The 121,896-nt window shown below is 33.9% G+C and overlaps 1 protein-coding gene across 1 annotated transcript; it reads right to left on the reverse strand.

Annotated features, from left to right (window-relative positions):
• Positions 1-25,575: 25,575 nt before the first annotated feature.
• Positions 25,576-114,908, reverse strand: LOC129224053 (sialin-like). The gene is made up of 11 exons (XM_054858453.1): positions 114,765-114,908; positions 89,586-89,699; positions 80,562-80,758; positions 74,557-74,802; positions 64,868-65,051; positions 43,361-43,491; positions 35,490-35,639; positions 32,901-33,033; positions 31,060-31,215; positions 30,838-30,923; positions 25,576-25,801 (listed from the first exon to the last, which is right to left on the reverse strand). The coding sequence occupies exons 2-11, from the start codon at positions 89,674-89,676 to the stop codon at positions 25,631-25,633; spliced, it is 1,545 nt and encodes a 514-aa protein (XP_054714428.1). The 5' UTR covers positions 89,677-89,699; positions 114,765-114,908; the 3' UTR covers positions 25,576-25,630.
• Between the last annotated feature and the right edge of the window lie 6,988 nt (positions 114,909-121,896).

Genomic DNA, 121,896 nt, shown 5'->3' on the forward strand with positions numbered 1-121,896 from the left:
ATATATGGAATTCCGTTATTTACACAGGAAAAGATACGGCATTTAATTCCGACTTTGATGATTTTGGACTGTCCACCAAAAGTGTTCTTTCTTTGTTTAGTTATCTTACTGGGAAGGGTTACTGCTTAACAACGGACAATTTCTATACATCTCCGGAGCTAGCGGAAATCCTCATACAGGAAAAAACTGATATTTGTGGAACCATGAAATCGAACAGAAAAGGACTGCCTCCTTTGCTGAAGACCACAGAACTAAGAAAAGTTGAAATCACAGCCTTTCAAAAAGGAAAAATTTGCGTGATGAAATGGAAGGACAAAAAGCCGGTAATCATGCTTAGTACACTCCATAACAATGAAATGGTTCAAGTACAGCCCAAACATACAAAATCTAATGCCATATTTAAATCAAAGGCATTAGTTTTTTTATAACAATACAATGTTAAGAGTTGACCGATCCGATCAGTGTATTTCATATTACCCTGTGGCTAGGAATCGGCAACGTAAGTATTACAAGAAAATTTTTCGCTATTTGTTGAGCCAAATTGAGTGGAACGCATTCGTTTTATACAAAAAAAAAAAAAAAACAAGGGACTTTAACTCATATAGAGTTTTGTTTGAAACTTGTGGAAAGACTTATAGAGGAAAGCATCAGTGTAAATTCTTCTAAAACGAATGCTACAGTCAAAACTACTGATAATGTAGCGCGATTGTTAGGGAGGCATTTACCTTCATATGTAAAAGAACCTGCAAGAAAAAAAAATCCATCCAGAAAGTGTGCGGTGTGTTGCTGCAAGACCAATGATAATGGCAAGCGCATGAGACGGGAAACACGATTCGAATGTGAAGAATGTGATGTCGGACTTTGTGCTGATCCATGCTTCAAAATTTATCATACAGCATTAATAATTTAATTTTAATTTATGTCACTTTTATCCCAAATTATTTGTATAATACTATATTGAAAATTCTGAAAATAGCGATTATTTTAATTTTAAATTTGGTTTTCTCTTTCAGAACGTTTGTGTAATTGCCTTTTCAAAAAATATAGAAGTTTCATTCAGTATCTTGTTGAAAATACAGGAATGATAAGGATTAGTTTTAAATTTTATTAGTTCTAGTTTTCTTAAGCATAATAGTGTCACGTCACAAAAATAATTGGCTGCATTCATTACTTAAGTTTAAATAATTACATATGGCTAAAAATATTTTTCATATTGTTCAATTTCATTTTTGATGCATTTTAAATGATATTTTCAATTGTTTTGCATTTTAGATGACTCTTTGCTTTATATATCTCAACATTGTGTTTCTTATGTAGCTTGCTTCGTTTTGTTATTTCATTACAATACTAATTCTCTTATTATTCAAGCAAGATTTCCTCTTTTATCAGTATTTAAAAAGAGCATCCGGCTTGCTTTATATTTAGGTACATGGCTGTTTTCAATTTGTTTCATATTGTAACATACATATTTTAAGTTTTTATGATTTAAGCATTAAATAATTGAAGTTGCTGAATTTTCCTTACATTGCCAAAGTATCATTTAGTCCAACCAGTCACCATGAAGGTACTTTTGTAATTCTTCTATTACTAAAAAATTGTATTTGTGTTTTCTTCTCATAATATCACTTTATTACCTGAAACCTTTAAGATTTATTTAAATTATTAAAAATTCTTATTACTTTAATTATATAGTGTATTGGATTTGTAAGATTTCTTTTTGATATTACTATTCGATTTTTACATTGATATGTATTCAATAAAAATGCATCTTTTTTCTGAATATGAAAAGTATTTTTTCTCTTTCTTGTGCGCGCGTCACAGATCAAAAATGTATGTTCAATAAATTTTTAAATCCATATTTTTAAAAGGATATTAGAAAATTAATTTTTCACAACAGGAAAAATTAGTTCTTCCTTGTGTATTACGTTTGATTGCCAGAAATTAATTTAGCATGAGTAATTAAAATATATCTAATGGATGTTTTGGTACCAATTGGAAATTCAGTAATTTTCCTCGAGTTGAACCGAACCATTGCTTCGGTCACTCGTCTGGTCTCGCTAATTCTACATTAGCTACCAGTTTGTTTGGCACTCCTGGCTTCCTTAAGAGGTTTTCCACCTCCAGCTCAGTCACTTTCCTATGCCGGGCTGATGAGTGCTAATAAGCACGAAACTGCAGTCCTCGGCAGGAAATGACTGAGTTGGTTGTGTATTTCATGTATTTCTGCTTTAGCCCTGGCTATTGAGTGGTAATTTATTGAATATACCATGCCTCGCCTTCAATCCTCGAGTTGAACCGAACCATTGCTTCGGTCACTCGTCTGGTCTCGCTAATTCTACATTAGCTACCAGTTTGTTTGGCACTCTTGGCTTCCTTAAATTATTTTTTACTATGATAACAAATTCATTACGAAATTAAATCTACTGAAAGATTTCCCACAAAAAGCCAGAAACTTATACCCTTTTTGGAATCTAAAAACTTAAAAAAAAAAAAATCTCATTTTATCAATCCATATGTTGGGTGGTAATTTTGTGTAATTTTCACAGCATTTTATTTCCAGTCTTATCGTGAAAACTACTTCAAAAATCGAAAGAAAATGGAGGAACTATTACTGTAGTCGGGTGGGGGTGGGGGGATTAAATTGGCCATGGAAATAGGAATTTAAATTTTTATTTTGAAAACAAGTATAGGTGTGCTTAAAGACATTAAAATATCTAAGATTATACGATGGCGATAAGATAGACGTAACAAATAAAAAACACAACGGAGTAAAATTAAGCTAATGACTTAAAAAAGTATAATTGATATTTCTGTAGAGCCAGAAGGACGTAAGTCCGAAAATTACGATTTTCTGTTTATTAGTGCATTGTAGTGCCTTTCTTCTATACTCATACGATATTCATATACAGTAAGAAGAAACTAACATATATCTAAGCAAACAACTGAATTAGAATAAACCAGGGCTGCGGAGTCGGAAGAAAAATAGCCAACTCCGACTCCTGGATTTTGAAACATACGACTCCAACTCCGATTCCTACTCCGGCTTTTTTATTTATTTATTTTTTCAAATCCCCTCCCCCCTTATGAGAAGAGGGGAAAACCTTTAAACACTGATTCAAATATTGATTCCTTTTTATGAAATTTTTGCGTTGTATTTTATTGTAAACCTAAGATGTAAGACAACGTAAGAAGTTCAATTTGAAAACCAAATTACCCAATAGTTACGATTTCTAAAGTGAGATAACTGAAAAATCAGTGTTTTAAAAATTGAAAAGAATTAATTTACTCCCCTTCAATGTTTAACAAATAGATATAGATTTAATCCTGTGCTTTCAGTTTCTGAAAGCGGTAACTTGAGAGAAAGAAAACTTTTTTGCTTCATCAAAAAAAAAACTTTTCTTCAGAGGAGGCGGTCCCCCCTCCTGGGTGACACCCATCTGGTGGGCGATATCTCAACTTAATTTCAGAGTTTATAAAAATTGAAATACTTTAATTCTGAAAAATGTTTCCAATAATAAATATTAAATTTCATCTTAAAAATTTCAACCAAAATATTGCACGTATATGGCGGGGAGAGATGGGGTACATGTACGTCTGGAGCAAATTTTACACAAATTGCGGCGGTATACAGTTTTTTGCGAATTGTTTTTACTATACCTACATTTCTTGGCTCAATTTTAATTTAAAATTTTTTGGCAGCTTTAGAATGAACTTAATATGATGATTTTAAAATTAACAACGATTATTGAGAGTTGTAACCAATAAATCATGTACAAATTTTATTTTGTACTTTTTAGTGATAACCAAGCTTTCTTAGATAAAGTCTTATTAGTCAGATTTAAAAAAAAAAAAACATTTATATTTTATCGGATCTTTTGGATTTGCGCTTTCGTACCAACACTTATTTGAATTTACCAAGCACCCTCTCAGAAGTTTCCCGACTTGCTCAAGCGACACATACATTCATTTTACTATTTTATAACTGAGATCGAGGTAAAAAAAAATTATTATTTTTATATGAAAGTGATTACTTTGAAAATGTTAGGCACAAAACTGTTTGCTTACAGTTGCTATCAGTTAAATAAAGTTAAAAGCAAACTAGGAGATTACGGCTTAGGTAGCTGTTAAAGAAACCTCGATAAACAATCAAGTCAGCTGACTGCCACAATGACAGTTCCTTTCTTATTAGTAGGCCTTTATACGTGCAATCAAATTAATTGGTAGTCAGTTTTTTAAAAATTGCTAGGAGAGTCAGTGAAAATTAAAGAAAAAAAAAGAAACCAGGAGTCGGAGTCGGCATGTTTCGAACGACTCCACTCCTTTACCACAAAATCAGTCCGACTCCGACTCCACAGCCCTGGATTGAACAACCTTAGCATAGTACTGAACAAAAATAATTTTTGCTTGTTTCTATATATAAGCTTGGGTTTTTGGAAAAATTTTACTCTAATTTCTGAAGAAAAGATTGAAGGCTTTATTTTAAATTATATTTCTGAACTGCGAAGATAAATTGAGTTTACTGCTTCAAAATTACAGCAGGCAGCTCGTAAATAAGATGAACTGAGAACGATGACTGTTTAGCAAAACTACAAGGAAACGAAGCTTCAATGGGGAAAATCCAGATGACGTGAATTTGAATAGATGAAAAGGTCTATTCTAAGACCCAAGGAGGTGAATGAGCTGTCAATTTGGGTTCCACCTTGATGAGAAATAAGGGGGGGGGGGTTGACAACAGAGTAGCTGGCATTTTCAGAGCATGTGCGTGCCGATGCGCTGGTTCCAAATAGAGGAATTTTTTCACAATGGGTGAGATATTTTTTGCACGTTTAGGGGTAGAGGAACGATCCACTTTATGGGTTAAAATGAGATTTGATATAGCAATATAGTTTCCACAGAACTTGAGTTATAACATTTTAAAGCACTGCTGGCAAGCTTTTTTTTTTCAAAGGCAGCTTACAAACGAAATTAAAACATTAATTAATGAATGAAAAATTATTTTTTGAAAAATTATATCAAAATTAAAGACAGGAAAAAGGAATATTTCTGAAAGTATCATGAAAATCTGAGATTGGCAGGATGAGTTCCTTGTTGATTTTACATGAGTTACCCGCAGACGTATTGGAAGCAAGAAAGAGGGCGTTGTCCGAAGCTTCCTCAAATCCTTCTGGTCCACCCTCCCCGCCGCGTAATTCTTGAAATCAACTTTTGGTCAGAATCCTTCTCTTTCCCCAATCGTACTGCTGTTTCTGAAGATAATACAATGGTTCACCTAACAAAACGGGATCGTGATGGTCAGCCGCCTCCCTTTATCAGCAGTTTCTTTATTAATCCCATTTTAATGTAGGTGCTCATGTCACTCAGCCTGGAGGATTATTTCCAACGAATTCAAGGGGTCAGCAATGCATACGACAAGATGATTTTCGTCTCTCCTGCTCTAACATATTTCTCTATCTGTAAAAGAAAATACGTGAATTGTTGGGATTTGGCTTGATTCAGAGGGCATGTTTAAAAACCCTCTTACCCCTGGGATTCCCAACAATTTCAGGACAGGGCACTGCCTATCCCCTGCTACTTCTTTTGATCGAACGTTATCAGCCTTTCCACTTCACAGTGAGCTCTTTAAATTGACCCCTAATTCCACAAAAGTATGAAATGTTTTTCAGGTTTACTGCATAGATTGCAGTTCGGGAAACTGGCTATAAAACTTAATCATGGAGACAATTTAATCTTTTTGTTTGTCTAAGATCACCATACGTCCCGTTTTGTATGTTAGAGTCCCGCTTTCAGGTATCCAGCCCCGATGTCACCGCACTTACTGAAGTGTCCCGTTTTCTGAAGAGACAGAACGGAACTCCGAGTTTTTTAACCAAAAATCCCTGTGTGGAGCTATTTAAGCAATTTAATACCAAAACATTAAATCATGCATCTTTTTTCAATGTTTCAATGTATATTTTATGTTTGCCTGAACCTAATGCATAGAAAATATTTTTGCTTATGACCCATTTGTGGGCTAGCAATGAAACACTGTTGCAGATCGCAGTTCTTAAAGCAATATTGATTTCAAAAGCAAAAAGAATAAAAACTTAATAAGGATTTTTAAAAAATGCATTTATACATTTATTATGCCATGCCAAATGTAAAGTAATACTTTTTTAAAAAATACAAATTAATACTTTAAATGTATTTATTTGTACATATTTTATTCAAAAATATTGCTTTACATTTGGCATCGCAGAAAAAGAAAAAAGTTAATTTCTCAGAAAAAGGATTTTCTTTTCTTTTCTTTTTAAATAGATGAACAAAACTGACATGTTTTCCTCACATATAATTTGTTGCAATTGATTTGTTGCAATTTTCTGAAGAGACAGAACGGAACACCGAAATCTTTAACCAAAAATCCATGTGTGGAGCTATTTAAGCATTTTAGAACCAAAAAATTAAATCATGCACGTTTTTTTTTTTTGAATATTTCAATGTATATTTTATGTTTGCATGAGCCTAATGCATAGAAAAGATATTTTTGCTTATGACCCATTTGTGAGCTATCAATAAAACCGTGTTGCAGATCGCAGTTCTTTAAGCAATGCTGATTTCAAAAACAAATTGAATAAAAACTTAATAAGAATTTTAAAAAAATGTATTTATGCATTTAATATGCAATGCCAAATGTAAAGTAACACCTTTTTTAAAATAGTACAAATAAATACTTTAAATGTATTTATTTGTATATATTTTTTTCAAAAAAATATTGCTTTACATTTGGCATCGCAGAAAAAAAGGTTTAATTTCTCAGAAAAAGGATTTCCTTTTCTTTTCTTCTTAAATAGATGAATAAAACTGAGATGTTTTCCTCATATATAATTTGTTGCATTTGACGGTGCGATTTTCGGTTCGTATCGTATTATACTATAAAACAAAACTATTATTTTTAATTATTATAATTTCTTATCGTAAAAGATAAATTGGTAGAATCATTTCTTTTGGTTTTATTACGAAAACCCTCAAAATATGCAAATAAATAAATCTGTTTGTAGTTGCAAGATCTCAATTGGTTCGTTTAATTGAATCGTTATTTTTTATGACCTCGTTTATAATCACGTTTTCGGATATTGCGCTTTTTGTTACCTTCCGACAAGTACGGCATAACGAGTGTTTACTGATGCGATGGGGAGGTGGGGGGGGGACTAAATTATGGAGCCGAAACCAAGGTCTTAATGGTTAGAGTTGCCAAGGATTATTATGGCATTAGATGAGCAGTATGTACAGAAAGTTAGAAAAAATAGATTCCAAAGATTCCTTCAACACTTCAATACAGAATGCAGTAGTTTGTTTCAATCTGAAATATTAACTAATAAATCTTAGAAATGCATTTCCGATAAGCAATAATTAAAGCAACGAAAAGCTCTTTTTAGTCTACTTTTCCAGTAAAAGTCAGAGAAAGAAGGAAAAATATATGAAAAAAGGCTTAACGCATCTTTAAAATATGCTGGAAAAAAAATTGAATAAAAATTGAAAATTTAATAAGTGGAAAGTACGGTATTCAGATTCCTCTGTCCCCCCCCCCCCCCCAATAACTTTTGAGTTTGTAGTCCGATTCGAACAAATTTCACTTTTGTTCGGAAGACCTCGGCAAGGACAAATCATTGCTATACTTCATTTTTTGATTCGAACAATTTTTGATTCAATTTTAAACAGCTCAAAAAAAAAAAAATAATAATAATAATAATAATAATAATAAAATAAAAAAAAATAAAAAAAAATATAGTCCCTACGAGGAAATTTAACGCAATCTCGAACTTAGGGGCGAATTTACTTCACATAAATTTTGCAGGAAAAAACTTTTGAGGAAAAACATGTATGGAAAATAAATTTTTTGATTTGAAGAAATTTCCGTTCAATTTTGAACAGTTCAAATCCTTTAAACATTAGCGCCTGCAGGGAAATTGAAATTCAATATAGATTCCGAACTTGAAGGCGGATTAACTTCAAGCAAATTTTGTTGGAAATAGCTCTTGACTACCAACTCCCCACTCCAAAAATTTTAGGGGCACCTGACCCCGACACCGACTCATTTGCCCGAAAATTGGCTCTCCGACTCTCCGATTTCTACTCAGACTTCGTAGTTTTGGTAAAAAATTGTACATGGAGGGAAAATGACCGACTCCGAATCTTGGAAATCCGACTCCGACTCTTTAATCTGAAACAAAGTTCCACTCCGACTCCGCAAACATTGGGAGAGTTGCAAACGTTAAGGAAAAATGATCGGTTCCAACTCCGAGTCTTTGAATACTTAATTTTTTGATTTGAACATTTTTTCGTTCAATTTCGAACAGTTCAAAAAAACTTAAGCATTAGCTCCTACGGGGAAATTTTTCGACAATGTTTCACATGCAGCGAAATGCTTTATTTTGACAAGGCTGAACTGGATCCGGTCACTTAACTGTTTTATCTGTAAGACTGTCATTTATGGTGAATGAAAAAGGAACGCTGACTGTTGGAATTTATAGTTAACACACTGGAGTTACTGTTCAAATTTCAAATATCGAACTATCACCAAACAGTTAGTTGCTTCGTTCAAATGTAGAAGCATTTCCCCCCCGTCATATCTTGACGGGCGATTTTGTGGTAAGATGATTAAAGCCCATTTATTTGAAATTTTTACGGTCGTGAAATAAATCAATCGACCCTATTAAAAATAATTTTCAATTCATCATTAATTTTTGGTTCTGAAAAGTGAAAGGACAAGATCCCGTTACTTATGAAAGTAAGGGGGCTGTTGCCTCCTTGCCCCCCCCCCTCTGCCCGTACGAGCCACCTAAGGTACGTTTTTAAATTTTCCTCCCCTTCCTGCCTTGCACACTAAACCTTTTCTCCTATCACTACCAAAGTTTGAATAAAACTCCTAACCTCACCAAAGCCATTTTCCTTTCAAAGCAATAATTTGCTTATCAAAAACTTTTATTTACAAAAAAATATTTTGAATTTTCAAAGGTTCTCCCTCCTTCTTTTTTCCTGTTAAAATACTTGATATAAAAATAAGAGAAAGATTGGTAATGCTGGCAGTTTCAATTTTTAGCGGTTTTAATCTTGCTACTGAACTTGACGCGTACATATTTTCTTTTCTAATTTTAGCGATATTTTTTAGGCTGGGGATTTGACAGATTAGTCACTTCAAAGTTTTCTGGGGGTGAGAGGGCTGGGACGAAATATAATCACGGCATGTTATAGGAAGAAAATAACAAAATAAATAAATGTACATTAAAATTGTGAGATCCGGAGAGAGAGTAGCCACCCCCCTTCCCTGATTCTCCAAACGCCCGGCCCGGGCATAGCCCTCCCTTCCCGTCCCCAGAAAAAATCCTCCTATGGTTCCACGTGTGAGGCACACTCTCGAATACCTTGAGTCGAACCGTTAAGGGGAGGGAAAGAAAAAAGGATTAAATGCTTCCGCGCCCTGTCAATCAAAACATTATCAGATCCTGCTTTTTAAGGAAACCTGTTCACTCAGAAGCCCCCTACTTGTTGATAGTCGTTTAAACCCGTTACATACAGTTGGAATTGCGAATTCAGTCTGGCTCACTTGCAGAGTCTATTTGGTTGCAGTGAGAGCAAGTGTACGTTAATTTTACAGCTGTTCGGAGAGCAGCGAGTGCTATTTCTAGTTGTGTAGTAATCGCTAGTGTTGACTGCTGTTTCTACGGCCACTTAGCATAAAAAAAGCCAAGCTTAAAAAATTTCAACGGTGCTTCATCTGTTGTTTGAAAAATGGCATTTTCTTCTAATATATTTCAAGCAAGCGACGCAATGAAGGAAAACGACAGCTTGTGTGGAATTTGTTTGGAAAACGTCCCAGAGAAAGAGCGTGAGTCGGACAGAAAGTATGGGATAATGCAGAATTGTGACCACACATTCTGCTTCGGCTGTATCAAAGCGTGGAGAAACGTGAACCAAGACCTGCCTCCCGAGCTTCGTCGACCCAAGAAGAGCTGCCCGACGTGCCGAAGGGATTCTGATGTCGTCGCTCCGTGCCTTAAAAAAATCACCGATCCGATGGAGAAGGAGAAATTAATTCAGGAATACAGAATCGTGATGAAATGCGTCAACTGCGAAGTGTACAAGCAACACGGTGTCTGTCCCGAAGGTGTGAACTGTCTCTATCGCCATGACGAAACAGATGTTCAACCATCTCGTGCAAGATTTTCATCTAGTGAAAGAATTAATCGCAGAAACTCCAATAACTCATTCGGACTCACCAACGTCATTTGGTTGGTAAACTACGATGAGTTCGGGAACCCCCGCGCTGTTATACGGTTAGACGGTGTTTTAGACAGTCTGCAGTCTCAAATTTGAACTTAGACTTTCTGTTTCGATTGGATTTTACGAAATATGGACATTTTTACGCAGTGAGTGAGCTTACTTTTTGTTATTTTTTTCGAACTCTAATTTTTTTTACTTGTTATTTAACATTTCTTGTGGTTTAAGCAAACTAATTTGTTTTTATGGAAATATTTTAATGAAAAAGTATGTCTGTATACATTTCGCTGCTTCATTATTTACAAAATTGAAAGGTTAGCTTTGTGCTCTGTAATTTTGACGAATTAATTTTAGTAGTTGCTTGTTATTCTCTTTATATTGACATATGTAGTGCATTTCATTAAATTGTGATTATTTACACACATTAATACAGAATTTTTCGGTGAAATATTTAGCGAACAGCGAATGGTGTACTTTTCTACCGCTATTCGATTAGAGTATTTTGTGCAATACCATGAAACAAATTAAAAATCTGCATGTTAGTTTACTATCATTACAATGTTTTCTCGCACGGAAAAATTATACTGTTTATCGATTGATGTGAAATTATTTTGTCTATTTTTAGATATATTATGACGAAAATAGTATTATATTGAATACTAAATAAATATATTTTTTTATTCTAAATGTGTACCATGTTTTTTTTTACAAGACATAACAGAATTTCAAAATTCATTTTAGCAGGAAAAATTACATTTCCTTTTAATCTCATTTTTTTACAGCAAGAAAGTTTTTCATGAATCCTGTTTTATTACAGCGGGAAAAATTATATTTTTGTATGAATATCAGTTTTTGCAGAAGGAAAAGTTATATTTTTGCATGAATTTCAGTTTTTTTTTCAGCAGGAAAAAATTATACTTTGTTTTAATCTCAGTTTTTGGCAGCAGGAAAAATTATATTTTTAAATCAGTTTCAGCTTCATTCAGCAGAAAAAATTGTACTTTTACGTGAATTTCAAGGTGTTTTTTTTTTTTGCTACAGGGAGAATTATATTTTTTGAAATAACTTTAGGTTTTTGTACAAATGCAAAATGACTGTTTTTGATTACTTAATAATTTGGTGCAAAAAGGGAATAGAAATAAATGATTTTTTTTCTTCAAAAAAACATTAAAAAAAAAAACCAACTACGACATTACATTAAGAATGAGAACATATATTTACACCAGATGATCTTACAATAAAAAAAAAGATAAATATTCAGTTAAAAAAAAAGAAATTATGAAAAGGTTTATAAAAGTTATTTTATTTCATTAAAGTTCTTGGGAATTTAGAAAATATTTGTTATTAAATGTAAAAAAATGGTCGGAGTGAAAATTTTTTGCATATTTTCCAAGATTTTCAATTTATATTTTACACATTAATTTTGCTTGCTAATTTTGAACGAGATATTTTCAGAAAGGTAAATAAAATTTCTTGTACTTAAAAACACTTAAAAGAAAAAAAACTCTAATGGAAAAATTTTATTGATTCATTCTTGTGTTTCAAAATTATAAGACTTAAGCTCAAAAATAAATGAGTTTTTGTTGAAAGGACGAAAGTCAGCTTATTAGGAACAGTGTTGACTTAAGCTATTTTAACAAAAAACGATTTAAATAACATCGCAGATATAATCTACGTCAATGTCATCGATGTGCTCAAACGTTATAACTATTCCCCCCCCCCCAAAAAAAAAAAAAAATTTTACATTAAAATTCAATGTAGAAATATTTTAGTAAGGGATTTAATTCAAAAATCCACAAATGAAGAACATTGAAAGAAAATATTTAAATATGTCTCGTCGGCGTTCAAGCAAACGCTACTGATTTCAAAGCTATTAGTTTGGGAAAAAATCAAATTAAAAAACTAAAAGTTGTTCACAGCCGTTTATTTGTTACGGAAGATTTGTTAATGTCAAAATGAATGGTTTATGCAACGAAATAATAGAACCGAAGTTCTGGTCAGCCGTAGTTATCTCCTCAAAAAATTTACTCGTGAACTTAAAATGTTTGTTTTCCAGGAACAATTTTGAGCCAGTAAGATTATTTAATTGAAATTTGTGTTCACTTTCATATTTTTTTTTTCTTTTCACAAAATTCAACTTGACCATTCATAATATGAAGACAAAAAAAAAAAAAAAAAAAAAACATAAACCATAACGTAGAAAAATAATTAATTACCTTTGTTCTAAAAGTAACAGATAATAAAACAATGTTACAATAAGTTCGTAAGAAACTGTAGACACGAGTTTCGGGGGTTACAAGGATTCCTTTTTAAACATAAAAGAAGTGAACTTAAAGTTGTTTAAAAAATAATAACAGTAAATCCAGCAAAAGCGGAAATAAAGCGATGTCCGCTTCTGGAGGATTTCTTTTCATCCATAGGGTAACTTTAACGCAGTTTTATTTGTTTTACGTAACTGACAATGAAAAAAATAATAATAAATAACACAGTTATTTGTGGGACATCCTCGCTTTTGTCTAATAAAAATTAGCTTCATTAGATTCTAAGCATTTTATGATTCTGCCGTGATATTAGTGGGTCTTTGTATTCACATACACTCATTCGCGGTTACTTTGAATCGTATGGGTCAACTTTGCATTGTTCCATATTTTTATGAATTTATTGCTACCTGGTTCGATCGTCAATTATCTGGCGTTCAGAAGAAGTTAGACTGTCAGAGATACACACAAACATACACGCAGTTTTTAGCCTACTTTCCCAGTAAAAGTCAGGAAAAGAAGAAAAAAGCATGAAAGAAGGCTTAATGCATCTTAAAAATATCGCGAAAAAAAAAAATCAAAAAATCAAAAAATAGTAAAATAATTAAATAAATATTGAAAAATTAAAAATTGGAAAGTAGGGTGTTGAGATGGGGAAAAATGTCTGTCGGTCTGTCTGTCTATCCCCCCCCTAATAACTTTTGAATGAATAGTCCGATTCGAACAAACTTTCTTTTGTTCGAAAGATCTCGGCGAGTACACCTCATTCCCATATTTTACTTTTTGATTTGAACTATTTTTTTTTTCAATTTTGAACAGTTCAAAAAAACTTAACATTAGCGCCTACGGGGAAATTCAAGGCAATTCCGAACTGTGAGATTAATTTGCTTCAAACAAACTTCGTAGAAAAGAACTTTTGAAGAGAAACTTGTATATAAAATATTTTTTTGATTTGAACCATTTTGCGTTCAATTTTGAACAGTTCAAATCCCTTAACATTAGCGCCTACGGGGAAACTGAAAGTCAATGTAGATTCCGTACTTGAAGGCGGATTTACTTCAAACAAATTTTGTTGGAAACAGCTCTTGACGCCAAACTCCAGACTCCGACTCCGAGAATTTAGGGGCTCCTGACTCCGACTCGAGTCCTGTGCCCGATAATTAATCGGACTCCTACTCCCCGACTTCGACTCTGACTTCGTACTTTGGCAAAAATTTATACACGGAGGACTGATGACCGACTCCGATTTTTTGGATATTCGACTTCGACTTCTTTATCCCAAAATGAGATTGACTCCGACTCTGACTCCGCAGCTATGGTTTATTTGTGAAATAATTATTCTTGATATGACTTGTTTTTATTTGCACGCTAAAATTTAATTTAGGCATTCAGTTTTCGGCGAATTAACTCGAAGTTAGTTATGTTTCTACATAAAGATATGCGCAGACGATTTTTTTTTAGAATGAAAATTATTTCTTTAAGTTGACATTTTATTGTTTTTATTTATTTTGGTAATTGCAATAATTTATTTAAAAAATTATTTTTGGCAACAAGGGATAAAGAAACGATTTTTTTTTTGATATGATGCATTTAATTTAATGAGCTCATTAATTTTAATTATTATTTTTTCGTTTTTAAAGCTGTTAAAGAATTTTTTTAACGGAAAAAACTGTATTAGCTGCTTTGTGTAATAGGTGCTGCTTTATTTTTATTTATTTATTTTTTAAAGATGAGTGAGGAATATTTTACACGTAGAAATCAGCTTAAAATATTTAAAAAATATTTTTGAAACAATTTGTGATTTTAGCTATTTTTGAGAATATTGATCAAGTACTAGAAAGCAGTAGGGGTATATGGGAAAGTAGGCTCGTTTAGTTCTAGACAGAACTTCTTGTTAATATGTAAGATTATCTTTCCGCATATCCTTGAAGAAAAGAAAGTATTGAATTTAAATCCGCATTGCTAGTACAGCGAAACGAAAAAAAATAATCAATTAAAATACGCACAATCTATTTTATCTAAAATAAATAGAGTAAAACGTCCGTAAAATAGTTCTGAAAAAAAGAAAGAATTAAAATACAATAAAATACCGTAACAAAAATGGCAATCCTTCCTAAAAATATCTATTTCATTCTTTGGTTTTAGCAATTTTTAAAATCATTTAATGGTGTATTAATAAAGATTCTGCGTTCTGGGACGAATTATTGCTGAGAGAAAAGCCGGATGACTTTTCATCCAGAAGCTCACACTTCTTAGCATTGAAAAAGGTGTTCCTTGTAACACCGAAACACGTGTCTGCAATAATTTTGCAATTTTTGTGCTTCACAACTTTGGATTACTAACTGTTCTGACTTCGAGTTTATTCGCCGAAAACTGAATACCTAAATTAAAACTTTAGCATGAAAATAAAAACAAGTCATATCAATAATAATTATTTCACAGTTAAAACCATAGCTGCGGGGTCGGAGTCAATCTCATTTTGGAATAAAGGAGTCGGAGACGAATATCCAAGAATCGGAGTCAGTCATTTGTACTCCGCGTATAAATTTTTGCCAAAGCTACGAAGTCAGTGTCGAAGTCGGGGACTCGGAGTCCGATTAATTGTCGGGCACAGGAGTCGGACTCGGAGTCAGGTGCCCCTAAATTCTCGGAGTCGGAGTCTGGAGTTTGACTTCAGGAGCTATTTCCAACAAAATTTGTTTCAAATAAATCCGCCTTCAAGTACGGAATCTACATTGACTTTCAGTTTCCCCGTAGGTGCAAATGTTAAGTTTTTTTGAACTGTTCAAAATGGAACAAAAAATAGTTCAAATCAAAAAGTGAAATATGGGAATGAGGTGTCCTCGCCGAGATCTTTCGAACAAAAAAACGTTTGTTCGAATCGGACTATTCATTCAAAAGTTATTAGGGGGGGGGGACAGACAGGCAGACCGACAGACATTTTTCCCCATCTCAATACTCTACTTTCCAATTTTTAATTTTTCGATATTTATTTAATTATTTTATTTATTTTTGATTTTTTTTTCGTTTTTCGCGATATTTTTAAGATGCATTAAGCCTTCTTTCATGCTTTTTTCTTCTTTTTTTTCTGACTTTTACTGGGAAAGTAGGCTAACAAGAAGTTCCGTCTAGAACTATACGAGCCTACTTTCCCGTATACCCGTACTACTTTTTAGTACTTTATCAATTTTCTCAAAAATAGCTAAAATCGCAAATTGTTTCAAACATATTTTTTAAATATTTTAAGCTAATTTCTAGGAATAAAATATTCCTCACACATCTCAAAAAATTAGATTCGTAAAAAAAAAAAAAAGCAACACCTTTTAAACAAAGCAGCTAATACACTTTTTTCCATTAAAAAAAATCTTTAACAGCTTTCAGAACGAAAAAATAATAATTAAAATGAATAAGCTCATTAAAATAAATACATCATATCAAAAAAAAAAAAAAAAAAATCGTTTCTTTTTCCCCTGTTGACGAAAATAATTTTTTAGATTAATACCAAATTAATTTACCGAAATAAATAAAAACAATAAAATGTCAACTTAAAAGAATACTTTTCATCGTCAAAAAAAAAAAAAAAAAAAAAATTGTCTGCACATATCTTTATGTAGAAACATAACTAACTTCGAGTTTATTCGCCGAAAACTGAATACCTAAATTAAAACTTTAGCATGAAAATAAAAGCAAGTCATATCAAACAATAATTATTTCACAGTTAAAACCATAGCTGCGGGGTCGGAGTCAATCTCATTTTGGGATAAAGGAGTCGGAGACGAATATCCAAGAATCGGAGTCAGTCATTTGTACTCCGCGTATAAATTTTTGCCAAAGCTACGAAGTCAGTGTCGAAGTCGGGGAGTCGGAGTCCGATTAATTGTCGGGCACAGGAGTCGGACTCGGAGTCAGGTGACCCTAAATTCTCGGAGTCGGAGTCTGGAGTTTGACTTCAGGAGCTATTTCCAACAAAATTTGTTTCAAATAAATCCGCCTTCAAGTACGGAATCTACATTGACTTTCAGTTTCCCCGTAGGTGCAAATGTTAAGTTTTTTTGAACTGTTCAAAATGGAACAAAAAATAGTTCAAATCAAAAAGTGAAATATGGGAATGAGGTGTCCTCGCCGAGATCTTTCGAACAAAAAAACGTTTGTTCGAATCGGACTATTCATTCAAAAGTTATTAGGGGGGGGGGGACAGACAGGCAGACCGACAGACATTTTTCCCCATCTCAATACTCTACTTTCCAATTTTTAATTTTTCGATATTTATTTAATTATTTTATTTATTTTTGATTTTTTTTTTCGTTTTTCGCGATATTTTTAAGATGCATTAAGCCTTCTTTCATGCTTTTTTCTTCTTTTTTTTCTGACTTTTACTGGGAAAGTAGGCTAACAAGAAGTTCCGTCTAGAACTATACGAGCCTACTTTCCCGTATACCCATACTACTTTTTAGTACTTGATCAACATTCTCAAAAATAGCTAAAATCGCAAATTGTTTCAAACATATTTTTTAAATATTTTAAGCTAATTTCTAGGAATAAAATATTCCTCACACATCTCAAAAAATTAGATTCGTAAAAAAAAAAAAAAGCAACACCTTTTAAACAAAGCAGCTAATACACTTTTTTCCGTTAAAAAAAATCTTTAACAGCTTTCAGAACGAAAAAATAATAATTAAAATGAATAAGCTCATTAAAATAAATACATCATATCAAAAAAAAAAAAAAAAATCGTTTCTTTTTCCCCTGTTGACGAAAATAATTTTTTAGATTAATACCAAATTAATTTACCGAAATAAATAAAAACAATAAAATGTCAACTTAAAAGAATACTTTTCATCGTCAAAAAAAAAAAAAAAATTGTCTGCACATATCTTTATGTAGAAACATAACTAACTTCGAGTTTATTCGCCGAAAACTGAATACCTAAATTAAAACTTTAGCATGAAAATAAAAGCAAGTCATATCAAACAATAATTATTTCACAGTTAAAACCATAGCTGCGGGGTCGGAGTCAATCTCATTTTGGGATAAAGGAGTCGGAGACGAATATTCAAGAATCGGAGTCAGTCATTTGTACTCCGCGTATAAATTTTTGCCAAAGCTACGAAGTCGGGGAGTAGGAGTCCGATTAATTATCGGGCACAGGAGTCGGATTCGGAGTCAGGTGCCCCTAAATTCTCGGAGTCGTAGTCTGGAGTTTGGCTTCAGGAGCTATTTCCAACAAAATTTGATTTTAGGGGCTTTTTGGAGTCAAAAAACTAAGTTTGAATGGGGGGCATGGTGCAAGCATCAGGTATCGAATGGAAGATAATTTTTTGGGTATTGCTAAAAATGGAAATAAAGTATCGAACAAGAGTAGTAATTTTAACAATTGTGACTTAGGAAATGTCAGGGCGTTAAATAAAAGCAATTTCCGCATGCTTAAAGTTTACTATACCAATGCTCGCAATATTAGGAACAAGATGGAAGAATTGAAAAGCGTAATTATAGATGAGAAGTTGGATGTTATTGGAATTACAGAGACATGGGCTACCGAATTTGATGTAGTTTTATTACATATAGCTGGTTAAAATTTGTTTAGACAAGATAGAGTAGGCAAAAGAGGTGGTGGGGTTTTATTTTATGTTATGAGACAATTTCATTTGCAATGAATTGGTCATAAATGATAAACCTACTGATATTGATATATGGTTTGGCTGGAGTTGATGAGCAATAAAAAGAAAAAATTGCGCTTTGCAAACATTAAAAGGCCACCTAATTCAAGCCAGGGACAAGATGAACAGATGTATCGTATTATTAGTGACATGTCCAGTAAGGAATCCGTCATCATAATAGGGGATTTTAATTTTCCGGGTATTGATTGGAATAATTTTTATCCTAGTAATGGGAGAGAAGAGGAATTTTTAAAAGTAATTGGTGAATGTTTCTTAGATCAAGTTGTAACTCAGGGGACTCGAGAGGAGGCGATTTTGGATTTAATTTGACATGGGAAGTTCTGTTCAGGGGTTGTGTGTAGGGGATCATATTGGAGATAGTGATCATAACAGCATTAGGTTCTGGATTGAATTTGAAGTGTACAAAAATGAAAATTTTATGTTTGTGCCCAATTTCAGAAACACTGATTTTGTTGCACTTAGGCGGAGCTTGAATGAGGTTTTTTCATCAGGATTGGAAAAAGCAACGTAGATCAAAAGTGGACTGAATTTAAGGAAAACTAGCAAAAACAGTTGGGAATTATGTTCTATTTAGGAGAAAAGGTGTTGGCCCTTGTGGTTCTCCAGGGAGATTAAAGACGCTCTGAATTATAAGCAAGCCGCTTTTCATCAGTTTAAGGAAACTGGTCAGAGTGAAGATAGGCTCCAGTATTGTAAGGCAAGACAAAATTTTAAGTATTTGGTACGGATTTCAGAAAAGGAAATTGGAGCAAAGGCTAACAGATAACATTGATGGGAATCCTAAAAGGTTTTTTGCTTACGCTAATTCTGGGAAAGCTCGAAATATTCAAATTGGGCCATTGAATGATGAGCATGGAAATTTAATCAAAAATGATAGAGATATTGCAAATGTTCTTAATAACTTTTTTCCCAGTGTGTTTAACGATAACTGTATCTCAACAGCTGACACTAGCAAGATACAAGCTATTATGCAGCTTGAGGCTTTTGTGTTTTCCAGGGAGGAGGTTCTATTTCATTTGAAAAAAAATTAAGCAACTAAAGCTCCGGGACCAGATAATATTTATCCAAAAATTTTACTTGAATGTGCAGAGGAATTAGTGGATGTCATTTTAAATATTTTCAATGCTTCTTATAACTCAGGGACAGTGCCATAGGACTGAAAACTGGCTAATAATGCTGCTCTTCAAGAATGGATCTAAAGATAGTGTTGGGAATTATAGACCTGTAAGTTTGACTTTAGTGGTTTGTAAGATTTTCGAAACTTTAATCAAAATTAAGATTATGAATTTTTTAGAGACTAATATTCTGTTGACTAGTTTGCAGTATGGGTTCAGGAAAGGTAAATCGTATGCTACTAATTTATTGCATTCCTACGACAAGGTTACCTTGACTTTAGATAACAAAAAGTGTGTGGATGTTGTTTATATTGATTTTCAAAAAGCTTTTGATAAGGTACCGCATGTTGCTCTTCTCAGCAAACTATCTGATATAGGATTAGGAGAAAAAACTTTACTTTTGGTTAGAAATTTTGCTGACTGGAAGGAAACAAAGACTAGTTGTGAGGGGGAATCATTCTGTATGGAGCGATGTTTTAAGCGGGACTCCTTGGGGTTCAGTTTTAGGGCCTCTCTTGTTTATTATTTTTATGAATAACATCAATGAAAATATTTCTGGAAGCATGAATTGTTTTGCTGATGATGTAAAAGTTATGGGGATTGTAGAAAATGAAGAACAAATAAAACAGCTTCAAGAGGATTTAGATCAAGTGTTACACTTAGGTCATGGAAATAAGCGTACGAGTTATCGTTTACAGGGTTCAATCATTAGTCAGGCAGAAAATGTTATTGATTTGGGTATCTTAATAAATCAGAACTTCATTTTAGTCAACAGTGCAGCATTGCAAGTAACAAAGCCAACAGAATGTTTGGGTTTATCAATAGATCTATTTCAAAAAAAGTCTAAAAGGTTCTTCTGCCTTTATATAGGAGTTAAGTAAGACCCTATTTGGAGTATGCTGTGCAGCTTTGGTCGCCTTATCTGAGGAAAGATATTTGTGTATTGGAAAGGGTTCAAAGAAGGGTAACTAGACTAGTAAGGGGATTTTCAGATTTAGATTATGATACTAGACTAAATAGGCTTAATATGTATAGCCTGGAGCAAAGGAGATTCAGAGAAAACATGATTCAGTTTAATTTTATCAAAATGAATGAAATTTTTGCACAGAAAGCAGGACAAGGGGTTATTGTTTTAAGCTATTAAAATCTCAGACTAACCGGGAAATTAGGAAAAACTACTACTTTAGTAGGGTTGTGGGCACTTGGAACAGCTTGCCAGAAGAGGTGGTAATGAGCAAAGGGGTGGATAGCATTAAGAGGGCTATTGATCTTCATCGGGGACTACTAAATTAACTAGGACCAGCCTAGCTGGGCTAAGAGCCTGTTGCTGGTCGTCACATTTGTATTTGCATCCTTGTACGTGTGGAGGGGGGGGGGGGTATGCAAAGGGTTTATGCTCAAAACATATAGGAAAAAAAATACGAAGTAGGTACTGATATCCAGTGGATTCGCCCGAATGACGGGCCTGCAAAAGAGATCCCGAGTATAAAAGCGACATAATAAGCATCAAAAGTGAGAAATATGCGATTCGCTAATTAGACCGGGATCTGAAGGGGGTTGAGCATGCATGAAAAGGCTGACGCAATATTATTTCTGATTATTGTTACAGGCACGATGGTGATTATGAAACCACATGTCGTCGCCCCCCTGGGTGGTCGACAACCCCGGGGGAGGGGGAAAGCAGTGGGGGGAGCCGTTTGCTAAAACATTCATAACTCGTGAACTATTTGAGATAAAACACTGAAAAAAGTGGCAATCGACGCAACAAAAGAAGGGCTTCATAAAAGCTAAATATGATTATGGACCTATCTTTGTTGGTTTCTGAGTAAAATTCCATTTTTCGCAAACAAGAAAAATTTTTGAATAAAATGCGCAAAACTAACTTTTTTTGACCAAAATAAATTTTAAATAAAAATCGTTTGATTTTTTTTTCAAATAAAGTCCTAAATATCATTATTCAGTTTGTTAAATCTATTTAAGTAATGTTAACATGCTGAAAAACAAAATGACAGTAGCAAGCTCGAACACTATTCATAGGAGATCAGGATCTAAAGGGGGGTTTGAGCATGCATGGAAAACCTGAAAAAAATAATTTCTGATTAATGTCACAGGCACTATAGTGATTATGAAACCACATGTCGTCGCCCGCCTGGGTGGTCGACAACCCCGGGGGAGGGGGAAATCAGTGGGGGGAGCCGTTTGCTAAAACACTCATAATTCGTGAAGTATTTGAAATAAAACACTATAAAAAGTGGCAATCGACGCAACAAAACAAGGGCTTCATAAAAGCTATATATATGACTATCATCATATCTTTGTTAGTTTCTGAGTAAAATTGTATTTTTCACAAAAAAGCAAAAATTTTGAATAAAATACGCTTTTTTTTTTCAAATTATCGAAATTATTTAATTGTTTAGGGAACCAATAAAATCTGAAATATCACTATCCAGTTTGTTTAAAATTACTTAATTATTATCAAAGCGTTGAAAAGTGAAATAAAAGCAAGCTCAAAAAACATTAGAGGTAATTCACAAAAAAAAAAAAAAAGTTTGCGGAATGTACCTTAAGGCTCGACATAAACCAAAGTAAATTTTGTGTCTCTCCTGTTTTGGCGGTTTTATTTCTTAATATTATCAAAACAATGTCCCAGTTAAGAAATTACGTCATTATTTAACCTTTAACGCATTATAGCTGCTTAGTATGTGTCACAATGACTTTTTAAAAAATTAAAACATGCAAGTTTGCAAGTACGAAGTAATTACGGAAAGAATGAACTATCAGGATAACCTTTTTGCAGATTTTACACCTGAGTTATGAAACATAGTGAGAGAGGCTAGTGCCACATAAGCAGCATCAAAATTTCAGTGGAACGTTAAAGAAAATGTGAATAGTCTCTTATCCAGAGAAGTCCTGCAATGGCAATGTCTTCAATAGCGACTGCAAAACAGAAAAAGAAAACCAAAAAAAACATTGTTAGTATATCTAAAAATCATTCCCATACAATAAGCCCAATGCTAGGTTAGGTTCATCAGAATGGTTCACTGAAGCAAAGCGAGAGGTCCGATTTTGTTAATGTAATTGAAAATGATACTTCTTGCAGCAAAATTCTGGAAGAAGCACCCTATTTTAAGAACAAAGTTCAAGTTATCGATGGAATGACTCTGGTCCATAATGTCCCAAACACTACTTTCAAATGCAGCAAAGATTTGTAGGTCTTCAAATAAAAAATAATAAAACTTTCTCTCCAATACTCAAACTATACGAGTGGACCTTAAACACGATCGGTATATCTCACTGTCGTTTTCATAACTTGAAAACCAGAAGTTCAGGAAAGTCTCCTTCGCTTATAAAAAAAATCACTAGGTACCAAACCAGTGGTTTCGTGTCATAGCCATTCCTGGAAATAAAAAGAACTTTTAAAAGTACATTTCAGAGTAAAAATCACTAGGTACCAAACCAGTGGTTTCGTGTCATAGCCATTCCTGGAAATAAAAAGAACTTTTAAAAGTACATTTCAGAGTATGTAATATGTAACATATCCGTTCCTGCATCCAATCAGCTTCTGGTGTCTGGTAACTCTGAAAACGAAAATGAATATTATTTAAAATCTGAGAGTCAAGTAATAAATTTCTCCGAAATGCCCGAGTTCAACCAGGACGAAGCACGCAACAGAATCTTCCTGCATATGATTCAGTGCAAAATAGTGGAAAAGTAACTAATAGTTTATAGATCAGAAACTAATGAATTCTTATTGGCAATCTTTGTTAATGGACAGAGGTTGCCATTTCATGTGCTGGTGTTGTGGAAAGGAAAAGAGCTTTAGGATGGCATCTATCTTCAGGAGCACTTACGGAAAAAACATCTAAAATTTTACAAGCTTTTGATGCATTTTCCGACTGCGATTCAACAAGTAAAATAGGAACAAAAAAGTATGCTTTCTCTTTACCAAAAAAGTCGGAAACTGTTTTTTGTACACTAGAGTTATCAATAAAACAATATCTGAGTGCTTCAGAATTTCAACTGTTAGAAGCTGTATTATACAAAAAATGTCAAGAAAATAGGTATTTCTTGCGAATGCAACCATTACACAATAATTTCTTGTCACTTCCATCAGAAATAAATATAATATCAGCTCTCTACCATGCTCCTGAAATTCTTTCCAACATGTACTAAGAAGTATTGCTCAACAGTACTATTGAATCAATTCCCCTGTACCTTAGTAGTGCCTTTAAATGCAACCAAGTTTGGGTTTTACTTGAATGAAAATAAAACAATAAAGCCACACCTTATGATGCAGCCAGTGTTACCAGAGAGTTTAATTTCACTCTGCGCAGGCAAAAACTGTAAATAATCTTGTAAATGTTTTATTAATAATTCATCTTGCTGTAAATACTGTGCTATTAAGGCTAAAGCAAAAAACCATAAACTACAAAATACTCGGAAGAGAACGATTCAACTGAACAGTTACAAGTCAACAAAAAAGAGTACGATCCAGCTTTCAGAATTTCTGGTATATTAATGCTTTATGTATGCATATTGATATTCTGCAATTATTTTTTAATACGCATTATTTTACTAATTTTATTTAATTAGTTTTTTTAGAACTCTAGTGTATAATTTTATATTTATATTCGTTTTCATAAAAGCTCAAAGATGCTTCTCATTTTTTATATTTATTTAGAACATATTATTTCTTGTATCATTGTTCTTTGTTGGGTAAATTATAAAAAACAATATCCGCAAAACAATACCCGCAATATTCTTTTGTGCAAATTGAAAATATAAATTAATAGAAATAAATAAAAATTATATTTGAATTGAAACTACTGTGGGCCTGGTTCCCTAGTTCCTCTCAAATTTAAAGCAGTGTATAACAAAATTGAAGCCATAATTTAATACTTTGCAATTAGAATAAGTTTGTAAACTGAAGAATGAATAGTTCGTCAGAAGGATAATAAGGCTATTTTTTTCTCCTTTTAGCATACTGCCGTTTTATTCAATGCGCTAACTTAGGCAGTGCTTGCATTTTCTGTTTCGCTTTTTAACGCTCTCGTTTTAAACAAACTGAATGATGAAGTTTCAGATTTAATTGATTCCCTAAACGGTTAAATAACTTTAAAAAAGAACTTATCTTTGGAAAAAAAGCTTTTCGTATTATTTTATTCAAAATTTTTGCATGGTTGCTAAAAAAGGAATTCTACTTATAAACCAACAAAGATAGAACAATAAACATATTTAGGTGTTTCAAGCCCTTGTTCTGTTGCATCTTTTGCCACATTTTTAGTGTTTTACCTCCTACGGTTCGCGAGTTATGAGTGTTTTAGTAAACGGCGTCCCCCTACTGCTTTCCCCCATCACCCGGGGATGTCGACCGCCAAGGGGGGGGGGGGACATGTGTTTTCACAATCACTATAGTGCCTGTAACAATAATCAAAAATAATTTTGCGTCAGGTCTTCCATGCATGCTCAAACCCCCTTCAGATCCTGAACTATACTACGAATAGTGTTCCAGCTTGCTACTGTCATTTTGTTTTTCAACGCGTTAACAGTACTTAAATAGTTTTAACAAACTGAATAATGATATTTAGGACTTTATTTGAAAAAAAATCAAACAATTTTGATTTGGAATTTATTTTGGTCAAAAAAAGTTTGTTTTGCACATTTTATTCAAAAAATTTTCTTGTTTGCGAAAAATTGAATTTTACTCAGAAACCAACAAAGATAGGTCCATAATCATATTTAACTTTTATGAAGCCCTTGTTTTGTTGCATCGATTGCCACTTTCTTCAGTGTTTTATCTCAAATAGTTCGCGAGTTATGAGTGTTTTAACAAACGGCTCCCCCCACTACTTTCCCCCCTCCCCCGGGGTTGTCGACCACCCTGGGGGCGACGACATGTGGTTTCATAATCACCATCGTGCCTGTAACAATAATCAGAAATAATATTGCGTCAGCCTTTCCATGTATGCTCAACCCCCTTCAGATCCTGGACTAAATGTCTAATCGGATGCAAAGAGATCGTATTCTTCAAAATGGAATCATCTAAAGTATAAAAAGGGCAACTAAAAGAATTTATCAGAGAAAATAATTTTAGTTCGAGATATTTTAATTTGAATATGATGCTAATTATCGACATAATCAACAAAATTTTGTAGCACATGAAAAACAGTGTCGGAGGTAAATGACAAAGGTATAGCAAAACATACCGGATTTCCGAATAAACACAAGATAAAACACTGGAATAAATGCAAATCTTTTTTTTTTTTTAGTTTTAAAATATTTAATACAAAAATAAAATTAACAATTTCTAAATACAAGAGAATAATCATGTATTGTCTTTTCTGTGGTCAACATTTTTCTCCGTTAATTCTTCATTTGTATTATTTGTCCCCCAAATCTGAGGCTTTGAGGTTCCAAGCAAAAGGTAAATTACTGTTGTGATGGTAATGACAGCGATGGTGGAATAATACACAAATCTCCATTGTGCCATGGAACGCTGAAAAATAGTAATTATAATTATTTCAAGAAATGGATAAAACTTGAAATTATAATTCACAAATACATTCCTTACCCAAATTTATGAAAGTCACTGGTTTTTTAGGTCCTTGGTGGATGAATTGTTGTACAGTTGATACATGTTATACAACAGGGTTGAGAAGTTACATAAACATGGTGTCTAAGTTTAAAGCTGTTCAAAACGGGGAGTGCATTTTTTCACAAGCCCAGAGCTTAAAAAAAATTTAGAAGACATTTGTCAAAATGTGGAGTGGGCCCTAAAAAAGTTTTCGCGGTGAGCCTTAGATTTTCCGTTTGCTGCCATTTTTGAGTATAGTCAAGTGAAATGACTATATTTATTTTTTGTTCTTCCCGATGAAATTAACTGAAGTGCCACCTCAAAAACTATAAGTTACAGAAAATGTCCTTCTTTTCCATGCAAATCGATGTCCTTATTTCAATGCAAACAGCTTTGATGCTGTTATGCTCGGAACATAATGTGATAAGTGCTGGTTGGTTTAAATGATTTAATCTTTGTTACTCAAGCATAAAATTTCAATTTTTAAAAAACTGTCCTATAATAACTTTTTTTTCCAGAAAGACAATTTTCCTTTCGTACTGGTTTGTTAACTTCTCGGTAAAAATATAACAAATAGTTTTTAGTAGAGCCGGCTTTAGGAGCTCCCAGATGTCATTAACAAGCACCCCAATTTACGAGTTAACGACACTTAGGCAATCTGAATGATTTTTTAAACAAATTTTGTATAAAGGAAAATAATCCTTCACCATATGAGGCCGAAAAAGAGACAACATTGTAGCAAACAATTCGAATTTTAACGGCTGCAACATTTATTTTATTAGATTAGCCGCCTACAGGCACTTCAGCCTCGCCGCATACTGCTGAAAATTGGTATACACCGCAATCGGCAGTGTACTTTAGAGACTTCATCCCATCTTGCCAAATGCGGCGGTACATTAATTAGTCAGCAGTACATTAATAATTTGCTGCCCCTCTAGAACTTATCCATTCCCTATTCGCCACGCTTCTCCACTTTACTATAAACTAGAATCAGTCAATACCACACTAGAAACTAGAAACAGTTTTCTAGTGTGGTTTTGAAACATTCAATTACTTGCGCATTAAACAAAGAGAGAACATATAAGCAGTACAAAAAGAGGCCCTTGTTTTGCAGACGCGAGAGAAAAACATAACCTTCAAAAAAGAAGTACCGATGGTAGAATGTGGCAAAGAGCAATACTGCTTTCCTTCTGGCGGTAGAAACGTGCTTTAGAATTTACGTTTCAATTAATGTCTCTGCTAATTATAGTTGTAGAAAACCGAGAACTGCCTAAACATGATGTCTGAAAAATTACGAATCTATCGATACTCGGTTCGATGCTCAGTTTTCTGTCGTTCACCAAGAGAAACGACGACCTAGAACGATACATACATAGTCACAACTTTGAAAAAAAAAAAAAAAGATTTATTTCAATTGAGATTGCAGTAAATATCTTGAGTGAATACAATTAATTCTTAAATTTATCGCTTGCATATTTGATGTTAATTTTTAGAAGAAAAAAAATGACGTACGTAGTTTTCATGTTTAATAAATAAGATTTTTAAAATCTTATTTATTAAAAATCAAATGAAATCGTTGAATTGAAAAAAAAAACTGCTGGTATATTTCCATAATGTGTTTATTTAGACTGAATTGAGTTAAAAGTAAAAATGACAAGCTTTGTATTAGTCCGGAGGCATAACGAAAAGATAGTGCATTTTGAGGTAAAAGCAATTTCTTGTTTTAATTATGTTTTAGGGTCATTAAGGATCATTTTCAGCCACGGAGGCATTCGCTAAGTCATTTCGATTGTTTTTTTTTATAGCGTACCAAAGTTAACTTACCAGCGGTAAGGACTTACGTAATTTGTTACAAAGAGATGTATTTCGGACAATAGTGTGTGTAATTCCACCTTTCCATGTATCCTTATAATAAATTTTGGTAAAAGCAGCGAGTACTAAGCATGCTTGGGAACTAAACCCTGGGAGTTTTGCGTACGGCTGACCACCTAATCAGAACATCTGCCTAGCACCACAGAGCCCTTGGTCAGGAAGACTGAGTTGAGCAAAGTAGGCCTTTGCACCCATGGACTGTCATACCACTGGGTTTGGTTAAAAGCAGCGATAGAAAGTCATTAAAAAATTTGGTTCCTGAAAATGTGTCTCAAAATGTATCACTAATGATCTTCTACTAAACTTTTTCAAAAATAACCGAATTTTAGTAAACATTTTAAATTGTGATCAATTAGGTGTTTTTATTACAAAAGCAGAGTTTAAACATTACTGGGACATATCTCAGCGGGTCTCATCATTTTCACAAGAACATTTGCACGAAGTGCAAGGGAGATCAGCTTTTCCACATCGGCATCGAGAGTTACGACACTTAGCGACCCCTTGGCGGAATGGGACTATTCGGCGCGGCTGTTTTTGCGCCGCTGTTTTGGCGCGGTCGTTTCGGCGCGACCCATTTCAAAACGACCTGTTCAAAAACCGACATTGTCTGCACACAACTATGCCAAATATTGCTTCAAAATTCAAGCTATCTTTTGTTTTTTAAGTTTTGTAAAAAGTTTTATGAAGTAATAGTTTTAAAGATATATTTTGTTTTTTTTTATTATTAGTTGATAAAATATAAGTTTAAAAAACATCTTCATAATTTTTAGAAGTAGATAAATTAGGAGACAGCATTGAGACTTTTCTATGAAATTTAAATATAAAACTCATTAAATTTAAATTGATTTTTTTTTTCGTTGCTGATCATTAATTTGTGCATTTACCTAAATATCTTTTCTTTATATAAAAATTAAAAACTGTCAACTACTAATAAGATGAATTTTTTATATTTGTCATTGGCAAAAGTTAACGTGTTGAGAAAATCACCCGTAACCCTGCTCTCTATACAGTTTTAAGTTGTGTAGCGTGCTTTAAACGCAGGATAGACAAGAAAAATCTTATATGACTACAAGATACAAATAATACTTATTATGTAAAGATTATTATATATTGCTTTTAAGTTTCATAAAAACTAATATAATGAATAAAAAATATTTTAAACTTATTTTTTCTAATTAAAATAAAATATTTTGCGTCTTTTTATTTCCTGTAACTGTTCTATAACACTAAATTGTCGACTAACTATTTGGCAACAAAAAAAAGCAATAATAAATAATAATGATAATAATAATAAAACTTCTTTGAAAAAAAGTAATTTGTAATGAATTTATAAATCGATTACAGAAAAAATAATAGTGATTAGAACTAACTTTCAAAAATAAATGATTTTTCAGTCAATAAAAAAATCAAACATTGCCCTAAATTTACTATGATGTCCATAAATGGGTTCGCAATAGTTAAGTCAAGCTTTTTGGTTATTTTGAAAAGTGTTTTCACGTGAAGAAGACTGATGAAATTACTTTCTAGCTGCTACAACAAAGAAGTAATCACCACAGAAACACAAAACGGATCAGTATTGATAAAAAAATTTGACAAAGAGGTAGGACTGGTACTGGCATCATTTACTAACTTTTCCAAGATATTTTCCTTCATGTTATTGCAGAAAAACATACGTGGATCACATATGCCCCCCTCTTTCCCCCCAGTGTTATTTTTAAAATAAATTTTAACTAGCTTCTAGAGCGCCAAATTCGCGTAATTCTTCCAGAAATCTTTTTTTTTCCTTTGAACTAAAATGTCTGAAATTCACATAGTTCGGAATGCAAAAATCTGGAGCCGAAACGCAGGGCCGGATTACTAAATAGGCAATGTAGGCAGTTGCCTAAAGGCCCCGAGGTTCTGAGGGGCCCCGGAGAAATCTTAAAGTTGAAAATATGTAAGAAAAAAGTTCATTTCGACAAACAAAAAAACAAAAAAAAGGAAAGAAAGGAAAAAGTAAAAAAATGGAGCCCCCTTTTAGTTACTGTATTAATTGTTTATAAACATTATTGGTAATATCTAAAATTGTAATCGGAACCTAAAACTATAAGTTTTAAAATGAGGGGTAAGCTATATGAAGTTTGATGAAGATTTGCGTGGTGACAAAAATACAGGCTAGAGAAATAATATATGAGATTATGTATAAAATACACGTGTGAGGGGGCCCCAACACTTATAATGCCTATGGGTCCCGAAATCCTTAATCCGGTCCTGCCGAAACGGTCAGCGCCGAAACGGTCGCGCCGAATCGTAACAAACCCATCGGGATCAATGGAGAAGAACATCCACTTGAAATTCAAAAGAGCTTGTCCGTAGGGTTTGAAATCTCTAGCAAGTAATGCCCGTGTGAAAGTCAGGGCGTGAAGTTCAGTCTCCAGGATGAACTGACAAGAACAGAACTGTGAACTTTTTTCTTCTTTGAGTAGATATCAGTCGTTTTCATCTGTAGCTTTCGAAATGTCCTCTCATTGATTTTTATACTCTCTTCAAAGGCTTTTTTGCGCGATGCAAACAACGCAAATGCCGGTATTTGATGAGCCCGGCAACTTTTTTTTTTTTTTGACTTGAAAAGCGACTAAGAATGACTCAGCTATACCACTGGATGATATACTTTGGGACCTATGAAAAACAATCCAAATGACGTAGCAAATGCCATCATGGCTAAACACGCTCCTTGATGACCCTAAAACATAATTAAAAAAAGAAAGCGTATCTGCCCTTCATAAAAATTGCCGCATCTGAAATAAGGCGTGGTCAAGGGCCAACTCCTGACAGCCAGATTTCAGTTTAATGAGACTGTTTGGGGGAAGGCGGTTACAAGTTTCTCGTCTCTGAAAATTCTGCCTCTGGATTTGTTGTACCTATAATTTTGCATTCTTTTTTTTTTTATAAAATCATTTTTAAGAAATGAGGGATCGAGGGATAGGGTTTCACAGAAGGAGGACTATGAAATTTCTGCGCCCCTTTGTCGATATACCTTGCAATTTACAATAAACTAATGGATGTAAAACAGATTGGCAAAAGGGCATTTGAAACAAAAATATTACCTCATGCTTCGTTGACCATCCCACAAGAGCTGGAATGACGAAAAATGGAATGACTCCGATGAAACTTAAAATACCAGAAATAGTGCCTGGAAAACATTCAGAATTTCAGAAAGCATAAGATACCGAATTGATCTGTTGTCAGTACATACAGGTATTGAGCAAATTTGTATATTTGCAAAAATGAAAATTAAAGAACTTATCAAAGTATACTTTGACCATTACCTGAGAGGTTTGGAGCTATATCTACTCCTGCCATGCAAACTCCAAACGTGATAAAGTCTCCCAACAGTCCACCCACCGTGAAAAAAATTGTGTTTAGGAGAGGATCGCACCCAGCTAGCAAGATAGCTATAAAACCCGTGCAAGAGAATATGGAATCTGCGAAAAGAAAAAAAAAAAAAACAGAACTGTATAGCAGGTCACTTTTGAATTTCATGGAACATATGCTCGGTAATTGGACAAATATGCTTCAATGTAAGACTCTTCAATCTTCAAAAATATCCTGCTATAATGTCGTCAACTGCCCGTTAATAGTCTTTCTTTCAAAGTAAAAAACATCTATTATGAGTACTCTTTAAAATCATTCAAACCCACCGTAGCTAAGCGTTTAAAATTAAATAGTAATCGCGCATTATTCTCGCCTTCCCATGATCCCTAGAGGTTTCTCTTTCCGATTTAAGTGATTACAATTTCCAATGTAAATTTCTTTTGCCATCACCATCAACAAGTCTGAAGGTTAAACGTACAACTTTATGCAGTACAACGTAACATGCGAGATCATTGCCTTACTTATGGGCAATTGCTTTTACTTGTACATGTTGCTCTCTCTTGACCAGGAAATGAGGTGAATCAATTTGTTTTAAGAATTCATAAAAACGAAACAAAAAAAAATGTTGCGTACCACGATGTTTTGAAAGAAACTACCTGCATTATATTTATTTCAAGACAGATAATTTTTCAATCTGAAAGAGGTCGAGACGGATCTCTAGTACTAGATAGAGAGCTTAATGTCAAAATGTACTCATCAACCCTCAAAACCCGCAAATCCGTGGGGAATTCGAAAATTTTCACGAATCCAATACTTATCCTCATATATATGATGGCGAATTCACTGATCGAGAAACGTTGACGTTACTGCCAATGAAATTCGCACCACAGCACGATAATTCGAAAATATTCGACAATATTTTTTACTAATGTTTTTGACATGCAGGAAATGCTTTATTTTGACGAGGATAAACTGAATCAGGTAACTTAACTGTTAACTAGTAAGACTAGTTTTAGGAGAGTGAAGAAATAAAAAAGTGGTCAACAATGAACGCTATCTACTGGAGTTTAGGGTGAATCCACCAGAGTTAGGGTTAAAATTTCAACTATCAAAATATCACCCAACAGGCAACTGCTTCGTTCAAATGTAGAAGTAATTTTCACCCGTCATACCTTGACGGGCAATTTTCTACTATTAGACATAGAAGAAAGTAATTACAATGGTGAAATAAAGCTCAAATAACATAAATAATTTTGTCTATATTTTTGTCTTATGTCAATGATATGTTTTGTGATTTTTATTTTTAGTTATTTATTTTTATTTACTTATTTTGAGATAATTAGTATAATGCCAATTCATCGGTAACTTTGGCACTTTTTACATAGGCAAGTTAGTTATATATCATTTTTGATTTTGCTGAAAATTTTACCCCTTTTAATGATTTTAAAAAACACGCTTTTTCTTGTCCAAATTAAACACTGTCAGATCCGATTTTCTTTTTGAAACTTACAAGGAATTTTTTGATGAACTAACACACATCCTGTTGTTTTCAATCCAAATGTTTTATTTAAACTCATACGATTTTTTTTCTTACTGAGGCGTACTTTTGTACTTAAAATACCGCGATAAATATACTCTACATTTGAAAAAAATATCTCCCAAAATAATACTTAACTGAAAAATTTATTTGCTTTCCATTTAGATTCTATTTCTAATATGTCGATTAAAACTACGATTTTAATTAGAGTAAGTAATACGATTCTTAATTAAAATTCAAGGACTGCCGACTACTTACTGATGAGAGTGGCTCCTTTCCTGATGAAATTCACTGAAATGTAACCTCGCTTGAGGGCCCAGTCAGCAGGATACCCACAAATGCAAGCAAAGATTCCTCTAGTTAAAGGTGGCAAACAGGATAGCTCACCATTCTATGAAAGATCAAGAAATGAAGTTTCAGTTTCCAAGCCACAACAACAGCTCTCTGCCGTAGAATAAAAAACAAGTGATTCTGATTAAATGAGCACCCCCTCTCTCTCTTTGGAGTGACCATCGAGTGAAAGTACCAAGTTATCCCCTCCCCCTCCATCTTATATGGAAATGAGTAATTATAAAACAAATAGAGGAGAAGCAACAATTTAGCTCAACGTAGTGGTGTGGGGGGTCAAAGGGTGTATATTTAATGCAAATTTTATCGGAAAATAGCATAACTCACACCCACTTAAAAAAAAAAAAAAACACTAATTTGACCAAGTCTAAACAGTCCGCAGTGCCCTTACATTCCGCAATCAGAAACCATACTGCCACGCGTTCTTCCGATCTGGACGCATCCGTGTATAGCATGACTTTATTTTCAACCAATTTCCTCCATAGCGAATAGGTTTCACTATGGATGCTGCATTTGTATAGTTGGCTCTTTTAAGTTGAATCAACAGACGAATTAAACTATTCTATTTGTTAAAGTATAGCTACAAAAATCTAGTTTGTTTGCCAATAATGTTCTGCAATAGTTATCTGCATAGATGTAGTATTAACTAGATATACAAGATAAAAAATGCGCTCAAAAAACTTTTGCCGAGGATGCAAACAGCGTTGCATCTACTGGAGATCAGTGACTGCAAGTTGCATCCTGGGTAGGCTACGATTTTGCCCATTTGATTCAAGATTCACGTGTTCAATTGCGGCCAGTGGTTACTGCATGTTGCCGCTAGTCTGTCGTGCCTTTCACTACTGGCTAGTGGCCACATTAAGTGCCTTAAGTCAGGGATGCCCCCTAAGAACAAGGGCGCACCCCTCCCCCTTATAATATAGACCCCTCCAAATCGGAAGCCCCAAAAAAAAGAGGAAAATATGCCTTAAAACAACCCCCCTCCCTAAAAATTTCAATGGCGCAGTCTGCGCCATGCCCCCCCCCCCTGGAAGGGCACTCCTGCTTAAGTTTTCTAAGGGCACCAAGACCTTCGCTAGTTGTCCCAAATGCCATAAACATCAAACCTCTCCAGAGCACATCCTAGACTGAGTCCGACTGTGCCAGCAGGGAACATATCTACACTGCCATGGGCATATAAACGGCAGTATCTGCAGAAATGAGTTTTTAAAATATTTGAAGAAATGTGTGTCGCATTCCATACTAACAATAGGGAAATGCTGGAATCAGACCTTTTTTTCAGCTGAAAATAAAAAAGCAAGCTAGTACAATAAAGCTAACGTACAGCAGATGGCAAAAAATGAAAAATTTGCAGTTTCTGTTCTTTACCTGCTCACGGCAGTACACCTCGCCACTTGAGGTTTTTAACTTTTTAAATGTTTATGGTTTTTTAGGCCTGATGTGACTTCATCCTACCAGGTGGGAGGTAAGAACAAGGTAGTTGCTACGGAACTATATTACACGTATGGTATAACTTCCTATCATTTTTCTATAAATGTTCGTAAGCACTGCTATAACTATCTGATGCAATCGCACCTGTCATCTTTTCATTTGGGAAGTAATTATCTTTCTGTATGCTCTGATTGGACATGATTCATGATTGGTTAAAACTTTTTTAAAGTAGGTACAAAACACGAAACTTTTCTGATGAGAGATGAACCGGTCTGCAACAGTCCGATCCCTCCTAGGAGCTTTTAATACAGTAGAATCTGCCGGTGAACCGAAAAGTGGGCGAATTAGTGAAAATGGCGAATTATCGGGAATGCTCACAACCATGCCCAACAGGTGCGCTTGGTTTTTTCCTCAGACCAGAATGTGGCCGAGTTTTCTTGATTTGCCAGGGCGATAGAGTACAGAGTTCTCGGGACTCGATAACTCGCTGTTTAAAGTAGAATAGGAGGGGTTTAATAGTTAAAAAAAATCAAATCTATAATGGATGATGTCGTCCGTAGAAAGTTTTAAACTGTTCTAATAAAATTAGCCCATAAATAAACAAGAAGAAAAAGAACTCAATCAAACAGCGCTATTTATCTCTCTATATACATGATCCTAATTTGCAAGCAAAAGACATTGTCAACTGATATTCAAATTTTAAAGATCCCAAAGAGTTTTAGAGAGATTAGCTGAGAATCACTTTTAAAATAATATTTAAAAAACATTCAGATCGCTTCTAATTTTTATTTAAAAAAAATGAAAAAAAAAAAAATCTTGTGTTTTTGTATATAGAACTTAAATTGTGTTACTAGAGTTTAAATAAGGCAAAAATTTCTGTGACCCTGGACGCACAAATATTACAGAAGATAATACTTTCGGTTGAAAAAAATATACTACTTTGAACCTGCTCTGGAGATTTGAACTTTGCACACGATATTATTCAACAAAGTAAATTTATGTATTTTTTAGTTGAGAAAAAATGTATATGAAACACATTTTCAAAGATGGATGAAAAAACATACGAACCGTTATGCTATCTAAGTTTAAGATAGTCCCCATGTAGAGGGCTTGAGTAGTTGAATAGAAGCCTAATATCCAGAATTGCCCAAAATAACCAATTGCCAGTGACCAAAATGGTACAGAAGTAGCAATAGATCTCCAAGGAATAGATGTTATCTGGAAAAGAAGGAAGAAAACGACGTTAACTTATTATCCTTAACCAGGAGCCGGCAACCAAATGTGGCCATCGAAGCCGACCCATGGAACTCGTCGCTATGTTCAATGTAAAGAATCTCAAAATATATTCGTGAAGCTTCCAAACAATCGATAGTCTTTATTAGCTATTATGAGTTATTGTTGCAAATTTGAAGCCAAATACAGTCAATTCGCGATAACTCGAATCTAAAGGGACCTACGAAGAACTTCGACTTATCGAAAGTTTGACTTACCACTAGTATCGGTTTTGACATTTTAGTATTAAAAACCATCGAATGTTTTAATTAATATGTACAAATAACAGACAAAATTACAGAACTTAAAAGTGTTTAAGCACAATAATACGCACAGTTTAGTTAAAAATATTGAGAGAAAAAAAAATCAAAAGCATAATTTTGATTTCGATTCTGCTGAAACCACACTTAAATAGAGCCGGTTCTACTTCAGGAAAGGTGCACATCTTCATTCGTTTCAAATTCATTGATTCTACCGCTTTAGAAGTTTCTCTTTTTCTTTTGATATCAATGACAGAGTACTTGCTTTTTTAGACATCTTTAATATTAAAGAAAACTCACTCTGTCTCTCAGGAACTTATCAGCAAATGATCGAACTAAAGAATGAAGAGGAAAGCATATTAACTTAGGTCAGTTGACTTCGCAACTTGACAGTTTAAAAGCAAATTTGTAGTCCAGCAACATGTCAAAGTAAAACAGTCAAGACTAGTAAACAGTACAGTACAACAAAAGAAAACAAGATAACTCATTTCCACAAGTGTAGCTACTTGATCGCATATTGGCTGAACAGGTGCTCTTTTTGCTTTAGAGGTGAATTAATTTTTCTCTAATAGTTTACTTGTTTCTTGCTTTCTTTTCTTTTCTTTTCTTTTTTTTTTCATTCTTTCGAAATAAATTTCGAGTTATCTTTAAAAAAACTTCGAGTTCAAGGAAGTTAACTTCGAAACATTGAGAATAATTAGCATGGAATTAAAGATAAAGGGATCAAGATTTAATAAAACTTCGTGTTATAGTAATATTTGAGTTATCGGACTTCGAGTTATCGCCAATTGACTGTAGTTGGAAATTAGGTTCCTAAACACAGATCGAAATTTCATATCCATAAAAATAAGCATTTAGTAATGATAAAAAGTTTTTAGTTTTCAATTTTCTTTTCTGTTCTACGTTTTTCCATATGTTATCTATAGAAAATACGAGGGCAAATCAGAAAGTCTTTGCGCCTATTTTGTAATCGCCAAAAACAGGTACATACAGGTATTTACAAATATACGTAGTGTACTACATATCTTAGATTATTTCTCCACATGGTCACCACACTGGTTCAGACATTTTCCCCATCGCAGCACTAAATTAGAGATCCCCTGTGGTAAACTCTTCCGGGTGCCTGTGGAACCACCGTCAGACCGCGTTCTTGGCTTCTTCGTCTCATGCTAATCTCTGTCCTGCAAGAAGCTTCTCCAGTGGAGCGAAAACGTGAAAAGCACTACGGCAAGGTGCCCCTGTGAATTGCTATGGACTTTTATCCGTTGCTCCATACAAAACGAATGACACTTTGCTGCTCACAAGTTGTGGACGCCTGGAGAACAACCGTCATCTTAAATGACTGATAGCTGCTCCGCTCTTCCGAGCAAAAAGCAGATACGGCTGGTACGGTTCAAAAAACTGTCACTGCGGATCGGAACAGTGGCGTAGCCAGGGGGTGGGCTGATAGGGCTACAGCCCCCCCCCCCCCCGAAATTTTCAAAATTAATTATAAAAATTATAATAAAGAACAAGTTTTTTTTTATGATGTATTTTTGAAATCTTACATTCGTATTGATATCAGAAAAGCGATACATGAACTTTTCTTAGCTACAGTTCATAAGTATCCCCCCCCCCAGCTCAAAGACTTTCGAGCTCAGCCCCCCCCCCCCCGAACTGATTTGTCTGCGTACGCCGCTGGATCGGAATGTATATGTTTGCTTTGTATTCACAGCAATATTTTGGTTAAAAAAGAATAGGCACAAAGACTTTGATTTGCCTTCGTATTTAAATATATTTTTAATTTATATTCGCTCTGGCTCGCGAGATTCATCTCAGAACGAGGTGCAGCCCTCGGGTAAAAAAAAATGTGCACCAGTAATGGTATTGACAGACGAATTTTAATTATTTTACGCACGTATCAAATTGCGCAGCAGATTGCATAAGCATGTACACGGACTGTCTAACCGAGAAATTGGGACTCACAGACACTCATTTGTGTAGAAAAAGATGACATCGTCTTTGTATTTGCCACAGTTTACCGATTTGACAATGTTTAAAACAAACTGAGAAGTACGGTTAGGTACGAAAGCTCTGAAAACTAAAATGAAGTTAAAAACTTCTGAACGTTCAACAAACCTGGGACAACTTTGCTCCTCTACTCAGTCCGAAAAAAACTCAACGATTACCTACTTCCGTTTCTATAATTTTTCACATTAATTGATATTTTTAGTGAAGCTATATAACTCCAGGGCCCACGTGAGGTCATGTCAGCATAGTAGGAAACTAGGGGCTTGGTTCAGAATCGGGGTAGAATAAGTTTCATGGAGGGTGGGGTGGGGGGAGGCGACGAAGCTGAAAAAGGGGATTTTCATTGCATTTCAGCGGTTGCTCTGAAATGAACAGCAAATTAGCTTTTAAATTTCTTCTAAGACATAAAAATTAAAATTCGCGGCAAAGAATTTCAAATGCTTTTGACATAATTTTTGTGCTGATTCTTACGTAAATAACCTCCTAAATCTAAATATGACCCACCCCCCTCCTCTTTTTAAAAATGGAGCCCAACATTTTCCCCTGCTGTTTTTGACAATATCCCAGCCAGAATTTTTATTTGGAAAAGACGAGGGTGGAGGGGGGCATTATATTAACCATTCATATTCTTCTGAGGCACCAGAGAGTCATAAGTTCAAAAGCGTGAACATTTGTAGCAAGTTGGGAGACTCATGGGTGTATAACCCTAAAGTATTTTTTAAATACTCAAAAACGATCTTTTCTTTCTAGGGGTTTGTTCACCGATACCCGGTCTGTGTGCAACCTTGTAGTTACGGTCCTGGAGTTTGCGTTAAATCTAAAATTAAAATGCAAATTCAGCCCTGGAAACTTATGGCAATCGAATATCTACGCAACATAACGGACATGTGTGTATCAGATTTTTAATTACAAAATATAATAGCATAATCTTAACATTTTTACTGGAGAAGATCTACCCATTTTTACTACCCACAAAGGACAAATATGTGTAAAATTTACAGTACCTATTATTGTGCATAACCCACATGGCCATCTATGACCTCTTGACATCTTTCTGGTAGGAGATAAATCCCGCGGCTATAAAATTTTCAAGTATAAAACGTCTTTGATGCAGTTTTCACAGCATTAAGATCATCAAAGATTTTCCGACTAAAGGAGCTGTTCAACGCACGAAATAGGTGATAGTTGATGCCAAGTCAGGAGGTAGGGGTAATAAACCTCCCAAACTCCAGCCCAGTAACTTTTGGCAAATGATGAGCAGCATACATGTGGCTCAAGTCAGTGTAAATTATTCCCTACACATCCCACAAAACACTCAATAACACCTTCTTGGGATAAAGTTCAGCTTTCGAAGTCGATGCAAGCCATCAGAAGGACGACACTCGACACAGTCTCCTGCCACATTACGTTTCATAATCGAATTCTTATGTCCTGTCCCAATTCGTGTCAAGTGCTCGTGTCGATTCGTGTGTTTTTTTTTTTTTTTTAACCAGGGCAAAAAGAAACAAAGGTGGCAATTTATCCATTCCGTTGATTAGCTGTCACGTTATTTGAAACCCAACGATCTAACTTTCTTGTACACTGGTGAAAGAAATTAAGAGAATTTTCACATTTGGTCAATTATCTCCAAAACTACTGGACCAATTTTAATGAAATTCGGTATGTGGTACATTGAAACAGTACAAAACAAATAACCGTCCAAATTTTAAAATACACACACATGATCATAACAACACTCGTTAAGAGTCGGAGGGTATGAAACAGCGGTTGCAAAATTAAACAAAAAAAAATGGGTTAGTAGGGGGGTATGGTCCCCTCTAACAGACATATAGGCCTCGCAGTGTGACTCCATACTTGAAATGAAGTAGTTTATATTATACTGGGGCAATTGTTTCCACTCGTTCAACAACGCTGTTCTCAGGCTATGGATGAACCCCGGATGGGAATTGCGAATTGCTATTGCCCTCCCGAGAGCGTCCCAGACATGCTCTATCGGATTGAATCCAGAAATCTGCTAGGCCAATCCATACAGTGAATATCCTCCCTTTCCAGAAATTCGTCGACCAGAAGAGCGCTATGTGGCCTTGTGTTAACTTCCATTAAAATTAACTCAGGGATAACAGCGCCCCTCAAGAGGTGAGCATAGGGCTCCAAGAAACACATCCCTATACCTCGCAACTGTCCGAGATCCTCTCTCAAAACATGGAGGGGTGTGCATCAGTCATCCAACATGATGCCTGCCCAGACCGTCAAACCTCCTCCTCCATAATGGTCGATTTCACGGATATTGGAGGGTAGGTAGCGGGTCCCGGTTCAGCTTAACAGACTATTCTTTTCCTACGTTCATGTGGATAGAAGCAGGAACTTGCTACCTACCCTCCAGTATCCGCGAAATCGACCATTATGAAGGATGAGGTTTGACGGTCTTATAGGCATCATGTTGGATGGCTGCACACCCCTCTGTGTCTTTGAGAGACGCTCTGTGAACGTTGCGAGGTATAGAGATGTGGTCCTGGAGTCCTATGCTCACCTCTTCAGGAGCGCTGTTAGCTCTGAGTTAATTTTAATGGATGTTAACGCAAGGCCACAGAGTTCTTCCTGCCGACGAATTTCCTGAAGGGGAGGATGTTCACTTGATGGATTGGCCAAGCAGATCTCTAGACTCCAATCCTATAGAGCATGTCTGGGACTCTCTTGGGAGTACAACGTTGAAGAAACTCGTAACACTCCTTCAGGGACCCTCCATAGCCTGAGTACAACGTTGTTGAACGAGTCGAAACAATTGCCCCAGGATACCATAAATCTGCTTCTTTTCAAGTATGGAGTCACACGTCGAGGGCTATATGTCTGTTAAAGGGAACTTTACTTCACTCTCCGGGGGCCCACTCTACCTATCACTAAGTGATTTAACCAGTTTAGGACCCCCGGAGCTTTATTTTAAACAGTCAACATATACATTTCAAAATACAACATATAACAATGCACACACATACAAACAAATAAGATCACAGACAGTTACAGTACATATTGACAAACAGACATAGAAGCACAAAACAATTCGAAAAAAACATGCTATAAAACATGATGCTGAGAAGATAGTAGAGTAGTCGATGGGTACATAACTGGCGAGTTCGCCGTTACAAAAGTACATTTGATTATTACGTCGTGAGTATAGTGTTGTATAGTAATACATAATGCACTAAAACTGTGAATGCGTAAGTATATACAAGTTATAAAGTAATACAGTATAAGACCAATAAATGCCACCGCCATCCACCACCAAGCAGCATTCAAATGTGATAAGGAGTGATTTCGGATGTGGAATGCTGGTGAAGTTGTCATTTCAGCGCCGTGGCAATCGTGTGTAAAAAGTAAAATACCCGGAACTGGGCGATCGTGACAGATAATGATATAAATAGTTGGAATTGTACCGAGCTAGCGAAATCGCCGTTACAAGCGTACATTTGTTTATGTTGTGGTGGTTAGTGAGAAGAGAAAGGAATATGTATAAGAATTGGAAGGCATACACAGTGGATGTATCACACAGGTGGGTTAGCTAAGGAACCTTTCACACTGCACTGCAACTGGAACATAGTTTGGGGAATTGTTAGGTACAGAGCTGACGACGTCGTCGTTACATACATACTTCAGTTTATATTACGATGATGAATAGGGAGTGGAATTTTAAAAATGAACAGCTTACAAAGTAGTTTAGTAGCAGTAGACACAGACACTATGAATATCGAAGCATAATAAAAGTTACAGATGGTATAATGTGAAACGACTGTACGTACGAGTATAATAAAGTTACAAGCGATACTTAATAATGCTGCATGATGCAGAACAATAAACAATATGCAATTATACAATAATAATAATAAAGCTATAAAACTATCAGTGAGAAAAGTCCAACAATACCGAGAAAACATTAAAAGGACTGAAAGACACGGTTACTACAGGGGAAATGTGATGGGCAGTTGATGGTTGGGAAGGTACGGCAGGAGAGCGATTGACACCAGCACTAAAATCAAGTGAAAAGCGAAGATTAAGATAAATCTATGAGATGAGTCTATTCAGCGCTTTGATAGAGGTAGCCCTCTGAAGAGAGGGTTTGGAATATGCTGTTAAGGAGCCCTGTAAGACGTGGGATTGATAATGATTGTAGAAGACGTTGATTTTTAGAGATTGAGGGCGCTCTGCGTATGTGAAAACTACTTGTTAAGGGGCAGTCAAAAACATAGTGCTGAGCTGTGCCCTCCTCCCCGCATGCACAATTAGGGGAATCTATAATGTTGAACCGGTGCAAATATGATGGGAACCCCATATTAACCCATTTTTTTGTTTAATTTTGCCACCGCTGTTTCATACCCACCGACTCTGAAGAGTTATTTATGATCATGCGTATGTATTTTAAATTTTGGATGTTTATTTGTTTTGTATTGTTTCAATGTATGTACATACCAAATTTCATTAAAACCAGTTCGGTAATTTTGGTGATAGTTGACCAAATCTGAAAATTCTCTTAATTTCTTGCACCAGTTATAAAACCCCACTAAAGTAGCCGTCTTTCGACCGGTGTACGTTGAAGTAAAGCCCTAGAGTGCAGCTGAAGTAGAGACATGTCTGCCATCTTGGTCTAAATGCCGCTTTCTTCCTATGTCTGCTATAATGAAGTAGCGTCTTTTGCTTCTTCATTGTGGATTGACATAGAATTAATAAGAAACGGTAATCAAGAAGCAAAACACGCTGCTTCACCATAGCAGACATACTTTGAATGTTTAGCTTTACGTTGTAGGTCTCGGCGAATTCTTACACGTTTGAGTTCGGGTTGTTCCTCAAGGATACATCAATATCTTCTCCAAAGTGTGACGGTCGTCCACTCCAAGCCTGAAATTGGCATCTTCTATCTCCTTCCCAAAATTTACGAAACCACGGACGACGTGTGCTTATGTCTATTGCAATCTTCCCATAAACTTGATAGACATTTGCGCGCTCTTTTTATCAAACTCGCATAACAGACAATGTCTAAAATTTGCTCCTTCTCGCTTTCCATGTTACACTTCTTGAGATTTTTTTTTTTTTTTTTTTTGAGATAATTAACTTTGTGAGACATAATGCATTGACATGTGAGGCATTGACACGTGTGATTGGCCAACGATTTGCGTCATTACAATGTCACGTGAGGCGTCAATTCCATTTCAAACTTTCATATCCAAAAACGGGTGGAACATTCGCACTCACAAAATTTCAGAAAAATCTAGAAGCTATACTATAAACTGCAGTAAACAGAAATATATCGCTTTAATAATTGCTGAAAAGCAGTTTTTCCATATCATTCTTGGAATGTACCCGAACTAAAGAGTTAAAAAAAAGACAGTGAAAAAAGAGAAATCGTACTTGCTTTTGTTCAGCAGGTCCCAAGTTACTAGAAATATGCTGCAATTCCTTTGAAGTGATGGTTGGATGATCTTTCGGAGTTTCATAAATCAAACTGTAGCATAGTAGACACCATAAAAAGCCAGACAAACCTTTAAGGGGGAAAAAACTTACATTAAAAGATCATTTCACATAAAATTACGTAAAACACGTTTTTGATATAGCTTGAAAACTCTTTTTCGTGGAGCTTGAGGCAAATTATTGCACAAAGTTGATCATCCATAGTACTGGGGCTATTTTGCTTAGATACGAACGGTCTCAAAATAAAAACTACAATGGAAATTCAATGGCGCTATGCGCAGATGTGTTGTGCAGTGTCTCACCAGTCTATCACATCAAGCTGCAGTTGTCAGTTCCGCGCGTGTAGTGAGCACGCAAACCATCCTCGAACTACAGAGAATTTCCTGCCGAACGCTGTCATTCAATTTCTACATAAAATCGTGCAATTCAACAGTAATTCATTAGCAAATGATTCATATGTAAGGAAAAACTTTCATAGAAAACTGACAACAACTTGTGGCAATAGCGTTGAAACTTTGAAGACAGAAGTACAGATGTTCACAGTGCAGGCTGCCTGACCATGACAGTCCGAATTTGGCTCATTCTGATTTTCATCTTTTTTCTAATATGAAAAGCTGGCTCGGAAGACAAAGTTTTGGCCCATATCAGTATAAAAAATTAGCTGTAAGACCAGGTGGCTGCCTTCCTTGATGAAGGATGGGAAAGTTGGGGCCATGCTACGATAAGTGTCTTAATTATAGCGGTGACCAGGGGCGGACTGGACAGGTCGGCTAGTCGAAGATCCCCGACTGGGCCAACGGCCGAGTGGGCCACTTAAAGCAATTTTTTATTGAACTTAATACATTTAATTCACATCTAACATTTTTTAAAGCGTAATAATAGAAGAAAAAATGAAATTTGTTCACTCTATGGGAAAAAAGTGTTTGGAAGCATATTAAATTTTCTCCCATCCTTAGCCCCCAGGGGCCAAAGTAAATAGCCGAAGTCCACAGGTGCGAATGCTTTCCTCTCTTTGTCAACTTTCTCTCTAATTTTTAGAGCTCTGGGGTCCATGGCTCCCACATTGAAGAAACGGGAGGGGGCCAGAGAAATTAGGGTCCGACGTGGCCTGAAAGAGGGCCCGAGATGAAAAAAGAGCTTTCAAAATCTTATATTAGTACGTCTATTAATAACAATTGGCCTGCACCACTAGACAAAGCGACCCCTGCTATAAATGTGTGGGCCATGCTTTGGGGTGTTGATACATGAGCAGCGGCATGCACAAGGTTGGGGGGGGGGAGAGAAGAAACATCTGTTGGTCCGGTTCCGAGCCTGAAGGGGGCCGGAGATTTTTTAAATGAGAGGTGAAATATGCAGTATGGACGCAGGGCCGCGCCGTTCCAATGTGCAAGGTCGTGCGGCGCACGACGGCGCCAGAGTCAAGAAGGCGCCGAGCTCTACCGATCAAAAATGTTCCAAATAGGGGAACAAATCTCCAACCGAAAAAATAAAATTGAACTTTTCATTATATAAACGGTGGTTGAAATTATACTGCTCATTGAACCAAGCAATCTGTCTTGCTGCCTATTACCTTAAAGGAAAACTTATTGCCTTGTTGTGTCAAAACATGCTAGACCAAAGCGCAAGCTTTTACACTGAAAACACTTGACGCTAACTAATGAGTAAATTAGCATTTTTCTTCCTAAGGTGCAGCCGTGAATGCTTTTCCGCTCTGGGTGAGCATACGAGGCGGCGCGACGCGACGCAACAAATTTGCTGTTCCTCATTTTGATTACAGAACTCGAAATAACTTTGAGATATGAAATAAAAATGTACACTGTATTCCAAAGTTTAGTATTTTTGCCATTCTCCGATTTTTGGACATACGGAAAACCAGAAGTAAATTTTTCATTCGTTTACTATGTCTTAAATCTTGTCTTCAAATTAGATTAATTTTTTTAAATAAAAAATGTAGAGAGTAACATCACCATCTTGAGCTACATTTGGTATGTACTAATAGTTCATATTTTTTATTTTAACAGTTTAAGATGCATTATAAATCCGCAGTGTCAATAAAGGGTATGGATGCGCCTCGCACAGATACCGAAGGGGATACTCGAAAATGATTTCAATGCAAATTAAAAAATTTTTAGAGAGTAGTATTAGTCAATTAATGAAGATTTTAACTTCTTGTATTTTCCACATGAAATTTTTTATGATATTCTTAGTCACTTAAATAGTAAAATGTAGAAACATTTCATTTTTAGTGCTAAGATCTTCATACTTCAGCTTATAAAATGTCGGGGAGAAATTTTAGATCTTTTAAAAATATTTTTTTAATTAAAAATTTCCATGATGCTGATTATTTGTCAATTAATTACTCTCCAACCACATTTCTCTTTCTTTTATTACCCTTTTTATTTTTCTCTCTTTTTATTCCGTATCGAGATGAAAATATTTTCAAAATGCCAAGACAACCCCTACCCCAAAGAAAATCATTGCAGATCATCCTCAATTTGAAGAGATCCACCCAACACGCCGTGCTCTAACAACATTGAAGATAGTTTCAGATTGTGTTTTTGGAGCTTCTATTTCTGACGAGACCTTCTTAAGGTTACTAGAAAATGGTCAACAACTGCGTTTTTAAGTCTTTAATTCCAAAAAAATTTTCGTGGAGAGGTGTCCCAAACCCTGGTATATCACTAAAGAACGACGAAAATTGAGCTTTTAAAATTACAATTTCGAAAAATTAAGAAGGAGAACCTCTGATAATTTCTTCTTAATACCATTATGAACGTCTACAATCTTCGTTTTGAGGACTTGAAATTTCGAAGCATTGAGGGGACACTAAATGTAACAGAAACTTCTTAAGTCTTTCCCTTCGGTATCAAGAATAGTCTATAATCGCGTTTTTAAAACATTAATTTTGAAAAATATTGAAGAAATTTCCGTAACTTTTTTTCCCCTTTACATCTCCTAAGATCGTATAAAATTGCGTGTTTCGGCTGATGAAGAATTGAAGCTAAGTTCACATGGAAAAAAAAAGAAGTGTCGTCCCCCTCGCCTTAAACTAATTTCCGGCTGCGTCACTGCTTCGTAACCTCATTTGTTCGCCCATGTTCCACGTTATGATAATTTTCTCGTCCACGTTGTGGTAATTTGCTTGTCCACGTTATGATAATTTGCTCGGTAAAATATTCTTAAAATTAGAATAGAAAAAGAACAAAATCGAATTTTCGAAAAATCCCTTCGATTTGCTCACCCCTGCTACAAACTAATTCTGTGAAAAGTTTCATGAAAATCGGCGAACGGTCTAGGCGCTATGCGCGTTACAGACATCCAGACTTTTAGCTTTATTATTAGTAAAGATATCTTCAGCATGTAATATACATATGTATAAATTTGCTTCGATAAATGTATTTAAGTGTACATTTTAACAAAGCACAAAATATTTACATTGTTTTTTAAAAATTAATTAAATGCCTAAGTGTTTCTTTCCCACATTGTATTTATCTACGAAACCTCACTCAATGTGTTAATAATAATGGTGTGTCCGAACAACCATTGAATGAAGGCGCTCAAAAAACATTTGCACGACGGCGCCGATCAGGCTTGGTGCGGCCCTGTATGGACGTAGTGGTAAACAAAATGGAGGGGGCACGTAAAAGTCATTTGTGACGGGCCTCAGAAATTTCTGTACAAGCCCCTGGCCTGATCTTCACTGGTTGCAGCAGATTCAACTAAATGTTGTCAGTTGGCCATCGATTTCATTAGTCTAATGTAATTTATCGCTATACGAGTATTTTCATCTCAGAATCACATCGGGAAAGCAAGTCTGGACTACGATAAACTGAATCTGAAACAAGACAAAATTTCAACTTAGAAGGGCGAGTTCCTGAACATAGGCGGATTTAGGCCTGAGTTCCAAGGGAGGCAAGGAGGGAGGGGGCAAGATTTTTTCTCTCTTTCTTTCTTCCTTTCTTTTTTTTTTTTTTTTTTGAGCAACATTAGTTGTAATCAGGGCCAGACTTAGACTTAACGGGGGTCCCAGGGTTGCCAACCTTTGAGAAACAATTTGAGGAGTATCTGTGCTGATTTTGAGGAGCAATTTAAAATTTTGCGGAGCAGTTCGGAATTTTGTATAAAAATCAATAAAATTAGCTAAAACCACTTATCTGATTTTTTTTTTTTTTTTTAGAGTTTCAATAATTATTTTAAGCACTAGTATGAAAATAATAATTTCGAAATTAATGAAACAGCTTTCTACACAATTTCAATCTTTGAGTATAAGCATCTTTAATTTCCCATATTTACATGTTTGTTATGATCAAATAGCAAAATTTAAGCTGGCAAACTTCGGCAGGGAAATGCGAAGCAAAAGAACTTCTATGCGGAACCGCGGAGTTTCGCCATTTTTGCGCAGCAACTCCGCATCCGCAAAATGCAGAGCAGTTGGTAACCCTGGGTCCCTATGGTATTTCAGGTATGAGGTCCCTTTGTAGTCCTAAAGTCTCGATAGTTTTAAGTCTACAATTGAGGACTTTGATGCCCAAACTTTTCCTTTTTTAAAAACTCATTTTTGCGTGCGGAGAATTGGCTGTCCCGATTGGTGCAACAACGGGTCACAAATGTAAAATTAGACCTCTGATTTGTAGTAAATAATGTGGGAAAGATATAAGCCTTTCGATCATACACTAATGTTATTTATTGGTCTTACCAAAAATGAGTGAGTCTGGACTTACCTGGTTCTTGGTTTTTGCATCAAGGCCCAAGAAGGAAATTGTGTATTACAGATTTAAAATGGTCCGGGACACATTTTGAAAAAAAAATGGCATTAAAGAATTTAGAGTTTTGAAATTTTTTGCATTGATTCACCATCAGTTTGATTCGCAAAATCACAACATAAATATTTAAAAAAATATTTAAATTTAGTTATTGTCTTCTAAAAAAATGTGGTTGCTTTAAATTGCTAAAACTCAAACTTCTTGGTCAATTTTTATTTTTTTTTTTCAAAAAACTAAGCACAGATATCTAAGTTTTAATTTTTATTCGACGATTTAAGAAATATTAATTCAATAAAAATAGAAAATATTTGAAGAAAAATTTCGAAAAATTCAACGATACTTTTTAAAAGAAATCATACTTTTTGAAGTAATGGTTTTTTTCAAATACACTGTACACTGTTAAAAAAACCCTGAAAATTCAGGTAGTTTTCTGACTGATTTTAACAGAATATTTCCGTAATGCTTCAAAATGTATTTTTTCCTTACAAAAACGTAAACATCCCGACGAAAACGGAATTTTTCCATTTCTAGGGTTGCCGCTGTGCTGTACTTTGCTCCGATTAGTCTTCAAGTCATGATAAACATCACTTATTGATAGTGCTTATTAATCGCACTGTTACATTCTGCTAATTAAAAGCATATTTAGAATAACAACTCAGATGCTGTAGACAAAATAGATAGCTTGCTATTTCATGTCTGGAGAGTAATATACTCGTATGTCGAAATTGTTTATAAGCATTTGAACTTTGCAGGTTTGGAAAAATGTTCGCGCCATTTTTAGACTGGCAGATGTGTTTTGATCGCCCTGGTGATTTGATGTGGGTTTTACCGAGTCAGTATTAGAATATTTTTGTGGTTTTAATATTTTGCTCAATACTTTGAACAATTCTATTCGTTAGTCATATTGTGTGCTCTAGCAGTGAGAATAGTTTAAGGATCTCGTGTTATCAATTTAAAATAAAGCCTATTGGATTAGCTGTATCGAGATGCATTTAGCACCGCTGGTCATATGTAAGTGTTGTTGAATATCTTTGTACATGTTTATACAAATGTATTTTCCTTGTTAATATGCATTTGATAGAATTCCGATGATAGTTTATTTAGAATTTATACAACTATTATAGAGTTATTTTTTATTGCTCTTACGCATTCTTGAAAGTTAATACACTAAATGCCATTTCGTATCTATACCGGAGATTATCGTGGTGTGCGAGCAAGATAGGAAAAATCACTCTTTTTTTGGGGGGGGGGGATTCGCTTCACAGTTTGGAATACTGAAAGTAACTATTTTAAATCTCTAGGTAAAGGTGTATTGTTGATCTTTAATATATACAATGAAAGTTTTGGCTACAATAAGTACTTAATTTAATTTATTAAGATTTTATCCAACAACTTATTTGAGATTATTGCAAGTTTCTTGGAAAAACAGTTCGGGTAAAACGAACTGATTGATATATGCTTAAGTAATAATGATTATGTACTAAAAATCTACGTTGCGATTCCAATGAGTGAAAAATTTGGATATCATTGAGGGGGGGGGGATGTAGCATCTGAACCAAAAATTCTTCACGTGCATGTCAATGATTCTGTTTTTAAACACAATAGATATGCGGTACTCTCTATCAGGTATATTATTATATGATAACGTCAACCTGCTTTTAATAGCATTTTATTTGACATATTCTGCAAATAAAAATATCATATTTTTCATGTATGTTTTTCCATGCCACCCCAGACAATGTACGACGAAGGGAATATCGAACAGTATCAGCAGGGATAATTGGTGTCCTATTCAAATCCATCAATTTTTCTGCTAGTACTATTTGATTAATTTGACTCATCTGAAGTTCATATAAAAAGTTTTGGTCAGCAAATGGATGCTTGGTATGTTAGGTAAGTTCTCTCTCCAGATGTTAATTTAAAAAATCTTTGAGTAACAAATGCAAATAAAAAAAAGTAATATTTTTAGAACAGTTAACTATATCTGTATTATATATCATTTTAAAGAACTAAATTTTTAATGAAACGAAAAGTCAATACTTGACCTATCTTTTTAAATATTTTTTTTAAATAAAATCTTTTTACATAAATACGGGAAAGTGAGAAATGGAAAAAATATCGCAATGAAAAAATAAGGAACGTAAATTCTGTTAAAACACAGAAAAATCGTAAATGAACGGAAAAAGAAGAAATGGAATTTTCGTTCAGTCACGAGAAATTTATAAACGGAAAACTACAACTACGGAGAAATAAGAAATGGAACTTCTGTTAAATCACGGAAAGTCATTGAACGGAAACGTAATATTTACGGCAACTTTGCTGCCGGTACTTTCTCCGTTATTTTCAGGAAATTTTTTTAACAGTGCACTGTTAAAAAATTTTCCTGAAAATAGATTTCCTGAAAGAGTGATTTTTCCTATCTTGCTCGCACACCACGATAATCTCCGGTATAGATACGAAATGGCATTTAGTGTATTAACTTTCAAGAATGCGTAAGAGCAATAAAAAATAACTCTATAATAGTTGTATAAATTCTAAATAAACTATCATCGGAATTCTATCAAATGCATATTAACAAGGAAAATACATTTGTATAAACATGTACAAAGATATTCAACAACACTTACATATGACCAGCGGTGCTAAATGCATCTCGATACAGCTAATCCAATAGGCTTTATTTTAAATTGATAACACGAGATCCTTAAACTATTCTCACTGCTAGAGCACACAATATGACTAACGAATAGAATTGTTCAAAGTATTGAGCAAAATATTAAAACCACAAAAATATTCTAATACTGACTCGGTAAAACCCACATCAAATCACCAGGGCGATCAAAACACATCTGCCAGTCTAAAAATGTCGCGAACATTTTTCCAAACCTACAAAGTTCAAATGCTTATAAACAATTTCGACATACGAGTATATTACTCTCCAGACATGAAATAGCAAGCTATCTATTTTGTCTACAGCATCTGAGTTGTTATTCTAAATATGCTTTTAATTAGCAGAATGTAACAGTGCGATTAATAAGCACTATCAATAAGTGATGTTTATCATGACTTGAAGACTAATCGGAGCAAAGTACAGCACAGCGGCAACCCTAGAAATGGAAAAATTCCGTTTTCGTCGGGATGTTTACGTTTTTGTAAGGAAAAAATACATTTTGAAGCATTACGGAAATATTCTGTTAAAATCAGTCAGAAAACTACCTGAATTTTCAGGTTTTTTTAAACAGTGTGTATAAAAATCAAAGTAAACTGTTTGAAAAAGAAATGCTTCCAATTTCATTACTTTATCTTTATCAGTTCTTGACTTATAAGAGTTTGAATGCGAAAAATCGGGAAAAATTGCGTCATGGAGAGAAAGGCGTTTGAAGTTTTAAAGTTAAATATAATAATAGTTAAAAGAATGCAACAAAAATAATTATCTTTCGTTCCAATTAAGATAGAAACAAGATTCAAACGCCCTTTTAAGCAGAAAAAGACGGATAAGTTTTTAATGATTAAAAAAAATGCAAAGTTTGACACATTTTGTTTTCCGGACACCCTTAAATATCGAAAAATTGCTAGACAAAGTCTTTGAACCTTATGCATTTCCTTAAGTTATTAAAGATAGCTTAGAATTTCACTTATAGAAATTTTCATGGGAGAGCTTCGTAACCCTTTCATTTGCACTATAGCTAAAAATTACTTCAGTTTCAGAAAAAAAATACCCAGAGGGAACTATTGTTTCCTCCAAACCCAAAAAAGGAGCAGTGCGCTTTCAGATAAAAGGGATAAAAGGGTAAGGAAGTTTTGTTGAATAAAAAACGTGTTTCTTTTACTTTTTGGTATACTAGGTACATACAAAGTTCAAGTGTTTTCGATAGTAATTATTTTTAAAATATTAAGAAGATTTTGATGTTTAGTTTTAAAGGTAATGCAAAAAACATTCAGATATATTCTAATCATATTCTTGTGGATAAGTGATTGAAACGAAATAATGACGTTTCAAGGACAGGGGTCGAATGTTAGTTTAAAAGCGGAAGGGCACGGTGAACTTCTAAAAAATCTTGGGGGAAACCTTTCTCATTGCCTTTCAATGTTTCCAAACATATAAGATTATAAATTTAAAATTTCAATGTCGGAAAATTTCGAAGGACAGTCGCCAGATTCCCTATAGTAACGAAATGTAGTTTAAAATTGGGTCAAGTATACTTCAGTTTTTAAATACTTCTAAATGAGATCACTGACCCTCCTATTCTCTAAAACGTGACCAAAATTAGTTTTGTGCTTTTTAATAGTTCAAACTCTAAACGTTTTTGTAGAGTTCTCCCTATGATGTTCCATTAATTTTACTAAGGGTAGTCTAAAATTGCATTTCTAAAACTTCCCATTTCGGAGAATTTCTGGGAAGAGCCCCCGACACTCTATTGTAAATAAAGATAGACTAAAATAGATTTCAATTTTGAAAAAAAAAAAAAAAGTTAAGAAAACAAAATTGTGGGGGAACCCCTTGTTTTTCCTCTCCTTTAACGCTTCCGAAAATTGTGAAATTGCCTTTTTTGACATCAACTTTGAAAATATCGCTTGGAATGGAACTAGAACCCCGTGTCCCGATTATTTTCTTAGGACTATATAGATCAAACCAATTTCAAAAAATTTCCGGGGAATTTACCAGGTTCCTCATTTTTTTCCCTCTTGTCCTTCCTATGTTGTCCGTATAGAAGCCTAAAGATGTGCCTTTTCAAGCTTATAACCATAAGTATCCTTTCAAGGCACATAAAAAATGTGTCAGTGTTAGCTATATTTTATGTTTCGCAATTTTCTATTTTAGAACTTTAAATCTTGATTTAGGAACTTAAAGAAAAATAGGAACTAGTAGTAGTTTAATGTCTTTGCTCGACAGAGTGTGCCAAAATATTCTTTTACAGAAGTGGGCCAAAATATTCTTTTGCCGACTGGGCCAAAGTCAGCCAGTCCGCCCCTGGCGGTGACTATGTAGAAAAGGAATTGGATGGTGTATCTAAATATTGCTAATAAATTAGCTTTCATTTTCACTGCGGTTTTTAATTCGTGAACGATTGGACATTGGGGAAGAAAAAAACAGCCCTCGTACCTTTTCCAGCTGTAGTCAGAAGAGCAGTATACATCTAAAAATGTACTGTAAATGATCAAGATTATCATCCATAACATATTTATTTTTATATAAATTTGAGAGAGCTAAATTAATTAATAGAAAAGCTGTTCTTTTGTACGTTTTACTCTAGCACATAATTTCTACATACATCGAGTCCAACCTGATCTGGCAGCAGTTCCGTTCAACCAGATTCCAATAAGTCCTCTGACATTACAATATTATTGTATTGTATTTTCGGCAAACTTTGAAAAATCAATGATATTTGCTCAGGAGCAGCTCTGCAGTCGCTGGCTTCAGAAAATTAAATGCAAATTAGTATTTTGTTTTAGAAATTAATTAGTTGAATTTTACATTGGATTTCTTTTAGATTAATGCATCGTTTTTTGAATGCTTGAAATTCTTTATCAAAAAAAAAGAGAGAGAGAGAGAACTTTACTGCCCCTCCCCCTTTTCCTCCCAAAATGTCATACAAATGTTGGCCATGAGTGCGGTTAACATGATCCGTACAGAAATTCCAATTTGGAGCATTTCGAGTGGTATTTCTCCTATGACTCGAGTCATTTTGGCCTCCAATATCTCAACTGAAGGCGACTTTTCCTTGCATACTTTTCTTTTTGGGTAGCCCAAAAAGAGAAAGTAGTTTGTTATACAGCCCGTGAATCCATAGCTTTATTGTTAGACCTATAGGTGTGCGCACGGGGGTCACCAGGGGTACCGCGATACCCCCATTAGCTCAAAGGAAGAACGAAAGAAAAGGGAAAAAATAAATAAAAATGATGAAAAAGCAAAAACCAAAGAAAACAATAATTTAAGATGCAGTAGCATCATTGCGGGAGGGGGAGGAATTGAGTGGTAACTGCCCTCCCCCTGACTCCCTTAAATTACGGGCCTGGATGCAGTGGTCAAGACCAACAGTTGTACCCCAATTACTGAAGCTCTGCACACGCCTCTGGTTACACCAATTCGGTAAGCAGCTCACATCACTCTTCGGACTATTGAATTGGCCGTCTAGATTCTGTGACAGGACACCTATAGACTTCCCCTTTTGGGTTACCTAAAATTATAAGTCCACAATGATAAGCCGGCTACAATTGCGACGTTGGATGCAAACATCCAACACTATTCGAATCATTAACCAAATACCACTCGAAAAAGCTCCAACGCGTCATCAAAAATTGTAATTTCAGAATGGATCATCTTTTTTTCGCAGTTGTAGATAACATTAGAAAAATTATATTCAAAAAATGAACGTCAAAAATGGTTCTTTTGCCCTCCTGTTAAGATTATTTAGCTTTTTTTTTTTTTTTTTTTTGTAATTGATTTTTACTTTTGAAAAAAGTACTTCTCAATGACTCACTCCTACATTCTATCGGGTTTATACAATTTGTTTCTCTTAGTTGGTTTGCACTGCTATAAAACTCTCCCCCTCCTCCTCCCGTAACATACTAAACTCACAATTTATAACTTTTAAAACAATAATAAAAAAAATAATAATAATAGTAATTAAATAAAAATTTAAAGCTTTTACTAGAGCTTTGAAAATTGTGCAATTCTGCACACGTCTGTACAGTTCGTGCTGACCTTAAGTTGTTAGCAACTTAGAACTCTTCAAGGTTTATGCCCTTTACATTGATTTTAAAGGTAAATACGATTAGAGAAAATAATGTTGGCAAAGCGCCATTTTATAATTGATCATAATTTTTTGAAGTTGGGCGATGTCAGTAGTGGCCTTCATTTTTACCCTCTTTATCCAGATTGATAAAATACTTTCATCGCTTCGACTATCGATCGAGTAAATCTGGGTTATAACTCGTATCAGATGTAACTTTGTGCATCTGATGGAGTTGAAATATCAGTATAATCATATCAGAAGCATAACGTTGGTCATCTATTAATATCCTTTCTTGATGCTTGTACTTTTTTTTTTTAATCCTTCGATAAATTTGCAAATAAACTCACGTGCTTAAGATAATCTAGTTAAACGCCCTAAAGATATCAATGATTTTTTTTTTATTTACAGAAAACTTTACATAATTTGAACTGGATTAACTTTGGAACATTGCTCTTCCTCCAGTTGAGTCTAAACAGGCACTTTGTTCAAATCTAATCAAACCTCTTGAGTGCAAAAACATCAAGTTTGAAACATTGGTTATCAATAGGATTTAACTCTAAACTATTTCATTTTTTTAATGGATAAAACAATTACTTGAAATCAACATGCATCGCTTGTACACAAAAAAGAAAGTAAAACTTATGGCAAAATTGATGTCAAATTCATTCAATCAAATTTAGAGAGGTTCAATGTTTTACTTTCCTGCAGTTCCATATTTGGAACAGGTTTCTTAGAAGCAATTTTATGTCCATTTTATGCTGAAAAATTTAAATACAGGACTAATTCCAGTCTAATCATAAATTCAAGTGCCAGATTTTTTTCATGCAGGACTGCATCTGATAGGAGGAAATCGGAGGAGAGTTACTTTTGCAATACTTTTCGCAATAAATTATTGCAATTCCCGTAAACTGGTATACCGAATACCGGCATTCCGAGCAATTTTGCAATTTCGTAATACCCATATTTGCTGAGTTAAAATACCGGTATTTTCGGTATTAGCTGAAAATAATAAATAGCTCTAATTGAAGGATGTAACTTATTAAATATCTACTTACTTTCTAGATATTTAATAAGTTACATCCTCTAGCTTTTCAAAGTGAAGTGGTTGCTTTTTGAGCAAAAAGCTTCCCGCCAAACAAGATAAACAATTTAAAAGATCTATCCATATTTCTGAGGAGTTGAAGGTGGAAGGTGGTTCTAATGGAAGTAGCTGTGATGAAAGAGGAGAAGAGGGAGGATGATAGTTTGGCAGATACTTGCCGGGCAAACTAGATATAATAACTTTTTAAGGCTGAGGGTTTTTGGGTTTAGGATGCAGGTTTTCTTTTTTGTGAGGAAAAGTTAAAGGTTTTCTTGGCGGGGAAATTTTTACAACAGGGTTGTTTTTGATGAGATATGGAATACTCTTTCGCCGGCAGATATTCAAACTTTGTTTCACTCCATGCCGAGTCGTGTAGCAGCTCTTATTGCGGCGCGTGGTGGCCACACAAAATAATAATTTCTATCTCTTTTTATTGTTTGGCTTGAAAATGTAATCATTTATTTGTACCATTACCACTCAACTGTATATTAAATTTCATTCAACTATGATGCTTCCTTCATGGTGTTGCAATTTTCACAAACAGGAGTGTACATGAATAAATGAATAAAAATTATTTTTAAAAAATAAATAAAAAAAGGAGATTACGAATGAAAAATAAAAAAGGGCAAAAGCGTTGAGATTTTTTTTTGGGGGGGGGGGGGTGGGGGGTTTGGGGGGATTTGCGTCGGGGGGGGGGGGGGCAGCCCTGCTGCTACCAAAATAAAACTACAAGAAAGCATTATTAGACATGAATTTAGTCGGGAGGACAGTCAGAAGTAATATAGGTAATATGGTTCCAGTTATTTGAAATTTACATTGAGTACAGAATTTGTATTTATTGCTTTATTCCACGTTCTCCTAAATATTGCATTTTTCACCTTTTTCATATTTCGAAGTAATTAAGGATAAAAAATTTATTAATCCTAACCAATGTGATTGAGATTAATCCTGCAACTGTATTTTATAGGAACGAAACCCTAATTGCAGAAAACATACGCGTCAAAAACATTATTTGCACTCTTTTCCACTTTTTTGAAAGTGCATCGAAATTAATGTTAACGGTAGTGTAAACTGCGCATTTATATTTTGCATACCGCTTTAAAGTAAAAATATTCTTGAATTTGAATTGAATGAAAATTTTTTAATTAGCTTTGCGACGATTTTTTTGCGAATAAAATATCAATTAATTCATTTAAATGATTTTGTTATATGGTTTAGAGAACGTATCCCCCACATTTAAAAATAGATTTTATTCATAGCAAAGGTATTTTTGCGCATTATTAGGAAAAGTAAGGTAAACACATCAGTAGTGGCCAGTGCTTCAGTAGTGACCAATTCAAGGTTTATATTAAAAAAAAATACTTTCAAATAAAAAAAAAAAAAACGCCTTCAAAAAAATACCCTGGAACTAAAAAGCAAAAAATAACTGATTACACTTACATTCTATTTCCTACCCAAACATAGAAATGAAATTTATTTTACAATTCCATTACAAAAATCAACTAAAGTAAACACCGAATTATAAAATAAACTCTGATTTAAATTACTATACGATGAATTATTTTAAATACCTAACTAATTATATACGATCTCTTAATTTTTAATAACCTTTTGAAGTTTGGGCCTCCTATAAACAACTACATAAACGTAACCGATAACCCACTGAATCCTGAATTTCAACACTAATTTAACTATACGCGAAATTAGTCTTTAAAACTAAACCTACTCAGTTACGTTAGGTAGTAGTTTATAGGAGGCCCCGACTTCAAAAGAATATTAAAAATTAAGAGATCGTATATAATTAGTTAGGCATTTAAAATACATAATTCATCGTATAGTAATTCAAATCAGTGTTTATTTTATAATTCGATGTTTAATTTAGTTGATTTTTGTACTGGAATTGTAAAATAAATTTCATTTCTATGTTTGGGTAGGAAATAGAATGTAAGTGTAATCAGTTATTTTTTGCTTTTTAGTTCCTGAGTATTTTTTGAAAGCGGTTTTTTTTTATTTAAAAGTAATTTATTTTTTGCTTTTTAGTGGTGTAAATAACACGGCGAGCGTCTCTGAAACTTCCGACGACTGTGAAGAAAGGCTTTTTCAAATGCGTAACTATGTACAAAAAAAATTGCCTTCATCATTTGTTCAACTTTATCAAAGTTTGTTTTCCGAAAGCAAATGCACGAATAACTAAATAAAAAAAAAAAAAAAAAAAAAAAAAACGAAATCGCTTTAAGTTTAAATTTGTAAAATTGTAAATTTTAGAATTGTAATATTGTAAATTGTAATTTATGTTTCGCAATTAGTGTCATGTAACTCGTGATAAAAGTCGCATGTTTCTTCACATGGCCCCACTATAGATGAAGATTAAAAATTCCACTAGAATGAATTTTATGTTTGCTTCAGAGAATTCTTAATTTAAAATTTTCATTATCATTTCTCTTAATAATATATACTTTTAGTACTTTCTTTAACTATAGGTAAAGAAAGTATAAACCTTTGTTTTATGGCCTTTGTTTATCAATGGGTTTTATATTTAATCGTTTGTGAGGGAAATTGCATGAAATTTATTGTTTTACCCTTAACTTTTCCCTAAATAACAAATAGGTTAAATCAAAGATTTGGAACCTAAGTTGGACGACGCCTAAACAAAACCACCACTAAACAGAAAAAAAAAAGCATAAAAACCAGTTCACTAAGTGAGACGATATACAAAGTGAATAAAGTACAAATCGATTTAAATGTGAGTATGATATTTGAAGAGTTCCTTCAATTTCATCAAACCAGAACTTAATTAACATTAGACCGCCGAGGAACTATGCTGTTTCAAACAAAAAAAGACTTTTCCTTATCGGTACAGGCAGGGGCGTGCACAGAAATTTTGGAGCCCATCACAAATGACTTTTCCGGGCCCCTCTCCATATTGTTTACCTCTAAATTTCACCGTTAGTTACCAAAACATTGGGCCCCCTCCAGACTCAGGCCAACAGGAGTCTCTCTCCCCTCCCTGTGCACAGTGGCGGATACACCCGGCGGGCAACCGGGCATTTGCCCGGTGGGCCGGTCATGTTTCGGGCCGATCAGTTGCCCTGTCTACAAATAGTAAAATGTAAATACCGCTACGTAAATTCTCTATGAGCCCACGGATGAAGGGTGCAAGGCCATTGCTAAGGGGGCCGTGGGGGTGCTACACCAACCTAGTTTTTCAGAAATGGGGCCGGCAATTCCATTTTAGTAATGCAATAAAAAACAGAAAAACAAGGGCAGTATTTAAAAGTTAAAATACTTTTGTCCATTTTTTAATTTCATCTATGAATTGCAATTCACATTTACCTTACTTATGAATGGCAATTCACAATTGTTATGAATTGTAGTTCATAACAATTGCGATAAAAGTGACAAAAAGTATTTTTTCAATAAGGCTTTAACAGAAAATGCAATCTTAAAACACAATTTGGAGCATCCAAAATTCTGTATTTATAAAGATTATTTAAGTAAAGACCTCCAAAATGTGCGTTTCTAACATTTTTTTTTTTTTTTTTTTTTGCGAAAAATAAAATAATCAGTTTTTCTCACTCGATGTCCCTCGAAGAGTTCAAACCCACGGTTGAAGACCCTTCAATTTAAAAATGATTACATAAAAAAAGATTGATTCTCAGGGGCCGCCGACACACCGACCTTTTCTACTATTTACCTTTCCTATTTTTTTTAAATGAAAAATGTCATCCTGAAAATCAGAGTTATGTATATAGAAAAGTACACAGACCCCAGAAATATGGTTTAACTAGGAGAAAAATTAAAGCATAGTGAGAGAGATTGAAATTAATAGTCACACCGCAGTAGCTCTAAGTGTTTGAATGTAAAAATCATTTTTGAATCGAAAATTGATACAAAACTTTATCAAGAGGTGAAGAAGGAATGATATTTAAAATAAAATAGAGTGAAAAAAAGACCAAAGATCATTAAAGTTATTTAAGGTCACCAAAGCACCAGATCAGATCAAGAAAAGTTTTTTTACTTGGGGCCGCAGATAGCTTGCATTTCAAGCAAATAAAAATACTAGGCTGTAAATTGAAAATTTTATTATGGAAAATCTAAATGTAAATGGTTTTGAAGGAGAACACTGTTGGAGGGGGTTTCATATTTTTTATCTATAAAATAAATAAAGGAAGATTGGGACGTAGCCAAAAGGGGGGAAGAGAGGGATCCAAAAGAGCTTTATATCTTCCTTTTTAGTCACCAAAGCTTGCCTAAAGTGAGTTTTTAAAACTTGGCTTTTTAAAGAATTCCTGGGAAAAACTCCCGAACCCCATTCCTTAGTTTAACGACATTAAAGATGGCATACAACAGCGTATTTGGGATTTCAGCTTCGAAAAACTTCGAAGAGAGTATTTCCGCCACAATTGACCTAGAATCGTTCCCACCCTATTATTAAAGAGCGTCAGAAATCAGTGTCGAAAAAATTTCGGAGGCCCCTTAAGCATCTCCTTCCCATAATATCATCGAAGATCGTTTAAAATTACCTTTTTTTGGGCTTCAATCTCAAAAAAAAAGGGGCAGGAAAACCCCAAATCCCCACTTTTTCCATAACATCATGACAGAAGATTTTTTTGACCTGTTCCCAAAAATAAAATTAAAACCTCAAATTTAAATCTAAACATCACACACCAAGCAATTTTTTTAACTGGCCATAGTCCTTTCCCTATCGATCTACTTCGTTTCTCACTTTCAGATTCTGTATCATGTAAATATCCATGTCATGGCGTCATGGACTCACAGGTACACCAGACCTTTATCCACTGTCCAATAACCTCATCTTTTCGTATTAAATATTACCCCTCTAATTTTTCTTTCCGAAGTTTCGATTGTTTACCGGGTGAAAACCCTCAATCCTCTCTTCTTAGTAACACTATGAAAGATCGTTTATAACTCCGTTTTCGAATATACAGCATCGAAAAGTTTCAAAGAAAGTCCCCCTCCTCCCTCCCCCTTCGTCATCATCAGTAAAGCACGTCAGTAATCTCGTTTTTAATGCTTCAATTTCGAAAAGATTCAAAGTAGAGCCTCGCCATAACTCCTCCTCCTAAAATCATCGAAGGTCGGTAAAAGTTTCGTTTTTGGAACTTAACTTTTGAATAACTGTCGATGTCCTATTTTTATCAAAAAAAAAAAAAAAATAGCCTACAATTATCTTTTTAAGATTTCAATTTCAAAAAAAAATTTGGTGGACATTGCTCGAATCTCTCCATTCCCTAGCATCACTCAAAATCTTTTAAAACTGCGTTTTCAGAGCTAATATTTTCAACATTTCCCGAACCTCATCTTCCTAACAAAATTGAAGATAATATATAAATGCAAGTTCGGAGTTTCACTTCCAAAAAATTGCCGGAAGAGGACCCTCGAACCCCAACTCTCCCTAACATCACCAGAGATCATCTAAAATTGCGTTTTAAGGACTACAATTTGAAAATTTTTCTGGGGGAGAGACCCCAGGACCCCATGTTTCTGACTCAAAGTTAAACTTAAAATTAGGTTTCTAATGCTAGTATTTAATAACTCCCATATACAAGAAAATCAATCTACTCCCTATCTCTCTCTGTATTGATACATGTGTTTGAAAAAATTAAGTGGTCGCACACACCCCTAGTCTCTCGAATAACCTCCCTATTCTAATGAAATAATGTTAGATGATATCATTACGGAAATAATCAATACAGCACCAGGCACTTAAAAATACTTAAATATATTATTACAATCATTTTTTTTTTTTTTTTTTTTTTTTTACAAACAAAGGTTTAGCTTATCTTGTATCACATTAAAACACAGCAAAGAATCCCATCTGTTAAATTTTGTTTAAAAGAAAGTATTTAATTTTTTCGAATAATTTCCTCATATTTAGTGATATTGTTTCAAAATCATTTTTGTAAAAATTAGTATCTATAAAAGCCATGGGGCCGCGACATCTCTTTATGCCAGGGCCGATTTCTTTAACCAATCCGCCACTGCCTGTGCACGCCCCTGGGTACAGGTGTCTTCGAGTATTTATGGAACATTGTACAAAGGAAAAACAAATCCGACGAGTTCAGAACCTCCTCCTTTTTTTAAAGCCTGCTAATTAATGTAACCCTAATTTCAAATTGAACTGGCGGCATCGTGAAATAGTAAATCTAGAATATTGATCAAACTTCAGAAATCATACACAGTTATAATGTATATTATTAAAGAATATAAATTAAATCGTGGGGGAGGGGTGTTCTGTATTCTATTGCCCCTCAATTGAACACTAAATATATTTAAAAATTGGAATATTAAATAAAGAACTTTATATTTTAGTGCCTAAATAAAGTTCTTTATTAGTAAATAAAATATTAAGGTAATTAATTCAACTATTAAAGTAGCAAAATATATTTAATTTACTTCTTTGCTACGCAGTTAGTAACACCTATAATAAAAAATTACCATGCGGCGCAGCGTTGAGAAAATTAATCATCCATATGCCGCGAGAATTAAATATCGTTCAAGAGAAAGCCAAAACCTTAGGTGTGAAAATACACCGATCACAGCAACACCACGTGACCATGACGTTTGAAATTTAAAGTTTCTTGGATTTCTCCGGAACCCCTTATCAGATCCAGACCGAATTACAATGGGGCCATCTGGAAAGCATACCCTTCCAAAAAAAAAAAAATCAAATCGGTCCAGTACTGTTGGAATAATTCGAAAGCACACATAAAAAGCCGCAATACGAAATCATAACCTCCTTTTTTGAAGTCGGTTAAAAATAGGATTCCAGGTCTCCCAGTACATTCAGATCGTTGATATTACCTCCTGTACGATTCAATCCATTGGGAAACCTGGAATCCTTTTTTTTTCTTTCAAATACAAACCTTGAAGTGGCCACTACTAGTGTATTTACCTTACACACTTAACAAAATTTAATGAGCATTTTTAGAACAAGTTCTGCTAATTTATTTCCCCTTTGTGACAAGAGATTTGGTTTCTTTTCGCTGAACTGCCTTTTTGGATAAATAAAAGAATCCTATATATTTTTTTTTATCTTCTTCAGCATTCGACTCCTCTTCTCAACCTCCATTTTGACATTCTCCTCCTCCGTGAACAATTTGCCATTTTTGACCGTTGCGGCGATTCACGAGAGAAAAACATTAACATAGCAGAACTTATATCATTCACACATAAACTACTTCGACAAAATTTCCTAACAAAAGCCAGAAATTCACTTGCCTTGATTTTGGTGTACCTCAATATTATTCCACAAAACGCAATAAAATTTTAAAGCTATAAGATGAGAATAATTACTATTACTGTCTGACCACGGGTTGTATGGAAAGACAAACATCCGTTTTACAGCCAGAAATGGACGAATCTATTATTTTTAGTGATGTTAGCTTTTGCAGAAGTAGAGTCTCATTCAGATGAGGGGAATACGCGCACCAATATTTTACTTTTCTATCTCATTCAGGTAGATTCGTCTTAACTGGACGTTTGAAAATTCCATACAATCCGTGGTTGGCAGTACCGATCATTTTATGAAAATAAATAAATTATCTGCATCATCTCCACAGAAAATGGTTTCTCTGTGGAGGTTTTCTGAAAACCTGTGGAACATCTTCAAAGGTTTTCAAGCAGTGTTGCCAGATGGTCAAATCCAGATTTCCCCAATTCCCTTTCAACTTTTCCCTAAAAAACGATGTTTTCTATCAAAATTCCATGAATTCAAAAAAAAATTTTTTTCCACTAATATTTTCATAAAATGAATCGACTCCCTCTAATATTTTTGTCTCTTGAAAAAAAAAAAATTCCCCAAAAAGCCAAATTTTCTTATAAAATTCCCCAACTTTTTTTCCCCCCCATTTTCCTTTTTTTTTTCTTTTTTGTCTTCTTTATCCTTACTTAAAAAAAAAAAAACTGAAAGTCTCTCTGTCTGGATATCGTCAGTATTTCTGTGACGCGCATAGCGCCTATTTGGCAAAGAGTTAGTTAGTAGCATGGGGGTGTGCACCTTTAAGCAATTTTTTGAAAATTCGATTTTGTTCTTTTTCTACTCCAATTTTAAGAACATTTTCCCGAGCAAAATTATCATAAGATGGACGAGTAAATTACCAAGTTATCATAACATGGAACCGTAACGTGGGCAAACCAATTGGCAAGAAATTCATCATGCATCATTTGTAAATATACAGGGGAACCAATAGACCTTTTAATTTTCTACTACGTACAAAGCCGTGTGAGTGCCACAAGTCATAAATACAGGCGCCTGACCGAAAGATAAGAAATAATCAACTATTTCTTTTCTACTCGCATTTACTACTGCTTCTGTATGTACATTTAAAATATTATTTTTGTATATATTTATCCAAGAACATTCTTCATCACACTTATATTTACCTTTTTCACCTATCAACTAGTTACTCACGCAGAACAATAATGCGAATTCCGTAGCATAATATTCCACATAATGCGAATTCCATAAAGTTGAGAAAAGCTAAACCAACGCTGTTTGATACAAACAATGTAACTACTACTACGCGAATGTAAATACGAAAAAAAAATCTTTTCCCGAGGTTTTTTTTCCCCCAGGATTTTTCCAAGAAAATTTTTTTTTCCCCATAGAATTCCCCTCAAAACCCATTTCCCCAAAATTTCCCCAGAGAGCACCAGATTTCCCCAAAATGGGAAAATTTCCCCCAATCTGGCAACACTGTTTTCAAGGACTCATTCGGAAATCAAGTGCATAACTAAAATTCAAGAAATTTGTATGGACTATGGGAGTCGTACGGAGAAAGTTTGTCCATAAAGTGTTTGCCTATGATATACACTTTAAATGAATAACTTTTTGGATACTTACCGCCAATGTAAAATACTGATGGCCATCCTCCAAGAAAACTCGATGCACAGAGTACTCCCGCTGTCAGGAAGGATAGGAAAGCGCCAACCCCGTATCCAGCTAGAATGAACGAAGCATTGAAGCTTCGTTCTGATTCTGGAATCCATCGACTTATCATGTAGAACAGAACTGGAATAACTGGTGCCTACAAAAAATATATTGTTAACGGTTCCGGTGCGACTTCAACTTTCTTTAAATGAAGACACAGTTCTTGAGAACACACCGGAGATTTATTTACGCTATGTACAGGAAAGATCGTTAACAACTGCTAAATTAATCATCAGCAATTAAGCAAATATCAATCAACACCGTAAACTCAACGGTTACACACGTATTTACATCGAAATACGAAAAACAACACAGCGAAATGTTTCGCAATAAACAGAGCTAATACACTCTCAGTACAAATTCTCAATCGAAACTGACTTTTTATCATGCGTAACGGCTTTTTATACACACTGAAAGAGACCTCTCAACTATTCCAGAAAATGCTACACCGTTCTACACTTTCTTATTTCTTTCCATTCACAAATTTTGTCATTCAGAAATGAGGGGACCGTATACTTCAGCCGAATCCACGGGGACTGTATATTCATTACAAAAAACTATTTACAGGTTACATTGCTACAATAATTTTAGATGAAAGATAATTTAGTAAACGCCTAATTTAGCTAGATTACGACAAATTAACCACAAAAATAGTTACTATTTACAGAATTTGTAACAATATTTGAAAAACATAAATTATAATTTTTGAAATCTAGAATTTAAATTGTGTTTTTTGTAATCAAGAGTGCGTATGCGTGTGTGTTTGTATGTAGGCGTGTGTGTGTGTGTGTAGGCGCGTGTGTGTGTGTGTAGGCGCGTGTGTGTATGTAGGCGCGAGTGTGTATATAGACGTGGTGTGCGTAAGGCATAGACGCCACCGGCCAAGAGTACTCCCGCTCAGGCCGTAATTTTACACTTTCCCTCCCTTATTAAAAGAAAAATCTGATTAAGCTAAACCTTGAAATTTGGGCAAACGATTTGCAACCCATGGTGACGAAAATTTGTTCTCAAACAATGAGCTACACTTATTCTTTTTGTCATGATAATAAAATTAGAGCCACATCAATCGGTCAAGTGAGCTTAATAAGTAATTCGTGATTGCTCAATAAATATAAAAGAAAAAGAGAGGCAGACTCACATAAAGAATGTACCAAAAACATAGCGAGAGACTCGTTCGCTAGGTGAACAACCGCATGCGTCCACATAGCAAATTAGCTGGTGTACGTTTAAGCCCTAGATCGTAGCTAAGTAGCGACATTCCGCCATCTTAGGGCCAAACGATGCTTTCCTCTACGTCTACTACGGTAAAGTAGCGTGTTTTGCTTCTTGAATGTGGTGTTTCTTGATTGCGAATTAACATGGAGTTAATAAGAAAACCACAATCTAGAAGCAAAACACCCTACTTCACCATAGCAGACATAGCAGAAAGCATCGTTTGACCCCAAGATGGCGGACGTGTCGCTACTTAATCTACGATTCTGGGCTTTAGTGTACGTAAGTCTCATTTCCACATTGGTAGGGCCATGGCTCTGCTCCGTCTTAAGATGACTTCTTCGAACTTAAAGCACGGTTTTAAGTTCGAAGAAGAGCAAGACAATAGCAAGAAACTTCCGATTTTGTTTTGCAGGAGCGTCTGGTTTTCACTGAAGAAGCCTGAACTTTGACGCAAATACATTTATTTGTAACATGAAGATTATTTACATCATATTTTACAGATTATATAAAAATTCCTATGACACTATAATTATGATTTCTCTATTATCTCATGCTCTTCTAATTTTGCTCACTGTTTTTTCTTGTTCCGAATCTAGGCTCGTGCCCCAGGCAGCAACGTCTGAGGGTGACACATAAACATGACAATAATAACATAATAACATAGAAAGGCTGGCATGTATAACAAAGCTAAAACTACTATAGATGACAAAAAGACAAAATAATGAAAACTGAAAAATTTGCAGATACTGCGCTTTATCTCTCTACGGCTGTATGCATGGTCTTTCATTCATACGACCAGAGCTCGTTCCACAGAATGGGAAGAGCCTACTTCTTCTCTTTCGCTATATGGCAATCCTAAAGCTTTACGCTAAAAGGTAGGGAGCTGTCGGATATAATCATTACCGATTCTCCTGCGCTGCATGGCAACGTATAGTAATCAAAAGGCTTCTGGTAGAGAATCACTGGAGAAAGTGCATAGGAGTACCGCAGTTTTCTTTAATGGGAAAAATGTTCCAACTTTGAGATTTCCCGTTGGATATTTCTATCTCGAGTTTGTAGGGAATTAGGCATAGATGTCTAATTTCTTTCCTTAAGTTTCTCGATCACAGATTATAGTAGAACTTTGTTTTTCTCGATCCAATTTGTAGCTTTTCAAAAAAAAAATTCATATACTGTTTGACCACAGATTGTATGGAATTGGCAAACATCCAATTAAGGCGACTCCTTCTGAATGAGGGGAAAAATAAAAATTTGATGCGCGTGTTCCTCTCATTTGAATGAGACTGTGTAATTTAGAGGCTAACATACATCTGCAAAATCTGACATCCCTGAAAACTAATAGATGCTTCCATTTCCGCGTGTAAACCGGATGTTTGCCTTTCCATACAATCCGTGGTTAGACAGTTCATAGATAATTTTAAATTATGAAAGCAAGATTTTAACTATAAATTTCGCCAAAAATTCGCTTTTTGATTTCGGTCAAATGTTCAGCTCTGCATGGATTGTACGGTAAATTATGGTATTCTAACAAACACCACTGCAGCTGAACAATAAAAATAAAATGTTAGAGCTTATTGGGCTTGCCTTAATCTAACGACAATCGTGCTTCAACCAGACGGCAATGGACCAATTCTTTGTTAAGAAATTACGTTTTTTTTCCCTTAATATTTCTTACTGTCTTTTGAAAATTGTATTTAATTTTACCGCAAAATATGTTTTTGTCGTAAAAAACTGCAAGTGTGCTTTTTTAAGGATTTGCTTTTGCTTAGGAGAAGGTGGCCGTCAATGAACCGGTTCCATGACTAGACCGCGAAGATATTTCCTGTACTAGACTTTGTGCAGACACGTAATCAGTTTTAATACCTTCCTTTTTTTGAAAACATTCTAATGCAGAGTCGTCAAGTAGCTAAAATTACTCCAACATAATGTTAATCTGTCAGAAAAGATTTCTACAATTATCTTACTAATTATTGAGATTTTCATTTAGTTATAACATGCTTTGAATATCACTGATTTATAAAATGTAAACATTGACATAAAAGAGTGCCTTTTCAAGTACAATTCCCCATACTTCATGCTTCGTTATGATTCGTCACAGTAGTAATATAAGAATATTCAAAATGACGCAGTTGCTATCATTGGACCGTTAGGTGTTTTCACGAATGGACCACCTGACAAAGTCGTTCATTCATGGAAAATCTCAAAACATTTTTGTAACTTCAGCTCAATTACCTTTGAAAATTGCTCAATTGATTTAAAATAAACATGATAATGATAAAAAGTTTCTCAGTAATTCCTGGAAACTCTTTTACTTCATTATAATTTCAACTCAATATTTTACAAAATTGATTAAAAATTCAAAACATAATAATACAATTTCAAATACTCCTGCTGTTCCAGAAAAATGTAAAAATTAGTAAAATATGGCCAGTGGACAAATTAGAGCATGTAACGTGCTACAGTAGCGTACATAAATGGTGGCTTGGAGTCCTGAAAGCAACATTAAACAATCGCAGGGAAGATAAAAACCGGTTTTTTGTTACCTTAGCCACTTATTAGAAATTTAGGAGATAAGTTTTCCAAAATAGGGATATGATTAGTGACTCCTATTTTGAAACTGGAGAAGACGTTTTTGGAATTACTTCCGAAAATTTAGGGGAATCGGCTTTTTAAGAGGCTGAGTAAAACGGCATGTCCCACAGATTTAATTAAGACAAAAAGTCTGTTAGTACTATGTTCCCTGGTAGTTTGAGATTTAAGCTTCTGGTTTCAGTAATAAAATTGTCAATAAGGTCTCTGACATTTTAGAGACAATCTTGAGTGGGACGAAAATGTTCAAAATCGATTTATCGAATTCTCAATAGTTCAAAAGAGGATGAAAAGATATTAGCTAAGAACAGTGCTGCTCTGGTTGGAAAAATATCGGTATGGTGAGCGAGGTGTGATGACAACAGCTGTGTTCTGTGAGTGCTGGGAATTTTTTATGTTCCTCTTTTAGAAAATAAAATATTTTATAAAATAAGTCTATTTTTCTATAACTTATTTGTTATTTGTAGTGTTTATTGATCACCTATTATAAATATTTGCAAGTTACGCTTTGATTTTTTTAATTGGAGAATGTGGTCCATCGATGGAAACTTGATGGTCCATCCATAGCGCCCGGTAGCCATGAATAGACCACATGCTAAAATATTTATTTAATTTTCATTCTTTATTGTGTATATTTATCATGAAAGTGAACATTATTATTAAAAGAGAAATATACTGAGAAATTGTTTCTATAATTAACGTGAAATTTGAGTTGGATTTCCTTTCTAAAAAAATCAAAAACTGTTATATGGTTCATTGACGGCAACCTTCCCCTATTACCCTCTCTATTTTAAGGATCCGGTAGCAAACCCTTACTAAAAAGTGGAGCGGCGCAAGAAATTTTAAGTTTGTAAGGCATGTCCCATATTTATCAGATAGTCTCCTCTGTCAGATTACCTGACAGAGCGCAGCTTTTGAAAAAATCAGCAAAGTTATACAAATAATCATATTTCATGTAAAAGTGCCCGCAGAGCGCCCGCACTGTATTTGCGGGTCGTGTGTTACCCCTGGCATTTTTTCAGCCTTCGCTGTACTTCTTCTTCTCCGCATACGGGAAGACACGCAATTAACGCCCGCTAGTGTGTTACTGCCCTAATAATCAATCGTTTATTAATAACTTGTTTCAAGGAAGACATCCGATCGTGTTTATTCGAGATAAGGATTTTTTATATTCTTGGATGTCTTTTCATCCAGATGCTTGTTATCCTTTGCTTCGAACCCCCCTTCTCCCCCTGTAACCCAAAAAACAAGTACATGCAAAATTTTCATCGTTGATTGGAATTTCTGGGATTTCCTTTTTATTTCCAGAAAGAAGAATTTAAAATTTGAATATGCAGCATTTTCTCAGCTGCAGCGAAATTTTAAATCCGTCCCTTCAAGTTCACTACAATGCTCAAGTTATTCGACGCTATCTACTGTCGCATGCGAAACGCGGATTTACAACAATTGTTTTTTTTTTTTGAATAATATGTCTGTGGCATGATTTGCGTGTTTACAGATGTCTAATTTGTTTACAGATGTCGAGTTACGTATTCATTTTTTTTTAATACCACCAAGAGAAAATTTGCTGATTATCTAAACATACCAAAAGTGCTTTTAAGTGTTTTTTTTTTAAGTCACAAAAATGCAGACTCAATCTTTATCAAATAAATCTGAATACGCAAATCAACGAGCATATCATTCAGTATTCGTGATTCAACCTTGAAATCTATTAATAACAGATGTTGGAACTAGTGAACACGTTTATCGAACGTAAATCTTTCACTAGTTGGATTTGGTGATGTAGGGTCAGACGGGGCATTTTTATGGGTCAATATACTATAACATCTCAATATTTTCTTAAGTGTAAAAGATAAAATGTTTTTATCTGGCATGGAATAGGCTAACACAATATAGAAATTATTCAAATAATTCCTTAACCTAAAATTGTGTTATTATTTATTTTATTTAAATTAAATGAGTGACAAAGAATTATTCCAGATCGGGGCAATTATGGGTCACAAATGGGGCAAATATGGGTCACCCCCTTTTTTAAAGTAGTCTATGTCAAAAGTAATTAACTGTTCTAAATTATCATTTCTTAGCCCACAAAGAGATTTTTGAATGTTGAAAAGTTTTATGTTTACGAAATAACACATTATAACTGAAATTTTTTTATATTACTCTCACTAGTCTACAACATTTGGTTATTGCTGTTTGCTCTAAGCCCACGATTCGGTGAAGAAATTTCTTTAATATCTGTATGGTACCTTCATCAATCATGTTTCTATGAACTGTAAGGATTTTTCTTTTCAATTTAAATTAACTAGACTGAAAAAATGCACTTATTTCAAATTATTTCTTCATTTGTGCATTCGATTTCTCTTGCAGTTAGAAGCTAGACAAGGGAGTTTGATTTGTGATAGCTATCGAATTTGTGTGCTTATTTGGTACATTAAAGATTTGTATTAATTTGTTGCTTATTTTGGTTCTTAATGTGTGCCATTTTTGCATGCTGACACAGTTTATCTTCAAGGTTGAAACTGATTTGCTAGCCAAAAGGGCATGATACTTAAGCAGCTAAGCAGCAGATGATATACGAGTATCATCCAATGGTGCTTTTAGAGCATTAAAATTTCTTTTTGAGAGAGAGTTTATAACAGAAAAGGATATGCTGATGTTAATACTGATATTATTTTCATAAAAATAAATGAGAAAAACATCTAAAATATCAGAAAATATACTGACCCAGAACTACCTCACAAAATTGGGGTATTAATCAGTATACTTTATGCTAACTCTTTTTAAAAAAGAAGAAAGAATGCATGTAGGTATGAAAAGTTAAGGCCATTTGTTATTAAAAAAACAGCACCAACAAAATTGTTTCTTTAACAGTGTTTCACCGACACGAATCTTGAAAAAAATCATGATTTTTCGAGATTCTTTTTTGAAAGATGTTTTTATAGAAGTGTAATAACTCATTTTTTTTCTCTTATTTACTTCACTGTTGCATTGTTTTTGACCTTTATATATTAAAATTGAATGTATAAGGATGACTTTTGGCATAATTTAGCTTTTTTTGTTAGAACATTTTTTAACAGTAAAAAGTTGGTGACTATTATTTACCCCGGAAAGAAAATGACCCATAATTCCCCCGTGTGACCCTACTTAAGCTAGTTTTAATGATCCTTAATAGGAAAGACTGCACTGATTGAAAGGCGACCAAATTGTGTCTGAAGTCTGAAGTAACCCCATTCACTGTAAAAGATTTTTCTAATACGTACATTAAACACCGGTAGTGACTCGTACTTCATTTTAATGGGTGGGCGCGATGCTATATGTTTTCACAATAATGTTTACACTGATAAAAAGAAAACAATATTGATCGATAAAAACAAGAAGTTCCGTCCAGAACTAAAGGAGCCTCCTTTCCCGTCATCGGCTTTCTAGTATGTGATCAATATTATCTTTTTTAACTAAGACTGCAAATTATAAAATTTCAATACACCATTTTAGCATTTTAAGCTGATTTTTAAAAATAAAATATGTCTGTCTCATCTGATGAAAAATATTCGTAAAAAATAAATAAACATGGAAATAAAGTAGTAGCAACTTTTAAACAACGCAACCGCTATAGTTTTCTTCTCATAAAAATATTTTAATCATTTTCAAAAATAAATAAATAAATCAAGTAAAACCCACATTAAAATAAATAAACTGTATAAAAAAAAACCGTTTGTAACATTTTTTTTTAGGTAAAAAAGCACCTCAGATTTTATTTTTTTCCCGTTGCTACAAATTATTAAAAAAAAAAAAAACTTAGGAAAATAAATAAATAATCAGTCGTTTCAAACAATTAATTTTCTTCGAACAAATAAACTGTCTGCACGGCTCTTTATTTCTCACAAAAAAAAAAAAAAAAATAAAGCACTCCGAACTTCCTTTTACCTCCTGCGGACAAAAATTAAATTAATTAAAACTTTAGAATAAAAATAATAACAAATCATTACATTACTCATTAGGCTTAGGAGTCGTAGTTGGACTGATTTTGGGATAAAGAAGTTGGAGTCGGGGGTCGAAGATTTTAAAATTCTAAGAGTAGGAGTAGGTCTTTTCCCCTCCGAGTCTGCATTTCTGCAGTGACTGCGGAGCCAGAGGTAGAGTCGACGGCTCAAAAATTCTAGGAGTCGGAAGTTGGTGATTCCCTCTCACTCTTCAGCCGTGGTACAAATATTTGCACTTTAAAATCCTTTTATTTTGATTGAGTCATAATTATCTCCGATTTGCGTCAATATTAAATACAAGAGATGGTATTTCGATTTTTTGTTTTTCTTATTTCTCAAGACCAAAAATCTGCACTTTTTTTTTTTTTTTTTTTTTTTTCAAATTTGGTGCCAGAAAATAATTTTTCGTGTTGCTGGTCTCTTAGATAAAAAAAAGTTTGAAATTCTTCTGCAAGCGTCAATGTTAAAAACAGTTACATCAATCACGTTCATCATCAAGAGCGTTTTCAAACAAAATTTGTTTGAAGTAAATCCGTCCAAAGTTTGGAATCTATAATAGACTTAAATATTTCCGTAGAAGCTAATGTTAAGTTTTTTTTGAACTGTTCAAAATTGAACGAAAAATCGTTCAAATCGAAAAGTGAATGTGGTGTCCTCGCCGATATCGTTCGTGGAAAAAAATCCCACCTCCTCAAAAAAAGGGAGTAAAAAACCCTTTTTGAACATCTGAATGCAACCAAAGGGGGAGGTGCACAGCTAGACCCCACTAAGAATCTACATACCAAATTCGGACCATCTACGGCATACCGTTTTTGAGTTATGCGAGATAAGTACATACAGATGTCACAAGAAAACTCGTTGTAATTAACTCTGGAAACGTCAAAACGGATATTTCGGGCGTCTATACGTTCTTAGGTACATATGCACGTGCGGTCGATCCGGAAAAACAACTCAAAATTCATTCAAGTGGTGAAAAAAATGAATTTACGCCGATATTTGAGTGAAAACAGTTTCGCGAACCCAATAGTTCCGTTAATATGGACATGGAAAAGGAAGTAAAAAAGTGCGAAATTATTTATGGACAGTCCCTTACCTTACATCACCTCGCCAGCTAAAGATTAATACTCCTAGTAAAGGAGTGTTAACGAGCTGATGTGTGCATCACATGACTTCCTTTTACTCCAATTTAATATCATTTCCCTATTATTGGCAATTTTAATACGATTCAATTCTTACTCTCTAAATATCACCAACAATGGTCAAATTGAAACCAAATTTTAAAAAAATCGCAAAATTTGTCGCCAAGTTGGCAACAAAACTTGGCGACCAAAAGACTGGCGATATATCGCCAAGTATCCCACAAATTATAACACCACTTGAGTTTACATCGAAATTAACTGATTTCCCCCCAAAAGGGGCAAAAGACCCCCTTGAGAACATCCGAATGCAACCAAAAGAGAAGGTGCACAACTAAACCATACTAGAAGTCTACGTACCAAATTTCAAGTTTCTAGGAAGTACCGTTTTTGAGTTATGCGAGATACATACACACATACGCACATACATACGTACATACGGACGTCGCGAGAAAATTCGTTGTAATTAACTCGGGTGTCGTCAAAATGAATATTTCGGGTGTCTGTACGTTCCTAGGCATATATCCACGTGTGGTCGGGTCGAAAAAAAACTCAACATTCATTCGGGGTCGAGAAAAATGGAAATTAAGGTCGATTTTTGAGTGAAAATTTTTTCGCGAATACAATGCTTCCTTTTTTGTAAAAGGAAGTAAAAATGAATTAATTTTTCCATACTCACTGTTCCAATTCCGACGAGAAATCTACATGCGATGAAAGCGACTACCGACAACCGAGCCGCTACTGGGATCAAAGTTGTGAATACTGATGCTAACAATAGGAACACGATTAGGGTTCTCTTTCCTCCATAAAGTTCGGCTAAACGTCCTCCTGGTAGAAACCCGACCAGCTGTCCGTAGTACACTGCCCCCAAAGCTAGGCCTTCTATCTCAGGGCTCCAGTGGAATTCACCAGCATGACCCATTGCCTGAGTAAAAAATAAATGTATAAAATATTTTATTTTAGCAGGAAAACAAGATGTCATCATTTACGCAGTACAAATTTTCAGCTCAAGCAGAGTTAGCAGTTATTTAAGTCTTTATCTCAAAGTACTAGAAAATTGCCCTTCAAGATAGATACGACGGGTGAAAATTGTTTCTACTTATGAACGAAGCAATTGCCGGTTTAATAATATTTTGATAGTTGAAATTTTAACCCAAACTCCAGTGGCTTAACCCTAAACTCCAATAGATAGCGTTCATTGTTGACCACTTGTTCGTTTATTCTATACTATAGGGGCCTTAGTTTATTCATTCCCCTGAAATGACGCAATCTTACCAGTAAAACAGTTAAGTTACCGGATTCAGTTCAGCCGTGTCTCAATAGAGCTTTTTCCCGCATGTTAAACATTACCAAAACATATTCTCAAATTATTATGACATGGCGCGAGATTCATTGTTGATGACGTCAGGAACGTTACTCGATCATTGGCTATTATGAGGATTTTTCAAAAATATTTAAATTTTAGAAATTGATATCAGAAAATGGTGTTCGACAGTAAGACGTTCTGCCCAGAAAAAGTTAATCTTTCGAAATTCATTTACAACACGCAAAGATCTGCATGTATTTATTTGGCAGTGCCGAATCTAGGATTTTCTGAGTGGGCCAAAATTTCAAATGCCACCCCCCCCCCCTACACACACATCGATTTTGCTTTAAATTTTCTATCAAGCTGTACTTCTGTATTTTTAATACACTGTAAAAAATTCATTTTATACTAAGAATGTCATTATGATCAATTTTTTTCGTCAAAACGGAGATATACCGAAACAGAAATTGCTATTAAAAACCTTTTTTCTCCCTTTTTTCCAAAAACAAGTTCAGTATTCAGATAGGAATGCTTTTATTTTAATCTTTTAGTTTTCGCCTCTTAATCCCGGATCTGGCAGCACATCTGTAGGGAAGTTTGAGTAGGGAGAATTTTTTATTTTTCTAAAATATTTAAGTTCAGCCTTGAAATTGCTTTGTTAAATTTATTAACAATTTATTTATTCATCTTTTCATTGTTTTTTGGCAAAAATTAAAAAGCGGAAGTATTTTAACTTTATAATTACTGTTATTTTTCTTTGTTTTTTGGCAACAATTAAACACCGGAAGCAAAACGCAGGGATTATGACAGAAAATGTAAGCTAAGAAATAGTCTTTAATTTATTCGCAGCTCCAACAAACTATAGGAGGCAGTGCAGCCACCGTCTAATGGCAGATGAAAAAGGTAAAACAAACGCACACCGTAGCGTGGAAACTGCTAATAAGCTTAGTAATTTTTGTTTGTATGCATAACTTTTTTGTTTTGTTCTTTTTAAATTAATTTTTAAAGTCTTGTGGATATTCTAGCTCATTTAGAGAGAAATAAGATTTCAAAAAGCATTACCAAACGTTAGAAATTAATGCAAATTTCGTAGTTTGTAGTTGTAAGCAGCCATTTCCCCGATGTTGAATTCGATATTTATCAATTCTTGATCGAACTATATTTTCATTGCGACCATAATAACACTAAAAATATTTCATGTAACAAAACCTTTGTTTACCAGTGTTATCAAAAGAGAAAGATGATACTTTTTCGTGTTTGGTTAGTGCTAATTGTTTTACATTTGTAGCTGAGTTATTTCTCAAATTCCCGGATCGGTTAATTTTAATTTTTTCTGTTTCGTATGTTTCTAATTTCTGAATTATGATTTAGTTCTGTCATGCATCATCAATAAAATTCTCACCGATACATGGAGATAATTTTCTTTTTAATTGATATTCCATTATTTCTTCAAATTTATCGAATTCTGTAATCTTTCTACCATTTTAATCCACACATGATAAAAAACAAAAATGGTTTACAATTGACATGAAAAATCTCGCCAAGGGTTCTTTGCTCGCACAATACGTGAATATGTCATGAAGAGAGATCTCCTTCAACAACTTTTTTAAATGAACGAAGTCGTTCAAATGAACGAGTTAAATGAACGGATCAAAAGAAAGAACTAATCTCTAATGAACGGATCATTCAAAAGAACCGCATTGCCCACCTTTAATATATATATATATATATATATATATATATATATATATATATATATATATATATATATATATATATATATATATATATATATATATATCAACGCACAGCCAATACCGATGATACCTCAGACTTGAAAATTTTCAGGCATGTTTACATGATTACGGAAGTATCCACTGAGAAAGGTTTTTTCAAAATATCAATTAGTTGGGGAGAAATTAATTCGCAACTCCAATTAACTATAGGGGCGCTGCGGTTACTGTATAATGGTGGATGAAAAAGGTAAAACAAACAAATGCCGTAACTTATAACTTGCTTTGACGCTTAGTGAATGACAGTAATTTTTCATCGTGTTTGTGGGAAACTTTCTTTTCTATTTTTCTGAAATTACATTACACCACAAACTGTCTGAAGCCTGTAATTTACCCCCAAAGAAAACACGTGGAATGGAATGTTTTGCATTTTTCGGTAGTAGTGTTAATCACCGCAAGGTAGCATATTCGAGCTCTGGAGTTGCGAATATAACCCTAAACTATAATCGCAATATTTTGGGGATGAAAATTCTCAGCGTTAAACATTTTTCATTTCGTTCTACGATAATATATTCAAGAAAATGTTTTGCATACTGTCCATTCCAGCTAAATGCTGCAGTTAAAGAAGGTTAGTTTAATTAATTATTTTTAAACTAGGCGGAGATGAAAGCCCTAATTCTCCTGCTAAAGTCATCAAATCCTTCTTTCGAGCTTAAGCTTTAAAAAAAGAATATATTAATTTGAATTTTTGGCATCTTGAATTCAAATTATGTTTTTCGCAATCACGAGCGTGTGTGTGTATGAATGCGTGTGTGTGTGTTTGTGTAGACACATGTATGTGTATGTATGTGTGTACGTGTTGTGTATGCAGTGCTGTGTGTGTAGGCGTTTGTGTGTGTATGTAGGCATATGTGTTTGTGTCTGTGCGCAGGCATGAGTGTGTATAGGCGTGTGTGTGTATGCTTGTGTGTGTAGGATATAGACGCAACCTGGAGACAGTTTTCGCAAGAGGAGCAGCATCGCGAGGCCGATCGACGCGACGCGGCGGTGGTGGTGCTAGTGGGAAAATAAAATGATAGGAATTCAAAACAGTCAAGTGAGAACAATAAGCAATCGCGATTGCTCAAAAAAAAAAAAACCTATTTTTACAAATTCACACAAAACAATAAAAAAAATTTACCTGGTATAACGGTATCCTCTTCCAAAAAAAAAATGCATCGAACAGACGAGAATAATCGTGGATGATTTCATACTCTTTCGCCATTTACGACAATCAACTCACTTTTTAGAGAGAAATAACGAAACCTAACATTATTTTGAGAAGCTCGAGAATACCATTAAGGGACGAAACAATTTCTGTTGCTGAAAGCAATCTAAGACACATCGAATGCGTTAATAAATACTCATAACAAACTGCATATGTTTACCAACAGACACATGTGGAACGCAATGTTTTACCTTTTTCTTTAATTTTATAAATCACCACACGGTAGCATATTCGAGCGCTGATGTTGCGAATACTAATATTATAAAGAGAGGGCGGATTTTTTGTGTTTATATACTGGAGGTAATCTCTGGAAACACTTCACCTATTTGAAAAATTCCTTCACTATATGAATGCTTTCTTTCTGAGTGACATAGGCTTTAATTCGAAAAAATCCGATAAGTAGTTCTTTTTTTATTCCAATTTAGGTCCAAATTTAACATAAATTCCCGAATATATGGGAGTGAAAAATTCATTGCACATATTGATATTATATATCGTTGAAAAGGGTAGAATTTTCCGCACTCTAAACAATTTGTTTCAATGCTCTAACTTAATTACGGCGGGAGTAATTTGCATTTTTAGCTTGAACTTTTTCAGGCTTAGCTGAAATTTAGGCACTACTTTCTTCATTAAATATATCAATAAAAAGTGAAGGCATTGTCCACAGACTTTTTGACACCATTGGAAAAAACGACATTTTTTACTCCAGATCTCTCTCGACGTATGGTCGAAAAACTTAGCTTCCATCTTCAAAGGAAAAAAGTTACAAGCGTTTTTAAATCAAATTCGAAAAATGTCATTTTAATTCAGGTTGTCAACCATTTTATGTTCGCGCTTCCACGGTTACGCTTTTTGAATTTATTGTTTCTTTCCTTATTTTGCATTTAATTTCTTAAACTTATTTTATTTCGTGTTTCCATGGTTACGCTTTTAAAATCCATCTTTCGCATTTTAATTTCTGAAAAGTATTTTAATATCTGTCGTCACTGTTTGGAAGGGTAATTTCACACGGTGTTTTTTTTTTCTTTTATTTAAGCGTGATTGTTGAATAAATGTCACTTTATAAAATTTTTATTCTCAAGGTAGATCAGGCAAAGCTGGGCAACGCAGTTCTTAATATATAAATATTTGAAAGCTACTTTTAATGTGATTTTATACTTTTTCTTTCATTCATCGAAACATTTATTATTGCCAAAGAAAAAACATCCATCCGCTTCACTCGCAAAAGGGCTGGGTTCCGGTAGCGTGGTCACTTGGCGCGTTAGGCGCTAAGCAGTTCAGTCTAGGATTATTGTTTTAAAGCAACCGTAAATGTAATTCATTGTTTTGGCGATTTGTTTTGAAAGAAAAGAAACTTTTGATTTGTTTTTATCCGAGTGAAATGTACGACACTTTATTCTTTTTTTCTGACGATGATTTTTGAATGTTCTACTGGATGATTTTTTTTTTTTTTTTTTTTTTTGAGCAATCACGATCGCTAATTGTTTTTACTTGACTATCCCCGGCGTTGTGGTTTCTTTTTCAACACCACCGTCCTCTGCAGGCGCGGCTTCTCTGTTCGTGCCGCATCTCCTGATCGGTGGCGTCCTACACACATGCACGCTAGCACGCTCCTACATGTTCACACATAGTACACAGACACACACATACTACGTGCCTTTACACACATGCCAACGTGCATACACACAGGTCTACGCACACACACAAGCCTACACATACACAACTATAAACACGTAACCGCCCAAGAGGAGGGGCAGGCTTGGGGGCACAGGAGCCGTTTCTACAGGAATACCCAGGAGGGGGGTCATGGCGCAGACTGCGGCATTGAAATTTTTAGGAAGGGTGTTTTGAGGAGTATTTTTCTTATTTGGGGGTGGTTCTCCGCGATATATAGGGAAGTGCCTTAGCGGGGGCAACCTTAGTTTCTAGAAACAATATCTCCAATGAGTAGGGTCCTGTCGCAGCTCGTGATTGCGAAAAACATAATTTGAATTCAAAATTTCATAATTCAAATTGATTAATTTATTTTTATTTATTTATTTATTTTTTCGTTAGACGGATGGATTATGATAGAGTGGTTGCTGGACGAGTTTGGCAATAAACAATAGAGTTGCGGAACACTATTTTTACATTTAAAAGATATTATTTGATGTCTTTTTTTTTTTTTTTTTTGTTTATTTGGCGAAATATTTTAAATAGTTTTTTTTTTTTTGGGCAAAAGTGTGTACTTATTTTATACAAAGAAAAATGATCATTTCACATCAGAGGGGGAGGGGAGTCAATTTTTTTTTTTTATTCAACGGACTTCCATTAAATTTTTGGCACGGGCATCGCTGTGCTGTCACTGCTTAGTAATAAAAATAAACGGAAGTACTCACTAGTTCGTTTTTGGACAACTCCAAGTGAATAACGTCTTCCGTCAAGCATTCGTTAGAGCTCTTGACAGGCACTAAGGATTCATTGCTTCTGTCGACCATAGACACGATGGCAAGGCTTAGGTTCGTATTTAATGAAATGGCGAGTGTCGATGCAAGAAAGCCCACGATAGAGAAAACATACCGTTTCGGAGGAAATCCTGAAAATACATTGAATATATTTATGCCTTTAACCTTTATTTTGTATAAATGTCAAAATACACACAGATAAATATTATAAATTACATTCAGCAGAGATGTCGGTTTTCAAACAAATTTTGATAAAACAATTGCCAATTTATTTCATTTTTCCATGAAAAGCACTATCAAATTTAATGTTCAATAGAAATTGTAATGGAATGAAATTAAACACGTAATAGAATGGAAGTTTAAAAAACAAAGGAATCACAAAAGAGGTGCAAAGTATACATTTGAACGAAGCAATTGCTTGGTGATATTTTAATAGTTGAAATTTTAACACTAACTCCAGTGGATTAACCCCTAAACTACAGTAGATAGCGCTCATTGTTAATCACTTTTTCGTTTCTTCATTCCCCTGAAATCAGTAAAACAGTTTAATTACCGGATCCAGTTCAGCCTTGTCACAATAAAGCCTTTCCTTGCATGTTAAACATTGTCAAAACATATTTTTAAATTATCATGCCGTGGCGCGAGTTTCTTTGTTAATGACGTCAGGAGCGTTACTCGATCATTGGCTATGATATTTATGAGGATATGGAGTAAGAAACAGAAGAGAACTAAGTATGAACGATATCGATCGGCATTTCCAATTTATGTACATTTTAAATTGTTTTTCCATTTGTTAGTTATATCATTTAAGAGTGAGTAAATAAAAATTTAAGTCTAAATTGGGTTGAAAACTTTTTTGAGATTGCAGTAGGGCAGCGGTTTCCAACCTTTTTTGCCTTACGATTAATGCCCAAAATTAATAATCGCAAAATGTAGAAATGCAAACATGCTACAAGCTAAAATGATAGCTAAAGAAAATATTAGAAAACAAACTCAACGGATCAAGCCCAGTGATAATTCTTTGAGTTTCAGCCCACTTTGAAAAACTCTTAATGGAATACCCTTAATGGTTATGGAACAAAGAATTTCAAAGTTTGGCTCAAATGTCTTGTCTGACAGTTTCAGTCTTACATTAAGTTCAGCATTTAATATCCTTCTGCATTTATCCGCAGAAATTCATTTTTCCAATGGAAACTTCGTCCAAAAGGGGCAATAGAATTTAAAATGTCTTTTTATTGTCACGAAGTTACATTTAGGCTAAATCAGTCAATTAAGAAATGATCTTTAAAAATATCTTTCAGAGGAAATGTCTCAGATTAATACTAAGTGTTCTTTTTACTTCCTTTTACAAAAAAGGAAGTATTGTGTTCGCGAAAAAAATTTCACTCAAAAATCGACCTTAATTGCTCACCCCCGAATGAATGTGGAGTTCTTTTTTTCAACCCGACCACATGTGCATATATACCTAAGAATGTATAGACGCCCGAAAAATCCATTTTAACGTTTCCCGAGTTAATTACAACGAGTTTTCTTGTGACGTCTGTATGTACGTATATATGTGCGTATGCACGTATGTATGTCACTTAACTCAAGAACGGTATGTCCTAGAAAGTTGAAATTTGGTACGTAGACTCCTAGTGGGATCTAGTTGCGCACCTCCTCTTTTGGTTGCATTCGGATGTTTCTAAAGGAGTCTTTTGCACCCTTTTGGAGGGCAATCATTGTTAATTTCGATGTAAACTCAAGTGGTGTTATAATTTGGCGATATATCGCGGTCTTTTGGTTTCCAAGTTTTGTCGCCAACTTGGCGACAAATTTGGCGATTTTTTTCTTTTTAATCTGTTTCAATTAGGCCACTGTTTGTGATATTCAGAAAGTACACTATTGAATCACATTAAAATTGCCAGTAATGGGGAAATGACATTAAAGTGGAGTAAAAGGAAGTCATGTGATGCACACATCAGCTTGTTTTTCAGTAAAATCTAGTTGTTTGCTGAGTTTACACTGTGTACATTACTTGTTTGAGTGCTAAAGAATTTTCCTTTTTTTTAATGAAAAAGTGCGGAATGAATCATTTTTTCTTTTATTTAATTTTTGAAAAATAATAGAAACGTGTGCAATTAACTCTAATCATGCAATAAACTGTAAATTTTACCAACAAAACTATTTTTATGCTCACCTATTACAAGAGAGCTTCTTTGTGCGAATTTCATGAGTTTTTCTTTTACATACAGCGCAAATTCTCATTTTTTAACCCCGTAAAAATGTTTACAATTTACTTCACTAAAGCAACGAACAGCAGTGCCATTGCACCTATTGCATTTTCGGCGAAGCACAAGAGAAGCGCTATAGCTCTTCGTCACACTCATATAGTAAGGAAACTAAACATAGAAAATTAAGTGAAGAAGTTTCAACCGCTCTCATATGCTCCACATAATGTTTCCATCAAGTTCAATCGAATTTTCCAACGAAACAGAGAAAACTGAAGCATTCACATGCTTTCATCTAATTATATTGAGCTCAAAAGTTTAACTTTTTCGGCGTGGGCTCGATTCTATCATGCTCAACAATAAGGTAAAAACCCGTACCCTCTAATCACAGATTTAATTCTTTAAATTTACAAAACAGACCGTCAGCAAGTGCTGTAACATTTTTATCTGAAAAGTATCAAATATGCAAGAGACAAATTAATAAATGATGAACAAAAAAAAACGTTTGAACTTGAGACTTCATCTCAAACAAACATGAGTCATTCCATGTCAAGTGATCTAGGGGTCCCCACTTGACCATATTTGGGTGAAATTTATAGAGGTGTAGAGATGCTTTTGAAACTAACCTATGCTTTTTTAGCTTCCTAGATCCAAATCCTGAGGATCTAGGATCTCCGGAAAATGTGATCCAAAATGATGGATCAGCTTTTTGTAGTAAATTGCTATATTTAGACTAAGTTCACAGAAAATTTTATTACACTGGAAGCCTGAAATTTTAGTCGCTTAAAGTACGTTTAGCCGTTAATATATTCAATTATTTTTGTGAATTTTAGCTCGTTAGATTTCGTGTAGCATGCGCGTGAACTTTCAAAAAAGCGCGATGGGGAAAATTTTTCGTGGATTTTAGGTTGTGATGAAATCTGAACAAAAATTATTCAAAAACTCATACTTCAAGATTCTATTGTAAAAATACTTGTTTTAATGGGTTACAGTTGCAGAGCTTAAATATCTATTTTCTAAAAGATATTGACATTCAAAGTGGCTATCAAAACTGTTCAAGTGAAAAATAGTCTATTTTCAAAGCGCTGTAGCTCAAGTTTGTCACCTCGCATCTTCTTTTCGTTAAATGCATAAGAAATAACTGACTTTTTCCTTTCAAAATAAGTTTTTTCTTCGATGATGTTCTTTCGTTTAAGGATGAAAAAAATGAGTTTGAAATTCGGACTGTCGTAACGAATGGCAATGTTTAAAAGCAGGTTGCGGCAAATTTTGTCACACTGGAAGCCTGAAATTTTAGGGATTTAAAGTACTTTTGATTTTTAATACGTCCTAGTATTTTTATGAATTTGAGTTCATTAACTTTTATGAAGCACGCATGCAAAGTCGCAAGAAAAACGCAATGGATAAACTTGTTCCTGGATTTTAGAATGTCAAATTCTGAACAAAAATTATTCAAAAGCTCGTACTTAGTTATTCTATTGTCAATATACATGTTTTTAATGGTTTATAGTTGCAGAGGGTAAATATTGATTTTCTAAAAGGTATTGGCATCCATCCGAAGTGGCTGCAAAAATCGTTCACATGAAAAATAGCTTACTTTTATGAAGCTTTAGGTCAAATTTGTCACCTTGCATCATTTTTTTCACTGGCACCACCAGAAAGAACAGAGTTTTTACAATAAAAATAGTTATTCTTTACGAGGGTGTTCTTTCAGATAAGCGTAAAAAAATGAGCTTGAAATACTATTTGTCGTTAGCATGAAAATCTCGTTCTGCAATAAATAAAGAATGGTGAATGAGGTGGAAACCGACTAATAGTTATTTTTCAACTGTTATAAGTCAGAAACAGTTGAAACTGTTTCTGATTTCTGAAAAACGTTCACTTTGCAAATAAAATATGATGGAAAAACAAAATTTCTTGTCCTGTCTGATGTATCAGTCTGCTTCCAGAACAGGATATTTTTCTGTTTCTAACACGTTTAGTTTGCAAAAGAACTTTTAAGAAGAGAATTAAAACCTATTTCTGACAAATAACAGTTGCAAAATCTCCATTAGTCTGTGTCCAACGCATTCACCATTCTTTATTTATTGTAGAACGAGACTTTCTTGCGAACGACAAACAGTATTTCAAGCTCATTTCTTTATGCTTATCTGAAAAAACACCATCATTGAAATACCATTTTTATAGAAAAAAATATGTTCTTTCTTATAGTGCCAACGAAAAGAAGATGAAATGTGACAAACTTGACCTACAGCGCATTAAAAATAGGCTATTTTTCATGTGAATGATTTTGACAGCCACTTTGGATGCCGATATCTTTTAAAAAATCAATATTTACGCTCTACAACTATAAACCATTAAAAACATGTATATTGACAATAAAATTACAAAGTACGAGCTTTTGAATCATTTTTGTTCAGATTTTATGACATTCTAAAATCCAGGAAAAAGTTTCATCAGTGCGTTTTTCTTGCGACTTTGCATGCGTGCTACATAAAAGTTAATGAACTCAAATTCATAAATATACTAGGACGTATTAACAACCAAAAGTACTTTAAGCCCCTAAAATTTCAGGCTTCCAGTGTGAGAAAATTTGCCGCAACCTGCTCTTAAACATTGCAATTCGTTACAACAGTCCGAATTTTAAGCTCATTTTTTATCCTTAAACAGCGGTTCCCAACCTTTTTAGTTGTGCGGCCCACCAGTTTTGTATAAAACACCATTGAGGCCCACAAACTGCTATATATTATTTGCACAGTCAAAATTCACTTTCTGCGAGGGGGGGGGGGGGTATCTGTTCATATAACTGTCCTCAAGTGTAAAAGTCATCAAAGTTAAAACTGCGTAGGATTTTTGATGCTGTTTTTCTCTTACGAAGGAGTTGATATCTGGATTGAAAATGGATAGTTTTAATCTCAAATAACTTGCTGCATTCAATGTATTTCTACATTTTTTTTAAAACTGCAATGAAAAGTCTCATTCAAATAGGTAAGTTGTCGAAAAGCCCTTCAAAAAGTCTCAATTCACTGGCAATTTCTTTAAAGGGGTTTCTGATTCATTATATTTCATCTCTCTAACTATATGGGAAAGTTCCTAAGAAATGTGAGAAATCTCATCTTAAAGTTTCTTATCGGCTTTGAGCCAAAAAGAGCTCATGAGTGAGAGTGACGGCACATCTAGTAAGTGAATTTTCGTAAAAAACGGAAATTACGACCCCAATATTTATTTTGATGTTTCAGATTCTGGATCAGTGTCCACGGCCCACACACCGTTCTAACACGCCGTTCGCGGCCCCCTTGTGGGCCGCGGCCCATGCGTTGGGAACCGCTGCCTTAAACGAAAGAACATCAAAGAAAACTTATTTTGAAAGGAAAAAATCTGTTATGTCTAATGGTTTTAACGAAAAGAAGATGCGAGGGGACAAACTTGAGCTATAGTGCTTTGAAAATAGGCTATTTTTCACTTGAACGGTTTTGATAGCCACTTTGGATGTCAATATCTTTTAGAAAAAAGATAGATTTAAGCGCTGCAACTGTTCCCCATTAAAAATAAGTAATTTTAAAATGGAATCACGAAACATGAGCTTTTGAATAATTTTTGTTTGGATGTTATGACAACCTAAAATCCAGGACAAATTTTTCCCATCGCGCTTTTTCACAAGTTCACGCGCATGCTACACAAAATCTAACGAGCTCAAATTCACAAAAATTAAAATGCTTGAATATATTAACGGCCAAACGTACTGTAAGCGCCTTAAATTTCAGGCTTCCAGTGTAATAAAATTTTCTGTAAACTTAGTCTAAATATGGCAATTTGGCCCAAAAAACTGATCCGTCATTTTGGATCACATTTTTTAGAGAAGCTAGATCATCAGGATTTGGACCTAGGAAGCTAAAAATTCGCAAAGTTTAGTTTCAAAAGCATGTCTACACCTCTATAAAATTTCATCGAAATGAGAGATGATCGAGTGGGGACGATATGAAAAATTAGGTCAGTTGACGTGAAATGACTCACACGTCAAATTTCTGCCATTACAAAATTATTTTCGCGAACCCCCGTTGCAGCTCTCGCGAACCACCGGTTGGGAAACGATGCAGTAGGGTAACGGCACCAGTAACAGACATGCTTAAGACATCGCTCTCAGTTTAACTCAATTTTCTGAGCCTTTTAATGTATTTAGACTTTTTAAACTATTTTTCTCTCGTACAACTACATCTCACCTAACGTTTAGCTGCTTCTAGATTCTCTGAATTAGTTAATCCTATTTTTATTCGCTCAATTTCGAAAAAAGGTCCGACCCCCAGTAACAGACACCGAAAATTCTCATGATACCCAGTAACAGACAGGATGAGGAAAGAATGAGTAATGGACTGAATTCCCCTTTTCTCTTCAAAATGTGCAAAAACTCTTTATTTTTAGATCTAAAACCTTATTAAAATCAAATAAACATGAAACACCGGCAAACCTCGTGGTGGCTGTTCATAACCGTCCCCCACTGCCTTGTAAATACCAACTGACTCATAAAATTCACTCTGATAGCATAAATGGTTGCACCATATTCATGGGTCGCAGCAACGTCAGTTTTACCCGCCTAAAATTCTCATTATTTAAATCCAAACTTATGATTGTCTGTTACTGGACCCTTGTCTGTTGCTGGTGCCGTTACCCTACTTCCTGTACTTTTACAAGAAAGTAAAAAGACAGAAGATTGAATACATAGATGCGATCTTTTAATGTTAATATGTGTTCTAATTTTCGTTGTATTTTCTTTGACGTTATTAAATTAACTATTTACTCGAATTAAACCTTTTAACGGTGCAGAACAGAAAACACACTGTCTCATACAAGCCATGAACTCGACAGTCGACATGCTTGAAGTACTTATTGCTTGCATATTAGTTAATAAACTGATTACTTAATGGGAAAATTTCAGAGTGAGTGAAATATTTTAGTGCAAGAAATGAAAAGAAAATCTATTTTTGTCTGAAAAGTGACTCATTATCAAATTAATAGTCAATTAATAATGGCAATAGAGTACAATTAACTACCATCGATGTTGCATCAAGGATAAGTTGTTTTCCGTGAATTTACAATGCGCAGAAGGAGAAGCAACTTTTACAGAATTCAGTTGTTCCTTTTATCAAGCGCAGTCAAACAAAAAATAGAAGCTTTTTAAAAACTTCTGACTCTTCTTGCTGGCTCTTATGTAAAGTGATCAATTGAGTCCAAATATGACCACCTCCCCCCCCCCCCACCTGTTTAGAAACAGCTCCCGCTATTTCATTTTTTCTCTTTTTTTTCAGCTTTTGACAGTTATACTGCTACTATTTTGATTTGGAGAGAAGAGAACATTTTATTAACCGTTAACATCCTTTTAAAAAGTTAGAGGGGTTGAAAATTTTAAAAACAGGAACATTTGTCGCAAAGAAGGAGATTTAGGGAGGTATTTCCCCTAAAATATGTAAAGAACCATCAAAAACTATCGATTTTTCTCTTTTTTTTTCTTTTCCCCTGTTTTTTGGGTGTAAAACCAGAGTATCGGCCTCATAACCCAAAACTATGTTCACGTTGCAAAAACAATAAAAAAAAAAAATCTTGGAAGCATTGTCCGTTTCATACGAGTGACGTCGTAGTATAGTAGATGGAATTCATATTTCCCAAATTTCAACTACCAGTATAAACTGTAATGAATAAAATTGATGGAGGAGTTGCTGTTTTTGTACAACAAATATGAATAATGTTTATAATCGCGTTAGGTTCACTTTGTTACTGATTTTTGTAAAATTGTCTCCCCTGAATGTCAAAAAGTTGTGTTCTCAACTATCTATAAACCTCCAAAAGGGCACTTCATTGCCTCTTTTTTCTGTACTTGATTCTTTATATGATTGTCCAAAGGAAATTTAGAAACAAATTTACATTTTCGGAGATTTATTTATTTATTTATTGACATTTGCGTCCTTATAGGCGTGAGGTTTTTTGAAAAATATTACGGTTTTGCGACTCCAAACAAAACGGCGGTCTCTAAAATGAATGCATTGCAAAAAATACCTATAGGATATCCCCCCCCCCCAAAGAAAAAAAATCAAATGTTACATTTTACACTACATTCGATGAACTTATGCGACACTTAAACAAAAAGCGGGGGGGGGGGGACCGTCAGACCTTTGCAAAAATGGAAAGAAAATTAACAATATAATTTAAATAGAATTTAGAATCATTTTTCATGCCGTGCAGTGGAGCTTACCGCTGCACAAGTTCAAAACTCAACACAACCACTTAAAAGAAGAATAAAATTCGAACGGTGCGATATTTTATTATTATTATTTCAGGAAACCTTCTAAAACCCTCTTAGTCAGTTGTCAAAGAACCTGGATTCCAAATTGGCTGAAGATCCGAAGTAAACTGTGGAGTTATATAAAGGACAAACAAATTTACATACATACATACAAATGTACACTCTGCTTTATTTATACAGATAAATGTGTTGGTAATTTAACGCGAACACACAAGAAAGTTATGTGCTCGTGTTTACAGGAGTGTCTCAAACAATTTTTTGAAAGGGCGAAAATTCTCAATTTGCCGAATTGAACTCCAAATTTTGCCAAATCGTCAGACAAATGTTACCGAATAAGGAAAATTTTGGAAGGTCAAAGTAAATTTTCCATGACCTCCTATCTTTGTGTGCCCCTTGGTGTTCATATTAAGTTTTTGATAAGAGTAAAGCAATAATAACGGAAAGAATTACTACCTGAGCAAAATTCATCTGTAGTCTCTTCCTGATTCGCCAGATATTGTGTTTTCTCCTGAAATCCATGCTCCGATGCATTATTTTCTGTCATAGCCTCCAGCAAGCTTTTATGTCCTGTTAAAGAAAGAAAGTAAAAATGTAAAATAATCTTCATCGGGAATGGCTAACCATTTTCTATCAAAGTGTCGGTTAAATTACGGTTTAATGTTTTCCGGTTTTCATTGTGAAAGTTGTTTTATTTCATTTTTAAATCATGTTTCAACCTTGCCCCCGCTTTTGTGGCTTATTTACTGTTTATTTATTCGTTCCTACCAAATGTAAATTCAATAAACTGTATTTAAACTTTATTTCTATTTAATATTATGGTAAGCTTGAAAAAGGGTCACGTCAGACATTTAAGTTTTTGAAGAATTTTATTTTATTTTAACCACACACACAAATAACCATCAGCAACTTAAAACCAGTACTCTGACTAAAGAACGCGGAGAAAATATAGAACTTTCATTCTTTCCTCCAGGTTTAAATCAAATACAGTGGACGTCGGTTTATTGAATCCGTGGTTGATTGAATCAGCCGCTTTAATGAATCAAATCGTCAAAAACAGAAAATAATCCGGTTTTATTGAATCAGCAGTTTTATGTAATCGAAACTATTTAGAACTAACGTGATTCATATAAGCGGTGGCCATTGTTTTAGAAAATTAAATTTGCATAAATACCTGACAAAACGACCTCAGTTTTAACATTCAATGATAATAACATTTGGTATTAAAAAGAAAGCAATACATTGTTAACCCCAATTAATGTTAAAAATTATTTTAATTTATGCTTTATAGTACAATCATGACTTTTGCTTTCCTGTGGAACCCTCAATAATTTTTCACGAAGCTCTGTTCCCGACATTGGCTATCGACAAGCAAGTTATTTTTTTCCCATTTATATCATCAACACATGCAATCCGTTCTATAATATAAAAGAAACTACAGAAGACCACTGCCGTGGGCAGGTAAACGGCAGTATCTGCAGAAATGAATTTTCTAGATATTCGACAAAATGTGTGATGGATTTAATACTAACAATAGGCAAATGCAGGGACGGATTAAGCCAGCGCGGGGCCAGTAGCAAATATTTCCAAGGGGCCCTCGTTTTTGCATGATATAGTAAACAATAGAGCTCTTCTTCATGGAGATGGGCGGTGCACTTATAACACGCATGAATACATAAATGTGGATATAATTTTAGAGCTTTACGATGGTTAGGGTTAGGACCCTCTTATAATGCCCTCTTCCCGTTACTACACGTTTTCAACTTTTAATTCCAAAAACGCAAATTTTGGACGATATAAAGAAAGGGGGGTCCTGGGGCTTACCCCCGGAAATTTTTCGATAGTTCAATACTAAAAACTCACTTCTAACGATTCCTGGTGATATTAGGAAACGATTCCTGGAAATATTAGGAAGAGAAGATTCGGAGGTCATCATTTGGAGAAACTGAAGTCAAAGAACGCCATTGCATCCTATCTTAAGTAAGATCAAAGGAAAAAACTTGGGTTCACAACGACTCTCTCCAGGCAGTTTTTTAAAATTGAAGCCTTAAATAAAACTGTAGATTATCTTTAATGATGCTGCAGAGAGAGGGAAGAGGGGTGTTCAAGGAGGTCCGATTGGAAATTTTTCGAGTTTATTACCTATTATTAATCTAAAAACTCAATTTTAAGCAAAAATTCTCGAAATTTTATACTCTGAAAGGGTAGTTTTTTTTACCTTCTTTGGTGATTTTGGGGCGGAATTCACGAAAGCCATCCCCTGGAAATTTCTCGAAAGTGAAGTTGTGAAAACGTGATAGATTGAAGGCCATCGCAAGTTACGTTTCAGTATGGGATGGGGTTCAGGTACTCTCCAAGTCAACCCGGAAAATTTTCGAAGTTGAAATCTAAAGAGAACATTTTGTTGGAGGGGGAGAGGTACACTCCCATAGAAATTTTTCGAAATTATAGTCCAAAATACGCACTTGTAAGCCGCTTTACTAGACGACGTTATAGGGCGGGATCGAGCTCCGGATTACAACCGTGGAAATTTTTCGAAACTGAAGTTCCAGAAAGCAGTTTTAGCGGATTTTCGATTATGTTAAACAATTTTCTTCCTGAATTTTTCTGAATTTCAAGTCCAAATAAAAAAAAGTTTTTGGCTACCTTTGGTGATGCAAAAGAAATGGGTTAGGTTCGAGGAATGGGCGGCAGCTTTTTAGTTCCCTCCCACTCAGAGGAAGAAATTAAAAACGATATTTAAAGTCTTTCTTCTACCCATAATTATTTTAGTTCATCAAAAAATAATATCCTCTTATCAATTTATTTATTTCGCTCAGCATAAGTGTGAAGTCTCAGAATCTTTTTCTTTTCTTCTATCATGATCTCTTAATTTTGCTCATTGTTGTTTACAGCGCCAGATCGTGTCGCGGGGAGAAGGCGGGGGGTTGAGAGCGAAAAATTGACACGAAGTTAAGTAACCAAAGAGGATTTAAGGATGACTAATAATTACCTTTTTAGGACTCCAATTTCGAAAACTTTAAGAAGAAAGCCACTTTCAAACAATTTCTGGATTCCCTTTCCCATCTCTTGTCGAACATTGCCAAAGAGAGCTTTGAAATGTGGTTTTTGGATTTGTGCTTTAAGAGTTTCCGCATCCTCCTTCTCCGGCTATCAACAAAAATTGCTTAAATTTTTAGACTCCAAATTCCGGAGAAAGCCCTTGAACCATCTCGATTTCAAAATTTCAAAAAAAATTCCAAAGGAGAATACCCACTTACTTACCTAGTTTCTCAACATTCGGGGAGAAGGGCTCCAAACCACTAGTCTTTACCCAAAGTACCCAAAGCTAAAACTAAAGATAGCCTGCGTCTTGAAATATTTCAGTTTCTAACATTTTACGAAGCAAACCCGTAACCCCCCCCCCCCTCCAGATACCGTCACCAGTGATAATCTAAAACCGCGTCAGAATTGTTTCTGGGGGAGTTCCCTTTCTCTAATCTTCCCACATAGCTTGAAATTTTGTTTTCAGCTATATGGGACAATCCCTCAAACCCTTTCCTCCCAAAGATAGCCTGAAATTGACTTCAGTTTTGAACACAATTTCAGGAAAGAACCCCTTCCCTTAGGGCTCTCCAACCTACTGCTCGCGAACTCGTTGGAAATATTATTGAGACATTATTTTTAATTACAAATAGTTACTTAAAATCTTTTTACCGTTAGTTTAAATTGTTTTTTAATCATTTTTTACTGTTAACTACGTTTGCAGCACCCGTCTCTCTTTTTGCTCTTTCCAATAACAAAAAACTTTTCTCCGCGCCATATTCTCCCGCTTGTCCCCTGACATTGAGTTTTCCCTGACCCCAGGGAAAACATGTGCTCCATTTTACAGTTCTGTACCAGAAAAAGACTTTCTAAAATATTCATGCTAAAGCTATGTTTTCTCTTTTTGCATCCACTTGCAAGTGTGAAGAGACATTTTTAAAATTATGTTGAATCTAAATATAGATTTTCTTTATCAGTGGAACATTTAAAATTTCCCTTAATTATCGGAAGTACGAATTTTGTCTCTGAATGAACTGACATTTTTAGCGGTAAACAAATGCAGTCTTCTCATTCATTTTTTAACTTTTTATTTTTTTTAAAGCTTTACACGTGTTGTGTTCTTATTTATTTCCAAATGTTTAATCGTCATTAATTGAATAAAAAAAAGTTGAAGTACATTGCAATAATTTTGTCTTGTATCCACTCACTAATTAGCCTTAAAAAAAAAAAAAAACCTTCACTCTATTAAATTGTGACAAAGAATACTTTTTGTTTCAGTTTCCTGAACTATTCTAAATTTTACAAGACCCACTATCGTTATATTATTAGAGATTTATTGGCACATAAAATGTAATTTAATTTAGCTAACAGTAAATATGTATAAGGAAATATAGCAACTTAGAAGCAAGCCCAGAAATTTTCAAAAACTACCACTGAGCGCTTAATTAAAAAATATATATATATATATATATATATTCGCTATGTATGGGTGGAGGTGGGGGGGGGGAATAGTGCTAAATAGATCATCTGAGCTAAAATATTGTTGGACTGGCCCGCATCGCCTTCAAAAATTTACAATGTGGCAAGCGAGTGAAAAAGGTTGGAGACCCCTTATCAGGGGCAGCAAATAGGGGGTGCGAGAGGGGGCGGTTGCACCCCCAAATTTTTCACTAAGAATAATATAAAATGGTAAAATTCAATTTAGATAACTTAGAAAATCATTTACCTGAATTTTCAGAACAGAAAAAACTGATGGAGGATAAGTGTTTGCCTTAACTAAAGAAGTAATCTCTTCATATGGGTTAAATATTTCAAAATTGAGTAATCTATGTTATGATGGTGCGCGTCTTATATGAGATACCCGTACAGTGCTGTGCAATTTTTACGCGTAAATTCCATGTCATTTTACATAAATTTTTATGCTCATAATATAACTTAATGTTCATCTAGTAAATGTTCATTGATGCCATGTACTAGAAACACATTTTAGCAACTCGGTGTATCATATGCTTTCATGGAAACTTTTTGTAAAGATATGCTATTTTCGAAAAACATCTCACATCAAAAAATACTTTCACATCAACAAATGTATCTTGAGGCTCTTTACTTGACAATCTCTGAGTGACACAAGATGGTCTTCAAGAGTTATAAAAGCCCCTTGGAAGAATTACTGGAAAGCGACCTTTTCATTGATAAAAAATTTGATGTCATTTTAATATGTATGCTTTTGTCTGAATTTTTCGTTTACTTTATTTATACTGCGGAGTGTTTTTTTTTTTTTTTTTTTTGATAAATGCTACACTCTATCATAAAAATTTTAATTCGCTAATCTTAATTCTTGGATTGACAATTGAAACTCTTAGTAATTTTCGCATTAATGCATACTTGAACCAGGTGTGGAACTTTGTGACAGAACTTTTCGTAACAGTTTTTAATGTATGCCAATGTGGAAGAGGTGACAAAACCAAGATGAAGTTTTAGTCAAAATATTAAATCAATATTTTGAATAAACTGATCAATTCAGTTTCTCAAGAAATTGAGACAGGATTTAATGAGATATATTTATTATTGGTCTTAACTTCAATATTATGTAGGTCGGTTATAGAAAGCGAAAAAGAAAATATTACACTTATAAGTAATAGCATGAGGGAAGAGGATTTGTTTTGTGAATTGTGACTATAGGGTCTGGTGGGGGAAAGTGGTCAATGGGGTAAAGTGGTCAGTCGTCAAATAAATGGCTATAGCTTGGAAATAAATGTTCGAATGAATGTGAAAATTTTATTATAGAGTAGGGTAGTTAGAAACTACATTTTGAGTACAAAATTTTACAACTGGCAAAATGTCATTCGGTAAAAAAAAAAATTTTCTGTCAGTATGAAAAGTTTTCAAATCTAAAGACCTCTTTTAACTTCCTTGGGAAATTTTGTTTGTTAGAATTATGAACAGATTGACTGCATAGGAAGCTTCCTACATGTCTCAAGAACTCTTACTCATTAGCAGTTAGCTGAATCTATTTTAGATAATTTTTTAGAACAATTTTAGTGAGATGGGGTAAAGTGGTCATAATATTAGGCTTAACAAGTATTCTTCTTCTAATGTCACTTAATCATTAAGTATAAGGCAGATATGAATTAAATATTAATTTCACTTAATACGTATTGTTTTTTCAGTAAATGGTGTTAAATATACGAGTATATGCGTAAGTATACGCATATACTCGTGTAGGCACGTATATAGACGTATTCACATAAATGCACCAATAAATACATATATGGGTATCTGCAAATATTTAAATTTTCTATACAGATATACATTCGGCTATAACGTATATACTCGTTTGTATATATAAACACTTATATACTCAGGTAGACACTCATATACGCGTACGTACTCGAGTAGACACTTACATACAAGCATATGATACACAAGTGTACAGGGTGAGCTTAAACTTTTAAGCAAATTATTAAAAATGTTAGAGGGGAGGATAAGAAGCAAGAAGCACATAAGGAAACAAACACAATACTGACGCGCTACATGCACGCAAAGCCAGAAACTGATGGATGCAAAACTGATCAAAAATTTATTACACAAAGACAATTTTACACAACATTTTAGGTTTCAAGAAAATTTTAAAGCGATTGATGAAATTTGCAGCCTGCAGCTGTGATATATGTGCGTCACAATCACAAAGCACGCTCTGTTACAATAACGAGACTTTTGAAAAACTTTCATCAGCCGATGCGCCTTTGTTGCGATGCTTGTATTAGAGCTACAGGCCGTAACTTTTAACAACTGCTCTAAATATTCCTTAAAAACTAAAATCTTGGGCAAAATCATCTTTGGGTAACAAATTGGTGATTTGTTTTCCATCCATCAGTTTCTGGCATTGTGTGCATGTAGCGCGTCAGCGAACGTGTTCCTTATAATTCTTTGCTTCTTATCCTCCCCTCTCACATCCCTTACATTTATGCCCAAGAGCTTGTTTTCACTCTGTAGGCACACATGATGTATATAAGCTTGTATACTCGTGTATACATACATGTACTTATGTCTACACGTAAATGTACGTATATACATCTATACAGGTATATAATCATGTTTGCACGTATACATACGTATACGCGTGCTTCACAATGTGAGTAGACACGTACCCCCAAACATACACTGGATGTATCCACGAATTAACTCGTGTATATCCGTTTGTGTATGTACACTTATATATGCGTGTATAAGTCTACTGTACACGTATATACTCATGCATGCACGTATATATTTAAGATACAAGTGCATACACTCATATGATCTTCGTTTACACACATATATACTCGTACATACATGTGACACGTATATACTCGTGTATACACGCATACACTCCGGTAGCCAATCACGTATAAATACCTATATACACGTATATGCTTGAGTAGGCACGTGCATGCATGTATCTGATGCATACATGCATCTACTCATATATGAACGTGCTTACTAATGTTTGCACGACACGTATATACTCGTGTATACTCGCATATGATTGTGCATATACTTGTAACTATAAAAATAAGCGAAATATACAAATATTAGGGTTGTTTATAATGGTTTTGCATCTATTTTTAACTATGACCACTTTACCCCATGCTATGACCACTTTCCCCCACCCCATGGGGTAAAGTGGTCATAAATACAAAGGGAAAAGAAAGTGTTATAATGCTACTTAAATCAATATTTATTTTCCTAAAACTCAATGTACCGTGTTCTTTAATAATGCAATGTAAAATAAAAACAAAAAAAGTTGAAGTGTTTAAAGAATTTATTGCATTTATTATTCACCTAAGTTGAAAACCTACGATTTTATGACCACTTTACCCCACCAGACCCTACTTTTTATTGACACAAAATAAATACTAGCCTATTTAAAACGTTTCTTGGTTATTTTAAAGAGAGGAATCTAAAGGAAATGTGCTTTTTTTGACATAACTTTCTTGCTTCCATTGTTTTTTGACTGTTTCAATCAGGTCAGTCATTTGAAAGATGACTTTCGTGATTAAATTGAAAAACCGACGTAAATAAAGCACAAATTTACACGAAAATACAGCATATAGCTATTTTAAGGCTACAATAATGGAGCCTCTTCATTGGTGTAAAAAACTACGCACACAACCAGAAAGTTGTAGGAGAACTGAACGTCAACCAATTTTGACTTTCGTGTCTCATGAGGTTAGAGAATTGCCTTCGAAGCGCAATGAGGCAAAGCAAGAACTTCCTCTTTAGCTATACTGGCAATAAATTAAGTTATTGGATATTGATTAACTATAGTTACAAAATTTTCTGTTCTTCCTGACTCCAAAAATAGCAGATTAAAACTTACTAAAAAATAAAAACTAGTACCGAGATATTTTGTGAGATAACTTATAACAGAATAAATTTAAAGCTTCGGTCGAAAAAATTTTAATTGTTCTTTACAAACCTAATTATTCTTAACATTAAAACCATTTAATTATCAGTTCTTGTTAACCAATATGTATTTTATACCGTTCTGAGGAAATTCATGTTCAAGAAACTCGACCCCCCAAACGAAATGCTGAAATGCCGCCCCTGCCCCTTATCAAACCTAAATTTTCTTTTTCTTTTTATTTAGGCTTGAATAGCTAAAATCTTTAGGACCCTAACTCACTTAAATTTCTTAAGTTACCTTAAAATTGACTTCATTTTGCCAAAAAAAAAGAGAAAAAAATATCTAGAGAAAACCCAATCCTCCGTTTTCCAAACATTGCCTAAAATTGTAATTTTTAGGTCAGTTTTGAAACTTTCCTGACCCAACGACGCTTTTTCTCCTTCCACTGAGAAAGATCAACTAAAATTGCGTTTTTAAGCCTTCAATTGAGAAAAATTTCTGGAAAGCAATCCAACGAAAAAATAAGATTTTTACTTTACCTGAGCATTTAGAAAAGCTAGATCTAAATAAAAAGAGAAAGATAGAGATAAATTTAAACGGATTAAAGTACGGAAAGTAGTGTTTTCTGGAATTTTTTCTCATGGCGCGGGGCCCGTAGCATTTGCTACTTCTGCTCTATGACTAATCCGGCCCTGGGCAAATGTTGGAATGGGATATTTTCCAAAATTTTAAAAGTATTTTTTTTCTGAAAGAGCATGCTTAAAAACATAGGATCTGACCATTTTTAAATAATATGATTGTGCTTAAAATTTAAAAAAAAAATTACTTAAATCGGTGCATTTCGTATTTTACGCTTCCGCCGATGACATCACAAATGATGAAATACCATTCAATGTTGATTCACAGTGCAAAATATTTAATTCGCATCTTTACTCACGTGTATTGCAAACGATATGGCTGATAGCAAACGTAGAACGTAATTTTAATTCGTTTCTTGATTATCATAACGTGGAAACACAGAAGAAAGATGCGCCAAATAGCATCATTTGTGACGTCATCAAGACCACGCCTTGTTTGAAAAATTGGACATTTTAAACAATTAATTAAAAAATAACTGTTGGGAAAATGAAAGTATTTTCTGGGTCAATGTTATTTTATTTTATTTATTTATTTATTTAATTATTTATTTATTTATTTATTTTTTTTTTGCTTGTTCTATCAATTTCAATGACAAAAAGTACTACTTTTGACTGAAGGAAACAACCCCATTTCGCGCATTGTTTTTTTTTTCGCGCCTTTTTTTCAGCAGAAACGTAAGAAGCAAGCTTGTACAATAGATGAAAAAATGCAAAAAAATTCAAAAAAAAATTGAGGTAGTGCCCTTTACATGCCCACGTCAGAATACATGAGTAGTGCTGTATTAGAAGGTATGCGGCGGTACTGGGTATATAACCTCGTTTATTTCAAGAAATAGAGTAAAACCTTCTGATTTTTATTGAATTTGATGGTTGATATTTTATTTTATTCATTTATTTTTTACTTTCTTCTATATCTAATAAATAGAAGAAAGTATTGGATTCGTGCAAATTTTCGAATTTCGAATTTTGACGGATTCGAACGTTTTGAGGTGTGCTGAGTCCATTTCAACTATTTTTGGAAAATGTCTGTCTGTGTGTGTGTGTGTGTATGTGTGTGTGTATGTGTGTTACGTCTGTGTGTGACCAGTTTTTTGTGGCCGCTCTACAGCAAAAACTACCGCATGAAATCGAACGAAATTTGGTACACATATGTGCCCCTATGTGAACTTGTGCCCATTGGTTTTTGGCGCGAATTCCTCCAAGGGGGGTGGAGCAATGGGACGTTTTTTGAGTTACGCGTGCTTGCTATTCCTCAGGAAGTAACTGGCGGAATCAAACAAAATTTGGTCCACATGTTGCCATCAACAGGAACAGGTGCTGATTCAATTTTGGTGTCAATAACTCAAACGGGGGTTGAGCTATAGAACGTATTTTGTCGTCAATTGTGACTGCTGCATCTCAAGAAATAATGAACGGAATGAAAGAAAAATTTATCGGCAAGTAGCCCTTAGTGGGTATAAGAGCTGATTTTATTTTGGTGTCAACAGCTAGAAAGGGAGTAGCGCAATCGCCCGTTCTTTTTTTCCGTTGTGAGTGCCCTATCTCAAGAAGTAATACTACATTCTGGTTGAAATTTGTTATATATGTTAATCCATATGTAAACAGGCTTTGGTTCAATTTTGACGCCAATCGCTCCAAGAAATTTTGACTTTTTTTTTTTTTTTTGCGAATAAAAATAGATTTATTAGTGCAACAATAAGAAAGATAAATCGTAATAGATTGCTGTCTGCGTATTTCTCGTGATTTTAATTGTATGGAAATGATCAGAAATATTATCTGAATGATTTAAAATTTTTAACTGTTGCCATCTTATGTTTGTTAACAAATAAAATATTTAAGGCTTTTAAAATAACTTTCAATTTTTGCTCTTTGCTTTGCTTTTGCAATAATTCAGACATTGGGATGGTTGTCTAGTTTTTGCATGTGTAATTTTGTTTTTGTTGGGAGTGTTGCATATTGTCAAGCATGGGGAGAGAACAGAAAAAAAATATATATAGAAGAAAGTTTCGTGATGGCCACAACATACTAGTTTCAAATAGTGACGTAAAGAACATCAACCATCAACAAGTGTAGATAGAGGAGAAACCTGGGTACGCTGGTCCGCTTATCCACTTTTCATTTTTATCTCATTAGAAAAATGGATGAATGATTTAATTTTCTACCTCAAATTTCACTAAACACTTTTCATCGTCCCAGATGTTTTTAAAAATGTTCAACTCTAGATTATTTAAGATTAGATTTCTTTTTAAACAGAGCTCTATGTCAAATGAACTATCGTGCCCCATGCCCGTGGTACATTGGTCTGCATTACAAAAACAACTTCTGTCTCAATTTTAATGATGAATATATTATCAATATTTATAACTGACTGATGTTGCTTTGTTTTTAGAATGAAAAAACAAAGTTTAAAGCTCACTATAACATATTTAATTAAACTAAATATTAACTAACCAACTTTAACTTCATATCTTCTAGTTAAAATTTTATTTTTCATTTATTCTTTAAGTTAGGAAGATTTTTAATATTCACACCTAGAATTCGATGCAAAAAAGCTTTTTAACTACATTAGTAAAAATTTTAATACTCTTTAGAATTTTCTAACTTTCAAAAACTTCTGTTAATGCATCAGATATGGAAAACTAGAAAAATTCAGGAAGTTGTTACATTTTAAAAGTAAATAATCGGTTATAATTTTTTGGTAATAGAAATGCATTTTTGATCCAAACTTTGCTTTTGTGTCGTGTGTGTAGTTTTTGGTTATGTATTTCAATGAACAAAAATCCTATAATTATTTTTTTCCCTCAACTTTATTGTTTTAAAAATTGAATATTTGTCAAATGACGTACACAGAGTCACAGGGGCACCCGATGGGAGGATATTATGATCTCCCAAAAATTTCCTTATTCGGCTAATTTTGTCTGACGACTCGGCAAAATTATCAGCATGCGGCAAAAATAGGAGTTCCGCCAAAATCATCATTTTTCGTCAAAATTTAGAGTTTCATTCAGCAAAGCTTTCATTCAGCAGAATTTGTATTCGGCAAAATCATCATCATTGGACAAAATTATCCTTATTCAGTGAAATTTGTGTTCGGCAAAATTATCATCATTCAGCAGAACTATCATCATTCGGCAAAATTATCATTATTCGACAAAATTATCATGATCCAGCAAAAGTTATCATCATTCGGCAAAATTATCGTTCGACAAAATTATCATCATTCGGCAAAATTTGGATTCGACAATATTATCATCGTTGCAGAATTATTATTTATTATTCGACAAAATTATCATCATTCGGCAAAATTATCATTATCATTAGTATTCGCCCAGTGGTCGAAACTCGACCATATTCATAAATGAATATTTGATAAAGCTTGTATGATTTTAACTATTTCCAACGTTTTTATTTCTACTCTTACTCATGTTCACTGTACGTCTGGAAACATGCAATTTTTATATGTGCACGCAATAACAGACAGTAATAATTTATTTCAGTTTTGATTTTTGTCTGTTAATCTCAAAATAAATGGATGAAAAGGAATATTTCGGTAATGGGGTAATTTTCGAAATTTTAAAAGTATTTTTTTTTCTGAAACAGCATGCTTAAAAACATAGGTTTTAACTATATTTTAAATAATTTGAAAAAATTGTTATATTTTTTAACAATTATTTTAATCGGTGCACAGATTGAAATTCATTTTTTACGCTTCTGCACATGTCATCAAAAGCGATGAAATGCCGTTCACTGATGCCGTTAGCGCACAGCGAAAAATATCATAACCTGGAAACGTGATTGACAGCAAATCATAAACATATAGCGCTGATATAGAGTAGCGCGCCAAAGTACAGTACTTGTAACGACGATCACGCTTTATTTCCAAAATCAAACATTTAAAAAATATATATAAAATAACGTTATTTCATTTGCTTATTCTATCATTTCAGTGACTAAAAGTAGTATTTTTGACTGAAGAAAACAACACCATTGAGAAATTGGTGTGGTCGTCAAATTCTTGGCTTGAATAATTTTATTTTGGATATCATGTTGCTTTTGTTTACGTATGCAAAGGAAATAAATTCTTCGCGCTGGCATTCGAAACAAAAAATGTGACGCCAATGGATAAAAACCGCCAATTATCTAATTTTCGAAATCTTCCTGTATAAAATGAAGCATCAAAACTCAGTTTATACGTAAAACTTCTGTGTGAACAATATTACTTATAAAACGTCTACTATTACTGAGTAAGTTGCTTATTCGTCATTAGAAATATAAATTTCCAAGTACCAAATAAACGAACTCGACTCGTGGCAACATATAATTGTCCATTCGAAAACACTGGACCGGCAACAGTAGTACAATTTTTAAAAAGAGGTCGTCTTTGAGATTCGTTTATTGTTAAGGGCGCTGCATAACTGATGTCATACTAAATTAACAAATTAAATTTACGAATATTTTTAAAATAATTTTTTGACTTTGTTTTTATTGAAGTTTAACTTGAAGTTAATCTGTCGTACAATGATTTGAAATAATCGTTTTGACTTAGAGGCGGTAATAGCGCTTTACCCTTATGGCAACAGGAAGTAAATGCGTTCCTATTACCTAAAGTCACTTCAGACTCGAAATGTTTTGCATTGCAAAACCTGCATTGTAAATCCATCATTCCGCAGTCATAACTATTGAAAGTTCTTGGAATGGCGTTCAGTGCGCATTTAAATGTAGCTCGCAAACTAATTTCATTATTTTCTGTATTATTTATACTATTACGTGAGTAATTATTCCTGCTTCTTTGTCTCGTACTTCGACCTGTTAATGTTCTACATCGAGGCATAATGACAGTCAATGTTCATAGTACAGAAATATAAATTAAGGCATTTTTTAAAATAAAAGATATAAGATTTTTGAGCAATTAGAGTAGGTATTGATAAAAGTTTGCTACGTAAATACTCTATTTTGAAGGATAGTGGAAATAAGTGAGAAAACCTCAATGTGTAAAAGCAAGGCTTCACTCGATACGCGTCTCATCAGGCTCAGTCATTTCTCAAAAGATCAAAAGCGCCGACTTGCCCGCAAGAGTGCGCTGTAGTATAACCGGGCGATCCTTTGTTTACATTATAGTGCCTAGAAGAGCTCTTTCTAGGCACTATAGTTTACATTAGTTAACGTATTATTTCTGCTGTTAAAAGATAGGTTTTTTCTATCTTTAACGTAAAATTTCATTGATATGAGTTAACCGATGAGTAGAACAGGGCGAATTGATGCCGGAACTGCGTATCAGTTCTATTTTTCAGGAATTTTTTTTTTCTTTTCACGTAAAGCTGGTCCCAACTCTACATTCAACTATTTCTCATTGACTTTCGCTTCTGGCAAAATATACGGATTCATCCCTGAATCTTATGTCTTATTTTAAATTAAATTAAATAAATACTATTTGCATTATTTTGGGATTACGCAGGGCCTGATTACCGCATAGGCATCCTGGGCTTGAGGCCCCCTCTTCCTTAAGGGCCCAAATGTTTTTAAAAACTTATGAGTCGCAATGAAAAATCATGTATTTTTGTGAAAATAATCAAATTCTTCTTTTGGATAAATGTTAAACATTATTTTAACATTATTTCGCTTTGACTGAAAGTGATGAATACAAGGGCGCCTTCAAAGCATTGTGAGCCTTGGGCCTCACGTTTAGCTATTCGGGCCCTGGGATTACGTCTAACATTTTTGAGACATTTAAGGGGGTCCAGGACACAAAAATCCTCAAATTTTGCAATTTTTTTTTTATAATTTGAAAAATTGCTCCTTTTTTTCTGCTTAAGAGGACGTTTGAGTCTTGTTTCTACCTTAAATGGAACGAAAGTTATAGCTATTTTTGTTGTATGCATCTAACGAATGTGTACATAACTTTGAAACTTTAAACGCGTTTTTCTCCATGATGCATTTTTTCCCGATTTCTTGCATTCAAGCTCTTATAAGTCAAGAACCGATAGAGATAAAGTAATGAAACTTGGAGCATATCTTTTTCAAGCAATTTACTTTAATTTTTATTCGGCGAATTTAAAAAAAAACGTTTACTGCAAAAATTATGATTTTTTAAAAAAAAAGTATCTTCGAATTTTTCGAAATTTTTCTTCAAATATTTTTTATTTTTTATTGAATCAATATTTTTAAAATCGCAGAATAAAAATTAAAGCTTAGATATTTGTGCATACTTTTTTGAAAAAAAATTTAAAATTGACCAACAATATTTTGAGTTATAGCAATTTAAAGCAACCCCATTTTTTTTTTTGAAAAAAACTAATTAAATTTAAATAAAAAAAAATTTTTTTTTCATATTTATGTTATGATTTTGCTTATTAAATAAATGATGAATCAGTTCAAAAAATTTCAAAACTATAAAGTACATAATAAAAAACTTTTCAAAATGTGTCCCGGACCCCCTTAAGGTGAGTTGATATCGAGAACGGTTTAAACATTACTCTTCTAGGAAGGAATCCTTGCTGTTTAAAAATTATATTGTATTTTACTGCATATTTAAAAGAGGTATTTAATGGCACAATCGCAAAGATTTTGACAATAATCATTTTATTTCACAATATCGATATGAATGCAATACATATTTTCTCTTTGGATATTATTTCGTTACAGGCAAGTAACTTGACTTGGTGAGTTTTCTCTCTACCTTGCCGAAAACTGAAAAAAATTACACTTACATCATCGACGGCGAAAATTAAAAAGTAAAGATTGCATCTTCATAACCATGTTATGATTGCTCCTTTTTCTAATTTTAAAAATTTACACACCTTCAATTTCTATTTATGACTCAGTTCACTTATTCAGCTGATTATGTCACATAATGATGGAGAACTTAAATTGATTTGGCGAAATGTTTTAACGAGATTTCTGATGTTATTTTAAAAGCTCGTTTTTTATTTGGCGAATTTATTTTACTTCGTTTTGATTAAAAATCCAAGAAAAAGGCAAAATATCATATTGTTTCGACAAATAAATAAATTAGATCACCGAAAAGCATTCAAAGTTTTGTTACATAATCCTCCCATTAAATGAAATGAGACACCAAACGACATTAAAAGTAACGACATTCCAGTAAAATGTAAAATAATCCGCTAAACAAATTATGTTTGACAGTTAAAAAAAAGCTTCATTTTATTGAAACCAAAAAAAAAAAAAAAAATATGGGGCAACAAATAAAATGAAAAGTAATCGTCCAGATTTGAAATGCATCGTGACGCACATAATGTAATCTTTTAGCGTCAGAAAATTTGACAAAAATTTGGTAACATTTCTTGCCATTTAATACATTAAAATCAAGGGGTAATTATTCGGCGCGAACATGGCGAAAACTTTTTCTATTGCTAAAATTGCTGCCGAAAATGTTTATTCTTCTAACATTTCAATGGAACTTTTGTTGTTTTTAATTAATTGATATATTTATTTGGCGAATTATTTTACACTTTAAATGATCTTCAACTAGATTACCATAACGTGGGTGCTTTTTAATACTGTTTAATATAGAAAATTATATAATTTTGCAAAATTTTTTAAAACGCGCCAAATGTTTCACGTATGTTAATTTTTTCAATAATTTTTACTATATTGATGCTTTTTTTCTAAAAGCTGGAAAATAGGTATGTAAAAATCTTTTAATAAAAAGCTGCCATCTTTTCATTTTTTGAAATTTTTATTGGCATGTTTTTCCTGGTCAACTCATTGTTGTTTTAATGTTCTTGTTCTTTAACATACAACGTTCTCCTTAAAGACATAAATTGTAATGCATAATGATCGATACTAACGATCAGTTTCATGGATAAAATTTTATTTGATATGTTTTCTACAAATTTTTCTCTTAAAATAATTGTATATCTGTGCATTTTTGGTGCATTTTGTTAGTTTTTATTGTGAAGAAATAAAAATATCAAATTGAGTTATTCACCTGTTTTAGAATATGTCTTTAAAAAATAACTGATTTAAGGTTCAACTTCAAAGTTTAAAAAAAAAATACTGAAAGCTTTTTGAATGTTTCCATAAATATATTTATCAGTTGTGCTTGAGGAAGCATATGTAATTAATTCTTGCATAATAAAACTAAAAAAATATTTTTCGCCAATTCAATTTATTGAGCATAGTTCATATGTTTAAAAATCAGTATGGACTCGTGCGTAAGATGTAATATTTGTTTTTATGATATTGCGCATATCATTCAGGAGAAAATTTTCAATGAACTTTTTTGTAAATTTAAAACAGAAATTATCCCCCCCCCCAAAAAAAAACAGCATAACCAAAACATTTTACTCACATACGTTTTCAAATGGCAAACTTCTTTTTCGTTCGTTTGAAATTGTTATTTAATGTATAAATTAAAATAAATAAGACAGGATCAATATTCAATATTACTAACTCATATTTATATTTATTGAAGTTTTGTGGTTACATCACTCAAATAATTTTGAAAATGCTTCATGCGAAAAATGGAATAGTTTGTCACAAAAAATTTTTCATTAACAGAATTTTATATTGACTTAATTAGTACTAGATAAACACCTTCCTCAGCTTATTATACTCATGTGATTTTGTTTTGAAACTTAATATTTCTTGAAAACAAAGTTACATATTTTTTCACTTTTAACCTAAAATAGCTTTTCAAACATTTTTCTTGAAGAAGAAAAAAATCCGCTTTAAAATTAAATCAAACAGTTTTGAACTCAATTTTGAATTCACTTTAAAAATAAAATTATCTGATGTTTATATTGTTTAAGTTGCCTTAAAATCAAACAGATGTCGCTGGAGTCTGACCAGGTTTTTTGTTTGACTGATTGGTTTCATACTACAACTTTTATTGAAATGACTGAGCCTGATAAGACGCGCATCGAGCCTTGGTAAAAGAAAAACAATATAGTGAAATTTTTGAAGAAAAGTTTAGAGAATGTTTAATTTAAACTGGTATTCGGAACTCCAGCGCTCGAATACGCTACCTTGCGGTGATTTACAAAACTGCCGATGGAACTAAAACATTGCCACGTTTTAGTTCCATGTGTGTCTGTTGACGTAAACACAGGCAGTTTGTTCTGAGTATTTATTAACGCAATCGATGTGTCTTAGTTTGCTTTCAGCTACAGAAATTAATTCGTCCCCTAAGAGTATTCTCGAGCTTCTCAAAATAATGTTAGTTTTCCTTATTTCTTTCAAAAAAGTATTAAATGGTGGACGCGTAAACAAGAAAACTCTGGATTAACAAAATTGGATAACGTTATACCAGGTAAAAAATTTTATTGTATGAATTTGTAAGAATATGAGTTTTTTTTAATCTTAAATTAATTTAACTAATCATATTTTACAGCAGCATTTAGTCGGAATGGACAGTATGCAAAATATTTTCTTGGATTTATTATCGTAAGAATTTACTTTATTCCTTTTATTCTCAGCTGAAAGGTTTCGCCAAATTTGTTTAGGGTTATAATTTTGGTATTGTGCGAGCAAAGTAGCCTTGGCGAGATTTCGCGTTTTTAGTTAAACCATTTTTAATTTTTATCATGAGTGGAATAAAATGGTAGTAAGATTACAGAATTCGATAAGTGAAAAGAAATAATGGTCAATCAACTGAAAAGAAAACTACCACCATATATCCGTGAGAATTTTGTTGATGATTTGCATAACATGACACAATTAAATCGTAACTCAGAAATTAGAAAAATCGAAACAGAAAAATTTTAAATGAACCGATTCGGGAATTCGAGAGAAATAACTCAGCTACAAATGGAAAAAAAAATAAGCGCTAGCCAAGCAAGGCAAAGAAGTATCATCTTCTTTCGATAATAATTTGTAATGTCATATTGAATTTTCTAGCATTAATTGTTGTTCTTGTCAGGCCACAATTATTTAGTTTTATCAAGAATTGATAAATATCGAATTCAACATCATATAAATAGCTGCTTAGAACTACGAACTACGTAGTTTGCATTAATGTTTGACGTTTAGTAATGCTTCTTGAATTCTCATTTCTTTCTACGTGGGCCAGAATATCCACAAGGCTTTGAAAATTAATTTAAAAAGAATAAAGCGAAAAAATCATACGTACGAACAAAAATCACAACACTTTTAGCATTTTCTTCGTTACCATGTGCGTTTGTTTTAGTTTTCAATTCCGCCATTAGACAGTGACTTCAGTGCCCCCTACAGTTCGTTGGAGTTGCGAATTTTGGTTTGATTGCCAAATTTTAGACAACAGCCGTTTAGATCTGAAACTATGAGCAAGGCCGAAATACATTAGCTGTAAAATCCTTAACAGTATCAACAGTCCAAAAATAGCAATTTTGAAAATGTTGCAAAGCCTCAAGAATAAAAATGAATGCACGAATTTCAGTTCGTCACGCTCAAGCTAAAAATGGCGAGACAATATTATCGAGAAATTTCTTCACGCTAAGTCGCGTAAAAAATTGAATAAAAATGAATTTTCCCTAACTTATAATTGCTTCTTGCTCATTTTCTAGTCATCGTAGCAGGATTTTGTTTTTTTTTTCCGTAACGGGGGGTAAACGTTTTTTGAAGTATTTTTCACGAGCTTTCCAACCATGCCAAGCTCGAAGCATTAAAATGCATTTTTCGTGCAGAAAAAGCGGTTAAAAAGGAATTAAAACAATGTTTCACGCTTCCAACAATGAATTTCAACAATGGAAAAGAGATAAAATTAAAATTTTTGAGTCTCGCTAACTAAAAAACGCTTATAACTTTTTTTTTCTAGTGGATTTAGGTTATTGGACCTTGGGCGCCTTGACCCTTTCTTCGTTAGGAGCATTTTTCAAAAACCTTTCCAGCCATATCGAATTCGAAAAAAATTGAACCATCCGTTCGCGTAGAAAGAGACATTTAAGACAAAAATGCGTTTTTTATTTAATATCTCCGTTAATTAGCGTTCGATTTCAAAAAATTTTATTGATGACACTAAAACTCGGCAATAGCTACTAAACAAAAAAAAAAAGAATGAAGGAAATCGGTTCACAAATAGAGGAGGAATCGGTACCGAAAGAAAACGGCTTGCCAATTAATATATAAAGATTCGTCGAAATAGGGAGTTCCATTTGGCAAATTAGGACTTTCCGCCCTCCCAAAAATTTACCTCTGGACGTACACCCGCAAATTCGTTGAAAAAAAGTCACGTATTCACAGATGCCAAAAGCGTTTTCGCAAGACATGTTCTTTGCATTGGCTATAACTTTTTAAGAAAGTCTTTTTGTTTTTACTCTTGTTGTAAAAATCTTCAGGAGCGAATCCAATATTATTTACACAAGTCAATGTTACAAATTTGTGCCTTAGAGCCAGACTTACGTCAGTCACATAATCGCCACTTTACAGGAGATAGGAAAAACATTTGTCTGGCGCATGCAAATGATAGGACAAGCGCTCTTTTAATACTGGCCAATTATTTTTACTTTTTTAATCATTTGGAATCAAATTTATATTTTATCGGGACGTGAAGTAAACCAGCTGGGACACCGGAATTTTTTCTAAAAATCGGGCCTGTCCTGGTCAAACTGGGACGTCTGCCAAGCCTATATAAGCGTAATTAAAATAAATATTTATTAATAGTATTAAAGTTGTTATAAGCAGTCCACGTTTTCCGTGGTCCAACAAGCTCCGAATGCCCCTACCTGTTTTTTTTTTCTAACATAATTCACATCATTATTTTTTAACTACTTACTTATTATAAGTTTATTACAGTTAATAGACGAATATACATCTCGTCCTGCTTTACGGAATGTATTTTCAAGTATTTATTTTTCACATTTCAATTCAAGATACCCTTCATCTGCTTTCTAAAGTTTCAACGCTAACCCTCATATTTTTTTTGAATTTATATATCGTATACTTTCTGCTACTTTCACGACTACAGCACGATGCATAAGTAAAATCTCTTTTCATTTTATCTTGAGTCGACTAGTCTGACAAGTTAACTTTTCTACCAAGTTACCCAATTTATGGTGTGTTAATATAATTTATAGTGTCTCATCGCGTACAATAAAGCTTCATTACAGATGACGCTGGCTAGAAACAGGAATTATTACTTCCTGTAGCGAATTAATTTGTTTTTCTGAGTAAAGCATGCCCCAAATACTTGACGCATGTTCAAATACTAAAAATGGTTCTAAAATAAAGTCTGTAAAAAACTATCCCTCCCACATCTTTTTTTTTTTTTTTTTTTTTTTTTTTTTTTTTTTTAATGTTTTGTTTCACAGTTAGAGAAAAATCATGTGGCAATTTATAATTCCTTTCGTACCTTTAACTCCATTTTTTTTCTTTTACAGAACTCAGTTTTTTTAATTGCAGTGGTGCCCACCTAGAAGGAGTCATAGCATAGCACAGACTGCGCCATTGAAATTTTTATTGTGTTAATTTGAAATGTTTTGATTAATCTAAACGGGGTGTGTTAATATTTAAAAACGTAGGTCCAAGTTTGGAAGGGTATTTTTCACTTTTTTTTTTGAGGGGGGGGGGGGCTCTTGCTTTAAGGGTGGGGTCTTCGCGACATTTAGGGGGGTGCGCCCTTCCTCTAAGGGGAGTGGGCACTTGTGTTAATTGAAGTGCACGGGATCATAAAAAGTAGTCAAATTGAACGGATTCTAACTTGGGGGAATTAAGGTCATCTCAAAAGGTCATTTGTGAAAACTTCGATAGCTAGTAGAAATGGACGCCTATTGAATAAGAGTTTCATGTTCATCTTTTGTTAGTGGAGCGGAATCATGCTCATCGAATGTTGGTGGCTTGAACTCGCAGTTCATGAATAAATATAATGCATCACAAATGTAACTGTATCATGACTAATGAATGACTGCTAGTTTTTTCATGCGACTATTATGCAACTGACGTAACGAGTTGAGAAATGTTAAATTGATGATAAAAAACAACAGATTATATGGCACTTGGGAAGAGCCAGAAGATACCCGATCTGCTATGAGTTCATGAAGGTCAGAAATAATGAAGGACGTTAAAAGTTCCTCGGATTGCTTTTTCAGCCAGATAAATTTATTTTCTTGTGTATGGGGGAAAAAACAGAGAGACAGTGAAAACGAAGGTCAATTTAATCAGCATTCATTGCAGACAATTAATTAAAAAGAAAGTGCACTTGATTATATTAAATGATCGTGACAAACAGCTATGTGACTATGTCATTCAAGCACTCAAAAAAAGGCGAATGCATTCCCCAAACGCAAAATATTTCCCCCTCCTTGTCTTTCTTACACTTGAACTTCTCATACTTTTTCTGGCTCTACTCTTTTTTCAAGAACCGAACTTACTTCTTTTTTCAGTCTAAAGTAGCTGTATCGTTTTTCGTGATGGACTTTGAATGTAATTAATTGAACAGTGTAGGAGCTAAATTTCAACACAATCAAAGTGCAGTCAGATTTCGCAAAGAAGATTTCGAAGATCAAAGGTGCACTCACCCCCTAAATACCAATGCGCCCAGTCCCCCCCCCCCCAATAGAAAGAAAAAATACCCATCAAAACACTTTTCCCCTAAAAGTTTCACTGGCGTAGACTAAAACCATGACCCCCTCTCCCTAGGTTGTCACCCCTGGCTATTTAAAGGGTATTTTTCGAACAATTTAAAATTTCAACATTCACGACAACGCGATAAATTACTTTTTGGCACCAAAACTTTAAAAAAATGTGCACAGTCTGAATATATTCTTTTTTTTTTTTTTTTTTTTTTTCAAGAATTAAAGTTGTTTATCTATAAAAATCAAATTACCATATTTCGTAGACTAAACATTTGACGCAAGTCAGAGATAAATATGACTGAATCAAAATGTACTAAATTCAAAGCGCAAATGCTTTCATTAGGGCTGTGGAGTTGGAGGGAAGATTACAGACTCCCGACTTCTAGGGCCGTCGATTCCGACCCCGACACTTGTATCCCCAAATCTTTTTTTTTTTTTTTTTTTTTGGATGACAAAAATTATTTAAGTGAAAATTTATTATTTTTTTTTATTTATTTTCTTAAGTATATTTATTATTATTATTTGTTATTTATTGTCGATTGGGTGGGGGTAAAATCCGGCGCTTTTTAAATTTTACCCTGAAAAAAGAGCTTGACCAAAAAAATTTTCTTAATAAAATGCATTTATTGTGATGAGCTTTTTATTTCTAATTCTTTCTTTTCTTTTTAAAAGCGATTTAAGAAATTGTTTATGAAAAAATTATATTAACTACATTATTTCTACTTTACACTTTATTTGTCCTACTTTATTTGTTCATTGTATTATTTTTGATCGATTTCATGAGATGAGTGAGGAATATCTTGTTTCTAGAAATCAGATTTAAATGTTATATAAAGGTACGTTCGGCATAATTTGCAGTCTAAGCAAATTAAGCGAATATTGATTAGACACTAGAAAGTTGATGTTGGTATACGGGAACGCAGGGCTGCCCGCCTGGGGGGGGGGGGCGATCATGGCACAGACTGCGCCACTGAAATTTCTAGGGAGTGTTTTTAGGGGTATTTTTCTATTGGGAGCGGGCTCTTGCTTTGGGGGGGGGGGGGGGTCTTCGCGATATTTAGAGGGGATGCGCTCTTACTCTTGGGGGGGGGCACCCCTGTGGAAACGTAGACACGTTTAGTTCTGAAAGGAGTTATTTTTGCTATCAATGTAGGAAAGTTTTTGTAAGTTTTATTTTTTTTTAAATTTAAGGTATCAATTACTGCTCAATAATCAATATCACTGCATTAATTTAAAGCGGAAACTTTTTTAATTGCATGCATATAATATTCTTCATTTCATTAATAAATTTTGTGCAACTTTTGACTCTTGATTTAAAAATAACTCGGGACATGTTGATGGGGTACAGTGGGACAGTACCTCTAACATTCCCCACTGTAAACTAAACATTTTAGAATAATGCAAAGTAAATATATTTTTGAACATTTAGGTGAAAATTAAATTATTAATAACCATTGATTTTAATGAAATTTTATTTAAACTGAATTTCTGATGGCATTTACGTAAACTAAAAAGTGCATTCTGTAGCCCATTTACCTACTGATACTATTATATACACTAAAGAATTTTATTACAAACTGTAATCTGAGTACATTGTTGTTATTGAGTACATTGTTGGTTATTAGTGTTATTATTTTTTGTGTGTGTTACCTACCATATAATAATGCCCTGGAATGACGAAAACCTATGACTTGTGGCAGCTCAAAAAAAAAAAAAAAAGGAATAGAATATAATTTTTTGGAGATTTTCGATGTGTTTCTTGATTAAACTGAAGTCTTGATTATCTTTTACAATCTATCATTCTGATTTTCTTATACTTTAATGATTTGTTTTATGTTATTATTTTTAATTCATCAACGTTGTTTTACAAATAATTTTTTGGTTCTCACATGTGCTTTATCATTATAACTATTTTTAAATTTTGTCGTGTAAAAACTGCTTTCACATGTTTTGTGTACTTTGTGCATATATCTCAAACTATTTTTAATAATGATAATATGGTGTTGTAATATAGCCGATTTTTAAGAGCCTTTCCTATTGTCCCATTGCAGGGAAGCTCCGAACTTAAATTTTGCAAGAGGGGAAATTTGCAATTTACTGAACGTACGTCCGAATTTTACCCGATTTAAAATACGAGCATGCTACCTACAATTTATGCATCAAACGATTTACCCTACTTTTGGCGATATTTAAAATTTCCTCACCCGTTAAATACAGCAAAAGCTAAACTTTGAACTGAAAAACAGGAGGGAGGGTGTAAATTTCGTGTCGGCCAAAAGTAGGGATCACTTAACAAACATTAGGCATCATTGTTTTAAAAAAAGTAAACACACACGCTTTGCTGAATCATCAAAGTTCGTCGAATGAGGAAATTTTTGGGGAGGTCATAGCAACCTCCCATGGGGGCCACTGCTTTAATGGCAAACAATCCAAAACATACTTTTTATTAAAAAACAAATTAATCAAATAGCGACAAGTTGTTTTCCTCCCAATAATACATAAAAAAATTTCCCCCAAGTCCCTATTTTAATATTCCGTAAACTATTTAATACTGCATTAATTTGCAAACTGTGAGGTTTTGTTCAATATTTGCAGTGTATAATCAAATCTTAAACGTATTACAATTCTAACGTACAATTCAATTAACAATTGTCATTTTTAATAATAACTGATCATTTTAAACAATATTCGTTAAAACACCACTTCGTAATGCAATGTTTTAATTCGGTATTTGTTGTTTTAATATTTTACCTCAAATTTAAGAAATTTTAAATATTATTTAAAATATTAAATCACAATTTATGAGCTCGTTTCAAATTAGCTTAGATTAAGTTTTCAGAAATATATTTTTGCCAGAAAAATAACTATCAATTTATGAGTTCCACCAAATTTGCTTTAAATTAGAAACTTAAATAAAAGTCACATGCAAAATTTCTATTTTGGTAACTACCTAATTTGGTGAATGACATATTCAAAATGCTGCTGAGCAAACGATTGAATTTTAACAAAACATTTTTGCCTTAATTACAAACAGGAAATTCAATTGAAAAGTAAATCCTACATTCAATCTACTTACTTTTAAGATGATGCACAACCAACAAGTCGAAGAGCTGTTTCTGTTGGCTTCGTTTCAAACCATCCTTTTGCTTCCATTGCGAATAAGCCGTCGAATAACATTTTTATTTATAGGACACACTTATCATGTTTAATCAACCTTTCTCTTGTTATATCACACTAGCGCCGTGTATCTTTTATTTATTTGTAAGTTTATTTTTCCGGATTCGTCATAATGAAACACTTTCGCCATTATTATTATTTACTTTTCTTAAAACTACGGTTTAATCTAAACTGGGGACTAAAGTTCCTTCTTCTGGCTTCTAGAAGAGTATTTTTAATCCTCCAGAAATGAGTGATCTGAGAGCTCGTAGTGTGAGGATTTTTCTCTCGCATACCACCTATTTCCCTTAAACACTGTTTAGTTAGTTTTTTTTGATTAAAAATACAGTTAACTCCTGATTATCCGTGGAATAGGGTGGCACGGTAACCGCGGATAACCGGAAACCACGGATAATTCTCATATATAAATAATAGCCGATGAGCGAGTAACCCGCGTGTTTCAACAATAAAACACGCGCCACGGCACGATAATTTGATAATATGTTTTGGTAATATATAAAACTAGTGGTACCCGCACGGCTTTGCCCGTAATAGAAAAAGTAAAAGATCTTTGGTTCGCCTGTACATTTACAAATAATGTATGGTGAATTTTCTCGCCAATTGGCTTGTACCCATGTTACGGTTCCACGTTATGATAATTTCGTATCTCGCCAAATGGCTTGTGCCCATGTTACGGTTCCTCGTTATGATAATTTCGTAATTTACTCATCCATCTTATGATAATTTTGTTCTTAAAATTGGAATAGAAAAGGAACCGCATCGAATTTTCAAAAAATCGCTTCGAGGTGCACACTCCCATGCTACAAACTAACTTTGTGCCAAATTTCATGAAAATCGGCTGAACGGTCTAGGCGCTATGCGCGTCACAGAGATCCTGACAAACAGACAAACAGAGGTCCGGACGGAGAGAGATCCGGACAAAGATCCTAACAGACAGAGAGACTTTCAGCTTTATTATTAGTAAAGAAAAGATAAAGATGCAGAGAAATTCTTGATTGTGACAAGGTTGAACTCGATCTAGTAACTTAACTGCTTTATTGGTAAAACTAATTTCAAAGGAATGAAAAAAAAGAAAAAACGGTCAACACTCCTACTGGATTTTAGGATTAATCCACTGGAGTTCGGGTTACAATTTCAACTATCAAAATATCACCAAACAGGCAATTGCTTCGTTCAAATGTAGAAGCAATTTTAACCCGTCATATCTTGACGGGCGACTTTCTAGTCCTCATATATATAACAGCGAATAATCGAGTAACGTTGACATCATCAACAATGAAACACGCGCCACGGCATGATAGTTTGATAATATTTGTTTGGTGGTGTTTGACATACATGGAAATGCTGTATTTTGACGAGACTGAACTGGATCCCGTACTTAACTGTTTTACTGGTAAGACGAATTTTAGGTGAATTAAGAAACCAAAAAGGGGTCAACAATTAAAGCTATCTACTAGAGTTTAGGGTTAATCCATAGTAGTTATGGTTAAATTGTCAACTCTCAAAATATCACCAAGCATGCAATTGCTTCGTTCAAATGTAGAAACAATTTTCACCCGTCATGCCAAAAACATTGCTACATTGCATCTTCTAACATTGAATGTAAAAATATATGTAAAAGGTAAAAACGAACAATAACAATCGGTATGTTTAAGCACATTTAATGACAGTTTAAAAAAATGAAAAGAACCACTGATAATCCGACCGTTGATAATCGGGAGTTGACTGCAATTCATTGACTACAGGTGAGATATTACTATGCGCAATCCTTTGAACCAGCGATGTTAATTTTATTAAAAGGTGTGTGATGTGATTCAATGAATTTGCGACACTGATTCTAATAGGCAGCATTATTATTTTTTATTTATTACCCAGTGAGAAAACTGTTTGCTCAAGTCCTGTATGGAACGCTCTCAGTTGGATGTAGGATTTTGTAGCACATGCAGACTGGCTCGATGTTCTATGATAGTTGGATTACGGAAAGACAATGGTGTTTTTTTCCTGATGCCTCAACATATGGGGAAATTAGACGATTTCGAATTGAAATGAAATAAATCGTGGGAGCAGCCAGTTTTAAAATCTTTTGAATGTATTAATTGTTACTCTGGGGCCTCAGTGGCCGAGCGGTCTGAGTGACCGCTTGATATTGGCACACTTGAGGCGGTGGGTTCGACTCCCACCCTCGCTCCGGTTGTACTTTCCCTTCTTTGTGATGTAAATTCTTTCATGTGTTGTTTATATGTCTAATAAAAATATATATCATGCGTAAGGGAGGCAAAACACTCAGATTGTAGTCCTCATCAAAAACAAACCTGTGCAATTAAGCACCAAAAGAAGAAGAAGAAGAATTGTTACCCTCCTTTTGCCTTGCAGGTATGGGTGGGGACGTTGCGATTCAGCAAGTTGCTTTGTAACATTTCATTCAAATGATGCTATTTTTACGTTAATTCCATTTAAATTGATATCATCTTGTCTTTTTTTCAAATTGTATTATGAATTGTTTTAAAGAACATTTGTTCTATATTTACAACAACTTTTGCATTATACTTTAACAACTATTAGTTTTGTATCTATTGCAACCTTTGGTTTATAATGATACTGCTGGTTTACTTGCTGACTCCCGACGCGTTCCGAAACCTGTGAGCCTCTGCTTAGGGTATGCTGCTCCCATCCACTGACGAAGAAGCAGTTTGTTTGATCTTATAATGTTTGTTTGTTTGTGATCCTTTATTCGTTTACATTCCTACATTTTTCTGCCTTTTAAAAACTTACATATATATATATATATATATATATATATATATATATATATATATATATATATATATATATATATATATATATATATAGTAATGTATCAGAGAATATCTGTACTAATAAAAAAAAAAACTAAGAGCTGTTGAGATGAACGTTTCAAACATCTTTAAACAGGAAAAAAAAAAGCTACTGTAATAAGACTAACTTTCGCGAGCCGTAATTTTCACGAAAATGAAAATAACGGTGATTTTGCGAGCTGAAAATTTCGCGATTTTTTTTTGTAAACAGAAGCTTAAGTTAAGAAATCCGACGTAAAAAAGATTTTTTGCCAGGTTTGAAATTTTTGATTATGACGGGGTTGCAAAAATTAAAGCCTCGCGAAAAAAGTGCTTTTACACTATTTAGTGCAATTTGGAAACTCGTGGTAAGCTTTAGACTAAAAAATGTATAAATTTATAAAGAAACAAGATAGCGTCTGGGGAGCTGACGTTTTTCTGCTTCTGTTTTTCTTACTTTCATTTTTTTCCCTTGCCATAAAAATCTCACAGCTAAATGCTGAAAAATGTATACGGCTGAAATATCGATCAAACAGATAAAAAATCAAAGTAGAGAGAGATAGAGAGAAGTGAGATTTAAACGATTGTTATGAAAAAACGCATCAGAAGTTGTTAAATGGTTGAAGGGAAAAAACGAAAGTTATAACAAGAATTCCGCAGGAGATTAATGAGGCACGATATTTCAAATGAAACATAGTAGAAAAAATGACCATAGTTATCGCACAAAAGTCAAAAATAAAATAAAATAATAAATAAATAAAGACACCTCCGTCAAAATCAATAAAATATTCTACTGGGGCTGTAAGCGTTTGAATTCAAACATGTTGAAATGTAAGGTAAGGGTGAAAATTAAAAATTTTAATATTTGCGTTTTTAGGACTGTAATTTTGAAAGAGTTCCTAGGGTTAGATGAAACCCTAGAACCTAAAACCTGATCACTATAACATCATTGAAGATTGTCTACAGTTGTTTTCAAAACTTTAATTTTGAAAAATTTCCGAGGAAGTCTCCTCCAATCTTACTCTTTCCCCTAACGTCATCAAAGATTGCTTACAATTTGCGTAGTTATAATTTCAATTTTGAAAAGTTTTCACGAAAGTTCTTCCGAACATTCCCTTTCTACCAGTAAAGATCAACTTTTGTTTAAACAATTTCAATTTCGAAAAATTCCGAGGGGAGAGGCACTTAACACTCCTCATCCCAACATCCCGAAGTATCGTCTAAAACTGCGATTTTGGAAATTAAAACTTCTGACAATTTACTGTGGAGAATTCTCCAATCCCATTCCTTCTCTGAAGATGACTTACAATTACGTATTTTGGACGAAAAATGTATGGGGGATGATCCCAGATCCTATCCCGTTCTCTTACTTCAACAAGTCTTGCCTGCCGACCGAGTGGTGTAATAGTAGGCTTGCCAGACGTCCTGGTTTGACCGGGACAATCCCGGCTTTGAAACAAAATCCCGGCGTCCCGGCCGGTTTAATTCATGTCCCGGAAAAGATAAATTTGATTACAAATGACCAAAAAGTTCTAAAAATAGTTACTGTCTGACCACGGATTGTATAGAAACACAAACATCCATTTTACAGCCAGAAATGGACGAATCTATTATTTTTTTAGCGATGCCAGGTTTTCAGAAGCAAAGTCTCTTTCAAATAAGCGGAATACGGGCATCAAATTTTTACGTTTCCCCCTCATTCAGATAGACTCGTCTAACCTGGACGCTTGAAAATTCCATACAATCCGTGGTTGGACAGTAACTGAATGATTATTTAGGATAATTACTTTATCATTTGTATCATTGACTTGTAAAGTTAATACCGGATTAGCTTATGAGGATTTTTACAACAAGAGTAAAACCAAGGAAGACTAAAAAAGTCCTATAATATAAAAAGTATATCCAAATATTGTTGTTTTTTTTTATTCCTCATTTGAAGTGTTTTTTCTAACTGAAATAAGTTGTAAAAATTTACATCTCGGAAGTGAAATATTCAAATTTTATCTGCCTATGTCATTTTTATTACCCCTTTTTAGGTTTATAATTAGTAACCTTTTATTCATAGCATAGAAAAAATATACTACACCATAAAACACTCCAAAAATCAGCCAGGGGTATGTACCCCTTTGAATAATAGCGACGAGAGGGGGGGGGGGCATTCCGGTGTGACGGTTGAACATTTCAGAAACCTGGCAAGTCTATGTTATAGGCCAGTGCCTTTGAAAATGGTAAAAAATTTTAAAAAAAAATAGAACAGGATGAAACTCATTGGGAAAGTAAGAACATGTAACTAAATTAATAGGAAAAATAATTTACGGGCAAGCTGAGTTCGGGAATGGGGGGAGTAGGGGGGTTAAGGAGGAAAAACGGTTTATCACGATTTTCGGCAATACTACGAGTTTGATCGAGAAAAAGTAAACAACAAAGTTGTTTGTAATAAAAAATCTACAACTTCTGTATTTGCACTTTTTTACATGACTTCAAAATCAATGCGAAAAATTTAAAAAACCGACTTTTTAGTTTTTTTATTTTTATCTCAAAAAAAAAAAAAAAAACGATTTTTTCTTTTTCACGGAACTCGGTGAAAAGTTACCTTTTTATGTCTCAAATACACTACTTTTTTTTTAATTTCAAATATTTCTTTTTCTTCTTTTTTTATTTAATATTAAAAAAGCATCATAATTTTCAATCGAAAAATTCTCATGTCAAAATATCTGATTTTTTTTAAAAATCGGTGAGTGTGATTTTCGTTGGAATCTCTACTTTCTGATGGTATAAAGAAATAAATGCAGTAGTATAGAAAAATTTCGCAAAAAATGAAAAAAAAAAAAAAAAAAACGAAAGAGTTCGAATTTGAAAAAAAAATCATCATTACGTAAAATTTTAAGCTATTTATTAAAATTTATACTTTAATTACTCAAAAATGTAAGTGTTCAAATGTAAGTATGTTTGATTCCCAAATTTTTTGTATTTATTGTATACACTCTTTTCTTGTGAGACACCAACAAACGGTTTTAAAGCTGCTTTTTTTATTTCATACACTTGCTTCTCATCTGCCTTATTGCAGATTATGCAAACAAATTCATCAATACTGATAATCTGAAAAGACGAAATCCTTTCTACTTATATTATACGTACAGTTTTATCATAAGTAAAATTAAATTTGTTCGTGCATAAGAAACGAAATTATAATATTTTAACGTTTTATAAAAATATTTTCTAACAAAAGGCTAAAAATTTTTTAATCTATTTATAAACAGATATCCATAATATCCAATTGTTATGTAAATCGTTTTTTGAATTGAATTTCCTAATTAAACTTAAAAATTAAAAAACAAATGTAGCATGAATAAACTATCAGCTTTTCATATTCAATGTTCTGGTACATTAAAAAAAAAGTGAAATAAATTTTTGATTAAAAAACAACCATTTATCTGTATTATTCTTTCCTTTTTTTTAAGGTTATGTCACGTTAGGCATACTAATTATAAAAGAAAATAATAATATTTTTATTTTATGACTGATTGACTCAAATTAAAATACCTTACTATATATATATTTATTTACTGTATTTACCTTACTATGTAGATTCCAAAAGATTATTTTAAACAAGTAAATTCATCATGATTTTCTTTAAGTAATTTTGCCTGCACGTGTATACTTATAAATGATGTTGTTCATTGCTCAAACGAGTTGCTACGAAATAATCAGCAGGTAGTAAGGCCCAGACCTTTCTAGACCATTTCCTACTTCTGTACAAAGTATTTTTTGAAGGCTAAAATGTTCTATAACCATTCAAGTATATAATTTATCTGCACATATAGAATAGCGAATATTACTGATCGAGTAATGCTCTGACGTCACCTTCAAGAAAAGTGTCGATAACAAACACAAACAATTTGAGAACTTAATGTCAGCTTTAATTCATCGAAACTTGTCAAAGTCAATATAATGATTAGACTGCAATAGCTACATTTCGTACTTTAAGACAGAATCAAAGGAAGGAAAAGAAATAAATAAAGACGCTCTCACTTTTAATTTCCAATCTCATTGGGTTTTTTTTCTTTTTTTGCAGTGGATTTTTTGGTAATATTTCAAAAGAGAAAATACGATCAGTTAAAAATAACAATAGAAGAGATAATATATTATAATATATTCAAAAACAAAACACACAGAACACAGAATGATTTCGATAAAAACGTTATTAGCTCTTTTGAG

Source organism: Uloborus diversus, chromosome 6, assembly GCF_026930045.1.
Source record: "Uloborus diversus isolate 005 chromosome 6, Udiv.v.3.1, whole genome shotgun sequence".
Lineage (NCBI taxonomy): Eukaryota > Metazoa > Arthropoda > Arachnida > Araneae > Uloboridae > Uloborus > Uloborus diversus.

What these genes read in the sequence shown, in the direction of transcription:
- LOC129224053 (XM_054858453.1), bottom strand. Translation starts at nt 89,676, where the DNA reads ATGACAGAAAATAATGCATCGGAGCATGGATTTCAGGAGAAAACACAA. An exon ending in ATCAGTATTTTACATTGGCG is followed by an intron (nt 43,492 to 64,867) that starts GTAAGTATCCAA and finishes TCCCCCTTAAAG; the next exon opens with GTTTGTCTGGCTTTTTATGG. An exon ending in TATAGCTCCAAACCTCTCAG is followed by an intron (nt 30,924 to 31,059) that starts GTAATGGTCAAA and finishes AATGTTTTCCAG; the next exon opens with GCACTATTTCTGGTATTTTA.